The sequence below is a fragment of the Mixophyes fleayi genome, chromosome 2 (assembly GCF_038048845.1).
Source record: "Mixophyes fleayi isolate aMixFle1 chromosome 2, aMixFle1.hap1, whole genome shotgun sequence".
NCBI lineage: Eukaryota > Metazoa > Chordata > Amphibia > Anura > Limnodynastidae > Mixophyes > Mixophyes fleayi.
In genome coordinates, this window is record NC_134403.1 from 285,967,965 (window position 1) to 286,080,487 (window position 112,523).

General features: G+C 39.5%; 1 protein-coding gene and 1 long non-coding RNA gene across 5 annotated transcripts in view; both read left to right on the forward strand.

Annotated features, from left to right (window-relative positions):
• Window positions 1-2,769, forward strand: part of LOC142140407 (uncharacterized) — a 5,681-nt gene extending 2,912 nt beyond the window's left edge. The window contains exons 2-3 of the long non-coding RNA XR_012688459.1: window positions 1,065-1,155; window positions 2,513-2,769. This is a non-coding gene — a long non-coding RNA (uncharacterized LOC142140407). The remainder of the gene's footprint in view (window positions 1-1,064; window positions 1,156-2,512) is intronic.
• Window positions 2,770-48,568: 45,799 nt separating this feature from the next.
• LOC142139056 (serine/threonine-protein kinase 38) lies at window positions 48,569-108,550 on the forward strand. 4 transcript variants are annotated; one of them, XM_075196317.1, is made up of 15 exons: window positions 48,569-48,666; window positions 50,690-50,775; window positions 53,017-53,149; window positions 53,802-53,853; window positions 56,455-56,577; window positions 63,334-63,417; window positions 86,683-86,806; window positions 94,112-94,266; window positions 98,399-98,501; window positions 99,826-99,887; window positions 101,194-101,311; window positions 101,971-102,094; window positions 103,561-103,656; window positions 106,256-106,350; window positions 106,942-108,550. In XM_075196317.1, exons 3-15 carry the CDS (start codon window positions 53,019-53,021, stop codon window positions 107,070-107,072), a joined length of 1,398 nt encoding a protein of 465 aa, XP_075052418.1. In that variant the 5' UTR covers window positions 48,569-48,666; window positions 50,690-50,775; window positions 53,017-53,018; the 3' UTR covers window positions 107,073-108,550. The 4 variants fall into 4 exon arrangements, with proteins under 4 accessions (XP_075052418.1, XP_075052419.1, XP_075052416.1 ...); XM_075196315.1 differs by having other exon boundaries at window positions 48,583-48,774; XM_075196318.1 differs by lacking the exon at window positions 50,690-50,775.
• Window positions 108,551-112,523: the final 3,973 nt, after the last annotated feature.

Genomic DNA, 112,523 nt, shown 5'->3' on the forward strand with positions numbered 1-112,523 from the left:
TCAAAAAAGAACTGGACTTTTACTAATTCATGTACAAACCTTAAAAAAATAGTTTTAAAAAGCTACAGATCAAAGACATACCCCAAAATGTAAATAACTTCCCCATTTGCAACAAGTTTGAGTAAACAACTCTGGTCATGTGGTCTGGTGCACAAAAGTGTGGCCTTGCCGCATAGCAGGTTTGGGTTCCACATAACCAATGCATCCACAGACTGCCTGCCATCTTGTGACACAGGAAGTGATGAGTGTTCATACTGTCACCTCAGCTGTCATTGGTCTGTGGACAACCACTCAGTGCCTGCCTAATGCCCTCAACAGAACAATAGGTTGTAGCTTCACTTTACAGAGTAGATATTTGTCTTACTGATTCCTATCAAAGATGTTTAGCTAATAAGGGTGACCTCACCTCTCGTCCTATACAACCCAACTCTGGATTGCTGGGACTCACCTCTGTGAGATTGAAAAGTAGAAGTGAAGAGTGAAGTGTCAGATTTTTTTATGACGATGAACAGCTTCAAATTTACATTGCATCAAGTAAACATTGCATTTACCAAAACTCATTAAAATATTTAATCTGTACTTGAAATTTGGTGACTGCTCTATTTTAAATGGCTCTTAAGTTAACTGATAGAAATATAAACTATATTCTATGTCTAAAAAAATAGTTAGCTATGCTCACTATCAGAGTGTATCTAGACATGACTTTTCACCTCCATTTTCAGTGGGCCAGGTACACGCAATTATCTATCTACAACCAGCCTGTGTGACACAAACATGCTGTCATAAGTTTTTTAATTAACAAGCATTAAGAACTCCCCATACTAATCAGTTCAATTCACTGCCTTGGGCATATAATGTGAGGTTGGACAATAGGCATAGATGACTGTGCAGAATAAGATACATGTTAGATAATGTTTATTAGACAGTGTATCTAACAAAGTGTTAATTCCTATTCCTATATTCAACAAAATAAATAAGTCTACACTTATTCGGTATGGGGATGATGAAATAACTTGTACATTTTGTATACTTGTATAAAATAATTTCACTGTGTTATTAAACAGATTTCTAGAAGCCGAAGATGATGCCAACATTGAAAATACTTCTGACAGTTCTGGCCTTGACCTGCCTTGTACAACTTGGGACAGCAGAACAGTGAGTTGACATATTTATTGAACAACACTATGTTTGTGCATTTAAGTTCAGCTCCTTTCAGTTTAAACTCAGCTTATTTCATTGTGAAAATGTAGAAGATAGCTTATAACGCATATTGTCACAAGAGTATTTTATTATTTTTCTGTTGTACTTTGGTTTTATGTAATGTTTAAAACTACAATCAGTGAAATTAATTAAAAAGGCTAACTGGTGTTTATGGAAAGCTATAAATACTCGAATGTACGAATTGGTACCAATTGGATAGCACGATGACTTAGTGGTTGGCACTTCTGCCTCAAAACACTGGGGTCATGACTTCAATTTCCGACAATGGCCTTATCTGTGTGTAGTTTGTATGTTCTGCCTGTGTTTGCGTGGGTTTCCTCTGGGTACTCTGTTTTTCTCCCACAATCCAAAAACATACTAGTAAGTTAATTGGCTGCTATCAAATTGAGCCTAGTCTGTCTGTGTGTTGGTGTATGTATGTTAGGGAATTTAGACTGTAAGCTCCAATGGGGCAGGGACTTATGTGAGTTCTCTGTACAGCGCTGCAGAATTAGTGGCGCTATATAAATAAATAAATGATGATGATTATAAATGTACAGCATACAGTTTTGGTATCATATCCGTAGCAATCAGGCGATTCTTCTGGTCTATTATTTGTTTCAGTTGCAGAGTGCAAACCTCTAATAAACTGTGAGTCCAATATATAGACAAACATTCTGCTAGGACGTGAATAAGAAAGGTGTTAGGACTTCTCACTATCTCTCAAGGGGTTAGCACCAGTGATAGCATTGCTATCATTAGAGGTAACCGCTGCAGCAATAATATTCTCCAGCTTTGCATGCAGAATTCTATTAAACAAGGATTGCAGCGTTACATGTCCTTGGAGACTGGCCCGGCGAAGCAGTAAGTTATCACTAAGCTGCCTAGGCGACATTACCTTAGTAAATTGTGGTGATAAACTATTTTCTATCACTAAGTTATAAAATCAGCCCTATCATTGCAGATTAATATATAGGCCTTATCTCTTTTTCTTACTCAGAAATATCAATTATTGTTTACCAAACATCAATTTTCTTCCATAAAATGTCCCTTTTCTTTTGTTTTCATCAAATTATGCTTTTTATTTTCATTCAGTTGCTTGTAGTTTTGATTTATTCATTCTCTTTCATCTACCATATTTAAATGATTTTTTTCTATTCACTGTCATCAAACATCATTTGTTATTTTCATCTATCAAATGTTACTTAAAAAGTGACACTTCACCAAAAATGATTACCCCCGTGTCATGGTTTTAATTTTGATTTGAAATTACTGTATTTGCTCACTATGACTTTTTTTCTCCTTGGTCTAGGGAATATGAAGACCAGAAGGAGACTGAGGAACCGGAGGTACAAGATGATGATGCATACGATCCTGACGATGCTGATACAAGAGAAAAAAAGGATTTGCTTGGTAACTTGCTTGGGACGGTTGAGAAGACTGTCTAAGATTTCAAGTTGAGAAATACATATTTTTCTTGATTATTGCGCTATAACATCATGTGAAATATTTTTCTTTCATGGTAAATGTAGCAATAAACATTTCCAAATATGCATCAACCTTATATAATGTGTACTGTTTTTTATTATGTGAGTTCCTGGTCCCCTATTGTGATTATGAAATCTATGTATACAACAGTGCATGCAGTTCCTCATTATAACAATTTATTCAAATACTACAATCTACTATATTCACTGTCAATGCTGTTAAAGAGTGCTGTGTATTTTATAGTGAAGGTATTCAGGGATAAAAGTAAACAAATATGACCAGGCAGCAGATTTGTAACAGTCTCCCACATATGTTCCACTCCACTGGTAGGTGCATTTTATACAGAATTCCTTCACTCCATCCACCATGAAGTGGACACACAAAAATATGCACATTAGAATGGTTTACATATTCACACAGTAACTTACCTGCCAGAGGTACCTGAATCCAGCAGTCTTTTCTTTAGGTTTTACCCTCATATGATCACCTCCCTCTTCTGTCCACTACAATGGATCAATTTATAGGCCATACCATTTGCATCATGGAAAGCTCTCACTAGGCCCCGTTATCCACCTCCTACCTTTTTCCTCCTCCTCCTTTCACCTCCCTAGCCTTCATCCATTCTCCTTCTTCATTTTCTTCTACCTCCTTCTTCATCCTCCTCCTTCCTCTTTTTCCTCCTTCTTTATTATACTCCCGCCTTTCCTTCATTTTTTATCCTTCATTCTTCTCCACTTCGTGTGCTACATGAAAAAACAGTCAATATTTAACTTATGTGCAAAACAGAAAAATAATTTTAACCCCTTGCATTGTAACATGGTTTTCTCCAGCAGACTTAAATAAGAAACTTCTTAATTTAAGTTCCTTAATGAATCAGGCCCATAATCTTTAGTTTGCCCAGTTCCACTTGTCCACATATCTGTGGTTAAGTGTACAGTGGGTAGAATGGCATTTTGCAGCCCAATAATTAAATTTTTACGAGCATTATGGTAGAGCTGAGAAATAGCTTTTCTATTAAACTGGTGTTGTGATGGAAATCGGTAACGGGGACAGAAGACCTCAAGTAAACATCTAAAACCAGCTGCATTAATAGTGAATATTGGACGCAGATCTAATACTAGCATAGTGCCATGGAGTCTGTGATCTGCTTTGTGACTGGGTGACAGCTTTCATACTTGCCTCCTCTTGCAAAGGACTGTTTAACAGTCAGTTATTGTAACCTACTAGTAGTCTTCTTTTTGGTCTGATTCTGGGATGAAGATCCACCCCCAGCAGTAGCAGCAGCAGCAACAGTAGGACTGATGCTCAAGAATTCTTATGAGGAATCCAGGATAGTGGATGAGTCATCTAGCCTTAGCAACTTGGATTCATTACTAACTCCGATCGCGACTGAGGATATTGATGAGGACGGTGTTGTGGGTGTAGATTGCAAGTGTTAGGATCTAGCTGAGAGAAGGGTAGAGAAGGGAAGAGACCTAGCTGATGATGGACTGCTTGCTGGGGTTTTTTAACATAAGTTTCCAATTTTCCCAACAGCTTGCCATGAACTCACTTCAAATGGCGTAACTTGGTAAGGTTCCTAGATGGTTAAGGTCCCTACCTCTACTGACTGTGGCTTTACAAATGCTACAAATGGCTAGACAGCTCTTGTCAGAATATGAGTAAAAATAATTCCACACATAAGAGATGGATTTTTTGGTCTTGTGCCCAGGCATGACAATGGCCTTCTTCTTACCACGTGCCACTTATACAAACAACATCATCCTTACACACCTCTTCATTAGCGCAGCTACACAAATATCCCCGTCATCCTGTTGCAATTCCAAAGTGGCATCCTCAATCACCGGCTACACTTGGGCTGTTCTTGCACACATCGTCAAAAATGCTGAAAGGGGTATTCTTTCTGGGTACACTATCAGAAAGGTCAGGCTTACACATAGTACATGTGGATAGACTCTCCTCAGGGATTTGTGTCAGTTCTGAATCTAAACATACATTTTCCTCTAATGCCTTACTATTTTCTTCCAGCTCGGCTTTTACACGGAAAAGTATTTGGGCACCACTTTTTGAGTCAGAATGACAAGGTCTTGCTTGGTCATGACTGACCTTACAAGAAGATGCCTCAGTGACAGTTGCAGAAATAGCACTCATAGAGAAAGGCGGAGGCCTCATTCTTTCCTTGCCACTGCGTGTGTAGAATGGCATATTGGCAATTTTATTTTTTTCTGCAGATAATTTTGCCTGGATTACAGGTCTTTTTCTCTTGACTAAGGTAAAATGTGTTTTTTTACATTTTTGTTTCCCTGACATAAAAACACTATACACTTTAACATAGGCTTTAGCATGGTGGGGTACCTTTTTACGATGGGCATCTCTCCGATCCTGGATACGCCAACAGGAATACACCAAAGGTGTATTCCCCGGCACACTGGTAATGCTGACAGTTGTAAAGACTGACCGGAAACCGTGGCGACAAATGAAGAAGATGGCAGGTAAGGATGACGCCACTTTTAATCCGCAAATTATGTTTGCTGTTTTCATGTGCTATTTTAAGGAGCCACTGCCTGTACAATGTTATTTAGAAAGCCTAATACATTGTACAGGTGGCGCCTCCTTAATATAGCCTTCGGTGTATTCCTGTCGGTGTATACAGCATCGGAGAGATGCCCATCGTTTTAATGACTACCACCGCTTTAGCAGATGATGTAGAGGGATTACTATCACCATGATTTGTTGCAGCAGCTGCTTGGTGCTACTGGTCTTCTGTGTACTGCTGTGAATCCATTTTGATAACACAGCACAATGTGACTGCAGATTAAGAACAACACTGCCAGGCCAATTATTTTTATTTCAGTAATGGCAATTAGCAATGGTGCAATGGAACTCTCCTGAATGTAATGAGACTTTGAAGAACACTGCTACCCCTCCTCTTTCTTTTCTAGCTATCATTGTGCCCAACTGCACTAGAGACTACCAAGGACCGTGCTACCCATTCTGTGTCCCTCTGTGAAATAGCGCAGATCGCCGTGGGGACTGTACTTATAGAATCCAAAACTTGCGAGATCCGACGACGTAATGATGACATTTTGCCTCGTATTCAATTCCGAGGGCACGCTAAAGTACAGAGCCGGCTTGGCTTGGCTCTGTACTCGGATCGGCGAAGTTTGGGTGTGCTCGTTTCTCGGGGAACCAAGCCTGAGCATCTCTACTATGTGTGCTGAGCTGCAATTGATTGAGCTCAGGTCATGTAGTTACTAAATGCCGGAGCAGTGTAGACAGTGTATGTACCACCCCAGCTGCACAGTCACTATAGGTCTGAGGTCTGCATAGTTAACCAAAACAAACCAAAATGCCATCACCCAGTCTCTGGGACCATGCCAGTGTCACTTCCACCTGTGGTGCTAAGCCGTTTCGGTGGAGCAACATTTAACCCACCAAGCTTTACACATATAAACACAGAGAATGGCAGCACACTCTGCAATCCGGCTTCACAAGAAATTTTTCCGTGTTATTGAATCCCAGAAAGTGCAGTAATAATATGTATGATTTCGGGATCACATTCCTTTTGTCAGAGATACAATGTACACACAAAATAATGCTTTTTTCCCCCCAGCCCCAATGCTTCATGGATACGATGTGTCTACTGCTGCATTAATGCAGCTAATTTATCAGTTTCTTTGTGCCTGGACTTATGAGTGTTGTTCCAGGTTCTGTGAGTTCATTCAGTCCCGAACAATTACTAAACACAAACTTTTTTTGTACGAGCCGGCTTGAACTTGCATCTGCTACTTGGTGCTGACTCTATGAATTATAAGCATAAAATGCTTACGGTTGATAACATAACCAACAGACCTTAGGCATAACCTTAACTCTTAAATAAAATATAACAAAGGACACAGACAACGATTTGTTGGCAGATAACTCTTATTTACTTAAAATAAACCGTAAATGTTATGGGGAGAACACTTTACTCGATCTTGTCCATCCTTAAGCGCGCCTTGTTTCTTAAACTTAGTGGGAGATCCGTCCCCAGGTATCCTGCAACCCACACCTCTCTCACCTAATCGTAACACAGTACTTGCACTGAACCTAAGATGGCTCTTCGAAGGGCACGGGTTCCAAACGCCTGACTACCATAAATGTGCACTTCACCCACTTTGCTTATCCTGTACAGTGTTCTCCTGCCACTTTAAAGTAGAGATGGGCAGGCTCGGTTCCCCGAAATCCGAATCCATCCGAATTTCACATATCCGAGTACCGAGCCGAGCCGAGCACGCTCGGTACTTTCCCGCCCGTTCGGAAACGAAATCGAGGCAAAACGTCATTGTGACGTATTCGTATTTCTGAGCTCGGTTCTCGCGAGATTTGAAAAGCATAAATACCAGCCTCCACAGCAATCCATTGCCATTTGACATAGAGAGAGAGCAGGGTTTTAATTTTTTTTTGCACTACAAGTGCTTTGGGGTCTCCCATATTCCCTAGTGTTTAACACTAATTTTTCTGGCTGTCAAAAAAAGTCATATTTGTCAGCAGTATAAATATAAGACAATATTTTGCACTACAAGTGATTTGGGGTGTCCAATATTCCACTGTGTTTTACATTAATTTTTCTGGCTGTCAAAAAAAGTCATATTTGTCAGCAGTATCTATATAAGACAATATTTTGCACTACAAGTGATTTGGGGTGTCCAATATTCCCCAGTGTTTTACACTAATTTTTCTGGCTGTCAAAAAAAGTCATATCTGTCAGCAGTATCTATATAAGACAATATTTTGCACTACAAGTGATGTGGGGTGTCCAATATTCCACTGTGTTTTACACTAATTTTTCTGGCTGTCAAAAGTGATATTTGTCAGCAGTATTTCTAAAAAATTTTTGCACTACAAGTGCTTTGGGGTCTCCCATATTCCCCAGTGTAAAACAATAATTTTTCTGGCTGTCAAAAGTCATATTTGTCAGCAGTATTTCTAAAAAATGTTACACTACAAGTGCTTTGGGCTCATTAAATGGATTCAAAGCAGTCCACATATGAGCATAATCAGCAACCAGGTTCTGTCACCAGTCCTGATGGTAGTGTTCCCAGTACGTCATCTGGGAAAGGCGATGTAAAAGTACATAGTCTTTTTAAATCAGGGAAAAAAACCACACATCAAAAAATTTTTTACTGTGTTGAAGCGAAAAAGAAGTGTAACTGAGGAAAGGTTAACTGCCGATAGAAAAAAAATTGCCAACATGCCATTCTACACATGCAGTGGCAAAGAAAGAATGAGGCCTCCGCCTTTCTCTATTAGTGGCAGATCAAAAAATGTTACCGAGCCTTCTTTTTGTACGGTCACTCGTGACCAAGCAAGACCAAGTAATTTGGAGTCTAAAAGTGGTGCACAACTACTGTTACGCATCAAAGCCGAGCTGCAGGAAAACAGTAAGGCATTAGAGGATAAGGTATGCTCTGAATCAGAAATTACAACAATCCCTGTGGAGAGTCCATGCAACAGTGGTATGTCTAATCGTGAGCATTCTGTTAGTGTACCCATAAAGAAGGGGCCTTTCAGCAGTTCTGCTGATGTGTGCCTTAACAGCCCGAGTGTAGCCGTTGATACACAAATTGAGGATGTCACTTTGGAATTAGAAGAGGATGAGGGGGAGATTTGTGTAGGCGACGAGGGCGCTAATGATGATGTTGATGAGGATGATGCAGACAGATACCAAATTGCCTTTCTCAATTTCTATTTATATTCTAGACTCTATAACGGCTGAATAGTTTTCTATTTTACTCCTAGTGGAGAGGGGGTCTGATGCAGACAGATACCAAACTGCCTTTGTCCATTTCTTTTAATATTATATTTCTACAGCCTATGCAGGCTGCTTTTTTCTATTTAACTACAAGTGGAGGGGGGGCGGGTGTCATAGACAGCCACCAAACTACCTTGGTCCATTTATTTGTTATATTGTTCAGTCTATGCAGGCTGCTTTTTTTCTATTTAACTACAAGTGGAGGGTGTAATATACACCCAAAGACGATGGCTACATTGCCAATAATCAAAGATGGAGGAGGAAGACAACCAGGTTTGTCTGTATAATTTGCAGGCAAGTGTTAGATTTAAGGACGGCCTACCAGGGATTAAACTGTTTTTTTCATAATTTATTAGCTTTATAATTACCTCACTTATCCAAGAAACTGGTGGAGCACTAAATTAGGTTATTTTAGATTAAAAAAAATGGTATTTTTTTCAAAAATAGCAAAACAAAACCAAACAAAACCAAAACCAAAACACGCAAGGGCGGTTTGGCAAAACCAAAACACAACGGTAATCCAGATCCAAAACCAAAACCAAAACATGGGGGTCAGTGAGCATCTCTACTTTAAAGGCTGCACCAGCCTCTGGACAGCAGACCATGCAATTGACATGCTTACCAAGCGTCTCTAGATACCTCTGGGGCTAAACCACTACACCCATACCATACCATGGCCTTTGCACATTTGGCACCAAGTACCTCTGGGGCTAAACCACAGCCCGTACTATACAACGGGTTGCTTTCTTTGCTGGCCCAGTATACCTCCAGGGATGAACCACAACAGCTGTACTATTCCATGGCTGTATCTCCTTGTTGGCCCAACATACCCCCGAAGCTGAACCTCAGCACTTGTAATATACCATGGCGTAACTCCTTGTTGGACCAACATCTCTGTGGGGGTGAACCACAACACCCATACCATACCACGAGCCTGCACTCCAATTGGCTCATCATACCTCCTGCCAGCACCAACACTTCACTGGAAGAACTGACTCATGCATCCTGTGGCCATTTGTAGAGAAGCAGGAAAAACTATACCTCGAGCAGACAGTGAACACTTGAAACAAACTCGGGAACGGGAGCGAGGGATTGCTTCCCTTGGCCAAGAGAGTGAGCTAACTTCTCTCCACTCTTTTAAACTGTTCCCTTGTCCCTGCCCCTTCATGACACTTGTTTATACCTTACCACGCCTACTCACTTTTGTTAGCTCTCAGTGATCCAAATAGTCATGTACACAAAACACAACTTTTAATCTACCTCGGGCTTAATCCATCCCTCAGTTCTAATTACTGTACTCTGTTTTACAACTTGGGCTCTTGTATTCGATATGCAGCAAGATCATTCAAAGTCTCAGATGGCACATTGATTATGTCTATCTCACAATACTAAGCTCCACAGTAGTTCATTGACAGTTTGGTTTGCAGACCTCACTGACGAATGGCTGGGTTACATTGTAGCTGCGGGGTGGATGTTGGAATAGACACCACCCACAAAGTAAAGCCCAGTACAAGACAGACACATTTGGACCCAGGTGTCTCTGTGTCCCAGGTCTTCCTTTATCTTCCCTGCTTCACACAGGCTGTAAAAAAGGACCTTGCAGGACTCATACTGCTGTTTATTATGGGTCAGGGATCAATATTGCTCATATCAAACTGTCCAAGACCAGGATCTGGGGTAGACATTAAAAAAGAGTGAGTGGTCAAGTAGGGGCTGTCTGGCAGACTTTAGCCCAAGGGACAAGCACATAGCACTGGCCCATAAGTAGCAGCCCATCCTTAAAGTAGTGTTTCTTCCTCCAGCGATTCTTTATTATTATAAATGATAAATCTTAGATAATAAAATGAATAATGCAACAAAAACAAACCTCACTTTATATTGCATTTTATATGTTCCTTCTCCATACAGCACTTTTTTTTGTTTACATACCTGCCTGATTATAATGGGATTTATCGGAATGCTAAAAGCCCATTTATTTGCTTTAACCAGATTTTTTTTTGCCAGCAAAAGGGCTTGTTTTTGCTTCACCCTAAATTTTAAAAGGGTTATTAATTGTTTTAGGGTTAACCTAAACCAAATAATACTAGGGGTGGTACTGGGAGAAGGAGCAGATGACTAGGTGTCAATCTGACACCCTGGCCTAGAGCTGGATTAAGGCTCTGGGGAGCCCGGGGCACTTTAGACAGGGGGGACCCCTATGATGTAACATGGTTATCATTTTAGACAAATACATAGCCAATAATGTGTGCACTACTGTTAGGTGCACGCAGCTCTGCCTTCACTAGCGATACAATGTGAAGCAGGACATACCTCCCAACTATCCCTGTAGTCAGACCAAATCCTGACTAAGCGGGATAGTCACCTAAATTCGGGGCTGTTACACCAGACTCAGGACAATTAGTAAACTGCCCTGCTCTCTCCTACCTCTTCTTGTCACTTTCAGCACTAGTGGCTGCTGGTTGTTTTAGCTAATTTGCTGCTTCTCTGGTTCCTGGAATGTTGGATGCCCTATTTGAGAAAAAAATGGATACTTAAAATTTAAAACACTCCAACTGGCACTAGGGTAAATGTATCAAGGTCCGATTTCTTCAGCGTTTTAAAATTGCGGCACCTGTGATTTTAGTCCCCAAGTTGCCATATGTATTAAACTGCGATCTCTGATCTTGAAAATCACTGGCCATCTCTGACGATTTGCTGCGATGTCAAACACTCCCGTCTTTAGCTAACTCTCCTGTGTTTCCTGCATGATTACTAAACACATCACTGTTACACTGTTCTGTCTATAGAGCAGGAGGGCCAGCAGCTGTTAAAAGTGTAAAAATAGATAACAGTTAAAAAAAGAAAAAAAAAGCGTGGGGCCCTCCCACCCACTATTAACCCTAGTGCTGCCAGCCTACTGCTGGTGACGTGAAAATCAGGGACAAAATTTGCGTAGGCTCCCCTGATTTTCACATAACCAGCACTAGGCAAACCAACCTGGGGTGGGTGGCACTATAGCAGAGGGACACGCGGCAGGGGTCATAATGACAAACCAACCCCGGGCTGTTGGAACTTTCAATTGCTAATAGAATTGGTAATAATAATAGAATTGAATAGAATAAAATTGAAATAATAATAGAAAGAATAAGGTGTACAATTATTGCTTTGTCCCTGCTCTAATACAGCCTGTGACATAACCCTGCTCTCTCCCTCTGTCAAATGGCGATGGATTGCTGTGGAGGAGGGTATTTATGTATTTCAAATATGGCGAGAACCGAGCTCCGACTACGTCAATGACGTTTTGCCTCGATTTCGATTCCGAACGGGCGGGAGAGTACCGAGTCTGCTCGGCTCGGTACTCGGATAGGCACAGTTTGGGTGGGTTCGGATCTCGGGGAGCTGAGCCCGCCCATCTCTAGTATTAACTGACCCGAAGGGCGACTTCTGGAAGATTTACTTTTTGCACATTCTTGGCAAGAAAGAACATAATTCCTAACATTGGACGACATAGTGAGCAACCAAACCCAACGTGAGAGTGCTTCAATGGTCTTAGCTGCCCTGCCAGTTTGTTCTCATGGCATTCAGCCAAGTACAGCTTTTCTGAGATGAACAGGAACAAATAACCTGCCTGTAGGAATTTGGGAAGGAGCAATCCTCTGAAATTGTGTTACGATCCGCTGCGGTGCGCCGCATCCTGACATGAGGTAGCAGCCAAGCACATGCTTTAGTTTCTGTGCACTGTTATCCTTGTGGCATAGAGTAGGAAGGTGTAGGGACATCCTCCAACTCCAGGGAGAGTTCTCGCATGATTCTATTTGTCATTTATACATGTTCCTGGTTTTTGATATGACCTATGCTAGTTCCCAGCTAGTAATTAATTAGCAGCCTCCTCAGGCTGATTGTCAGCCCTGTCCTCCTTCTTTCTGATTTGTCCTTCACAGTATTTAAGGCAGTGAGGACCGGGCCTCACTGCCGGTTATAGTTCCTGCTCTGTGCATACTTACCTGCTCCCTGCTCTGTTCCCCTTCTCTGCCTTTGGATTGATCTTGCTGTGTATGACTTTGGACCGTGTACTGGACTCTGCTGTATTGCCTGTGACCTTGATCTCTGCCTGTTACCTGGATTCGTTGTTTGCCGCCAGCCCTGACCTTTTGCCTGGACTACACCACCGCTGCCCGCTGTACCACTTGACCTCGGCCCGTTTGGACTTTGCTATTCTTCCACCTGGCCCTCGCGTGCGCTGCGGTAGGGTTATAAACTTGTACTACTTTGAGCTTAAGACCTGGGGGCATCCGAGTACCTGTGAGTACGTTCAGCTCTACAGAAAAGGTGGCTGCTCGAGACGAAGACCTCTGTGACCTGTTCTACAAGTTTATGACACTTGCCGTCAGCCATAACAAATTGGCATAGCGTAACTCCAAGGTCTTGAGTCAAAGCAGCTTTGATAGAGGCGGACGGAATGATGGGTTGAGAGTCAGGAGGCAGAGCATGGCAAGACATGATGCTCCAAGACAATGATGTTTTTAGAAACTGGCCAAAAAGTGATTTCAATCTTAAAGCGAGTAAATAAGAGGGCCCATTGGGCTTGGCTAGGATTCAAGGTCTTGGCGCCCTGGATGTATTGAAGATTTTTATGATCAGTGTAGATGATGATTAAATGAGTCGCTTCTTCCAACCAGTGTTGCCACTCTTCGAAAGCCCTTTTGATGGCCAATAATTCACTCTTGCCTACGTAATAATTGATCTCGGCAAGTGAAATTTCCGGAAGAGATACACACAAGGGTGCAGTCTTTGATTCTGCGGGTCCTTTTGGGAAAGTATATCACCAGCCCCAACTTCTGAAGCATCCACTTTGACAATAAAAGGTTAATCTGGGTTTGGATGCCTGAGAACTGGAGCAGTAGAAAAACATTTTTGAGAGTGGAAAAACTTGCCAAAGCTGCCGAAGACCAATTAGCAGTAAGCTCCCTTGCGAGTGAGAGCAATAAGTGGTGCCACTAGTGTTGAGAATGAGTGAATGAATGTTCTATAATAATTGGCAAAACCAAGAAATCTCTGTATGGCCTTTAAGTTGGTGGGAAGTACCCAGTCCTGGACTGCCTTGACCTTGTCAGGATCCATAGAGAACCCACTATGGGAGATGACATAAACCAGGAAGGTCACACGGGTAAGTTCGAACTCACACTTATCAAGTTTTGCGTATAATTGATGTTGGCAAAGTTTCTGGAGCACCTCCCGGACATGCTGACGGTGGTGAGCCTAAAATTGTGAATAAATCTAAATGTCATCCAAATAAACCATGACAAATTTGCCTAAGAATTCCAGCAACACGTCATTGATGAGCTCCTGAAAGACCACAGGGGCATTGCAGAGACTGAATGGCATAACTAAGTATTCATAATGCCTGAGAAATGTGATTTTGTTAAACTGACGCCATTACCTTAGAGCCATTTTGTCCTTGTACAGCTTAAAGACAACTTAAATGCAGCTAGTTTATAGAAGTTATTCATTAATATATTGTTGTTTGCAACAAGCTGTACCCATCACCTTGGATATGGCAGACAGGAGATAAACCACCAGCCTCCTTGGGAGAATTCCTGTGAGAATGTAGCAAGGTCTGCGCAATGAAAACATGCACAATGAGCGATTAAGACAGTTAGGAGCATAGTTTGTTGAAGTATGTGATTTTCTGCAACCAGAGTGCTATAAGTATGTTAATTTGTAAACAATAAAGTAGAGCTAATTGCACACACAGAACTTGCAGTGTCTTTTACTCTCTCCGGCTGATGAGCTCATAAACTGGTAAACTGACGCCTACAGGTGAACTGACTGATTAGATCCAAGATGTCCCAAGTGGGTATTAAAGACTGTCTTCCACTCATCTCCCTCTCTTATCCGCACCAAATTATAGGTACCCCACAGATCAATTTTGGAGAAAACTGTGGCTGATTTGAGTTGATCTAAAGTACAGAGATAAGGGTAAGCAGATACCTGTTCTTGACTGTAATTCTGTTCAAGCTGCGAAAGTCAATGCATGGTCTCAAACTGCCATCCTTCTTGGTTACAAGGAAGCATCCGGCCCCAACCGGAGAATTAGAAGGTCATATAGACCCCTTCAGGAGATTCTCTTTCGCATACTGCTCCATTGCTTGAGTCTCAGGAATTAAAAGGGCATAAAGACACCCTTCAGGCAACTTAGACCCAGGAATAAGGTCAATCGCGCAGTCATATTCCCGATGAGGGGGAAGATTGTCTGCTTTTTTCTTAGAAAATACATCATGAAAGTCCTGATACGGAGCAGGAAGAGCTTCCAGAGTGGCTGCAGAGTTCGGTGATGCAAAGCCAAGCAGGAGGAGGAACACTCAGCGTTCCTCAGATCTCAATAGTGAAGGACGTTGAATTATTAAGGATTCCATAGTTTCTCCTTTTCTGTCTTCATTCAAAGCAGCTTTGAACTCCACTCCATATAGGTATATTAACATGCAAAAAGAGAGATACAAAAAACATAGTGTAATCCCGTCTTAATAGCAGGAGAAATAAAGTATAACACTCTTGGAGATGATAAACTCATACCAGATGCAGCAGGGGAAACTGTGAACCTGTGATTTGACTCTCATAAGAGGAGCCCAGTAGAACGGCAGCATTCCGGGTGCTTACTGTTTATATGTCTGGACACTCTTTTTTTCTTTACCATCTGGTATGAGTTTATCATCTCACAGAGTGTTATACTACTGTTTTTATTTATATTAATAAAATATGAGTTTATTTTAAAGAGGATTTATTTCTCATGCTATTAAGACGGGATTACACTATGTTTTTGTATCTCTCTTTTTGCATGTTCATATACTTATTGTTATGAACTTACCTGATCCCCGTTCCGCTGCGCTGTCAGCGTGGTCTAGCAGCTGTATCCACTCTGTGCAGCGCTTCTCCTGATGGCGTCCCCGCACTTCCGGGTTCTTCCTGCAGCTAGTCATGTGACTCCTGGGCGGGGAATTCAAATACTATATCTTCTCTGCTCTGACACGCTGCCTGTGTCAGAGCAATGTGTTTCCTGTTCCTGGCTAACAGTTCCTGCGTTCCTGACTCCTGTGAACCTGCTCCCTGTGTACTCCTTTATTCCTCCTACTCCTGTGTACCAACCTGGCTGTGACCTGACTATTCTTTGGCTTATTCCTGGCACCACGTATTGGACTGTCTTCCCTGTGTACCGACCCGGCTGTGTTATCAACTACTCTCTGGATTTCCCTCTGGCACCATATACCTGATATCTCCTGTGTACCGACCCGGCTGTGTTATCAACTACTCTCTGGATTTCCCTCTGGCACCGTATACCTGATATCTCCTGTGTACTGACCCGGCTGTGTTCCTGGACCCATCTCCTGCTACGCACTCATTAACTCCGTGCATCTACCGCTTACTGCCCCAGACCTCCAAACCCTGGAATTCACGGTTAGTGTCTGTACTTACATCACTTTGTCATATTGCCTGTCTGACTATCCATCACTTAGAACCTTCTCCCTTACGTCAGTAGGCTAACCTGGGGTCCGCGACCTGCGGTTCTTCGGCAGCAAAGACCACACTACCTTGCAGTGGTTCTTGGTGAAGACCGGAAGGCCGTTAGACTCCGCGCCCTAGGTAAGCCTGTGCAAATACTGACTAAGGCATTTGAATCGTAACACTTATATGGCGTGGAGTTCAAAGCTTCTTTGAATGAAGAGAGAAAAGGAGAAAATAAGGAATCCTTAATAATTCAACATCCTTCACTATTGAGATCAGGTGTTGACTCAACTTAGAAATAAAGGTCTCTGGAGGTTAGATCGGAAGGAAGATCATACTGTGTGGACAACGTATATTATGAGGAGATCATCTTATGGTCTAGTGATTCCTTTGTTCTTTTTATGGTTCGATATATGTACCAAGGATTGGGATTAGCTAAATTTATCTGGAAACTGTTGCTTGAAAATAGTGATTAGAGATATATCCCTATGTACTTTTATAGGAAGCGTCCGACCTTATCCTCCTTTTTGTTGATTTTTCATTACACATTGTGTGTTTTGGGTGGAAGCACATAGAGGAAGAGGGGCTACATGCTCATGGGGCACCTTTTGAATCTGTAATAATTTGTTTGTGTTTTAAATGAGAGTATCATGACTTGGAAATCATGGATGTCCTGATATCAAAGGAGCAGAAGGGCACAAGATCAGATAGAATGAGAGGATCTCACAATGGAGGATACCCACAACCAATTGTAGAGGTAGAGTCCTGACCAAAATCCTACCCTCCCTCAAACCACACCACAGACAGTAACGCTAGACTCCAATTTAATGGATGGAATTACAAATGTCCGGGTCAGCTCAAGGTCAAGGAAGTTACCAGCTGCACCACTATCAAGAAAAGCTTAAACATCAAAGGACTGAGCACATAGGTGTGCCGAGCTGGAACCAAAACAGAATTTTTTGAAGAGATTATCTGAAGACCTAGGCGCACCTCTTCACAAACACCTATGCCTGGTCTTTTCCTAGCTTGTTAGGAAAACCACAAAGCAGGTGGGCCTTATTGCCACAATACATGCAAAGGCCCAGGTAGCGTCGTCTGAAACGTTCTCCCGAAGAGAACCGGTAGGCGCCTAACTACATGGGCTCAGGAATGTCTAACGGTGCAGAGTAAAAGGTTGGTGGAGAGACGGAAGAGACGGATGTATCCCTCTCTGCTTTCTTTTCCTTGATCCTATGATCAATCTTGATTACCAACTGCATTGTGTTCTCCAGGGTAGTTGGAGGCTTCTTCTTGTGCAGACAACCGGTGAGAAAGTTCTTGAACCATCTGTGACAGGGTTTGGATCTGTCCTGCCAAAACTTGGGCTGGAGAAGGATTTGTTCCACTGTCATCCATGGATAGATCCCTCCCAACAAATTCTCTGGCTGATTATAATGTCACGGCTAGCGGCTATTGTCAAAAGCTTGTAGAACAGGTGGTCGAGGTCTTCACCTATAGCAGCCGCCATTCCTGTAGAGCTTGTGGCGCTCACAGGTACTCAGATGCCCCAGGCATCGAGGTGAGGTTAAGGCAAAGGGTCAGGGCTGGCAGAAAACTAGAATATCCGAGTCACAGGCAGAGGTAGGTCAGGGTCACCAGCAATATATCACAGTCCAAGAAACAAGCCAGAGGCCATACACAGAAAGATCAATCCAGAAATCAGGTTCAGGGTACAGGAGCAGGTCAGCAGCCAGGAATTGAACGCTATAACCGGCAGGGAGGATCAGTCCTCCATGCCTTAAATGCATAGTACAGCCAATCACCACTGTGAGGCAGAGCATAAGGCAATCAGCCCCTGGAGGCTGATAATTAATTTCTCCTCATTGTGCACGCGCCCAGTGATTTCCTCCGCCGGGACACGGTGATATGACAGCTAGGCATTTCGGCCATTGCCCTAGCAACTTGATAACTTGAGAATAATAAAACTGCATGCCTGAGAGATCCAGATGAAACACAAATATATGTGAAAACACATAGGTAAGCATACATGTAAATTGTCAACAGGGAGCAGTTCTAATTACTACTCTTACTACGAAAGAGTCACCTCCTCCTGACCACGGTAGCAGACCAGGAGGCATTAGTAGGATGAACAACTACTGTCCTAGCTTGTAGTAGGTGAAAGACACAAATTCTGGCAAGGGCAAACAAGTATAAAGGTGGTATCATTCAGCAAAGAACCTCCCACTAGCAGGAGAAAGTCACAGCTGGAGGAAGCCTTGATGCTATTTGGACAAAGGGAAAAGTGAAGAAAGATCTAGGGCACAGAATCAGTCTCTGCCCACTCTCGACCATTCTCTACGAACATGTGCCCTAGAAGCCGATTCTGCTACTGGGATCGGGATGTTCCAGGACTTCAACAGATGTAGACCTTCCTCCACTGCAGAGATGATATGAGTAGAGTTGTTACGTTGAATTATAACCTTAACTGGAAAACCTCATTGATACACAATCACATGGTCCCACAACACCCTCGTAATGGTGTGAAAGGATTTACGCTTGGCTATGGTAACAGAAAAGTCCGGGAAGAGTTGAAAATCATAAAGAAATTCTGCAGACTGCTTTGGCTGCTCTTAATATGCTTTCCACATCATGGAAGTCATGGATTCACAGGAGCCTGTCACTAGGAGTTGACTCTAGGCCAGATCTCAGTTTAGGTAGCCTGCGGTTGTAGTCAATAAGCAGATTGTGATTCAAAGCTGCAGGGAAGAGCATATGGAAGAGATCCCTCACAAAGGAGACAGTTCAGAAGCGGAGATAGATTATGGGATACCACATATCTTGATGTTGTTCTGTCTGGAATGATCCTCCATGTCTGCTGTCTTATCAGTTAAGGAGTGAATTTGATTTTCAAGTCTCTCATGATATGTAATCAAATCATTGATTGAAGCAACGAGTGCTTCCATTTTATCTTCAATATGGCAGGTTCAGTCGCCAAGTACAGTAACTTCCAAGTTGATTTCCCTTGTGGAGGATATCATCTTCGAGAGAAGTTTTGATTTGAACAAGGCCAGCATCAGCTGCATGGTCTTAATGATGACAGGGCAATCAGGGTCCAAGTGCGAGAGAAGATGTGGGTGAGTGCGATGTCACTAACAAAAGCTTCTCCAGAGTCTTTGCTTTTGGTAAGTTCAGTGAGCAATACAGAAGAAGCCTAGCAAAAGGGTGAGCAGCGGAATTTGCAAAGTCTGACCTTCAGGGAGGTGGGTCCAGCTGTGCACTGTAAGAACAGTGCTACTTGCGTTTCCAGGAAATTGTTCCGCAAGTCTGTATGGCACATAACATAATATTTTATGATCTCTTCTTTTCTAGAGCATATATGTAATTGGTGCATGAAATCTAAAAATTGTTAGGGCCTGGGCTCTTGTACCAGATATTTTGTAAAACCTGTTGATTTTAATTAGGGTGCATGTTGGCCAACCAAATAATGTTTAGGTATACATAGATGCCAAAGAAGTTTAATCTGCAATCATAAGATTAAATTTTTTTCTGTTTGATAGACTTAGTCAGTCTGCTGTGATGTATGTATTATGAAGTTTACTGATAGAAAGTAAATATCCTCTCACAACTAGAAATAGAAAAATAAAGAGAATTTGTATACTATAAATATCTGTCATCTTGGAGGTCCTATGAAATATAATAATAGACAATGCAATCTGTGTCTTGAGCCATATAAAAATTAAATGAAGATCAATGGTTGATGTACAACTGTATAGAAAGTTTTACTATATAGTTACCAGTAATTACAATATAATGATGTAAGAAAATGTATACACTGCCACCCTGTGGAGAATAGCTAATTTGGAGATGCTATAAAATGCAATTACAGATAATGCACATGATGAGAACAAAAAGATGTGGAGAGAGATAAATTATATAAAAAAAAAAATAAATGTAAGAAATCATTAGAAATTAAAAACAATGAGTGATTCAATACAAAGCATTCAGTATCTGTACTATGTGGGTCACATAATATTGCTCAATGAGATAATAATGGAGAAACAAGTCTTCCCAGAGTAGGCAAATAATAAATCAATAAATGAACAAGATACTATGGAATTTGTTTAAGTTGTCATGATAAGCATTATACAGTATATTATCAGAGGTAATAATTGAAAGGACTGTAAAATACTGTTTGATCTGCCGCTATGTGAAATAAAAATAGTCTGTATCTTTAGACAGAGCTCCAGGACATATAAGGAAACAAGGACAGAGATATACCGTATATAAGTCGACCCGAATATAAGCCGAGGCACCTAATTTTACTACATAAAACTGGGAAAACTTATTGACTCGAGTATAAGCCTAGGGTGGAAAAGAGCGCTAATTTAAAAACCTAAATAAAAATGATAGGTTCAATCTATGAAATCATTTTTAGCTTAACCATAAATAACAGTAGATGACAAGGAACATTCATAAATGATTATAAAATCATTGGCATTGGGTACAACCTAACCTAAATAAAGGGGTATATAAGGGGTAGGGATATAAATGTATGAACATGGTGGCTGTATTGTTTTGTTTGTTCATTATGTAATTGCACTGTAAAAGAGAAAGAGAGAGAGAGAGAGAGAGAGAGAGAGAGAGAGAGAGAGATTTTTTTTCACTTACCCGGCAGTGGAACGCATATGCGTTCCAACAACAGGAAGTTCGGCATTTGGAACGCATGTTTGCGTTCCAAATGCCGAACTTCCTGTGTTGGAACGCATATGCAGAAGTTGAAGCCGAGGGACCGGACACCAGGTAAGTTCACCCGTGTATAAGCCGAGTGCCCTTTTTCAGCATACAAAAGTATGCTGAAAAACTCGGCTTATACACGAGTATATACGGTATATATAGTGGAGTCATAACAATAATTATCATCAGATAGAAAATTATGGGCCTACTAGTTTTATTTAAAATTATTTTATTTAAGCACAGTGTACACAATAAATCACAGGCGTTAGTTTTGATATTTTGGAAACTCACAATTGTAAAGTTGAAATACAGGTATGAAGAAATAAGATTACATTATTAAAAAAAAAACTTCTTTGGTCCAGATCGAAGGGTGCCCCAAACAGAATACCTTTCCTCTTGTTTTGTTCTGAATATGATTGTGTGATTTGGCAGATTAGGCGTACTTGCCCATGCCTGTTCCTGTGTGATTGTGATGGTAAGACTCAGTTACAACAATACAAACCCAAAGAGCAAATGCTCTCTAGCGATGGCATTAACTTCGTTTTGCACAGATGCACCTCTTTTTAAGCATATGCATTTGGATTTGCAGGCCAGGATGGCGGCATCCTTAGGGGTGCAAAAATTTGCACCCTTAGGGGTGCAATAATCTGCTCGTAGGAGTTGGAGTGGATCTGGAGCATTCATTAGTAACAAGGCACATCAGTGTACCTACTTATGCACCTGTCTATAAGAATTAAATTACATTTTGCTGAATAAGATTATTTAAATTAAATAAAGAGGTAGGCAATGCGGAACTAAGGTTATTACCTTGTTTGGCTTAAAGGCGCACAGCCCTTATTTCCCTGCAAAAGAATATGATTTTTCTACCACCTTTGAGTTTGTGCATTTAGAACCTTCCAGTTGCACTTTTGCAGAAAGATGCACATCAACTAGTGTAAAGCAAGGAAGCTAAACTGAACAACATTTTAGAAACAATCTTTTTAGCATGAATAATTTGATTTTAAATTGCTTCTAGATTGGTCTTTGAAATAATGTTTCACTGTTCAAAAATTCTTCACATGTTATGTCAATTTCAGAAGAATTGAATATTCAGAGATACGATATCCTATTAGAACAGGATGGAGCTTCTGTTCTCACTATAACATGATTAATCACATGGTTGTATCATATTGTTGTTGTCATACCAGCTGCTTGTGAACTGTATGCTATGTGTATGTGAAATAGCCAATAGCTGAAAAAATATTTTTCCTCTACATTATAAAAAGCTGAAATGACAACTAGCAGTTTTGCAAAAAGAAGCTTGAGTTAATGTCCACACGAACAGAAATTGAGTAAGTTTACCTCATGTTCTTGCTATTTTTGTATTTCATGTACTGAAATATAGCTTACTGTAGTATATTATATATGCAAAAATTGCTGCATTGGTGTCATTGCCTGTGAAGATACAGACACCAAGCATATGAAATTAAATGGATGTTTTTTTGCACCATACATACAAATCGATAATACACAAGAACAGGAAATGAGTTCTGTGAAGTTACAATATACCAGTAACAGTCCAGATAGAGCGAGTCCTTGAATAGGGTAGAGTTCCACACAATAGTCCCACACACGGAATAATAGCAGATGATCCAACACACAGGAGCAAAGAGACACAAGTCCACACAGGAGACTGACGGAGCAAGTCCACCCAGGAAAGATGATGAAAGTAAATCCACACAGGAAGTAAATATGCAATCCACAAGGTATCACTCCTTAGATAAAGTCAATGACGAAAAACCCTGATCTGGCTTGGGTAACCTCCTTTTAAACCCACCAAATTCCCATGGTGACGAGTAGTGTTGGGTCTTGGTTGGTGGGTTCCCAAATCGTGTCCCTCCCCCATACCTCCCCAAGATGCCCTTCTTTTGATGACCCTATGCTGGGTCATGCTCCAAAATATCTCTTACAGTCCAGAGAAGAACAATGGGAAGCAATAGAGGGAACAATGACAGGGGAATTGGGCCAAGTGCTGAGTGTCCCTGTGGGAATTGACTTACAAGATGCTTTTTCAGTAAGATGTTGCCTTTATCTCATGGGTACATCCTGTGTAGTAGCAGGTAGTGAACCATGCAATAACAAAACACCAAAGAAACTGTTCAGTCCTTGGGAAAGAATAGGGACCTAAAAAGTAATGGCTCTGTGTCTGCCTACCAGGAGGCATCATTTCCTCACACAGCCATTTCTGGAAAGGAGCAAAAAAGATTTACATAGCACAATGGTGTTGCATCAGTACTGTAACGCTACGGTCCCACAGATAGTACCTGTCTTGTTACCTGCAGTCCATTCATCTGGAAACTGCCATGTCCCAGCATCAGACATTCTCCAGTTCATTCATTCAGCTATAATCAGATCTGTACAGGTGCAAGCCTATTGCACTTCAGGACCTCATCCCGCTTTTTCATTGGCTAAGCACTTCTGGAGCACTATTTAAACCTCCTCCTGGATTCACCTGTCTGATGCCTGTTCTTCAAGCTCACTTCCTGAAGCCTGTGGTTCTGGTTCCTGTTCTCCTTGTGGTTTGCCTGTGTTCCAGTTTGCTCTCAGTTCGTGGTGTGTGCTAAACCATCGCTGTTCCAGTACCTCTCTTACCATCTCCAGTGTACTTCATCGTGATAGCTTCAGTTCTCTCATCACTACCTCTCAGAGCTGCTACTACATCTGTGACTCATTAGCTGTTACCACCATATTACACTTCTGCCACCTCCTCCTGCCTCTCACTCTCAGTCAAGCATCTTGGCATGGCCCCAGCGGCACTTAGTGTCTCATGTCACTTGACATGATGTGAGGGTTATATGGTCACTTGGATACTACAGGCCCATATCAAGCATCTGCCCAAATGATGAGGGATAATTATAACTGTTAGGGAATTTAGACTGTAAGTTCCAATGGAGCAGGGACTGATGTGAATGAGTTCTCTGTACAGCGCTGCAGAATCAGTGGCGCTATATAAATAAATGATGATGATGATGATGATAACTGCTCAAGCAGAACTACTACTATCTCTTCCCTTTCCCACCTCCAGTCACTTAGGAGAAGGGGGTAAAAAAATACACTTTTGTGCTGAAGCACTTGTTGTCTTCATGTCTCAGGCCACAGGGTGAGCACAGAAGTGCTGAAGGTGACCCGCTGGCCACTGACTGGGCTCCAGTTAATTTGCTACAATAGGTTACAGCTCAGTTGTGCACATAGCGCCATTTTATTAAATAATCAATTTAATGTCTGTCGATCATAGACATTTGCTAAAATGAAGCGTCATACTCCACATATTAAATAACCGAGCAATCAAATTCATTCAATTCATCCGAAATGTTTTATGGTCAAAAATGAGTCTGGGTTTACCTATTTGGTGCCATGGCTAATTTTTTTATATATATTTTTACCGGAAATTTTGAATGTTGTAATGCTATTGAGATGTCAAGCTATAGAAATTTGCTCCTGTCTTCACTTTAAGATCATTTTAAGATAACTTTATCAGGGAAAATATAAGATTGTAGCAGCTTAGTCTAGGTACTGCAGGGGGCAGCATATGCAAACCTATAGGGAGTGGGGGCTGCACATACAGAACTATAGGTGCGTGGGGGCTGCACATACAGAACTATAGGGAGGGGGAGCTGCACATACAAAACTATAGGGAGGGGAGGCTGCACATACAAAACTATAGGGCGGGGGCTGCTATAATGTTTGAGGGAAAGGGGGACTGCTATAATGTGTGAGGGAAAGGGGGGCTACTATAATGTGAGAAGGACAGGAGTAGGGGCTGCTATAATGTTTGAGGGAAACGGAAGGCTGCTATAATGTGTGAAGGAAAGGAGGAGGGGCTGCTATAATGTGGGCGGAGGGGGGTATGTTACTATAATGTGTGAGGGAATGGGGCGTTCTTAATCTAATGTGTGATATGGGGGTTGGGAGGGGGGCTGTCTTAATAGTACTTGGGAGGGAGGTAGGCTATTAATTTAATGTGGGGCTGAGTTTGGGGAGAAGGGTTATTTACTAAATGTGAATATGAATTATTTAATGCCGTGGGATGGTTGTGGGAAATGGTAATATTAAACGTAAATGCTATTTTTTGCTGGGGTTGGTTGGAGAAAAATAGGTCTATTTATTAAATGTGAGTATTATTATTTTAACGTTTGGGCTGGAAGGAAGCCTAATTATTAAATGTGTGCGCTATTGATTTAATGCCGGGGCTGGATGGCGTTTTCGAAATTTCATGTACCCATTATTTTTTCCAAATAGGGACTCCAGCATTCCAGGATCCAGACAAGCAGCAACTGAGCTAAAGACACCAGCTGCCACAGGTGGAGAAAGTGACAAGAACAGGTAGGAGAGAGCAGTCTGCCATTGCTTGTGATTTTGTCTAAAATGTATCTAAAATGATAACCTCTCTGTCTTAAGTGCCCTGGGCCCCCCAGAGCCTTATTCCAGCTCTGGTGATACTTTAGTGGTTCTTGCTTTGATTCTATTGCCTGTCTTCTACCATTCTCAGATCACTTTGTTGTACATATGACCAGCCCCATCGCACTAACAATATCATTAATCCTTCCTCCTTTGTACTTAGTATATCACCAGCAAACCCTTGGAATAGCTCTCCCCTTTACTTATGCCATTGTCTGGAAACCCCCCCTACACTGATAATTCAAACCACCTCCAATCACTGGGCACATTTAGGGCTCATACACAATCATTATAAAAGAATTAATTTCTTGAAGATGTTTTTTCACCTTTGTGTTGATCGCACCTGGACAGCCATTTATTATAAGGATTATTTTTAATGCATTTTTGAAACACACAGTACACATATTTATATATTATATATAGAGAGAGATTAGACTGGTAGCTTGCATTTCATGATGTCAGAAAAAGATGCAACTGTGCTTGAGGTCCTCATATGCTGCTCTGGCAGACTGATCAAATACGATTGTGCCAACATGTTTCATAATAGTTACACTTATTAAACAGTCAGATATGTTTCAATGAAGGAACTTTTGGAAGGATGTGTTAGTAGGCAACTAAACAATTTGGAGCACAGAGGCATAAACCAGTCACAGATAATGTAAAGGATATAAAAGGATTCATGTATTTTTATAGCACAGGATTAGCAGCTTTTGCCCTGCATTGCTTTAGAGATGACCCACTGTGTATTAAATCATGACATCTAGGGTTTCCTAAATGTTACTACAACCAAATTCCAGTCGTTCTAAATCCCGCCTACTTTTGTGTTGGCCCCACCTACAGTTGATTTGGTCCCGCCCAAATGAGGCCACTTCAATAATTTTTTCCAGGGCCACTTTAAGTTCCCAATCCGCCCCTGATAATGGGTATTAAAAGGATAATAAGTGCATCCTTAAGCAGGTAGCATAGGACAAGAAATCAGGAATGCAAACATTGTGAAAGAATCTGTAGTTGCTAAAGAATATTCTTTCCTATCCAGTGTTCAGAATGCAATATACAAACATATTATATACTATATACTTACCGTCATTTTTTATACACAGGGCCCTCTTCATACCAGGCACCTCAGGCGGAGTCCCTGGAAATGTCCCCTGAGCCAGAGGATCAAACGACCATCACCTTGGTAACAGTGGATGCCCCTGTGTCTGGCCTCCAGGAAGTTTCACCTGGCCCTGCTGAACCATCACACCACCAACCTGCACCTGAAAGTATGGACCCAGCCAGAGAAATGGCAGTGTCTATTGGTGCATTCCAGCAGCAACAGACATTGTTCATGGACAGGCAAACTCGCCACATGTCCCTAATTGCGGCCCAGTTGAGGCGGATACACCGCTCCAATAGTCAACTCCCTGCTGGAATCAACCGTCTGGCAACTGCTTTAGAACAAACCAATGTGCAGCTGGCCCAAATGACTGGGGCTGTGGAGGCCTTACATTCCACAGTACGTGAGGGGAATGCCAATGTGATCCGGCTGGCAGGGCAACTACATTCCGAAATTGTAGCCCGTTTACCGACACCTATGTCTTCAGCCACCACCAGTACCGCTAGTACGCCTAGCAGATCTGTACTCCTCCAAGGAGAGGTGCTCGCACCAGGGTTGGGCGAGGGAGGGGAGAGAGTGCCACCAAGCATTGCGATATGCCTGCAAAAAGGCGTCGCTAGTGCAATAATTATTATTGCTTAAAGTTTTCAAAAGTTTGTGTAAGCATTATACGTTATTATTTATTGTGTTCTGCAACAAATGCAGTTAAATTTCTATGGTGTCAGTCTTTCTTTTCTGCTAATTAAACAAGAGTATACTGCTGTTTTAAAACTTTGCACTAATTTCACTTAAACATTGACCTCTGACTGTCACATTCCAGGGATGTTCATATTTACCACATGAGGAGTACACACTAGCCTCTTTTTAAAGGTTCCAATTTACAAAACATTTAAAAAAAAAAAAAAAATTGCACTCACATCAAACACATTTTTGAGCAATAAATGTTTATCATACTATGTACTTACACGTAAAGTAGTTTGTAATTAGACGGTCTCTAATCTGCCTTCCGCCCTCTGTAATCTGCACATCACCAGATGTGACACGGACCGCTTCTTCTTCACTGTCTACTGCAATAATCGGTGGGGTAAGTTGATGTATTGCTAGATTATGTATCAAATAGCCAGCCAGGATAATATCAGACCCCTTTTCAGGTGCATACATAGGCACCCCACCAGATTATTCTAGTAACCTGAACCTGGTTTACCAAAGTACAAAGGCACGCTATAACACACCTCTACTAGTGGGTATGTGCCTCATTGAATTTGTGCTGTGCAGATGTGTGAGGACGCAGCAGAGGAGTCATCAGCCAGAAACCCATTCTTTATTGAGTACATTATAATTGCTGTTAAGGGTTTTGTTGCAAAATAAAAAAAAAAAAAAACAAATGTGGAAATCAGTAAATAAATTGCATGGTGGGAAAACACAAGAGAAAAACAACACTGCAATTACAATACACTGGCCTTTTAACATATACAATCCCAAAGGTAAAAACTTTGTACATGAAATGGCCCTTTCCCTTCTGTTCTGATTGACCAAATATCTGAAACAGCACACTGTTTGAACAATCTCGCTGCTCACAAGCAGCGCTTTCATTTTGGTCTATTGAATGGCGGTTTTCCGGCGGCTTTATAAACCCCCTAATAGTAAATCCGGCTGTTTGTATGTTGAACATTGTTGAAGCCGTCATGGCGCTTTATACAGAGGCGGGTTTGGAAATATCATTTCTGGCCGTTTGGACGGCGGGTTTAGTGTTAGTAAATCCGGCGACGGCTAAACCGCCGCCAAACCCGACGAAAGTCGGCGGGTTTACAAACACGCCTGTTAGTAAATCTAGCCCTAGGAGTGCCAAAGAGGAGAACAGGTGCCGGCAGCTGGAGAACTTGGAAGAACCGAAGACGGCGAGTTAAGCTGAGTTTCTTGCGCGGAGCAGGTGAGTACAAAGTACTCAATTAGTTCTGGCACAAGGTCCGTGGGCACCGTTAAGGCACTAGGCCTGTGGCACAGTTAGGGGCGGCCATTGTAGGTATTCTGTGGGCGCAAGGCGCCATAGTTAGGCTTAAGGGGGCATAAGGCCCATAGCCAGTTAGGGGGGGTGCAAGGCCCCATAGTCAGGAGTAGTAGGGCGCAAGGCCCTGAGCGTTACGAGGGTGCAAGGCCCTGAGCTGTAGGAGGGCAAGCGGCCCTATGCTGTACTAGGGCAAGAGGCCCTGGGCTGTAGGAGGGCAAGAGGCCCTGAGCTGTAGGAGGGCAAGAGGTCCTTTTGGAGCGTAGCAGGCCACAAGGCCCTTTGGAGCATAGCGGGGCATGAAGCCCTTTGGAGCATAGCAGGGCACAAGGCCCTTTGGAGCGTAGAGAGGCAAAGGACTCTGGGTGAGGGGAGCAATAGGCTCCCGCGATTGTAGCAGAGCGGCTATCCTGTAATGAAGTAGGACATTGGGTCCATGCGGTTAGAGGGATATGAGATCCCTGATGGTTAGTGGGGCAATAGGCCCTGATAGTGGATAGTGGGCATTCGGCCGAGGTTTAGCGGTCCCTTGGTAGTTAAGAAGTAGAGTCTGGAGCGGTTTACAGAACCCCACCATCCGTCCGGAAGGGCACCTAAGTCCTGAGCCCCAGGACAAGGCGGGCTTAACAGCCAGGGCTCGGGCCACGGGCAAAGGCCTGTGGGGTATAGCATCTCAGGACGTGGGAGTTGTCTGTGTGAGGAGAAGTAAGGTGCGGTGCGGTCCATAGCGTTCCCTCGGGATTGGGTAAGTATCGGGGGTGTTGGGAAAGTATTGTCTTTGTGCTGTCTCTCTTGTTTTACAGGTGCTGGTCGTAAGACAAGGTGTGCAGAAGGGATGGAGGTAGTCACCAACGTAGACTCGCGTATGTGAGTATAGCTGCGGCGAGGGCTGCTCGCTTGGTGCACTCACCTCATGGAGTTGTCCCTCCCGTTATTTCCCCTGTTTCCCTTACAGCAAAATGATTGCCCTGCACACAAAGTCAGGGGCCTTCCTCCCCTGTGGCATTTGGGTGCTCGGACATTTCCACCCCTCCCCCAGTGGATACCATATATATATATATATATATATATATATATATATACATATATATATACACAGATCAGAGAACTTCATTATGCAGAGTACTGCAGCTATTGCAATCTGATCTTATCAATCCAATCAGCCAACATCTTCTGCAGGACTGTACAGCCCCCCAGTGATTACTGTTTATTATTGTGGCTGCTCTTTATGTTTCCTGCTCTCTACCGTTTTCAAGACTATTAACAGTTCATTGGAGTCCTTCTGGCGCCACTACTGCCACCCTAACTTTCTGATCTTACATTGGACCCGTAAAAGCTCCTCCCCTCATCAGTGACAACCTTCTCTCAACCCCATCTATTACACTACGCAGGGCTGACCTGAGTGACCTATTTGTACAGGCGCATAAGCTCTACGGTTGTTTCTATGCCTGGGATCCGCTGGGTCCTAATTAAGCCTTCATAACTTGTTGTGCAGCATCTCACCCCTCCTTGGAATTCTTTATCGCCTCCCTCAGCCTGCCATTCCTAGGGATTCAACATTATTCTCCCTTCACCATGTCTCAGAAGAACAAGAAACCACCCAGCAGCTCCACTGCTATCTTTTTTGATACCAAGACTAAAGGCTCAACTACACAATCTGATCATTCAGACACCTCACCCTCTTCCCCTTCTCACACTGCTGAACTTGACCATCAAATCCAGGCCGTAATGACAAACCTCCTTGAAGGAGTGAAGATGGCCTTCAACCATGAACTCTCAAAAGCGATCAACGACTTCAAAACTGAAATTGCCTCCCTGGGCACATGCACCGATGCCCTCTAAACAAAAATGAATGACCTCTGCCACTAACAACTGACTCTGGACAAGGAACTATAAGCAAGCTTATGGATTGTAAGTTTGCGAGCAGGGTTCTCTTACCTCTCTGTCTGTATATATTACCCAGTATTGTCTTATTAATGTTTGTTCCCAATTGTAAGGCGCTACAGAATTTGCTGGCACTATATAAATAAATGTTGATGATGATGATAGTCTACATGGTGAAGTTGAGGCTTTGAAAGAAAAACAAGAGGACTCTGAGAATCTCTCCAGACACAATAACATTCGAGTTTGGAATGTCTTGGAGGATGTTTCCACTTCCGACCTCCAGCCCTTCCTTAAAGGCTTGTTCACCCAAGTGCTTCCGTATCTCTCGGATTCAGACTGTTTTATGGATCGGGCACATTGAGCCCTAAGGGCCAGGCCTGTGGCGGACCAACCACCACGGGATATAATTGTTCGCCTCCACTAGTTCCGTATCCGTGAATGGATACTGACAGCCACGAGAAACACCTCTTCAATATACTATAAGGACATCGACATACAATTATTTTAAGATCTCTACCATACAAAAACAGCACCGTTTCTAGAAGTTAGCACTTCTGCTTCACAGCACTGGGGTCATGAGTTCAATTCCCTTCCATGGCCTTATCTGTGAGGAGTTTGTATGCTCTCCCTATGTTTTCGTGGGTTTCCTCCGGGTGCTCCGGTTTCCTCCCACACTCCAAACACATACTGGTAGGTTAATTGGCACAAATTGACCCTAGTCTGTGTGTCTGTCTGCGTGTGTGTGTTAGGGAATTTAGACTGTAACCTATAATGGGGCAGGGACTTATGTGAGTTCTCTGTACAGCGCTGCGGAATTAGTGGCACTATATAAATAAATGATGATGATGATGATTCCTTTAGTTTGTCACTCGGATTCTTCGCCAGCACAGCATCCGTTTTCCAACTTCAAATCTTCGCAGCCAACACCACTTCGTTCGTCAAAACCCTGGACCAAGGACAAGAAGTTCTAGCCAAGTTTAACATCCTACCTGATTCTGTTCATCCACAAAGCAGCCTACCTAGGCCCAGGGGCTCGCCCCCCCTATCCCTTAGTGGTCCAGAGCACCACGACACCAGGTCTGACTTGTCTCCTCCTTGAGGCGTCCCCTGGACTTGATGCAGTCTCTACTTTCACTCCTCCTGCTTACTTAACTGTTCAAACATGAAATGTACATATACAATGATGGAAATCCTGCTTCCTGACTACAGACACCAATCGACTTTTCTCATAATTTTACACTGTTTATAATGTTTACTGTTTACACTTATTGTTATACCTAGCCTTCTTTAGAGGGTCCACGACCCGGGCAGCACACACCAATGCCGCCACTCCACCGCCCCCAAGCACCCTGTACAATTGGTATTTTGCCTTACATTGTTTCCTTGTATTATCTGAGGACCCCTCCACGGTTCCCGTAGCAAAGGGTTGCTGCCCAATTGGACCTCTTTCTTGCTCATCTCCTCTTTCTTTCCTTTTACTTGTGGCTCTTAACTTTACCTCCCCACCTACATGCATCTAGTATAATTATCTTCCTCATTTTAGCAATTGGCTCTGCTTTCACAAAGCTGAGCTTTCACAACTATCTCCATGGCCCTGAAACTCCTCTCCATTAACATTAATGGTCTCTACTCCCCTTGCCAATGAATCGTAGCCCTTGGAGCCTGCAGAAGGGAAAAAGCAGACATAGGGCTAGATTTACTAAGCTGCGGGTTTGAAAAAGTGGGGATGTTGCCTATAGCAACCAATCAGATTCTAGCTGTCATTTTGGAGAAGGTACTAAATAAAAGAAAGCTAGAATCTGATTGGTTGCTATAGGCAACATCCCCACTTTTTCAAACCCGCAGCTTAGTAAATCTAGCCCATAGTCTTTCTACAAGAGATCCATCTTACAGGTACCCACACACTGAACTCCAGGGTAGGCAATTTTCCCAGATTTTCTTTGCCTCAGTGGGAGGGTATTCATTAGAAGGTGCTTTTTCAACTCTCCACTACCTATTCACACCCAGAGGGTCGCTTTTTAATGGTGATAGGTACTCTTCGCTCCATACTTATTACACTAATATCGATCTATGCTCTCAGTCAGGGTCAAGGCCCGTTTTTTTCTAAAGTTTTCCAACACATTCAGCGATTGGCCCAGGGGCATATTATTTTGGGAGGCAATTTTAATGTCACTCTAGACCAACTGTTAGACAAGACCTCTCTCCCCTGAATCTGCATTTTCTTCCATCTAGAGATTCCTCCGCCTTGTCTGCCTTGCTGATGCAACATTCCCTATATGATACCTGACACCTTAAAAACTCCTCTGCCAAGGGCTACACCCACTATTTCCCCCCCCCCCCCATCAAATATACTCCCGCATTGATATGCTCCATGTTTCTCACTCTCTTACATCCATGACTACACAGTCGGGGATTACCCCATTTTCCTGGACTGATCATGCGGGAGGCGCCTGAATGCTGCTCAATGCCACTGCCTTTTCTGACATCAAAGTGGCAATCTCTGATTATTTTCATGAGAACTCCTCTCAGCTGTGGGGTACAGCTTAACGGTGCTGAGTACACCAACAACACTTACCCCGACATCTTCAGTCCGGACAGCAGCTTCACCGACGAGGATCCATGATGACTCTTCTGTGAAGCGACTTTAGCCAATCACGATGAATGAAGATGCTGGCGGGACTTGATGATGTCAGTGAGATAGGCGACGTTGTTAACGATGCTCTTAAGGGGCTAATATAAGTATGCGGCTATGTACAATGAATAGCCCTTTCTAAAGTACCCGTCCTCTCACTGCCATTGATGTGCTCTGCCTATGTCCAGCATCCGCGCCGGTCTAATCTCTATCTATTCTGAACTGACTACCCCGACCGCCCCCTCCCGTGATCCCCATGAGATTGCTTGGGAACATGACCTGTGTGACTCTCTCGACGACGATGACTGGACTGAAATTCGGGAAAATGCTGCCTCCAGTTCTATATCTGTCCGTATATATGAAAATGTTTATACGCTCCTGTTCTGCTAGTACTATGTCCCTACTCATATTTGTAAAATGCTGCCTGACTCCTCTGATAGATGCTGATGTGCATGCTCTGGTGTGGGTACGTTCCTTTATATATGGTGGGACTGCTTAAAACTGACCCGGTTTTGGCGGAATATTAAATTCCTACTAGAGTCTATAATTCAAATTTCCTTGCAGCTGGATCCAAATTTTTTGTAAGTTTTATATATAAAAATATATCTCTTTGATTTAAACAGTAATTAAGGGTAACTTTGAATGCATTAAACACTATAAGTAAACGGCAATCTAAGTGTAAACGTTTCCAAGGTATTTTGAGAACAAGACTATCTGATATCAAATGCACAATTTATAAAGGCTTAAATAGTTCTATACTGCTAAGAGGTACATCTAGCCCTTATAATGACTGTCTTGCGAAATCTCTCTAACCACAATAACACTAACTAGCAATATACCTTAAGCTCTATCATTGTTGCAACTTTGCTTACAAATATCATACAAATGCATTTGAATATTAAAAGGCAGAGCAAATACAGATCACTTCTTCTCCTTCACAGGTCAAACAGACATTACAGTTTCAAATAGCACAGAGCAACATCACAGTTCACTGTGTTCCTCAAAATTGGTTTAACACTGATAATCCCAAACAGCAGCACTTTGCAATCTAAAGCTAGGTACACACTACAGAATTTTCCACCAACTTTTTATGCCGATCGATTTTACATCCGATTGATGGTCCGATCGGTCGGTCAATGGACTGCATACACACTAGCCTTATTTTAGATGATTAAGGGAAGAGCGGCCATCCCATTAGCGACTTTTTACAGCCATGTTGCCGTGAGCAATGATTTTAATTTCGTACACAATGAAGCAACGTTTGCGGGGCATGTAAAGATATACCAAAGACATTAGCATAAAGGGGCAGAGCTTTCACTATAGTTAACACCCAAAGCCGCATAAAAAGAGAAGGCAACACTGTCTCTTCATTCATTCCTATAAAATAGAAGTTTATTACCATACATAAAATTTAGAAAAAACATTTAATTTGTAAAGTGCAATGCAATAATTATTCCCTAATAATAAAATCCCTTCGTATGTAATGGAATGCTCCATTCTCTGCGGGCATCATCGCTGATTGGTCCACAGCAGAAACGAACACCCATATCTGAGTGTATATAATGACAGGAGCCTGTCTGGCGCCGAGGAGCGTGAGAATATGGCGAGTGAGGAGAAGGTGTCAGTGGCGGCTGTGAGTGAAGAGAAGGTGTCAGTGGCGGTTGAGGGTGAGGAGAAGGTGTCAGTGGGGGTTGCAGCTATGGAGACGGAGACAGAGTCAGAGATGGTGCTGGAAGGGCAAAAAATTTTTTAAAAAGTTAAGGTGGGGGATGGAGATGCTCAAGAAGAGCAAAGAGCAAAGCCAATGAACCCAAGAGAGGTGAAGATGATAGTAAAAGTACTGGACCAGTACGATTACGACATTAAAAAAGGTGAGTAGTACGTGTAGTGTACCTGTTTGAAGGACTTTATTTCATTATAGTTTGACACGAATCAATGTAAACGCCTAATTTGTAACATAGATTTTTTTTGTCAGAACGAAGAATTATCGGTGAGATGGCCAGTTTAGATACCACTGATACCACTAATGTAACACCTGTTATCAAACAAGAATAAATTTATGTTGAATACCAAGATATGAAAAGTTATACACGAAGGTATTTCAGTGAACATGTATAGACAACTAAATGCTTTGGGCACATACCTGTACCGTTATAATTAACCAAAATGGGGCCTGTCTTCCAGAATATATGGAGGTTAAGCCCACTATTATTACGATTGCACCACAGGGACCACTACATAAACTGATCTCGAGCAGTGTGCAAGGTGAGCAAATTAGAGTATTTCTGGTGTTGGATATAAATTACAGATATAGAAGTTTAATGGTAAACAATTTTTATTTCCTTGTTTCGTAGGTAAAGAAATCAAAGGTAATAGAAACCCAAGCGACAACAAGAAGAAAATTAAAAATCTTGAGAAAAATGTTGTTGAAATGTGTATGCTGTTTGCAGAGCCGTAACTTAGAATTCTAGCGCCCGGGGCGAGAAAGACAAATGCCGCCCCCCTAGCCCTCAATTTTAACCAAATTAACCTAAAAAATTCCTAAATTGCGCCCCCCTTCAGCGTTGCGCCCTGGGCGGTCGCCCCTGTCGCACAGCCCTAGTTACGGCCCTGCTGTTTGGAACTGTTCTGCCACAAACCACTAGCACCTTTTAAGTGTAATATTATTTTTTTCACTTGTCATATTCTGCAATAAAACAATTTGTACTTTTTTTTACTGCAATAAAACTGTTGCATGAACACTGTGTGGTTTATTCTGGGTATTTTACAAATATTACGGTATGACCAACCAAATAAAGTGACAATTGTCCATTTGGGCAGACTTTCAACCATCGTGTCACTACACACACTGGCCCGACTTTCGAACAAGCGGTCGTATGTCGGCTCGTTGAGCCGATTATTGGACAAATCCCTGTAGTGTGTACCCAGCTTTACTCTTCTCCAATAAACAGTTACTTTCTCCAGGCGATTTGATAAAACACACTCCTTAGTCTTTCCTCTAACTGGACATGACTGTTTAATACAATTTACACCACCGCTGTTTCCTCTTTTAGGTGAGTATACAGTCACTTTAGTACAAGCTGGCTCCTCAACACACAGTTAGGACTTTCCCACAGATAGTAAATATTGTCAAGGTGTTTGGTGCAATTTTGCTTAGTTTTGACTCAGTCTCTATCCCCTATCTATCCCTACACTTCACCCTTGTCACTATATTACAGTCCCACAAAAGGGTATTATAAAAAATTCTTCAGGACTCCCCACCTGTTCCCTACCTGACTAGTAACAAAAATACTCAGTCCAGGTAGATCAAAAACAATGTAAACATGGGTTGCCTATCCTCACTGGTCTCCAGCATCTGTGTTCAAGATGGCTCCTCCCTGCTCAGGTATCTGGTAAACTCTCCCACTCTCCACTGCAAAGTCTTCGCCAATCTCTCAGGGATTCTCTCACTTCTTAATCCCTCTTTCTCTCACACCTCTTAGACTCCTGTTACTCTCTCTGACAGGCTGTAGGAAACTCCCTCAAGATGTCTTTCTCCTTGAGTGCCTCTCAGAATCTAAAACAGCTGTTTGTAACAGCTCCTTCAGACTCTCCCCCTCCCCACTGCACGCTGAGAGATGTAGTTCTCTGCCAGCAGGGGAGGTATCGAAAGCGCATGTGCGGCCTGCTCAGGTTGCCGACGCTACACATTGCAAAGATTAATAGCCATAAGTGCCAAAGTGTCAATATAGCTAAACATATAAATATTAATCTAACAATAATGGCAAATTGTGACCCATGCATCATTTTATAACATATAAATTTAACTCAGCAAATCAAAATTAGCTGACGTAATTAGTATACTAAGTGTCAAGGGCTGGCTGGGCTGGTGAGCATCTGCATCTGCCCTCTGGCCCAGCCCTTTAGTGGGTTACCTTGTGCTGGGTCACTAGGGTACCTTAATTTTTTTCCGATAAATTGTTCCTAATAGGCTGCTGAGCTGAGTCTGGCCCCCCAGGCTAAAATGTAGCGCATGCTAAGTGTGGTGAACGCTAACAGGCTATGATCGTATTAATAGGGGTTAGTGGTTGTTACGAATGTCCAGCCTGTCTCAGATACAGCAATCTGAAACAGATGGCTGTGACTGGAGTTACCTTGGTCACTTACCAATGAATACACTCTTTCTGCCACCACAAAGGATTTACTATGGAGTCCTTATGTTCACCAAAACCACTTTATAATATTACATACTTAAATCACAAACACATGTAGCATTAACCTCACTTGGCTTCGCAAATTCACAAAAAAATAAAAGTCCCTAACTTACTAATCTAAGACTTGGCGTGAGAGGAGTATACTATGAGAGCAATGGCACATTTCCACCTTGACAGGTCTCCTCAGAGAAAATGAATAACATTACCAGGTCAGGCAATGGATTTAACTTCTTACACTGCTCTTACCCCCACTTTTGGAACTTAGCTCTTTCAATGTCAGGGCAAGTTGATTCCTAGAATGACACAGAGCTTAGACAATGAGTTATCCATGTCCTAAGATAGGTCTGGAACTTAAAAGGGCAAAACTTCTCACCTCTTCTGTTCTGGCTGGTCAGACTGTATATACAAAGTCTGTCATGACTCAGAGATGTTATCTTTTAGCCTGGTTACTTTCAAAAGACTCTTGCATAGGTGAAACTGATGTAATTCAGCAAAGCACACTTTGGAAAGGTTACATACATTATACACATTGTCATACATGAAAATTCAAGGAAAAATAACAATCAGTGGTTAGAGTAATACATAATCGTCACAGTGGTACACTACATTATAATATGTAATAAGTTAAACATATTGTGAAGTGCATATGACAATTATTTGCACTGAAAAGGCTGCACTGATTGAATATTTATACTGTCAATAACTGATATTACAGGATTGTCCATTGTAGATAGTAGTGATCGTTTATGCCAAAATCTGTTTAATGCCATACAATATAGATATGTACCTAATAGAGCAGTGTTTCCCAACCCTTCCTCAGTGATCCCTAACAGTGCATGTTATCCAGGTCACAAGTGAAATAATAGTACAACCTGTGGATCTTGCAAAATGTGTCAGTCAATAATGAATACACTTGTGCTTCGGCAAAGAGATATGGAAAACAAGCACTGTTAGGGATCCCTGACGACTGGGTTTGGGAAACACTGTAAATCAGGTTACATAAACTGCTCTTTATATACACTATACACTATATGGACAAAAGTATTTGTCTACAAATATTAATTATTGAATTGAGGTGTTTCAATCAGACCCGTTGCCAGAGGTGTATAAAATCAAGCACCTAGCCATGTAGCCTCCATTTGCAAACATTTGTGAAACAAAATCGATCATTCTGAAGAGCTCAATAACTTCAAGTGTGGTACTGTGATAGGATGCCACCTTTGCAATAAGGCGGTCCGTGAAATTGCATCCCTACTGGATATTCCACGGTCAACTGCAAGTGATATTATTAGAAAGTGGAAGTGTTTAGGAACAACAGAAACTCAGCCACGAAGCGGAAGACCATGTAAAATCATAAAGTGGGGTCAATGACTGCTAAGGCGCATAGTGCATAAAAGTCGCCAACGCTCTGCTGATTCCATAGCTGAAGAGTTCCGAACTTCCACTGGCATTAATGTAAGCACAAAAATTGTGCGGCGCAAGCTTAATGGAATGTGCTTACATTGCTGAGCAGCTGCATGCAAGGCTCACATCACCAAGACTAATGCCAAGCATCGGATGAAGTGGTGTCAAGCACACTGACACTGGACTGTGGAGCAGTGGAAATGTGTTCTGTGGAGTGACGAATCACGCTTCTTTGTTTGGCAGTCAGATGGGCGAGTCTGGGTTTGTCGGATGCTGGGAGAACGTTACCTGCCTGACTGCATTATGCAAATTGTGAAGTTTGGTGGAGGAGGGATAATGGTATGGGTCTGTTTGTCAGGGTTTGGGCTAGGCCCCTTATCTCCAGTGAAGGACAATGCTTCAGCATACAAAGTCATTTTGAACAATGCTATGCTTCAAACTTTGTTGCAACAGTTTGGGGAAGGCCCTTTTTTATTCCAACATGACTGTGTCCCAGTGCACAATTGATGAATTTGGTGTGGAAGAACTTGACTGGTCCGCACAGAGCCCTGACCTCAACTCCATCGAACACCTTTGGGATGAACTGGAACGAAGATTGCGAGCCAGGCCTTCTTGTCCAACATCAGTGCCTGACCTCATAAATGCTCTACAGAATGAATGGGCACAAATTCCCACAGAAACACTTCAACATCTTGTGGAAAGCCTTCCAAGAAGAGTGGAAGCTGTTATCACTGCAAAAGGGGTACCGATTCCATATTAAAGTATATGTGTTTGAATACAATGTCATTACAGTCCCTGTTGGTGTAATGGTCAAGCGTCTGAATACTTTTATCCATATAGTGTATGTTGCATTATTGTAATATTACTCAATAAGACTTCCAAAATCATTGATCAATCTAGCTTGTATAAATATCTTACATGGACAAGCTCAACTCTCAATTTGTAAATTTATACCTTTGAAGATATGTGCATTGGAGAATAGTCTTACATAATCTAAGTCTGCAGGATAAGCAGTCAACCATTAATTGCTATAGTTGTTCTACATTGCTATGTGACAACACTGATTGTAACTGTAGATCTACTGTACATTGAGACCTCTTGGTGTCAAAGTTTTTAATGCATACCCATTTTATTTTTTCTTTATTAATGGAGCTGATGATATTCCCCCTCTCCAATTTCCCTCCTTCATTGATGGCAATGTTAAGCCTATGGGATCATAATTGTGTGTAGTCCTAATGTGTTGCTTGAATACTTTTCTTTTATTCCTTAGATGTTCACCTACTCGCATCTTTAGGGGTCTAATTAATCTGCATACATATCATAAGCCACAAGGGCATTCCATCACATACATTATATTACTCCACTACTTTCGCAAGTAAGAAATATTTTATTGTGTTGCTCTTATTTGTCTGTTTTTATATAAATTCAATTGTAGGTTTAGTGCAGGTCTATGAAAGTGACTTGCAATAGCAGCATTTCCTACAATGGTAGAATCCTCTATTACTTGTGGATGGGATCAATCGTGTTTGGATTTTGGTCCGTGGTTTCAAATGATTTTAGACCATTGGTGTCTTCTTGTAGATGATTTTGAGTAATGTCGGTAATATCTGGACGAACTGCTCATCTTTAAGCGGGATTGGCCAGTGTTTCTTAAGGACCTTTTTAATGTCCCTGAATTGTGTGATACATCTTTTACTTTGACTCTTCCCTCTGCTTAAATGTTAAAAGGGAATCTCTCTTTGTTTGTTCTGTTTACATAAATGCTCATTCTACTATGCTCTTATTGTATTTATTCTCTATAAACTGGTGTTTCAGATGTTCACCTTGTATTTTATAACCATTGATCTACAAGCAGTTACATCTTAGTCTTTTAGATTGGCCCATTGATATCTTAGCCAGCTGGGAGGGTAACAAGAACTGGCCAAAATATAGCATTTTAGTCTACATTCTTATGGAGCGTTTTTTGTCTCTATCTTGTTTTTCATTATGTAAACCTCCAAGTTTAAGAAATCAACATTGTTTCTACTGTATTTGGTGGTAAACTTCAAATATAGATTGTTTCTATTTAAGCAGTCGATAAACTCTAGACATACCTCCTTGATACCTGCCTGCCAAATTAAAAAGATGCCATCAACGTAGCACGTCCATAGAATCCCCTTTTCTAACCTTTCTTGTAGTAGTGCTCTAAGTTTGTTTTGAACTTGTATATTAAGCTGGGTACACACTACAGGTTTTTCAACCTATTATCATGACAACCACACGATAAACGACTGTTAGGTCTGATATCTCATTAGTGTGCACGCTGTCACGATCATGTTTTACTGTACTAAATTACATCGTATCACTTGATTTGATTTGATAAACTAACTAAAAATCACTATCAACGATGGAACGATGTCAGGCAAATGTGGAAGTGTGTATACACTCATCACCTGCAATGTAGGTAGATCTCTTTAGAATGTGCAGAGTCACGATCTTTTCAGTATATGGTTATGACAGATGAAGGTAAATTGTGTAGATGTGTCCAAATAAATCTGCATGCTCATCGGGACTTTGAGTCGTTAGTAAAATCCTTACAGAAATCGCATGTGCAGTAATATTTTGTAGGGTGTACCTAGCTTTAGGGTTCCTTTGAGTATTTGATTTGTCTGTGTATCTCCAAGGATTTTCCTAGATTAATTTATGTAATCTGACTTATCATGATCAATATTCCCCCCATCCTTGTCAGCTGGCTTAATGGATCTAATTCATTAAAAAAAGGAAAAGCAAAAAATGGAATAACTTTGCTCATGGACAAACCATGTTACAATGGAAGGGGTGCATTAGTTTATTATTTTGCACATAAGTTAAAAACTGGCTGTTATTTCCTATAGCGCACAAATACTTGATAGCTTTATTTTTACACTGAAATTTAAAGTTGATCTAGGACATGCCCTACCCCAACCCCAATAAATCTGTCCTCAAATTTTTAATGTACCTCCCCCTCCAGTGCAACATGGTTTTGCACAGGTGCTTTACTTTCTTTAATGAATCAGGCCCTATGTCTTTATTTTGCCCCAGATCTTTTAGGGCTTCACTCTCCTGTTTGGTAAGGTTTGGAATTTTCCTAGATTCATTTATGTAATCTGTCTCATCATGGTCGCTATTCAACAATCCTTGTCAGCTGCCTTAATGACTATGGATCTGATTCATTAAGAAAAGTACTTGGTTTTTTTACTTAAGTTTTTTCCTGGACAAAACCATGTTACAATGCAAGGGGGGCAAAATAGTTTACTATTTTGCACATAAGTTTAATACTGGCTTTTTTTCTTAGATCAACTTTACATTTCAGTGTACAAATAAGCTATCAAGTATTTGTGTGTTACATGAAAAAACAGCCAATATTGAAATATAAACAGTTTATTTAAAGTTGATCTAGGACATGCACTACCCCAGCTATAAATCTGCCATCAAATTTTAAATGTACCTCACCCTTCGATGCAACATGGTTTTGCCTTACTTGCTTACTTTTGCTTAACTTTCCTTAATGAATCAAGCCCGATGTCTTTATTTTGCCTCAGATCTGTCAGGACTTTACTCTCTGCTTTGGTAAGGTTTGGGCAATTATTGAACTTATGTGTCCAAATCTGTTCCACATCATCCGTCACTAACCTCTCAAAGATGTTAAAGAAATGTAATTTAAGATGGTGGTTTCAAATTGATATATTTATAGATGTCTGGATTCACTATTTGTTCATGATAAACCCTGACCTGTTCATGAAAGCTTCCTGAAAAAATTCTGCACATAGAAGTATTATAAATTTCAAACTGTATATGGTTTATAGTGCATTCTTTGTTGAGGAGTGTGGTGTGTGTTGTCAGTTCAAAATCAATAAGACTGAAAATCCCAATTGGGTTGGTTTCTGGTTGTGTCGGTTTTGATGTGTTAGCATTTAGGTCTTCACTGCATCCTCGTCTGCCAGTTTCCTTTTGTTATGTGTTGTGTTGCACATATGCCCATCCCTGCTCTTAGATCTAAAAAGTTCTTCCCCCATGTCAAAGTTTCTTATGTTGCATTTAAAACCTCCTTATGTTCCTAACGTCTGTATTGATCTCGGACAAGTGTTTCTCACTTAGGTCAGAATCTGATTCTAACTTATCCTGGGCAGCTATCTCAGTGAGGTTTAGGTCTAACCACTCCTGCTTGAAAGAGAGTCTGGCTGTGTCCTCATATTACCTTGTGTCTGTTATCTCATGAACCAGAAAGGACACTTCTAATCTGTAAATTTAGCATCTGATAAATCTATCTTGTTCCCATTAGTATTTTCTACATCTGGTAAAGCCTTGTAACCGGGTCAGGGGCGCATACAGGATTTTTAAGGGGGAGTTTCCTCCACACCCCAAAAAAAAAAGAAAAAAAAAAAGAAAAAGCGAGAGAGCTGTTGCTCCGTTTTGGCAGCACTGTACTATACAGCAGCCGCGGCACTGTCAAAGATGTGTCCGCGGCTGCTATATAGTACAGTGCCGCTATGTAGGGGCACTTCTTTAGTGGTGGGGACCCAGAAACCCCGCCTACGTGCTCCTCTGCTGGTCATGTACAGCTGACATGTTAACATACAATGGTGTTGTTGGTGTTTCTTAATCTGTAGGTTAACAGCACCTAACAAACAGATAAGATGATTTCATGGGGACGGGAATCATGGAGTTAATATATAAATATTAATATATAAATAACCTGCAGCCAGAAGTGTTTAATATGAAGAAAAGTCCAAAATAGGTGTAGGTCAGGCCTGGCTAACCTGTTGCACTCTAGGTGTTGTGAAACTACAAGTCCCAGCATACCTTTCCAGCAATAAGCTGCTATATATTGCCAAAGCATGCTGGGGGTTGTAGTTTCACAACACCTGGAGTGTCACAGGTTAGCCAACACTGTTGTAGGCTAATCAGTGTAGGCAAAAATGGAAGAATCTGTCTCTAAGATAAACCCACCCAAGTGCTTGTGCTTCACTAGTTACATGTTTGAGTCTTGGGTGTAACCCCTCCCCTAGATTAATCTGGTCATGGTGGCTTTCGGTTGCTCAAAGAACATTTTCAGAATACAAAAGGAGATTCTCTGAAAAGTGTAAAAAATAAAAATGTGCATTTTTAGGATACCCATCCATACAAAGATGTGAAATAGGGAAATGCCACATACTAACGTCAAACTTCATTCCTTTACAATTGCTGTATGGTTAACATGGAAAATACGCAGAAATACATTTTTGGAGTATAGTTTTGGAGTTGGGTGTTTCTGGAGATAACATAAACACATAAACACACAATTGGTCAGTGTGTAATTACAACCAATGTCCCAATAGATAATAATTTAGTGAATTAACACATAATTTAAATGGAAGACATTCATTCTCTGCAATAGCATAATTTTTTTCACAAGCTTCTAAAGAGAAGACACACACTGGCACTTATTCAAATATAAAACAACCTTTATTATGGCTCATTCTAAACATTGCAGTGCATATCAGTATATTGTTGCAAGACCTTTACTCCCTTTTTATTCAAGTACATGCACAAACACTGTACAAATGGATTTGTGACTGTATTATGGAAATACAGGGACGGACACTGAGAAGAGAAAAATCAGGATAAAATAAGTTTCTTCCATGACCTGCTCAAGTTACACCCTCAATACATCTGAGCCACACTCACAATATGCAGAACCACATCCCAGCCCTCCACCATATGCTATTTTGGAGGGATGAAAATCATAACTACCACCAACTATCTGGAGGTATCATAATATCCTACATCTCCAATCTCATCTCTACCCACATTCCAACCCAACCCCTTTGCTCTGCCAACGACCGCCGCCTCAGTGCTTCACTAATTACCTCTTCCCAACTCCGTGGGGTAAATGTATCAAGCTGAGAGTCTTCCGGCGGGTTTGAAAAACCAATCAGATTCTAGCTATCATTTATTTAGTACATTCTACAAAATGATAGCTAGGATCTGATTGGTTGCTATAGGCAACATCTCCACTTTTCAAACCTGTCGGAAAACTTCCAGCTTGATACATTTACCCCCAGGACTTTGCCCGGGCTTCTCCTCTCCTGCTAAACGATCTCCCAGATTACCCTCTTCTCCAATGCTTCAAGTGTGTACTTAAAGCTAATTTATTTATTGAAGCCTATCAGCCTTCCTTCTAACTTCTTTGTATCTCCTCCAATTCCCACACACACATCCTATTTGTGTCTTCCCCTTTCGTTTAGGATGTAGGCCAGGGATGGGCTATCTGATACATTTCACGGACCGATGGTGCTGCTCTCTAACCTTCAAGAGGGCAACACATTACCTATAATCTCAGTAAGAAGCTAAAACAATAAATCTAATCAAAGAAAGAGACACCTATCTGTAGTAACATATCAGCAGGCACTTTAAATAAGTGTTACAAGCAGGGGCAGACTGGGCCTGGGGGGCAGATGTCTCCCTGGCCAAACACAAAAAAGGCTATTTTGGGCCGGTAAGTCTATTACTTTGTGAATGGTCCCTCCTCTGGAACCAGCCACCTTCCATCATTGGCCACGGATCCGCATCCCCTTCCCTTCTCCCCTCCCTCCCCTTGTGTGGCCAATCATATGACCCGGTGTCACAAGGGACGCGCACCATATGTAAAGATAAGCGCGTGCTGACGGAAAAAGGAAAGTGGCGTGTGTCTGCTGTCAATGTAGTGTGTGTGCTGTCAATATAGTGTGTGTGCTGTCAATATAGTGCGTGTCTGTGTGCTGTCAATATAGTGTGTGTCTGTGTGCTGTCAATTTAGTGTGTGTGCTGTCAATTTAGTCTGTGTGCTGTCAGCTGTCAATATAGTGTGTGTGAGTGCTGTCAATTTAGTGTGTGTGCTGTCAATATAGTGTGTGTGCTGTCAGCTGTCATTATAGTGTGTGCTGTCAATATAGTGTGTGTGTGCTGTCAATATAGTGTGTGTGCTGTCAATATAGCGTATGTGTGTGCTGTCCATATAGCGTGTCTGCGCGATGTCCATACAGCGTGTGTGTGAGATGTCCATACAGCGTGTGTGTGAGATGTTCATACAGCGTGTGTGTGAGATGTCCATACAGCGTGTGTGTGAGATGTCCATACAGCGTGTGTGTGAGATGTCAATACAGCGTGTGTGTGAGATGTCAATACAGCGTGTGTGTGAGATGTGCATACAGCATGTGTGTGAGATGTCAATACAGCGTGTGTGTGAGATGTCAATACAGCGTGTGTGTGAGATGTCAATACAGCATGTGTGTGTGAGATGTCAATACAGCGTGTGTGTGAGATGTCAATACAGCGTGTGTGAGATGTCAATACAGCGTGTGTACGTGAGATGTCAATACAGCGTTTGTACGTGAGATGTCAATACAGCGTTTGTGTGTGAGATGTCAATACAGCGTGTGTGTGAGATGTCAATACAGCATGTGTGTGTGAGATGTCAATACTGTCTGTGTGTGTGTGGAGAATTTCAATATAGTGTGTGTGTGTGGAGTATTTCATTATAATGTGTTAGGAAAGGGGGGGTCCTAATTTCGGTGGTAGTCAGCATATCGATGCTGACTACCCCGAAAACACTTAAACCGACATCTTCACACCAAAGGGCTCCTTCCCAACGAGGCTCCATGGCGACTGATGTGGCAACCGACTGGAATCTCGATGAATGAAGAAGCCAGCGCGAATTGATGACGTCACTTAGATCCGCGACGCTGTTAGCTCTGCTGTTAAGGGGGTAATGCTGTTAAGGGCGTAATGTAAGTATGCGCCTATGTACAATGTACTTTACAAAGCGTTTTAAATTGTACTTGGGTGCATACTTACATTACGGCTTCTTCAACGCGATTGGTTCCAGTCGGTTGCCACATCAGTCATCATGGAGCCTCGGCGGGAAGGAGCCCTTCGGTGTGAAGATGTCAAGGTAAGTCTTGTCGGAATAATCACCATCATTATTCCGTACCCCACCCCTTAATTTAGTGTGCGAGGTAGGCTATTTAATGGTGGAGTGCAGGAGAAGGCTAGTTATTTAATGGGTGCTATTTTATTTGTGGGGTGGTGGTGGGGCAATTTAATTTATTGGTGAGGCTGTTTGGAGGGAGGGAAATAGCTTTATATATTAAATGTGTTTGCTAGTTAATGTTAGGGTTGGTTGGAGGGAAATAGATCCATTTTAAAACATGGGTGCTATTAATTTAACACCGGGACTGTTTGGAGTTTTATACATTTTATGTACCCATTTTTTTTTAAAAATAGGGTATCCAACATTCCAGGATCCAGACAAGCAGCAAATGAGTTATGAAACCAGCTCTCACAAGTGGTGAAATTGACAAGAACAGGTAGAAGAGAACAGGACAGTTGTCCTGTATCTGATTGGACAGTCCCAAATTTAGGTGACTGTCTCACTTAAGACAGTTGGGAGGTATGACCTGCTTCACAGTGTACTGCTCGTGAAGGCAGAGCTGCATGCACCTAACTGTAGTCCACACAGTATTGCCTGTGTATTTGCCTAAAATGATAATCATGTTATATCATAGGGGCCCCATGTCTAAAGTCCCCCTGGCCTCCCAGCGTCTTAATCCAGCTCTGGGCCACGGTTTCAGATTGACACCTAGTGCTCTACTCCTCCTTCCAGTACCACCCTTAATATTATTTGGTTTAGGTTAACCCTACAACAAATAATCCGATTAGTATATAGAGTGAAGCAAAAACATCAGGTTTTTAAAGCAAATAATCTTTTTGCATTTTGATAAATCCCATTATAATCAGCCAGGCATGTTTTGTTTTGTTTTTTAAAAAAAGTAATGTAGGGAGAAGAAACATATAAAATAAAATGCAATATAAAGTGAGGTCTTATTTTTTGTTGCATTTTTTATTATTTATTTATAATGATAAAGTATCGCTAGATTAATCAACACTAAAATAGACTCTTTTCTATTGATATATATATTGTGGGACAGTGCTGTGTGCTTGCTCCCCGGGCTAAAGTCTGCCAGCCAGCCCCTGGTTACAAGCTATAACAATGAGCTGGGGGCTGAAGGTGAAGGCTCGGACAGCTGGATTCTGCCCGTCAGTGATCTAAGCTCTTACAATCAGGGTCCTCTTTCCTTGTGTTCTCTTTCTGCTACTGTCTCACCCTCTAGATCTCCAGGCCTGCTTCCATAGCCCTGTTTACTTGTGCCCATGCCCACCTTATGTTGGACATTTCCCTCAGTCTTGCTCACTGTCCTGTAAATAACTTGATTTGCATTACCAAGTTATCTGTTAACTAGTAGATGACTGGTTTCTGTATTTTTATGTTTAGTCTAATCAGCGCTTTTTTTGCCATAAAACATACTGGAACTGAGTTCCGGCAACCATTTTTTGACGGATTTTCCAAGTTTTAAAAGTAACTTTTGAACATTTGATGTTTGGTCCAGGCGGACTTGAATCGCCCTGTTGAGCATAGCAGGTCAGCGGCAAAATCATTACTGCACGCGGGCTGCTTGTGTGTTGAGTCCAATGCATGGTTGTGATGACACTGCTCTGCTTGTGGCGCTGCTCAGCTTGTGATTGGTCATGTGGTCGCGTGCTGAGTGCTTTCTGTGGGCAGCGACCGTTATGTTTAGTTACACAGCTGACGTGTGTGTGTGTGTGTATACAGTGATTGACTACGCGATGTGAGTTCCGGCACCTTTTTTCTTACAGAAAAAACAATGGGTCTAATAATTCACTATGTAATGCATTATTTATCATTGCAGTCTGTCTATTGCATATTACTGTACGTTTTATGTACGACACTGTGATCTGTTTGTTGTCCATTTTTTTTTAATAAATAAAAGAGATTCATATAAGGTAAATGATAACTCCACCCGAAACCAAAAATTTAGCCTTGGGTGGAGTTAGGGCAGATTAATTAAGTAACAAAATATTTCTTAACCATCTTGATTTGCACCAAAACTACACTATTTTTTAAAATTAAATATTTAATTTTTGACATATACTTATGACATCTAACAATATGACAGTCACAGTCCAAATAACTTCTACTATTTTAGAAATAAAATAAGTGCCACCAACAACAGGAAGTGAAAAAAATTAGACAAATATTATTTCTGCCGTTCCCTAGACCATAATTAAAACGTAAAATCACTTGCAACGTGGAGTGATTATTAATCACAGCAAAGAAACATAGCATTTCCTTTTGCCCTTAGTAAGCATGGCCACATGGAGCGTTAACCTCCTGGCGCGAACTGTCACGTCGTAGCGTCACGTCGTAGCAGTTGCAAACTCCAGTGGCAGCTGTGGTGGACAGTAAACTTCTTTGAGGATCGGCCGGTATCTGCAGAGCAGGTATTGCGCTGTGTGTATTCGTGGTTCTTTATATTTGTAGTAGAACTTCGGTGTGAGGACCCTGGTGGGTTCCTCCCGCTGCGAACAAGCTGAAGAGACGGAGTGAAGGTGAGACGGGCTTTACAGTCTCAGTGCACACATTTGTAACCTTTCTCTTTGTAGGAACCCTCTTCCGTGTTATGGTTTATTCTGCCAATACATTAACCTGTAGTATGGGCTGATCTAACACGCCACTGCGGAGGGGGAGACCTGGGAGTTTTAAGAGGTCGCTGTTGTCGTTGTATAGTGTAAGGCCTTATATTCACAGTTAGTTGACTGTTTGCTAAAGAGATGTTTATTTTTGTTACAGAAAAAATAATTAAGTATTAGTCTTTATATTAAGTGGTTATACACTCTAGAGTCAGAAATGTCAGTTGCATGTTGTGTTTTGTGTACAAGGAGTTATGTGACATCTCTAAAAGTAGTAAAGGCAGGATATGCTAAACGTGTCTACAGATGCATAATACAATTTGATGTTTTGATTAGATGTTTTGCTGTGGTGAAGGCAAATGTATACTGTGGGTTTTTTTTCAGGGTTACATGAAAGTAGGAGTTTGAAGAAGGAAGTTTTTAAAAAAAAATAGTGTCAGTAAAGCACTGCAATGCACTTAAGTGTCTCATACTGCTGTATATATGGTTTCCCCATAATTACAAGTCACTTTACATTGACATTTTCACACACCCTGGTGGCTTATTACTTTTTTCCAGTGTAAGAAAGGTAGTGTTGGCCATATAGAAACCTGACAGATTCGAACTCCTTTTGTGTACTTTAAAACATGAAGGCAAACATTTAGGTTGTATTCAGTTGTGTGTGCATTATATAAGTTAGCTTTAAAATTTTACAACATAAACAAACGTGACTCTCTAAGGCAGTGGTTCCTCTTTGTGGTGTTGTGACACAGATGCCGCAGAAATCATTTTTGTGGTGCACAAAGGTTTCAATATTGTCTTAAAACCTGGTTTAAATTGCAGTTAATCTGCCCCAATTAAAATATAGTTTGTATATAATCTCGGGTGCATATACTTTTTTCCCCTCTTAATTATGAACGTCTCTGGGTGCACTGGCTGGCTAAGTACATGTATATGCAGGTGCTTTGCGTTAATTATAGTCAAACCCACATACAACAAATAGAGGGGTATTACTCCTCCTGGGAGCCTCCTGGAGCTGAGAGCTGCCTAACTGGAAATAATGTATATTTTTTCCCGCAAATAACTGCACAAAAACAAGCATACTGAAAAAGCATTCAGCACTCTAGTTCTATGAAACCGCATCTAAAGTCCCTGTTTTAGGGCTATGGACAGACTTAGTCCTTCAGTGTGAGGAGTTGCAGTTCAAGTAGCAGGGTTGTACTGTAGGATATGGGGGTATATATAAATTTTGAAATCCCTACTACAGGTGGAGCTATTCTTTTAAGCATATCTCAAAGTTAGGCACACATTTCATTGGTGAATGCTCGCCGGACTATAAATACAAGGACACCGTTAAGGATGATGCATAGCAATCGACACTAGGAAAGATGACAAAAAAGCTGACAATAGTTCAAATGTATGTTAAATATATAAGTGGTTCTATATTTTCATAAACCTACAATAAAAACCTGTTTGGCAGGTGCACTTTAGTAGTCCCCTGGCATTTTTGGAATCTTGACCCACTATCCTGAATATGAGATGGGCAGATAATTAATTCTAAAAATCTAATTCTCATGCACTTGTGATTTCTGTAGATGAGACACATTAGAGCTTTAGGTAGCCCAGAACCAAGTAGAAACAAGCACCAGTTCCTCAAGTAATAAAGTTCACTATGAAACACATTGGAAGACGCACACAGGATTCAGGTTACCTATTGTGACTTGATTCGGGTCTGCCTAAAGCTCTAATCTGTGTCTCATTTACAGAAATTGTAAGAGCATAAAAGTCATATTTTTTAAGAAGGTAAATAAATGAACCCCACTTGTTCTATTGCTGACCCAGTGTTTCTTTGCAGCCTTATCATATCCTGGACAGTGGGACAAGATTCCAAAGAGGCCAGGGGACTGCATGTGCCTAGAATCTGTCAAACAGGGCTGTATTGTAAGTGAATCATTTTATTGGCTTAATCTGTAAATTTTACCTTGCATTTCATCTGCTGTGGTTGCATTTCATCCTTTTGTATCTTTCCTAGCACCTGTTCCTCTTTGGTTTTTTTTTTTTTTTAAAAGTGTCAGGTTGTTTTTGTGAGCTCACTGACAATTATTTTGTTGGGGGCTGAATGGTAATTGGAGAGATTGTGATTTCACTTTTTGAAAATCTGTTATTCCCCATAACCTATTGCTTCTACCAGTTTAACTTTTCAAGCTATTGGTATTTGTATCCTGAATAGTTACATGGTTTTTATTATTTTTCCTCTTTGATATTGGTCATGTTGGCTCTCTTTTCAAGCGCTCCTCTAGGTACAGCTTGTTTATTTTCAGAGCGCTAAACTCATTCAATATATTTTGGTCGGACTTTCAACTTCACTCTTTAGATCACTGAAATCATGATTTAATGATCCCGCTATATTTTCAGACTTCACACTGGGTGATTGTTTTCTGTATTTGTTACTGTAACCATGTACACAGCCTAAAGATGAAAGGTCAAGTTATATATTGCAGATCTAATCAGGTCATGTATCTTGTAACTCGCATCTGTAACTTGTGGTTTTATAACAGCTTGTTTTTATTTAAATTACTAATATTGTATACTTTATGTATTCAGTTTGGAGGTAGGTATGTGCAAAAAGATTCTGAATTGCATGCAGAGGTAAACTAAATCCATTTGGTTAGTCAAGAGCTGAGTTCACTAGTAGTCATGGCTCCTAAAATCTTGCTGTTGATACCTAACCTCTATTTTGTATAGGTTTTTGTTGAAGTATACCTTTGGTAAATGGTATTTGAAATTGTATTTATTACTATATTAGTCTTTTGGAGATGTGTCTGATTTCAGTGCACATGCAAGTTCTCTGCGGTTATCTCTATAGTAGTATGTAATAGGTTTGCATTTTAGTTACAGAAATCCAAAAGATCGTTATGCGATATTCAGCCCTGTCTGTGCTTCTGCTTTCCCATATGTATAAAGGGGGGTCGGCAGCTACAGAATCACTTAAAGACCATTATTCCTTTTTCCAAATTGTAGATCCATAAAAAAAAACACATTTTAGGCCTCACTCTGTCCTTCTTCAGGTGTAAGTTCCTGCCCATAATCAAGGAATTTGACAATATATGCATTGTTTTTATTTTTATTGGTGCTCATACATTTTCTGTATTGGGCCTGTACTTCTACACATATCTTCACATTATATACATTCGACTTCTATTTTCCTGTCACAGATGTTTTTAACAGTCAGTTTTTTGTTATGTGTACTGAAGTGTGACAATTTTGTATCAGTGGCCACAATAATTATATGGGTTAAGTAGATTAGTGTATGCGTTAAGTGTTGATACAAATAAGGACTTTTTATGAAAGATTTCATCTGTATCTTTATACTGTAACAAATCTGTCTTGTTAAAATGTTTAACCTCTTGCAATATGTTATAAAGTTTAGCAATGTAATCTTACCGTAAGGTCCTTACAAATTGACTTGGTAAGCCTTTTATTAGTCCTGAATGATAACAGCATTCATCTGTTCGCATCAGTTGGGGTCTGTAGTTTGATGTACAAGTCTGTACTAAGGTTACTCTTGTCGACAATAATCTATGAAAATGGAATGCCTTCTAAACACAATACAATTTGAAATTGTTTGCCGATTTAACCAAGTCATAATTCCATCAAATTTAAAACTTTGGTGCAACAACAAAAATATCCATATAGCTTTGGTTATTTAGAATAATTACAATAACGTATGTTTTCTGTGAGGAAAGTATGGCCATGTTCACTATAAATGAAGTAACTTACTAAAATAATAATAAATCTACCAGCTCTTGATGTCTCTAGTTCTCATGTAACTCTCGGGCACTATTTACAGATGAGGAGCCTCTAGGTACCAGGACCTGTCCTGTTTAGTTCACCACTGGGCACTTCTAATGAGATTCAAACTATTAATCACCATTTATTTATATAGCGCCACTGATTCCGCAGCGCTGTACAGAGAACTTATTGGCATCATATTCTCTTGGTTTTATTCATAGTCCTTGGGTTGTCTGTGGATTTTTTTGGAATTCTTTTGGCTTGTAGTCCTTGTATATCATAGGAGTTAATGAGTGTGAACTGTGATTGTATTGCTTAAAAACATGAAACTGTTTAGGTGCTCTTTTAAAAATACAACCTTTTCAATTAGATTTTTTTTTTCCATAATAGACATGGCAATGACTGAGCAGACCCCTTGTTTCCCAATGAGTAACCACACAAAGGAGCGGGTCACTATGACTAAGATGACACTAGAAAACTTCTACAGTAACCTCATCACACAGCACGAGGAGCGAGAGCTAAGGTACTGGTAGTATTTAAATATGGTGTATGCATGACGTATATGAACTGTAGTCTAGAAATTGTGCGTTTAACCTGCCTTTTGTATCTTGCACCTTATTTAAGTAAGCCTTATTAAAAACCTATGGCCATGTTTACAAAAGGGATGCTTACAATGCTCTATACTTAAAAATTATCTGAAGTGTTGCATTTCTTACTGCCTAAACACTCCTTAAGAATAGTTTGTTCAGTTCATTCAAACTTTTTCCTAACCTAACTTTTCTGTCTGCAAAAGTTTCCGTATACAGTGATTCCATTTGCATAATTTAGTTTAATAATTGGTTCACATTCTTTCTTGGTTTTGATTTTTCAGATTTCCTTTTTAATAAATATATGCGCTGTTATCATTGCAAGACAGCATCCACTAATTTAGCGAGTAGTGTCAATCATGATGCACAAACCAACAGTGCCATATATACGGTGCTTAATCATTAAGAGGTGGGAATTTTTTTTTTTTTTTAAATGCTTTATTAAATTTTTATGATCCCGAAAAATGGACATGCTTCCTCTGCTGACAGAATCACGTTAATATCTATTTTAATGTCTGTGTTACTAAATCTATTTCTGCAGGAACAGTTTTATGTTAATGTATCAAATGTATCCTTCCTGTTTTTTAGGCAGCGGAGACTAGAAAAAGTGATGGAGGAAGAGGGCCTTCGGGATGAAGAGGTAAACAGAACGATATACTAAGAGCAATTCATTGAATTATAAATAACTAAGCATAGATCAAGTGAATGTAACTCCTTAAGTTGGCTTGATCACTATCTTTGTAAGGTGTAGTTTTTTCTAGTACTTGTTAGTAAATATTTGCAGTATTGAACATTTTTATTTCAATGTATATGTCTGGGATTTACACTTTGACATCTATTTTTCTGAAGCTGACAACTGATCCAATATTGTTGCTTGTCACAAACACCAAAATCTATGTCCGGTTTGGCATAGCTACCTTATATGCTACTTCATATGGCAATATGCAAACAAGTATTTTTCAGGACATAATGATTTCCGGCAAATTACATTTACGTCGCACCGATATCAGTTGCTAGCCACTAGGTATTCAGAGCATGACAAAGATCAGCACTGAGACTGCTTTCAAACTTTTGCTCTTGTTGGGGCTCATCAGCCTAGAATTGGGGTTTTTGCTCAGTTGGTCATGCGATGCAGATATATTAACTGACTAGTCTTTAGGAAGAAACCTAGTATCCAAGAAACATAATGCAGCTTTCATATTACTGAGTGAATTGCACTCCATCAATGTTTCAGGAAACTCTCCACTTGTTTTTAATCTGCTTCAGGCACCACAACTTCTGCTAAATATTCATAACTAGTCGTTTTTAGACCATCTAGAAAGTAGGGTGACTGGGACATACAGAGATAAAGTTGTTTTTCCAGTATCACCGTTTTACAGACTTGATGTATTGGCTCTAATCTTTTAATGACAGTCAATGCTTCTAGCCGTTGTTGGCAATGTGTATTCTAACTATACAGTTTATTTTCGGCACTATAATGTCTGTAAAATCATCCACTGGCATTTGTTGCCACACATGTATTTAAAGAGCGAATTGATATTCCATTTATGTTGCTTTTACCTCAGAGACCACTGTTATTTAATGTCCTTAGTGATCTGTTTCTATTTCTTTTACCCTTTTTTTGAAAGTAAACTGCAAAGTATTTGTAGGTTTTCACTTAACTTTTGTTCCATAAATGTTCAGTAAGCCATGTAGAATGTCAGCACTGCAGTGCATTGTGTGTAGAAAGCATAGACTGAATGGCTGCATCAGTGTCCAGTCATCTCTCTTGACATATGGCCATTGGGGCAGCACGGTGGCTAAGTGGTTAGCACTTCTGCCTCACAGCACTGGGGTCATGAGTTAAATTCCCAACCATGGACTTCTCTGTGTGGCGTTTGTATGTTCTCCCGTGTTTGCGTGGGTTTCCTCCGGGTGCTCCGGTTTCCTCCCACACTCCAAACACATACTGGTAGGTTAATTGGCTGCTATCAAATTGACCCTAGGGTCTGTGTCTGTCTGTCTGTCTATTAGGGAATTTAGACTGTAAGCTGTAATGGGACAGGGACTGATGTGAATGAGTTCTCTGTACAGCGCTGCAGAATTAGTGGTGCTATATAAATAAATGATGATCATTGGTACCCTGTTATTAGATGGTAGGGAGTTTTACATTTTATTTTATTTATTTTTTTTCCCGGATGGACATTACTTTATTAGTAGTACTTTCCAACATACCAAGATACAATAGTACCCATAAAAATAAATACTTGTGGATGAAAATGTACAGCTTTCTGGTTAGAGCAGTGTTCATGACAATATTTCTTTACTGTAAGTAGCTGTGTGTCAGTTTCTGTGGTTGCCACATCTTTCCAAGAGAGTGAGAAAGGCCTTCATATTCAATGTTGGTACATACTTCCTCTTCCAGGAGCAAGCTGTTTTTCTGTTTTACAGCTGATCTTTAACAGAATGTGTAGGTCACATTTATACAGCTATTTGTAATCTTAAAGTACAGCTAAGTGGTCCTCCTATTGTCCCCATAAAACCACATTGTAATTAAATGTTTACTCTTTCTAAATATATATAATTTGTAAGCTGCTAAAATAAATCGGTTTCTTCTATATTTGTCACTGACATTTCTGGTAAGTAAATAGACAGTAATTGCTAATAGAATGTAGATACTGTAACACCGTTCTTAGATGCTGCACCAAACTTCCTTCACAAACCATTCATTCCCATTACCTGAAATGTTAATTGTTCTTCACATTGACACACATGCAAGAATTCCTTTACGTTATCAAGTCATCTAGATAACATGTAATATTTTTATATTACTAGTATATATCTTTGTTACCTATATTAATACTTGAAAATTGCAAAGCAAATAAGACTCTCTGCATTGAATGACTTAACAATAGATTATTATTGTAACATTTTTTGATAAGCTTAGTAGCTTCACTTGTTAAATGATACCAATTAAATCAACTAGTTTGTTGAACAGCGGAATTCAGTGTTCTCCTGTTATTGTGTGCCAAGTAAAAGTTGTTGTATAAATCGCCCCTTTTTTTGTCAATCCTTTCCACCCAGCCTTTTTATAGGAAGTAAAGTCTTTTAAAATTTGGATTCCCCATAATCCCCATAGGTCATTCCCCACTAAAATGCAGTAAGTCCATGCATTAAAGAATTGTTGACGTTTCCTTTCTTATGAATTTGAAAGTGGTATTGTGTGCTTTTTGTGTCTTACCTCTTTATTTTTAAAATCTAGAAAAAGATGCGAAGGTCAGCACATGCACGAAAAGAAACAGAGTTTCTTCGACTAAAAAGGACGCGACTGGGATTAGAAGATTTTGAATCATTGAAAGTTATAGGGAGGGGAGCTTTTGGGGAGGTAAGACTACTACGATTTTAAATGATTAAATTGTCTTTGCCCTTTTAAATACATGTGAATGTAAGGTCTCCAAACAGTTCTTGCTACGCAGAGGTTGTCTAAAATACTAGGATTTGTAGGGCCATCTAACCTTCATAATGTTAATCTCCAAACAACCATTTATAATGTAATTTGTGATTGTTCTGTGGGCCTTTGCCCATGAGTAGTGTGTGTTGAATTTGTTATAAAAAATAAAATATACATGCGCCATTACATATTGCAGACGTCAGCAGCTTTTAAGCTGTTTTTTTGCCATGAATATTCTTCCATGGCATAAAGATGCTGTTGCTATCAAGACACACCTGCAAAGTAACATCATATCAAACATTACAGGTTACCTGCTAGAAACAGCAACATTTTATTTTTCTGTGGTAGTAGACTTTAAGCCACTGCGATAAAAGTGTCCCCCATGTCTGATCTAATTTGTCAGGTTGTTTTTAGGCACCACTATATAGTAACATCAAAACCTCTCAAACATGGAGATATACTATGGAGGAAAGCTGCTGAAGACAGCCACCTGGAGAGCAAGTATATGCTCTTTCATGTTTGTTTTTATCAACAAATGTATAAAAATTTGGTAAAGCCCTGTGAGTGCCTTCTAATTATATTACTTTATTATACCTATGCATTGAATTTGATTGTTTTATAATGAAGGGGACAATTCCTACTGCCCCTGTGAATGCCATCCCATTATTTTTTATATATTTTTTTAAGCTTCAAAACCTGTGTTGAGAAAGGACAAGTTGTCAGACTTTTTAGGAAATTAATAATATTTTATTTCTGAATGCCCTGTATATTTGTATATTAAATAATTTAATATGTGACCTCCTTGATATTCTAACCAATCCAATAGCCTGTTAAGAAGAATATAGCTCGACAAGTTAACCCTTTGAATGTCAGTGTATGATTTGTTGATACATTTGATTAACTGTGCATGCTTGTATTTACATTTGTGTAACAGTCTGGAGGTGTGAAGAGTTAAGCCTTTGCTTGCTGGTGTGGGTCTTGCTAGTCTGTGGATAGCTAGAAGCTTTGTGTGCCAGTGTGGGACAGTATATTGGGATCCTATTGCCTGTATTCAATAGGTGGTGGCTAACCTAAATGGGTGTCAGTTGTGAGCGCTGTTTGGGGGCGATTCAGTATGTCTATAACCTGTGTGATAGGTAAAGAGAGACTACAGGCTGGAATCGTGTGACCTCATACAGCAAACACCCCCATACTCACGGCAGCTGGGAGCTTGTTCGTGACATATACAATGTTCAATAATGTCTACATTGTCAAATTGTGTGAATCACCTTTTACTTTGACTCTTCCCTCTGTTTATATGTTAAAAGGGAATCTCTCCTTGTTTGTTCTGCTTACATAAATGCTCGTTCTACTATGCTCTCATTCTATTTTTCCCATACGTCATATTGGGGGACACTGCTATACATAGGGGTATAGTAGGTGGTGCCAGTAGTCCATGCACTTAAACAGTTAAATCTGTGAGTAACATTTCACCCCTGCTATACCCCTCCCACAGGAAGGATATTCAGTTTAGTTTTAGTGCCCACAGGAGTCGGGCATGTTTTTCAGGGCTCCTGCCCTGGATTTAATTTTATTTAATGTTCATTTTTCTATAGGGGGGAAATGCTGGGCTCAGGGATGCCTCCCGGTGGACAGTCTGCAGCCTTCTTTCACCCGGGGTCCCTGAGCCGGGGTGAGTAGCTTTGACAGCCGTCTCGGCCACAGCAGAGCCTGCCTCTATCTCTTTAGGAGATAGATTTTTACACAGCCGGAAGTCGGCTGAGAGCTGCGACCGCAGCACACTGACAGGTGCTGGCAAGAAGGGGGACCAGAGCAGCCACAGCTGATCATTTAATCGGATAGTACACAGAGGGGCACAGAACAGGGGTCCTGGAACTCCTCCTACTTCCTGGCGCCAGCATGAAGCTTTCAGTGCCATTTCCACACTGGAGAAAAGAGCCATGCTGTGCCCCTCATACAGGACAGGTTTTTACCTTTGTTATGCGCTCTTTATACAATGTAATTGTCTTTAAGAGTGTTTTTGTATGCGTGAGGCTCTATTCTTGGTCACTGTTTAGCATTACAATTATATCTGTTTTGAAAAATCTTTATATTGTAATATTTGCTGGTTTACACTGAAGGGGTTACAGGATATATGCTTAAAATACATCCTGGACCCTTGTTAATATATTTATTGTGTATGAAATTCCTGCATTTGTCCGCGCAAAAAATTATATTCTCTGTGAAGGAGTGTGTGTATATGTGTAATATTTAGATAGATATAGATAGTTATGTTTACCGTGCTCACATTGGGGGTTAAATATTTTCACCATGACTGCAAAGGGGACCTCTAAAAAGGGAACTGCTGCAGGGTCTGGTATGCATTACAATTGTGCCAAGTGTAACTAAAAGTTGTCTTGTGGACAGTCTAACCCGGAGGCCCTGTGTACAGCTTGTGAGGCGGAGTGCTGGGATCATAGCCAGACCCAGTCTGTGTCCAGGTCTGAGGATGAACCTCCCTTGCTGTGTCCTTTGACTTCGCCGTTGGCTGAGTTCACAAGGGTAATGTCTCACTGTGAGGTAAGCCAAACTTCTACTTCCGTTTCTGCGCTACGCATGTCGGATACACAGTTAGGACTGTCCTTTGGGGGCGTCCCAAGTACAATCTCGAGCACAATCCCTTGCGGTTGCGGCTACTTCCTCACTGGAACGCTTACTGATTGCGGCTAAGAGACCGTCTCATAAGTGTCAGGCCTCTCGGAAAGTTAGGGATTTTATGTCCACGTCATTGGTTTCATCAGAGGAAGAAGGTAAAGTTCACTGAGGTACAAGGAGGAGGATTTGGCCAGTGTTGAAGATTCATACACAGTGCAGGGTGTAGAGGATCTGGTGTTAGGGGTGCGCCAGACTTTAGGCTTTACCAACCCAGAGGTATCCCGGGAGGCTGTTTTTTCTCTGTTTTAAAAGACAGATGAAGTAACTTATTGTCTTTCCTCCTTCGGCTCAAGTAATGGAAATCATTTCAGACACCTGCAAGAAGCCTGATCAGCATTTTACCAGGCCAGCAAAGTTTAAAACTCTACCCTCTTCCAGTTGAAGATAGTGACAAATGGGAGGCACTTCCAAGGGTGGACCCTCCCATAGCCAGGTTGACTGGAACAACCACTTTACCAGTTGAGGGTGTTATTTCCTTGAAAAATGCCACAGACAAAAAAAAAATAGTTTTTGTTTTTTTGCTCAGATCGGCTTATGAAGCAGCTGGTAGTGTTTTCAGTCTGGCCATGTCCACAGCCTGGGTCAATAAGACTATAAAAGCATGGGCAGAGCAGTTGTGAAAGGGTTTCCAGGATGGAGCCCCTAGTGACGAATTATTGGTGCGCTCTGATCATATTAGAGAGGCTTCAGAGTTTGTAGGGCAGGCTTTATTGGATGTCAATTCTCTCGCTGCTATGCTCTCTGCATTTGTTATAGCAGCAAGACTTTATCTATGGTTGCGTTCTTGGTCCGTGGACGCAGATTCCAAACGCACCTTGGAGGCGGTTCCTTTCTATGGTGCGTCCCTCTTTGGAGCTAGATTACACAAGCTTATTTCGGAGGCTGTGGGAGGTAAGAGCCATTTCTTGCCTGTCTCTCAAACCAGGCCTAGACAGCATAGGTTTCGGTCCTTTCGGCCCTTCCAGAGATCAAGGATCCCCCGCTAGGCGCTGGTCCCATAGGGCCAGGAACCCTCACTTAGGGGACATCCTAAGCCGACAGTCGGCTTCAGAATGACGTGACCTCCATACATAGAGCTGTAGTGGGGGCACGTCTTCTGCTTTTTCGGGACAGATGGCTGGAATCATCATTAGACCCATGGATCGGGGGCATTGTTATGAGGGGGTAGGTCATAGACTTGCCTCAGTTTCCTCATTTCCGGTTTTTAACCTTGGGACTTCCAGCCTGCGGTATTCGGCGCAAGGCCATGCAGATAGCGATCCAGAATTTGCTGGACACGGGTGTCATCAGTCCAGTTCCGCTATCGGAAAGATGTTTGGGGTTTTACTCAAACCTTTTCCTTGTCCCAAAGCTGGATGACTCTTTCAGACCAATTTTAAATTTAAAGTCTCTGAACTTCCAAGTCAGAGTCAGGGGATTCAAGATTGAATCTCTCAGATCAATGATTGCGGTCTATCGAACAGGGAGAGTTTTTAGCTTCCCTAGATATAAAGGAGGCTTCTCTGGTCCGCCTGTCCATCACTTGGTGTTTCTGCGCGGAAAGCTGATCAGGGTTCAGTCGGACAATGCAATGGCAGTAGCATATCTCAATCATCTGGGAGGAATGCGCAGTGCCAGGGCCATGAGTGAAGCGTCCAGGATAATGCTGTGGGCAGAAAAACACATTCCAATTATATCTGCAATATTTGTTCCAGTTGTAGACAACTGGGAGGCCGATTATCTCAGCCGAAACGGCGTTCATCCCGGAGAACAGTTCCTTCACCCGGAGGTCTTTGATCTCCTGGTTCAATGCTGGATTTGTCCAGAGATAGATCTGATAGACACCCCCAGCAGAACTTCAAGGTTCCTCTCTTTTCCTCAAAGACCAGGGACCCCCTGCTGCGGGTTTCGTGGATGCTCTAATGATCCCTTGGCGGTTTCACTCAGTTTACCTATTCCTCCCCTTCCTATGATTCCAAAGGCTCTCAAGAAACTGAAGAGGGAACGGATGAAGGCCATCTTAGTGGCTCCGGACTGGCTGCGCCGGGCCTGGTACTCAGACCCGCTAGGTATGGTAGTAGAACCTCCGTTCAGACTGCCTCTCAGGCCAGACTTAGTCACTCAGGGTCCCCTTCAGTGCCACTTGTTAGGTTGGCTGACTTTAACTGTGTGGCTATTTGAAACCATTATTCTCCCTTTCAGAAGTTCATACTTTTCTTACTGGGAGCACTTCATATTTTGCCTTCATTTGTTCATCCTGTAGAGCCATGTGATCTGAATTTGGGTCTCCAGGCTTTCATTAAGGATACTTTTGAACCTTTAGTCTGTGGAACTTCCTTTCCTTACCTGGAACGTGGCTTTTCTTTTTGCTGTGTCTTCTAGCACGCCCTAAGTTTCTGAGTTGGGGGCTTTATCTTGTTCTTCCCCCATTTTGATTTTTCATGAAGACAGGGTGGTGCTTTGCACCAAGCCCTCTTTTGTCCTTATGGTTGTTTCCCGTTTTAATTCAAATCAGGAAATTGTCCCTGATTTTCCTCAAAGTACTAGGTCACAGAATCAGTCTTTGTTGTTTTTGGCTGTAGTCAGGGCTCTTGGGTACTTTGTGGAACGCACAGCTAATTTGCGCAAAACCACAGATCTTTTTGTGCTTTATGACGCAAAGAAAAGAGGTTGGCCTGCTTCTAAAGTCTCTAGCTTGGTGGATTACCTCCACCATCAAGCTGGCTTATTCCAGGTCAGATAGACCGTTGCCAGGAGGTGTTATCTCATTCCATTAGGGCTGTGGGTGTTTCCTGGGTGGCACGTCACGGAGCTTCTGCTGAACAGCTGTGCCATGCGGCTACGTGGATGACTCTTCTATAGGTTACAGGGCTTTGCATCACAGGCTGCCATCTTTGGCCGTAGGGTTTTGCGTGCTGCCGTGTCCGAGCAGTCCCTCCTTTACGGTGCATCTTTGATAGGTCCCGCTGTGTATAGCAGTGTCCCTCAATTGGACGCATAAGAAATAGGATTTTTGTACTCTCTGTAAAATCCCTTTCTCATAGTCCATTGGGGGACACTGCATGCCTACCCTTGCTCTGAATGTTGTATAGTTGACTGTGGTTGTGATTAGCTAACTTAGTTATCCTCCTTCGGGCTTTGTTAGACATAAACTGAATATCCTTCTTGTGGGAGGGGTAAAGTGGGGGTGGAGTGTCGCTCACAAATTTAACCGTTTAAGTGCATGTACTCCTGGTACCTCCTACTATACTCCTATGTATAGCAGTGTCCCCCAATGGAATATAAGAGAGGGATTTTACGGTGAGAACAAAAATCCTATTCTCCATAAAGTGGTGTTTCAAATGTTTACCTTGTGTTTTATAACCATTGATCTACGAGCAGTTGCATCTTAGTCTTCTAGTTTGACCCATTGGTATCTTAGGCAGCTGGGAGACAAGAACTGGCTAATATATAGCATTTTAGTCTACATTCTTATGGAACGTTTTTTTTGTTTCTATCTTAGTTTTCTTTATGTAGAACTCAACATTGTTTCTACGGTATTTGGTGGTAAACTTCAACGTTGTTTGTTTTTTATTTAAGTAGTCGATAAACTTTAGACACACCTCCTTGGTACCTGCCTGCCAAATGAAAAAGATGCCATCAAAGTAGCATGTCCATAGAATTCCTTTTTATAAGCCTTCTTGTAGTAGTGCTAAGTTGGTTTTGAAGTTGTATATTAAGCTGGGTACGCACTACAGGATTTTCAACCAAATATGACAATCGTGCGATAAACAACTGTTCCTATACCGCATTAGTGTGTACACTCCCACGATCATGTTTTTTAAAGCCGTCGCCAAAATAGAGTACTGGAGATTACCTGCTGGTATTGGCGTTGCTCGAGAGAGAGGTGCAGAGTCTAATGTGCCTCCGGTCTTCACCAGTGAACCTCCGGTCTTCACCAGTGAACCCCACAAGGGGATTTGGAATTTACTGCAGGATATTGCTAAGTGGCAAATGATGTATTTTGTTTTCTTGTAGGTCCGGCTAGTGCAGAAGAAAGACACTGGACATGTATATGCAATGAAAATTTTACGGAAATCGGATATGTTGGAGAAAGAACAGGTGATCAGATTTAAATCTTCCTAGCTAAATATTCAAGTGAGAGTATGGGACATTAATTTATGTCTGATAAATCTGGGATAACCTGTGCTAAGTGTAAGATTAATTGTGCATTTTTCCACAATGTTTTAATACAATCCATCAAAATGATCATCACTTAGCTAGCACGTAGCATTCACCAATACACTAATCTATAATGATGGTTGACATTGACCGGCTTCTCCTGGTTCCCTGATCTGCTTCATTAGATCAGGTCGATCCTGCAGTGGCCACAGTGGTAACCTGGGGATTTCAGTGCTGGTACCTTCAGGTAGGCAAGTTCAAATAAAACATTTTAACAGTTTTAAATCCATTTTAAATGAAGGGGGGGGGGGGGCACAACTTTATTTGTAATATTTTTTTTTTCTTGCTAATGTCAAGCAGGCTTCCATGTGGAAGCCATCATCTTATTCTGCCCTGGTAACAAACTAATTCCTATAGTATATAGAAATTTGGCTCCGCACCAGGTTGTGGACTATCCTCACTGGTCACAATACAAATGTATGTGTCCAGTTATGAGGGGGTGCTTCATTTCAACATATACAAGTACATAGATAAAGAAAGAAAAAAGGTTGAATAGGGAAGCACTTCAGTCCTTAGTCCAATAGTTATATGCAGATTAAAACAAATCTTTGTTTCTTATTAAAAAACACTCGAATAACATTTGTAGTAGGAAAATTATTTAAAAACAGTATAGCAAAGAAGTGACAGAAAAAGAATTTAAGTAACTTAAAATGAATAGACCCTAGTGAGGGGATTGGTCTTTTTATCGTAAAGCACTTTTATGGTGTCTAATGAAGAGTTATTATTAATCCTGCTTGACACTGGTTAACTGGAGTGCGTACACAGCAAATTATATTGATTTCTGTTGGTGAGATAGGTGTGAAAGGGTATATATGTAATACATTTGGCAGGAGTGACTTTATTGGTGACCATGTATATAGAAACATGATCATATGATGATACATTTAATTGGTATATATTCCATTCCTATCTATATCATATATATATATATATATATATTATATTAGTATAAGTGTGTGTGTGTTATCAGGCAGATAACTTAGCCCACCATGGATATATTGACTGTAGACTCATACATTGAGCTATGTTCTTCCCTCTCTGTTAATCAATAAGTATATTGAGATATCTCTGCTAAATAGATGAACTTTGAGAGGATCTCCACATATGATAGTGACATTAACTATGTGGCAATGTTCATCTATTTAGCGGAGATATCTCAATATACTTATAGATTAACAGACGGGGAAGAACGCAGCTCAGTTTGTTTCTATATACATAGTCACCAATATAGTCTCTCCCTGTATTATACATAACCACAATCTTGGAATTATTTTTCTATTGATAATGGGAATTAGCCAACTTGATATTTTGGATTATTAATAAGAAGCCCTCTACAATAGGGGAGTTTATCCATAGGCCAAAACCCTTTCATACCAATCTCAACAACAGAAATCAATATAATTCGCTGTGTACACACTCCAGTTAACCACACTGGCAAGCTGGATTAATAATAACTCTTCATTAGACACCATAAAAGTGCTTTACGATAAAAGGACCAATCCCCTCACTAGGGTCTATGCATTTTAATTCACTTAAATTCTTTTTCTGTAACTTCTTTACTATATCTTTTTTTAAATAATTTGTCTACTACAAGTGTTATTTGAGTGTTTTTTTAATAAGAAACAAATAAAGATTTGTTTTAATCCGCATATAACTATTGGACTAAATACTTGAGTGCTTTCCTATTCAACCTTTTTCTTTCTTTATCTATGGACGAATGAATTCCTCTCTGCAAACACCACAATGTGAATGTGACATGCAGCTAAACATGTCTGATTTGGCAAGTGTGGATTGAGTGTTAGTGTCATTGTTGCAATAAAGTGGTAACCATTTTATTTATGTATGGGGTTTTTTATGTAAGCTTTTAAAAGTAGTAACTCTTATAACAAGGTTACCAGAGGCCTTAAAAACAGTACAGCATCTAATTATTGTATTAACTTTTCAATCAGGTTTCTGTGTTTTTATTGCTAGCATAAGATGCAAAACTTTGTCTGTGGCTTTATTGTATGTGCAATTATTTAATGTGTTTACTTTTCATAACTTTATGCGTGTGAAAAACCTTTTTTGTGTTGTATTTGAACCTGCAAATCGGAACATGTTATACAGAAAATGTGTGTATAATGGTTAAATATGCAAAAATATACTATTTCTATGCTTTAAACTTTATCTTAGGTTGGAAGAGATTTATCATTCTTTTCGATCATAATCAGCATTGTTCTTAGCTTCAGAGCTCAAATAGATTATTAACATTGTTCTATGTATGTGTACACTGCTCCAATATCTAGTTGATGTTTAATATCCGCAGAATATAAAGTGTAGTCACCGTATGTTTTGAGCAAAATGAAACTGTCATCTTTGCAGTGGTGTTTTGGAAGCTTGCTGGTGAAAAGGAAGTGGTTAAATGGGAGTAACCACTTAACATATGTTTTCAGAGTTAACGCAATAGGCAAAATTTGAGATTGAGCCACCACTGAGTGAGGTCATAGCACAAGCACATGTATAAGGAAATCAATGGCAGACTAATATTTTAGCAGTTCTTTCTTTGATATATCCAGACATTACATTGCAGTCTAGTAAATCTACAATCCAACCCCTATATTACAGGACACAGTAACTAGCAGTAAAATAAATATCAGCGGGAGAGCAGCTACACCACAAGATCTTTAGAACGTGTACTTATTTTTTGGTTTAATATCTGAAGCCAAATACGACGCAGTGCTGCTGCTGTTGTCAAATCAGTATTGTGTGCTTTCAAGGAAATCTGAGTAAACCCTGCAAAATGTTTTTTTTTTTTTTTCTAACTAAATAGTATAATTGAATATATGGTGGGCAGCAATGTGTTTAAAAAAAAAAAAAATTACTTTCCTTACCATTTCCTGTTTGGACCCCAGCCTGGCTTCTTTTCACTTTTCACTCTGGTTAGCCTGTCACGGCTGACTGACGCCATGGCTACTATGCAGACTCTGCTGCATACGAAAAAACTTGCATGTGGCATTTCTTGGCATTCTGTTTTTCACTAGATATTTTGGAGCCTCAAACATGCTTTTGGCTCACTCAGGACTGACTATTTTTTTGCAAGTATGATTTTCTGACCACCGATTAAATCAAGGTAAAATATAGGTCATTCATCATTGTTTCTTTGTAAGGTGTACAAATTCAACAATACGGAACAAGAACCATTACCAATAAACTAAAATACAAATTAAACACTGCAAGTACATATGGTAGACAAATTAGGTGCCGACAAGAGGCGCCTCTGCTCGTGAGCGCTTACGGTCTAGAGGAAGGGAGCAAAGTAGAGACTAAAGGGACACCTGAGTAGACATGGCAGGTATTGTGTGCAGAGGGAGTAGTCTCAGGTAAGGTAAAATAGGCAATTTTGAAGAGGTGGCTTAGGTGCAGATTGAAGGTTGGGAGACGTTAAGGTCAGATGGGGTAGGGAGTTCCATGAGAGCAGTGTGGACAAAGTCTTAGTAGAGTGTGAGACGTGGTTATTGGTGGAGAAGAGGTGTAGGTGAGAGGCAGAGTGGAGAAGTCAAGCCAGAGTATATCTTGTGACAAGGTCAGAAGTATATCAAAGGGTGGCACTGGTTCGGGCTTTAAGACTGTAAGCAGTTAAGCAATTTAATCCCGGAGGTAATGGGAATCCAGTGTAGGGATTTGCAGAGTGGTGCTGTGGGTGAGGAGCAGTGAGAGGGTAGATCAGTTTTGCTGCTGTGTTCAGAATTGATTGTGTGGGGGAGAGACTAGATAGCCAAGTGTATATCATTGGTTACTTTGGTGAGGACAGTATCAATGGAGTGTAGAGGGCAGAAGCATGAATGAAGAGTAGAGAGAAAGTGGGATGAGTCTGTTGTAGACAGGCCCTTAAAGTAGTTTGGGAGCAAAGAAATGGTTTCCTAGTTGGAAAGTGACAAAGGTGAAAGAGATGGTTTCTTGAATAGGAGAAATGAAAGCACATTTGAATACTGACTGGAAAATGTCAGTAGAGAGACAGGTGGAAGAGGTGAGTTAAGTGCCATCAAGCATTGGTAGCGAAAGGGTGGGGAAGAGTTGAGAAGGTACAGGGTCGAGGGGATGTGTTCATTTACTGTATTATATTGAAGTCTACAGTATGTTGTCTAAAAATGTATCTTCGTCTGGGCAACTTGACTTTAAGTACTAGAAAATGCTCATGTTGTGGTTGCTGTTCTCTCAAGTCCTCTTTTAGTACAGTAATAAAATTTGTGTACTCCCATTACTTGAACTGCCTTCTAAGATCATGGGCTCTTTTCCAAAATGCTCATTCTTTCCAGTTGTTATGCTCTTGCGATCTACGATGTCTCAAATTTTACATATAAATCTGTCTTGATTGAGTCTGATAGATGTAAAAAGATGTTCAAATTTCAGAAGGCATTCAATCTTTCAGAAATATGAGATACTAAAAGTTCTGCTGTTTGAGGTTGTAATGAACTTTGGCAATGTTGTGTTAGACCATGCTAGATAGTCACATTTCATTAATGTGGCTGTTTTCTTGAAATTAAATAAAGAAAGAAATGTCGTCTTATTTTCATATTAACAAGCTTTTTTGTGTAAACGAAACAAAATGAGACATCAGAAGTGTATTGAAATACTGTTTTTGTCTTTTTTTTTATTTATTTTTTATTTAATCTGTCTTTACTGGGTTCTGAAACATTCTTGCTCTCAATATGACTGACAACTCTTGGTTTTCCATACCAAGAAATGTTTCATATGTGTGTTTCTTAAGTCTAAATATTTACTATGAATTGCATGTTGTGAAAATATTTCTATGCGCTTACACTTTTACGTCTTTAGGTGTATTTTAGAATAACTGTCGTCCCCATCATGGCCTGCAGGCCACTGACATGTTCCTCTTGCCTAGTTGAAATCCAAAAAACACATAAAACAGATTATTGAATTAGTTATTGGTTGGAGCTTTTACAGTTCTGCTTTTGCTATTCTGACACCCCATGACTCGAGCCTGTTTCGCAAATCTAGTCAAGATTGTGCTAATATGTTGTAACTCACAATATATATTTTGTCGTACTGACAATATATAAATGTAAGCCCACCAGGGCAAACACTAATCCAGCGGTTTGTTTTACTTATTTAATTTGTAAGGTGCTAACCTATTTTGCAACACTATCCATTTTGAGGGGGATCATGATACAAACGTGTTATGATGATTTTGTCTTCTGTTATTGTAGAACACACTTAATTTGAAAATTGGCATAAGCTTGCTACATAAACTTGTGCTTTTTGTTTTTTAGCCTAAACAAATATTACAAATAAGTATTTGATACATATAAAGGAGATATCTGCCCCAGAATTTTCCTTATGTAATATAAAAGAAATTGAAAATATTAACAGTAGTAAGTATATTTGAACTGGGGAGCTCTACTAAAACAAATTGATATATAAAGAAAAGAGTTCTAGTACTGGAGGCACATTCTATCTATTGCCAATATTGAGGCTCAAGAATGATACTAGTCTCTGCTATTATGAAATGTTTGTTTATAAATATTTAAAACATCCGTATAGTCTCATTGTCCCAAGCAAAATATTTATTTATTTATTTTTGCCTTGTGGATATTTGTTTGTAAGGTTTTGTGTGAACTATGCTCCAGGTTTGCCAGCTTTGTGCTGACTCAAGGAACACCCTGCTCTATTTCTGTTGCTGCCGCAACTACTGTTCTCAAGCTGCAGAATGGGACATATGTCTTTTTAAGGCTAAGTGTGTATTTTAAGTAAATGTAGTGTATTTGTTGGAATTGTCTAATGTTAAGTGGATATAAAAGTCTAATTTTCATTTTAAAATGTTGAGCTAGTAGAAAGAGAAGCAGAGGCTTCAACTTTCTGGAGCTCTGCTATATTCTGATTTTAGCTCAACTCTTGGTCCTCTCTGGCTCTGAAGCATAATTTAAAATAAATAAATATAACGAACACAAATACAAAACTGTATTGACTTGTCTTCAGCTGAAGATTTTGGAGATGGCTCTTTAGCTGGAGCACCACCCATCCCTAGGTTGAATAATGGGGTAGTTCTTGAAGGCATAATAAATTAAAATTTTCTTCCAGTATTAACTATACATTAGATTTTGATTTTGAATATATTTTAGTAAAATAGAGGGCATAGAACACACAGTTCGTGTGGTAGTTGCATAAACATCTTTGAATAATGTGGTAACTAGTGATGGTCTATTATATCTGGTTTTTGACAAAGATAACCATATATCTTGGTTGTCCGTTCAATAGAGGTAGTGACTTTAAGTATACTAAATCATATTTTAATAAAATGACAGACAAATACTACTCCTGAATTGTGATCTCCCGAATACAAAATCAGAGGAAATTAGAACTCGCCTTGGAATTCCATGCCCTGCACAAAAGCATATGGTCTGTAGACTTGTGCCTTTCAAGCAGCATTACAATTGTGTCGCAGCATTACGTTTAGTAAATAATAAGCGTACAAGTGATTGGTGCAACTTTAAATTGTGCTATTATGTTTCGGATATGTGAAGATTATTTTGAAAGTATTTGTTTTGGTGCCTTTTCCACACAAGCATTAACGTGAAGAGTAACACACTAGTTTGACATAGTCAAGTTACCTTCAATAGAAGATATTTGCTTCTGTTTACAACACCAATAAAAAGTCATCTGGCTTGTGTGTTTATACCCATTGATAAAAGGTTCATTCATGCATAACTAAATAAAAGTAGCAAAGCAGTCTTGTTTCCATGTATATTTGTTAAAATTTTCCACAATCATAGTTAATGGCAATTAACTACATCCCCCCACCCTTCATTCATCAATGGGAAGCTTGAGCTTGCTTTTAAATTTGAGTTCTCTTCAGTCAAGTATATTTAACTGTGCTGGTTTTCCAGCTAGTGCCACTTTATTCAGTACAGACTCTTATCAAAATAAGAGCATCACTCACATACAACACTCACCGGAGTCTGTGTGGGTGTGTAAGAGTTAAGCAAAAGCAAACCACTTGCTTTTCCTAAAAATGGCTAAAATCTCCCAAAATGCTATCGCACAGTAACTGTTTAACTGTTCTGCCACCATCAAGATTTGTTTCAAGAGCTGGAAGTCTTTGTTTATTCTCTGGCTTATAATAAATTTAAGTTGGGATACATTGTGGGATATTATATTCAGTTACTGTTAACCAAAAAACTATCTGCCTTAAGTATAGATTTTATAATCAAGCTTATTTAGCACATGAATGCTTTAAGAACACAAAGGCAGAATGTTATTAAATTGAGTTTAGTATGACAACAAATGTCACAAGCTTAAGGTATGCAAAGATCATTGGCTTACACTAGCAGTTTGTTAAAATAGGAATAACACAATTAATACACATATGATGTAAAATTTTGGCCTGCGGGATGGCAAGAATTACAACAACTCAATCAGACTGACCCTCAAAAAGACTTGTAATATTATTTTCCCCTTGTTTTTAAACACACTCCTTTCCCCTGTCCATCCACTTACTTATGGGGTCACTACAAAGGGCTGTGTGTATGTTAATTGGGTTTGACAGCTACTATGACATGTATTAAAAAAAAACAAAAAAAAAACACTCCTTTGTGTATTGATTCTATAAATATATCTGTTGTCGGAAACATACCAGAGCAAAATTTTCCACACATTTACATTTTAAAAACAAAAGCATTTGACACAATGCTTAATATTTATACCTTCGCTTAGATGCTGGCATTCCTGCTTGACCTTAATTGATGTATCTATTTGCACTTATTTATAAATATATATATAAAGTGTTTCTCTCAAATATGAATGATCGAAGGTATTGCATTAATGCAGGCCTAGACACCTTGTGGCTCTCTGGTTATTCTGAAACTACAAGCCCCAGCATAATTTGCCAGCTGATATTTGCAAAGTATGGAGACTTTCACAACACCTGAAATGTATTACATTTTCCTATAGCAATATATCATAAGGCACTTGGATGCCTGCATTGTGCTCTCCCCAGACCCAGTGTTTGGTGACTCCATATACCTTGTGTTACAGATCTGTAACACAGTGCCAATCCTCTGAACTATAGACACCCAACTAGTTGACAAGATTGTAGCACTTTCTGACAGCAATCTGATTCCAAATGCAAACCTTTAACATTGCCTTCATATAGGTGTAGCCTAGCTATCTCTGGTGGTACTGGCACACAATGCGTTCAAGGTTAAATCCGCTTGTAGTATTGTGAGCAAGCGGTCCATGTTTATAATTTAACTTGTGATTATGCCATAATCATGATAACCATGATAGATGATAGGAGCAGAGAGTGCCAATAATTGGTGACAAAATAGCAGTAAATGCAGTCCATATAGTACAACAAACACCAACACTTTTTACCCTAGGTTTCCACCACTTTAGAAATCTCCACAGTTTGTTTTTTGTGGGTTTTTTTTACTTTGAGTTTACCACAGTTTGAGAATATAGTGTTGTTACCACTATTCTGCCACTTTTTACTTCCACCATTTACAGAAAATACCCCCTTATCAGTTTTTTGTGTCAATTTGTATACATACATTGTTATTTTACTGATACATTAATACCAGTTAAAAATATTTTAAATGTGTTTCTTGTTATTTGTTCCGTTCTCGAGAGAATTGCTGACTGAAAGCTACATAAAATAGATCTAAAGTGAAAAAATGTTTTTAAATAGCATTTAATAGCACACTTTCATAATTTAAGATGTGTTTTCAATCAAATGATTAATTCAATATAGATGTCCAAATACTTACCAATACATAAGCTCTTTAGAAGAAATGTTTTGTGTAAAGTGCACCACTTTTATACCACTTGTTTAGAAAGCAAATCAAACCTGGCATTATTAGTAGTGTCTTATGAATAATAAATTTAATGCACTGTTAAGAAAATATAGTCTGTCTACACATTGTAACAGCCATTTTGATGAGTTAAATTAAGTTTACTGCAGTCTTCTATTTAGCTTTTCTTATATTGTCAATCTGTTGTAAGTACTATTTCTGATGTACTTTGTCAAACTCATTGGTGGAACATAACATATATACATATAACATGTTGTCCCATTTAAGTGCAGTAATTGTTGAAAGTGAATTACTGAAAATTTTAATTTATCACATTTACCAATAATCATAGCTGCACCCACTCTTTAAGTGAAAGACTCAAAGATCTAAACAAGGAGTTAAGCAAATTTTTAGTAGAGGATTGGTCAAGGGACACTCTGCAATTATGCATGTATTTTGTATGTCTGTCCAGGTCAGAGCGTCAGTAGGAATATGATGACCGTAACTCTGGTCTTAACATTATAAACTATATAAAAATAAGTGCTATTTCTGTGTTGCAACCTTTTTTACTTTCTGCTTATGTTTTAGTTCCATGTTAGAACAATCAAAAAACACAAAGCATTTTATTCCACTAAAAAACTTAATTTTGTGTTTAGCATCAGTAGGAAAGTGTTTCTGGGTTTGACTCGGAAGAGTTATGCTCTGACAAGTATAAAATCATCTGCAACTAATGACTGTTCTGTTGCGTTTTTAAGCATTGACCATTGGATATTTTGGATTTTGCGATTGTAACTTTTTTTTTTTGGGTGGATTTTGCCTAGGATCAGCACAGATTGTACTCTTCAGGTTTGTAGCCAAACCAACCGCATGAACATTGCTTACTGTACTACTACACCATGGTGAAAGGTAGTGGTCCTGAGCAATTACTAAAACTTAACTTTTTGTACCTGATCTTTTTCTGAGGCTGAGAAAAGCTTAAAGCCCGGTACAGTAAAGTCTACATTTAGATGTTTGTGGGTTTATTCTGAATGGAAATGTCCTGTTCATATACATTTATATTCTATTGAATTTGAACCTTTAAAGGCATCTCAAGCACTTTAGCTGTATGATTGTTTCATTTTAGAATCCTTCATTTGTACGATCAATGCTTTTAGAATGTTTCCTCATTTGGCAACTGCAGGCATCAGACTGGAATTAATGTTCTGTTTGATCTGCTTTATGTCCCAGTGAGCAGCAGTTTTTAGCGAAGCTGCCTTCAAAGACCTTTTTTTAAAAATGTGTAAATAGATCCTTTCAGTAGCTGATTATCTTATCAGAATTACTGACCAAGCAGACATTTTATAGATGTGTTCAAGATATTTTTGCTTCTGCAGACACAGGCATTTTCGATGTATTTGGTGTTTCACATACTATAATTTTCGCAATTCCATGTACTGAAGATCACTGGCCTCTTTCCACTTCAGTTAGTATATAGTTTTCTTTTCTACATTATAACCTTTTTTTGTATTTTCCTCCCTTCCTATGCTCTTTTTAAAATGCTTTCACTAAACATTCCTTTCTGTCTTGGTTTGCCAGACCTAACATTCCCTCTTATTTTCCTCTATTGCTTTTTCACATCTAGAAACCTATGCTGAGGGATTGGAGTGAGAAGAAATTCAGACCATTCTTCCTGCCTGCTTGGTCAATTTTCTGTTGCAGTCTTGCCCTCGTTTAGCATGTGTGTGGAGCTTTGAGTCTCCACTTTCTGCATTATGTAAGATGTTATGGTGTTATAGTGGCCAGGGCCAGCACACTACATCACTGATCTTCAGTGTCCCGGGAGCAAAACTCAGGAAGGGAAATAAGGGGACAGGGGAATGGTGAGTAATTTTCTAATTTCCAGTCTCTTTAGTCTTTGAGAAATTAGTTAAGACCTAGAAAAGGGTTGAAGACAAAATCTCCCATTTCCCAATTTTATTTTATTTTTTGTTTTTCTATTCCGTTTATGTTTCTGTCATTAGTATGATGACATACACAAACGTGTTGCACGGTGTTCTAAACTACATTTTTATAATGTAACGCACTTCTCCAGAAATTTCATGTTACAATAAAATTTGACACTCCCTTTCCATTGTATGGTTGGTGTTTTCTTTAGTCACAATATTTCAAACTTCCTATTTGTGTTTTTTTTTGTTTTTTTTAATAAAAATATATTTGCCTAGACAACCATGTAACTTATAATATTTATAAAAAAAAATAAAAAAATCAAGATTTGCTTACTGTTCTGGAAAACTTTTGTGAGATTTTGTAAAAATATCTGTATGTAGCTTACTCTTTCTTTCCATGTTAAAGGGTCTAGCTGCTGAAAGGAAGGCTTTAAATTAGTTGTGACCCACAAGCCCATTAATTTGTGTGTGAGTGCATACCCATATATTTGTGCAATGGATTAAGAAACTGTGTACTCTTGTAGATAATGTTGTCAGCAATTTTTAACCCCATGGAAATGCACTTTAATGTGCTCCTTTGACTATAGGTTGTCTTGCCAAGATAACAAAGTAATCTGGAAGTTCCAATGCTCAAGCATGTAAAATTAATTTTATCAGTCATTTGTGTTACAAGCTGTTCAGTTGTCTACTGTACAATGCAATGCATTGTTTATTGACTAAAACATCAGCGTTTAGGACCGTTTGCTATCCTATGTAGTATATGTAACTGTATCGGTAGCATTTTTTTAGATACCTTGTGTCCCTGTGAGTTTGTAGTTTGTTGGGGGTTTTTTCCCGGGGATTTTCTCTTGCCCTCAAGCTTGACTGTCTGTTCTATAAACTCACTGGCAGGTATACAAGCAAAGATATATCTTTTTTTTTTTTTTTTTTTTTTTTTATTATTATTAACGTTAACTACTATATTAAGTGTCACTGTACCGTATCGTGTGTGCCTTTTTTTTAATATACATATAGAAATTAAAGTGTGCAAATTCGGAGCCTGATTCAGTGATATCTACTAAAGGGTTTGAACCATTAAACATTTCCTATAGTAGCCGTATACAAGCAAGGGATATGTGGGGGAAAATAACTGCTTTCTGTGTTAAAGTGCAAAAACCCTTAGAACAAACTTATGCAAGAGGTCTCAATTATTGGAGTCGCTCATACACAAACTTGCCACCTTCTGGCCATTCTATCCATCACCACCTCTTCCTCGTCTGCCATCTCTTCCCAGTTGGTCCTGCTGTCTCTCACCACCCCTCCCTCTAGAATGTATGCTCCTGAGGGCAGGGCCCTCTCTACCTATTGTCTCATGTCTGCCTACTATCTAACTCCGTTGTTCATCCTGTCATGTCTTGCTGCTCTGTGTGAGTCACCATAGCATTACTCACTCATCTTTGCTACTTATATGTATTGCCCCAGCTGTTTGTTACTTGCTTCTGTATCTGGCGCTGCAGAATCTTTGGAGCCTTATAAATTAATAAATAGTAAACCAAAAAGATTTTTTTTCTGTCGCTAAACTGTTCTTTTGATGCTCCTAGTGTCACCTTTATAAGAGGTTTGATCTATGAAGCTCTGAGAACACAATAAAAGTAGACTTTATTGGAATTTGTTGCAATCACCACAGAAACTCATATATTTCCAAATTTCACAGTGTGTGTACACTGGCATAATAACTTTAAAACCTTTTATAAAAATTTTTACACACTGCGCTTACATAAAACAGTGTATGGAATGCAGCAATTAATCTCATCTTTACATGTCCACAGGTGCAATAAAATCCATTCTTTCGTAATTATGCTCCCAGGAAAGTTGTCTTGTATACAGTGTAAATCCCCATAGTGCTGTTTTGAATCTCCCTCTCAGTGTTCATCTCTTATTGCCACTAGTGCAGTTTTAAAGGCTCGCACAGCTCCACATAGTAACCAACGCATTTCTATTCTTTAGTTAAGTCTTTGTCAAGGCAATCTTTTATCCCAGGATTTCATTTGTATAAGTGTTCCGTTTCAGTGTCCAGTTCCATCATAATGTTTTGGGACTTGTGAGCAAAGAACCAGCTTGAAGGAAACAAATTTATGGTCAGAGAGAGATTCAAGACATCACTATGGGGTTTTCTATATACGAGCTACACCAAGGCATCTTTCCTGTGAGCATAATTAAGAGAGGGAGTGGATTTTATTACACCTGTGGATGTATAAAGATTAGAGCTGAATTCTATACATTGGTTTATGTAAGCGCAGTGTGTATAGATTTTCATATAATGTTTTAATAGTATTATGCTCGAGTGCGCACTGTACTTTTTACATGTAAAATTAGGTGTTATGAGTTTCTGTGGTGACAAGATAAAAGTAGACTTTATTGGCATTTTGTTGCAGAGCTTCACAGATCAAACATCCTATAAAGGTGACGGGAGCATTGAAGGAACAGTCTAAAGGCATAAAAAGACTCTTTGATTTTTATAAAAGTGGACTATATTTGTGCATAGGAGTGACTCCATCAATTGACACCTCCTTGTATAAGCTTGTACTAGGAGTATGTGTGTGTTCAAACAGAAAGTGTAGGTAGTGCATTTTGTGGAATTTGACTGCATTCTCTTTGAGCGCTGCTAAAATTTATATCCAATATACATTTTTACATATAGTAGCCGCATCTACTTGAAAATTGTGTGTGTGTGTGTACAGTTGTATGTAAAAGTTTGGCCACCACTAGTCATATTACATGATTCAAAGTCAAAATATGTAGAAACTTAACACAAGAAACTAACGTAAACATTACATATTTTTGCATATTTTAACGCAAAATTTTGATTAGCCCAATCTGGCAGATAGAAGGAAAACTATAGAGTAATATAGCATATACAGTAGTTTGGGCACCCTGTCAAACTGTATTTAGTAGCACCTAGTTTTGACAGAAATCACAGCATGCAAATGATTCTTGTAGCCAGCTACGGGTCTTCAATTTTTCTGTTTTAGAGATTGCCACCCTTGCCATTCATCCTTGCCATTCCAAAACCTTCATCTATTTTTCCTGTAAGTACTTCATGATTGATTTTTGAATTTGCTGTAATATCCACCCTTTTTTCAGCTTTCATTTCTTCACTGGTTCTGGGACATTAGCTTCTAGACTTTATTGATATTTATTTGAATCCACTCTTCATTTCACTTCTACTTTTATATTTCCTGTACCACTGGCTGCTGTACAACCCAAAGCATGATCTATAATCTCTTTACACCTCCCACTCCCATGCCTAATGGTTTCAAGGTGTTCTTTTCCTTAAATGTGGCTCCTGTTTTTATACAAATATATAGTTGTGTCCAAAAAGTTGCTTCATTTATTTATTCCCCCCCCCCTCTGTCCACAAGACTTTATTACAAAATGTGTCTGACTTATGTGTTTTGCATACGTAAGAGATTGTTTTTGTGATGAGGTCCTCTTACAACTTCTCCATGCAGTTCTGTTCTGTGAGCAACACTGTACAGTCGACCACTGCGGTCAGCTATACTTTACTGCAGGCCCTTTTCAGTAATGTCTGTACATCTTTGTATATATGACCAGTTCTGTCAAGAGTTTTCTGAGTCTTCCAGATATTGCCATAACTCCCAACTGCTTCCCTTAACTTCGATTTTTGTGCTGATGGTGGAAATTCCAAGTTGGAAGCCTTTTAGATATCATTATATATAGTTTTGTGTGTGTGTGTGTGTATATATTATGAGCGATCACGATCACCTTCCCTTTTTCTTTTGTAATATTTAAAATGAATTATAACTCTATCTACTGCTTAGAGGAGGCCATGGTGGTTGAGTAGGCAGGGAGGATAGAAAGCGGACTATTTATTCACCTCTGTAATTGTCTTCGCAGGTTGGTTTTGAGGCCTTAATCTATCAATAAATCAAATGGAAGTCTACCCAAACATTTGCATATGCAACATTCACTTGTTTATTTTATTCCAGTCTATTAAATTTAGCCAATAGTTGTGCAAACATGTCCTGTTTGAGTTTGTACCCAGCAGATGTATTTACTTTTTTGCACTTAGCCGGTGAAACAGCCAAAAATGTTGCCTACAGCTGTAGGTGTATATATGCATGTGTGTGCCAATACAGGTTTTGGAGGAAAAATACTTTTGCCGCACATGCAATAGTCATAATGTTGCCTCCCCTTTTGAGTTTAAAGAAAATGGCAGCTGCACGTCCATTTCAGCCTCGTCGGTTTGGCTAGCCATATGAAAATGGATCCCTATAGCTCTGTGAAAACCATATACACAGCGAGTATATGTGTGGGTTTTTGTTTTTTATTTAAACTAAATCTTTAAAGGAAAATATTTTCACATAAATATAGTAAGGATAAGACTTGTGTTATTGTAGTTGTTTTTAGTTAATTTCTACGAATACCATGGACATCTTGATGGTAACATGCTCTTCAGAGCTTAGTTTCCCACAGCTTCTCCAGTCATCCCTAGTGAAACATGCCTACAAGAGAGCTAAGAGGAAACGGCAGAGCTACCTGCGTGCATGTGACAAACTCAGGCCGTGTTTGTTTGCTTTTTATTATTTTGATCCATAGGCATTAATGGATGGGATATACTATCTACAGTCTTATTTAGGTATATCTATAGATGTTTAGTGTCGTTTTTAGCAACATTTACAAGGCTAGGCATTGATGGTTTGCTTTGTTCTTGTTTGGTCTAATATAATCTAATGTACCAATTTCTGAATGAAACTATACACTTGCTTTATGTATCTGTAATTGGTGTATATAAAACATGCTTCTGTTTTTCTTTTTTTTTTTTTTAATTCGCCAATAACAGCAACACATAGTCATTTAAAGATGTCACTTTTTTCCTTGATTTGTAGGAGGTACTGGGTAAAACCCCACATATTCCATTTTTAACTTTTATTCAGCAGCAAAAGAAAATAAGACTAGACCACATTTAGAGCACAGCTGTATCCCATGGCTATCTAGCAAGCCAGTAGTCCATTAACTGATGCATCTTCTCTATTAGGCCCTCTCTGAAGGTACCCACTCACTAAATGAATCTGCATTTTATTTAAAATCTGTATTTTTTTCTTTCATCCAGTCTGGGGGACACTGCTTACCATGGGGTGTGTAGGGGAGCATGGGAGTTGGCACCTAGCTAGTTAATTTCTAGCACTGCTGACAGACCCCTCCCCTATATAACTCTCCCCTTTCCTCTTCCTCCTCAGTTTTTTCTATGTGCCCATGGAGTTAGGCACTGTTTTAGTTGCTGCTAAATTTTTATTTTATTTTCTTTTTTTTAGGAGAATATCTTGGGCAGACCTGGGAGTGTGTTCTATTATAGAGAGCACACTCTCAGAACAGCAGCGCAGGCACTGCTCTGTCAGCTGAGAGCCAGAGGCTCTCACTGGCAGAGCAAATTAGGGTGCTTGAATACAGAGTGACTAGCGGTCTCTCCGGCTGTCACTCTTGGAGCCTCACCGATAGCCTCAATTGAGGTCTCCACTACACTGCTATATATTGCTAATGGGGCAGGAAAAGCACTTCAGAGAGACGGCATTATCAGAGGGGGGGGGGAGCTAAGATATAGAGCTCCCCTGCTCTCCATGGAAAGTTGGACTAGCCCGGCTTTTTGGCGCCAAATAGAAGCCCGGGAAAGGACGCAGAGCAGAAGGAGCAGGCACCAGGCACTGCTGTTGGACTTCTCCCCTGTTTGGCCTGTGGCTAAGTATCTGATTTATTTAAACATATTATTGTATTGCTGACTGCAAAGTGGGCTAGTGTGAGTTATATTATAGTTCACCCACTTGCCAAGTTATTTTATTTTGGTTTAACAATTTACAAGTATAACTTTTATGTCCGATTACTTGTTTCTTTTTTCTTTTTCATATTTTCTCTGCTGTCTCTCGCTCTCTAACAGCTAGATTTAAGTCTGTACGTTTGGTGTGCCTTCCTTTGTAAAATGACAGATAAAGGAAAGGGCCCTAAAGTAAAGTGTTTCACATGTTCAAAATGTAATGCAAAATTACCTAGTGGGCAGAGGGACTTGTTGGCTCTATGTTCTGTCTGCAATCCCAGCTTGTTACAGCCCCACTGACGGAGGAACCGGCCTGGGTGGCCTCCCTGACACAGTCGGTTTCCTCTTTAGCACAGATGGTGTCACAGTCCAATCAGCTGATGCCTACTGTGGCAGCCGCGGTGGCTAATAGTGCTAGTACGCCTTTGGGCCTCCCTGCTGCCACAGGTTCTTTTGAAGAGTCTATGCCAGGACCTTCCTCATTGCTTACAGACCAGGCCCCTGTTCCCACAGAACCGGCATGGTCCGCAGCATTTATTAAGGGTTTGGATAAACTAAACCAGTTACTTGAATCCCCAAACATCCCGCCTGCTAAAAAGAAAAGGCCTAGATCCACTAATACCCTTATGGTTCTTTCAGACCCGGAGGGGGTTTCAGAGGGGGAAGTATATTCTGATCCTGACCAGGGGCAATCTTTGGAGCAGGAAGAAGACCCTAAAAGCCATTTTATTAATGATTTGGTTTTAGCGGTAAGAGAGGCGTTGGACCTCCCAGAATCGGAGGATCCTACTCCTAGAGACAGAAGTCTCTTTAAGAAGGCCAAAAGGAAGGCTATTCGCTTTCCCCCTTTGGTAGAACTCAGAGATATTGCAGAGGGAGCCTGGAAACGGCCTGATAGAAGGTTCTCTGTTCCCAGAAATTTCTCTTCCCTGTATCCATTACAGGAGGAAGATGTGGCCCGCTGGGAGAGTATTCCTAAGGTAGATATTCCAGTAGCCCGTTTGGCTTGACACACTTTACTACCAGTCCCAGATTCAGCAACTCTGCAGGATGTCAATGATCGCAGGGTGGAATCCCAGCTAAAATCTATATTTGTGGCTGCGGGTTCTTCCTTTAGACCCACATTTGCTTCAGCTTGGGTTGCTAGAGCCATGGAAACATGGGCAGACCAACTGGCAGTGGCCTTACAGGACTCGGATTTACTTCCCCTGGCTTTGCATCTGAAAGAGGCATCGGGGTACCTTTTATGAGGCGGCTCAGAACTCAGCGTCTGTGTCCTCCTCTATTCAGGCTGCATCTATTTCAGCAAGAAGAACGTTATGGCTGAAATCCTGGGAAGGAGATTCGGAATCAAAGAAGTCTTTTGAATCCATTCCTTTTTCAGCAGCAGGTTTGTTCGGGCCGGAATTGGATACTAAAAGCACTTCTTTGCCGGTATTCTCAGGTAGGGACAGGACTTCTCGGGTCAGCTCCTTTCGTCAGCCCTTTAGAGGGAACTCCTGGCCTAGAGGACAGTCATTTAGAGGTAGACAACCAAATGCTCGAGGCTCCTCCGTCAGGGGTAGATCCTCGTTTGCGGCTAGGCGCCAGGCCTCTAGGACACAGGAGAAGCCTGCGTCCTGACGACCACTCTACTCTGCCAGAGGGGGCGCCACGGGGGGAGACGTCTGTCTTTGTTCGGGAACAGTGGGCAGCGTTATCCCAAGGCACTTGGATTCGGGTTATTATAGCAAGGGGGTACATGATAGACCTGCTGGGTCCAGTACCACATTGTTTTTTTGTAACACCACTACCCCGAGAGTGATCAAGAAGTCAGACAATACAGGTTTGTGTCGCCTCTCTTCTTTTATAAAGAGTCATCTGCAGCCTAAGATTCAGAGTGGGGTCCTCTCATTACCAGAGAGGTTGGGGGGTGGTAATCTTGCACCTCCGGCTCCCGGGACCATGGTCGGTCCAGGAATTAGCCTTACCAATATATGTGTTACAGTTGTAGGCAATTCTTTTAGCCTTTTGGGGGGCCCAGTCCCTCCTTTAGGGCCACCCTGTCAGAATTCAGTCTAACAATGCCACGGCTGTGGCATATGTCAACAGGCAGGGAAGAACCAGGAGTGCAGCCGCAATGAAAATTGCAGCTCAGATTTTGTTGGACAGAACAGTAAGATCCGGCAATTTCGGCAGTATTCATTCCAAGAATACAGGATTAGGAGGCCGACTATCTAAGTCGAAATCAAATGATGCCGGGGGAGTGGTCACTCCATCCGGATGTATTTAAGTCTCTAGTTCAGAGGTGGGGTCTTCCGGATATAGATCTCATGGCCTCCAGACACAACAGGAAGGTTCACAGGTTTTTAGCAAGGGCAAGAGACCTGGTTCCTCCGACTCCCATGCTTCCTCGCATGCTCAGATGAGTAAGGCAAGGAGTTCTTTCGATAATACTAATAGCTCCCTCATGGCCCTCACGCCGAGTGTGGTACGCAGACATAATCTCTATGGCGATAGGATAAGGATTTCGTCTTCCGCCACAAGACGACCTCCTTCTTCCAGGTCCCTTCTGTCACCAGAATTTTCCTCAGCTCAGTTTAACGGCATGGATGTTGAAGCCAGCCTCTGGAGGGCTAGGGGTTTTTCCTCTAGTGTAGTTAACACTATGATGCAAGCTCGAAAACCAGTTTCGGCTCGCATCTATCAGCGGATTTGGAGAGCCTATATCAGATGGTGTGAAAAAAGGTCATATCAAACGTCTTCCTTCCGTCTCCCTCGCTTATTGGCTTTTCTTCAGCATGGGCTTGAAGCAGGTCTTCGTTTAGGTTGCCTAAGGGTTCAGGTATCGGCACTGTCAGTCTTTTTTTCATCTGAAATTAGCGGATTTGCCAGATATCAAGACTTTTCTTCAGGGAGTCTTACATATTTAACCTCCCTATGTTCCTCCTACAGCACCATGGGATCTTAACCTGGTACTGGACATGCTTAAAGGGCCTCCCTTTGAACCTTTACCTGAGGCAGATTTTAGGTGTTTGACCTGGAAGGTTGTTTTTCTTTTAGCAATTGCATCGGCACGTAGGGTATCGGAATTGGGAGCTCTGTCTTGCCGGGAGCCATATCTGGTTTTTCATGAGGACAGAGCGGTTTTGAGAACACTCCCCTCTTTTTTGTTCCAAAAGTGGTGTCCTCCTTCCATTGAAAAAACTGGAACTACAATTTCCTGGTTCATCTACTTCTCTCTCTGATCGGCAGTCTATGAAAAGTTAGATGTGGTCAGGGCTCTCCGTATTTATGTCAAAAGAACATCTCAAATTAGACGAACCGATTCTCTGTTTGTCCTATATGAGTCTAACAAAAGAGGCTGGCCAGCCTCTAAACAGTCCATTGCAAGATGGATTACGGCAACTATTAGGCAGGCTTACATAACAGCTAACCTACCTGTGCCGGAGAGACTTACGGCCCATTCCACCAGATCGGTAGGGGCGTCATGGGCAGCAAGAAATGGTGCTTCTGCTGACCAGCTTTGCAGGGCAGCCACCTGGTCTTCTGTCCACACATTTACCAAATTCTATCAATTTAATGTATTCGCATCTGCGGATGCAGATTTCGCTCGTAGTGCTCTACAAGCGGGGTTTTCAGAGCGGTCCCACCCTTAGAGGGCTGCTTTAGAACGTCCCCATGGTAAACGGTGTCCCCCAGACTGGATGAAAGAGAAAAGAGGATTTATATACTTACGTTAAATCCGTTTCTCTGATTCCGTCTGGGGGACACTGCGATCCCTCCCTTCTGCTTTTCCTCTGTGTGCTCTTGTTTGGTTGACCCTTCTCCTTGGGGCTTTTTAAATTAACTGAGGAGGAAGAGGAAAGGGGGGGAGTTTTATAGGGGAGGGGTCTGTCAGCAGTGCTAGAAATTAACTAGCTAGGTGCCAACTCCCATGCTCCCCTACACACCCCATGGTAAGCAGTGTCCCCCAGACGGAATCAGAGAAACGGATTTAACGTAAGTATATAAATCCTCTTTTCATCTATATATGCTTTGATAATTTATTACATACACAATCAATGTAAATGTAGTACAGTTGAGATACTTGACTGGTGTAATATCTCGCCTAATATAATTGCATTGAGAGAAATAATCATTGCTGCTTACCACTTCCTGTTGTGCTTTTTAAATGTAAGGTTCTCTAAGGTTTTCCCTCTTCAGCCTCAGTCAGTGGAAGTATTTTGTACAGTGCTCTCTGCAAAAAACCAAGGTTTTGTATTTGTGCGACTGCGTGATATGCCCATTGCACACCTATCCACTGCTCTCATGAGACATCTATGTTATGTGGAAGTGTGGCCAAGTGTGTGTGTGAGGTGTGGGAGGCATCTGAAGAGGCACACTGTGCATAAATATAAATGTCACATCAGTCTAACCTCCAACCAACCCTGTTCAGTAAAGTAAACCTTTTTCTCCTAAAATGCTGTTCACTTTAGTCACAGTTATGGCTCTTTTTTTTTTTGTAGAGTGGAAAGCACATCTGCAGCTGGGACCACTCCATTACATTCCACATCCCCACCTCTTTATCAGTCGTCTCTTTCTGCACGACTCCCCAGTTTGTTTTTATTCCACTAGGGGAGTTTCAGAAGGCAAAAGTTTGTTAGTGACTTATGCCCAAAAGCTTGTATTATTTGCATGGAATTATTTTATTGTGACTCCACATCTTTTAATAATAAAAAAATAAAATAAAACTGAACAAAACTGGAACATATATACTTCTGTCTCCTTACATACCTGGAAACCAAAAAAAAAAATCTTTTCTGCATATCCTCTGATGGTAACATTTTTCTCAACGTGTCTTTTTGACTTTTTGTTTTGTACCTAATGATATTTAAATCTGTTTAGCTAAATGAAATTGAGTGCACTTAAGATTACCTTCAGCATAAGAATGATTGCAGCATTTGGTTTGGAAAACTTTACTACCCTTTAATAACTATGTATCATAGTTGTTACTTGGATTAAATTTTATAATAAAAACATTTGGATAACATTTTTATTTTATTTTTTTATTTTTAGATTAATATAAAATATTCTGGATTATCCAGCATGTGTAAATACAAATGTATCTCTGATGATATTTTGATACATTCATTGGTGCTTATTCGTGCACTTTGCCCCATGGAATTATAGGGCATGAAATAACTAGTAATTTGGTGACAGTCTAAAAGTTATGTCGGGTCAGTTCCAAGCAACTTATTTTGCCCCCTTTTTTTTTATTTTTTTTTTTTTTTTTTTTGCTTGGAATGTATTAAATGTTATACATTTCTTTGAACTATTCAGACCACACCACTTAAATAACCTTGATCTTTTGATAATCAGATTAAAAACTCTACCAAGTGTTATCTATACAACACATAATCACATAATAATGTTAGTCTATATCATTAATAAAGATCGTACACAAAACACACAATATAAAACCGTTCAAGAGGTAATACAATAACAAATCGCCATTGCTGACTTGTGTGCCAGTTTTCCATATTGTCATTTATCTGTGTGTAGGTGCTTACACTTCCCTTACTAATCTTTGTTACTCTGGTCATGTTGTGTAAAATGTTTATTTAGTAGTATGTGCAGTCTCTTTCCCATCTGTATAAATACAATTCCCATATCCTCAGTAGTATGAGAGATGAGAATGTAAACACCCTCCACCCTGTAATTCATATTTTATTTTTATTTTTTTCTTTCCTGTGACCACATTCTTGGTAAGCAGTAAAGTTAACATCTCTCATTACCTAAGCTATTCTATAGACAGTTACAGCTATAATAATGTTTTTTAAATAAGCCCTGTTGAGTTGGTACGGGCAGTTTATAGACATGATTTTCAGATAATTGAGAAGAAAGTTGTAACAAATTTGTTGTAAGGTACTGTTGATTGTGTGTGCTGTTGGGATTGAGAGTTTTGAAAGTAATTAGAAAAATTAATATCTACACTTCAAACTCAACTATTAGTTATCGACGGATGACTGTATGAAGGTGTATAGTAATGGGAGAAATACAGGGTACAATGATGTGACCAAAACGTGGAACAATTGCATGTAACGGAATTAAGTGCATCGATCTAAGAGCAAGCATCCATTATTCTTTGCATGGTGTCTCAAAGCCCATATAGTGATTTCTCGATACTATCTATTGTGAAAATGGTCTTACATTACATGGTGCAAATTTTGTTCCTAGGATCAATGAATAGTGGTCACAGGGTAGGTGAATGTCATTTCTCTTGTATCCATTTCATTTATTTTCTTTTATGAATGTGCTGTGATTGGATCACATTTAAGTAAACCAATGTTTTTATTAAAAATATGATATGATAAAAATGCATTAGCAATTTGTTAATAAAGTACAAATCATTACAATAACCAGTGGTAGTAATTACATCGATGGTGAAAACTCTGATTGTGAAAACACAATCACAATTTTCCTTGATTGGACAGCAGCTACACTTCAGTGGAATCTTAACTTTTTTTGATAGTCTTTGTATGCATTGTTTGCTACCATATTGTATATCTATAATCTTTGTTTCAGTGACTCACAATTAGCTGGTTCATTTTCAACCTCTTTATGTAACCATAATGTTTTTTGTTTGTTTTGTTTTTATCTTTAGGTTGGACACATCCGTGCAGAAAGAGACATTTTGGTAGAAGCGGACAGTTTGTGGGTGGTGAAAATGTTTTATAGTTTCCAGGACAAGCTGAACCTTTACCTGATCATGGAGTTTCTGCCTGGAGGTACTTTATGGGGTAGAAAATCTCTAGCACCTACATCCTAATATATATCAAACGGTTATATACCACACAATATGCAACTGACATAAATCACTCCCAACTTGACACGATTACAGCATGAATCGAATGAATATGAAATGTATTATTCAACTTTCCATTGTTTCACGGTATCAACCCAGATGGAGTGCCACTAAAGGTTTTACAGGTGGAACCACATTAAGAACCAGTGTACTTACCCATAGCCTTAATATCATCCTCACTTGGACTCTTATCATTGATCTCCCAACTCTTCCTTTACCCATCGCCTTTCTTTTTTTCTGCAGAATAACCCCCTCCCACTTATTTCACTTATTCATCTTTAATATGCACCATTATTTTAATTTATTCAAATATTGTATATGTTTAGAATATGATTTTATTACGATCATCACATTTTGTTATTTTAGGAATTTCAGCACATACCACATCAACACTGCAATGTAATTACCATTGTTTTTTCCTGTGCATGGATTTAGTATGTGTCACTTCAAGTACCACCACTGAGTCACACAAATCTACATTATTTAGAGTGTAATTCCTATACATGTTTGATTAATCTCAGAATCTGATCTAATTCTGAACCCATATATTTAAACCCATAAGATTCTTTTAATTCAGTACCTCCTTTCCCCCACCCTTTACCAAATCTCCCTTGACTCGTATTTATTTGTATTTATTAAGGCTGATGTTCATTTGTTTCCCATTGCTGTACTCTATGATCCATATCATATTATCTGCAACTCTGGATCTGTAAGAATAATGGAATTAGTGAGTGATCAAAAGAAGTCTAATAAGTACAAGAGTGATTTAAATGCTAATTTACCTACTTGCAAAACTATATTTAATGAAATTCAAATAACTAATCTAGGTGCTTCTATAGCAGCACTTATTCTAAATGAATGTGATGTAAAACTGCTACAAAGCCAGAATTTCTAAATATTTACCAAACACTTTCTTAAATACAAAAATCGTAACAGGAGAGCCACATTAGTACATCAATAAAGGTCCTGGCAAAGATGGCCTGGAAAGAATAAATTAATTAATGCAACTGGACATGGCTGTTGGTGATCAGTTTTTGTTGAAAGCAAATACACTTTCATCTGACAATGACACTTCTTGGACCTAAAGAATTGATTGGTGCTACCTACATTTAGAAACTAATTCTAAAAACCTAAAAGCTGCAAAAATTTGACATGTAATGAGATACCTAGAATATAAGAAGTTTAACAAAATATTTAAATAGTTTAATTTAAAAAAAAAAAAATCTTGTTAAATCTTGCAATTTAAATTTGCTGCATTTGTTCTCTTTAAATAAACTAGAAACACTGTAAAGTGATTGTAAATGTTTGAAAGGTTCCAATCTAGTTCACCAGCAAATGCTACCCAATCATTCCAATATTGCCCACCTAATCAGGGCTAGAGCTTTAGAGACTTGGGAAAATGAATCCCAGATTAAATTCCACACAGCATCTGGGCATACATCTTTCTCTGTCAGTCCGCAGACTCTGCATCTGTGAACGAGAGAGAATCCACAAAATCATTACTACTTCCTTGAATGAAATAGAAATGCAAACAAGAACTAATGCTGTCAATAATGCTGAAATTATTGCTGATGAGGCAGACATGTTAAATACCTGAACTCCCCTCTCTAGTTTTCACAATATTGTATATTTGTAAGGCGTCAGTTTTTCGCAGCGCCAAGCACTAGAGAAAACAGGACATACATAAACGAGGACATGCAAAATAGACAAAAAAATCGCAGACATGAAAACAAAGTGTATGGAGGGTCATGCTCATTAGAGAGCTTACAATGTCAGTTGAAGAGGGCTAAGCTAAAACAAGAAGCAGTGTGGAGACTGGGATCATAGTAATGGTGCATTAGTGTGAGTTTTATTGGGGATAAGGTAAGATCTAAAAATGATGGGTTTTCAGAGTGTGTTTAAAGGCTGTGGGAAAGCCTGATTGGGCTTGATAAGGAATTCCATAAGTGGAGAGCAGCACGGGAGGAGTGAAAGGTAGTTACCAGTGACGAGACAAGGTGCAGGTGCAGAGGTAGATCTAAGAGGGTGGGAGGGTGAGATATATGAAGGGATGGTGGTGTTAAGGGCTTTATAGGTAAGGGTGAGTGAATTGAATTCTGGAAGACAAAGGTAGCTAGTCTAGAAGTACAAAGTGGAGCGATGAGAGCGGAAGATCAGTATTGCAGCAGTCAAGATGGAAGATGATGAACGAATGGATAACAATTTTGGAAGAATGTTTGGTAAAAAAGTGATGTATTCTGGCAATGTTTCTAAGGTGAAGTCGACAGGACTGGTAGAGAGTCTGTCTGTGAGGAATAAAGCAGAGGGTGGAGTTTAGTGTGACGCAAAGGTAGCCGGTTTGGGAGACTGAGGAAATTGTGGTGTTATTGACTGTGAGAGAGATTTGAGGGGAGGTGTGTACTCTGGAAGGATCGAAGAGAAGTTCAGTTTTTGGTATGCAAAGCTTTAGGTAGCGTTGGGACATCCATATGGAGACAGTTGGTTACACAAGATAGTACAAAAGAGTAGAGGTCAGGGAAAAGATAGAGATTTGGATGTTGTCAGTATTACGGTGGTTCTGGAGGCTGGCTGAGTGAATTTGTTCCCCAAGAGAAAAGGCTAACAGTGAAAACAGCTTTGTGGGACCCCAACAGATAGTGAAAGTAGCTAAGAATACTTTTATTGTAAGCCCTTTCCTGCCAGATTCCATATTTATTAATATTGGAAATAGTTCTAAAACTTTTTATGACGTCTGAAGTTATACAAAATATTTTATTTAGAATTCAGAAAACCATATCTGTACAAATACATGCAGGAAAAGGGGTATAATCTGTCATTTTACATATCAAACATAGCAAAACACACGGAATTTGTAAATTTTGACTGTTTATGACTAAGGTAGGAGGGGGAGTGCTATTAAATATATACATTAAAACTGCCCCCACCCCTCCCCCAATAGATTCACCTCAACAGTTATTGAATCAAAGACTTGGTTTAGTTCTAAAGCAAGGGGGCAGCAAAAAGTATGACTTTAGAAGGCGATATTGTGGATATGTACTGGCAATTTGTTACATTTTCATATAATCAATCTTGATACCTAAACAAGTTAAAATTTTCTGTGAGTTAGTCTTGTTCCTTGCTAATATAAAGGTTTATATACTTTTTCCAAAAAATGGGTATTCTTTTAGTGGAGGATAAGTATTTGCATCTTTGGGGCAGAAAGCCCTCCATATAATAAACAAGAAACTACAAGCACAGGTGTAGTTCATTACCAATTCTAAAAAATGAACAAACCATTGTCAGGCAATCATCAACATAATAAGAGCCTGGGAACTAAAAACTTAGCATCTTAACACTTTCAGGTTGAATTGTTAACCAACGAAATGCAGATTCAGTATCCACCTTAGCCATGAGAGCCCCTGGACCACTGCTTTTCACTAAATGCACTGCATTGTCAATGGAGGAATATTTAATAGAGGAAAGACCTATAATACAATAGAGCCAATTATATTGTTTTATAAATGAACCTTCAGGAAATGTTAAATAGTGTATGTATTGAAACCCTGCAATTTTTTTTAAAATTTGCTTAACGAATCATATCTAAAGGATGGTTTAAACTCTGACAATGGAGGATTTTAAAATGGACCCCAAATCCTACCAAAATATTTGTAATATATTTAAAATTTTCTATCTACCTACAACTTAATTCAGAAACGGGAAGAATAAGGAAACCATACATAACTTCTCTTTCAGTAATTAACACCATCTGCTTGTCTGGACTTTCCAGAAACCTTTCATCATCATTTATTTATATAGCGCCACTAATTCCGCAGCGCTGTACAGAGAACCCATTCACATCAGTCCCTGCTCCATTGGAGTTTACAGTCTAAATTCCCATTTTTCGCCTACCTTCACTGGCGTTGATATGTCTGGAAGTATCTCTGACTTCTTGGTGTCCTTGTTCACTTTGTCTATGAAAAAACTATTAAGACCACTGCAACTGATGAATTCGTGGTTATACTTGCAATTGTGCATCCACCTGCAATTGTGCTCCTTGAATGCCCATCAAACATTTCTATGCATACCCACATTAATTGAGCTTTCTTTGAACCCACAGCTCGGTGGCCTAGTGGTTAGCACTTCTGCCTAACATCGCTGGAGTCATGAGTTCAATTTCCGACCATGGCCTTATCTGTGTGGAGTCTGTATGTTCTCCCCGTGTTTGCGTGGGTTTCCTCCGGGTGCTCCGGTTTCCTCCCACACTCCAAAAACATACTAGTAGGTTAATTGGCTGCTATCAAAATTGACCCTAGTGTGTGTGTGTGTGTGTGTGTGTGTGTGTGTGTGTTAGGGAATTTAGACTGTAAGCTCCAATGGGGCAGGGACTGATGTGAATGAGTTCTCTGTATAGCGCTGCGGAATCAGTGGCGTTATATAAATAAATGGTGATGATTTGTTCCCAGCCACCGACCTTGCTCTACTAGTGAAATTTCGCCCTGGATGCCATCATTAATCCCCTTCCAAAAATTAATCCCTCATACCCAAATATTCTTATGCCTGAAAATTACTTCATAAGAAAGCCAGGCTTTACCAATAAAATTATTATACGCTTCCAGAATAATATAGATGGCTGACTAGAGCACAACATTTAGTCAGTGGTCGAAGGAGCTAGTCCAATAACCTCCTGGTTCTCTGGGTCTGGGTCCATCTTCATTCCCTTTTCCTGTAAGCTGCTCCTCTCAGGACTTCATTTGATGGGCTGCATCTATGGTTTCATCTGAGCTCTCGCTATTTATTTTTTTTTGTCAGCTAAAGCCTTTCGTTTTACAACTTTCCTGCTGCTGACTGGAAAGAAGTACAGAACAGGCAGTCTCTTCCTGTGCCAAGTTCTCAATTCATTCTCCTGCATCAATAAATTCCTCCTCGGGGATTGCTTGAGAAGATTTAGCCACCTCCAAAGACATGCCTCCAGGATCTCCTTTTCTCTTGGCGCTTTCGTCCTTTTCTTTGTCCACTCTAACAAGGTTTTCATTTGTCCTATTAAACCTTGACCCAGTTACAGAGAGTTTTAAATTAATAGCACATATTTGGAAAAAAGCTTCCAGTGACTGACAGGCAGGATCAATTTATTCAAAATGGTTGTGCTGCCTAATTACCTATATATTGTCTAGAATTCACCTGTGTATCTTCCTAAGTTGGTGTTCCGGAATATAAACAGGCTTATCTCTTCATTTGTGTGGGGGGCCTGAAGGGTGCAGCTTCATTTGTCTATTTTAACTAGGGCTAAGGCAGATGGGGTCTTGGCGCTCCTGAACCTTAGACTATATAACTGTGCTGCACAGCTTACACATTTGATTAATTGGTTATGGTCCCCGACCCCGTTAGCCTTGTTGGGTTTCCTTTCAGAGCAGGCGGGGCCCTTTAGGTCTATGTATGAATGTTTGTCACCTTGAGATATTGCTTGTGGGTACAGGTTTGTGTCATGTTGCGCCAATTAGACAAGCAACCAAGATCTGGCGTCTGTCTCTCTCACTACATTCTTGTAGGCCAAAGGTATGATCCTTCAACTTCTGTGGTGTAACCCCTCTTTTTGCTAAGCTTGAAAAATTAAAAGGGTATAATATTATCGTAGATTTGTAAGGTGCCACAGTGCTCCGCATCACCGTACAGTAGGGGAAACAGTACATACATAAAACAGGGACATACAAGGTAGACAAAACAAATGCAGAAATGAAAACTAAGGGGATGAAGGACCCTGCTCATTAGAGAGCTTACATTCTAAGTGGAAGAGCGCATAGCTGAAACAAGAGGTGCAACTGTGGTTCAAAGTAGGGATTGGGATGGTTGTGAGGGAGCATTAGTGTGAATAGTGTTATCGGGGATAAGGTCACCTCTAAAAATGTTAACCAGGATTAAAACTACTTTTATTATTTTTAAAACAAGTTGTGGGTGCCTCAAACAATAGAGTACACTATGTAGCTGTATTGTCCCTAAAGAACGTGTTGAATGGCACAAGAGAAGTGACAGACCAGCGCACACTGATTAGAAACTGTGGAAACAAAGACAAAATTTAAACTGAAATGTTGTTTTTTGTAACAGTGTTTATATTGCACAACCTCATTCTTATAGAACTCCTTTTTTGTTCATGTAAGTAAAATAAATGTGTAACTATGATGTATGTAAGAGAAACGGTCACCTTTTTATCTGCCTAAAAGGCTTTTTTTTTTTTTATGAGCATTTATATGCTTGCGTTTTATAAGCTCTTGGTACTCTTATTAAGCTGACTTTGCCTTGCATGATGAACCGTAAAAATGAAAGAAGGGAGATCGAAAGGGGCCAAGGAAATGGTTAGGAAATTATTTTAAGATCCTTGTATATTTCAAGGAAGAGAGAAGCAGAAAGTGTGTGGTTTTGTTGGGGGGTGGGGTCGGAGAGCAGGTCATCATTTGAAATGTAACGTTGAAATAAAAAGGGTCACAGTTAAATAATTTCGTGTCAAAATGTTGGGGGCTCAGGATCACGTTTCGTCAGTTTCAAAACCATGGTCATGTGACACCACTGTGTGAGAAGCTTATGCTACACCACTGCATCATTGATACCTATAGGACATAAATAGATTGTCCAATTGCTTTGGAGGAAAAAAGTTGTCTGCAGTTTCTCTCTCTATTACTTGTACCGGTTTTAACTCCCTGTGCTGCTTTAATCTTAAATTGGTTAAAACACTCACCTGTGTTAACACTACTTTTAAACCAATCTCTGTATGCAAGAAACTTAAACGCATTGAGGCAGGCCGAAGGAGGTGGTGTGTACTTGAATATGATCACTTTTGTCCCAGAATGCCCTGCTGCTTTCAACTGTTGCTGGATAATTGTCAGATACAACATATTTTAAAAAGTACTTTAAAGGCAGATGAATGGAATTTTTTAATACTTTTGCAAAATATTTGCTGCAAAAGTTTGACCTTTTGGCTTTATTTTCCTAGTCTTACCCTAACCACACCGCTAAATGAGTTGACTGTGGCCATCGTCCAAGCTCTATTTAATGGACTATAAATTGCAAATTTGTAAATATAGGTGCATATCTGCAAAATGGCCGTGAAATAAAATGTTTACAATATGTTGCCACCACTTCACTTATCTTTACTTTAAATTCATGGGTTATCTACTTTAAATGTGCACATTTCATGCTCTGCAACATGATTATTAGGCTTGGTTATTTGATTATCTTTCTTGGTTTCTTTTGATGCAAGGTGATATGATGACATTGTTGATGAAGAAAGACACGCTGACCGAAGAAGAAACCCAGTTTTACATTGCAGAAACTGTACTGGCAATTGATTCCATCCATCAATTAGGATTCATCCACAGGGATATCAAGCCAGATAATCTCTTATTGGATAGCAAGGTAATTATGAATGTATAAAAGAAGCAGCACTGTTATTATAGAGCTATACAGTTTACTGTTTGATATGATTAATGAAAGTGTCCCATTGCTTGACCAGAAATTATAACTCAAGCGGTTTAAACAATTTGAATTTCTTAAATTGAATATTCTGAAGTAGTGAGGACAAATGTGTGTATCTGTCAATGTTCTTTATTGGAAGTGTGTGAATGCAACTGAAAGTGTTGACAGTTTGTGTCTGCTTCTAGCGAGTTAACAATGATTTAAAATGACACTTGACTGATGCTTTCTTCATTTCGTTTGGCATATAACATTGTGTATGAAATTATTGAAACCTATTTTCCCTTGTTTTAAAAATAATAAAAGTAGTTTTAATCCTGGTCTATTCATTTTTTTTCTTTCTATGTTGAAAGCATTTCTGCATTACCAACTTAGTGTTACAAGGATTAGGCCCGACTAATGTAGCTAAAGGCAATAAAATGAAGCGATTATTTGATTTTATATAGCTTTTAGTTGCATTCAGTCTATCAATGCCTTAAATCGGAACATGTTCCGCAAATGTCTGTAATGGTGAGTAAACGAACATACAAGCTACTAAAGTATATAGCATCCTCCAAAAAGGAGGAGGAATAAGGCTCATGCCGATAGTTAAAGGCTTACTTTATGGAGGAAGAATACTTTCACCCACAGTAAAATCAACAATTTTACACACTTTGTCAGACCATAATCCCTTTTAAAACCAGTGAAATAAGTACAATATTTTAAACATGAAATTTGACTGTTTCAACATGTGATTTTGCATTAAAATTAATAATTGAAAAAAGGTATGTAAAGGTGCCATGCATTGACCAATCCTGCCGCTCAACCCTAGAGACGAGTGACAGATTGACAACACACAGAGCGGTTAGAAGATTATTGCTTTCAGCCTTGCCTGATAAAGAGCAAGTAAAGCCAGTGTTTGACACTAATATATATCAAAGGCTGTGTAATACAAAGTTGAGTAATATACATTAAATTTAAATGTGTTTATACTTCTATCAACTATGCTGTTTCCCCCCCTGCAGCAGGGAAGAGGTGGTTCTCTAAATATATGAGCAGACAGCAACTGCTGACTATGTAACCTGCTGTGCAGGAATGCACTGGATTGGTTAATACAGAGTGAAAGGACCATTTGTGCGATAGCAACTTTAGTTGGGTACGCACTACATGTTTTTTTCAGCCACTTATTATTGTGCCAATCACGCTATAAACGACTTGGGTCCAATATCGCATTAGTGTGTATGCACCCACAATCGTGTTTTATCGTACCAAAGCATATTGTATCATTTGATTTTATAAACTAGCTAAAAATCACTATGAATGATGGACCAATGTTGGGCAAATTCTGAAGTGTGTGTGCACTCACGACCAGCAATGTAGGCAGATCTCCATAGAGTTTTCAGCAGATGGTTATGACAAATGAAAGCACAGATCTGAAGGTAAATTGTGTTGGTGTGTACACATGAATCTGCATGCTGATCAGATCTTTCAGTTGTTAACATAATTAGCAATATTGCATCTGGAGAAATTTTCTGTACTGTGTACCCAGCTTTAGTCTCAGCTTTTTGATCTGTATGAGGACACTACTAGAGGTGTGGTGCAGTTACAGCTGTCTGATGGAGTGGGAGATTGATATTGTACTTTTTAGTAGAGCTGCAGTAGAATGTCAGGTTTACACTGAACAATGTATTTTACCTTTTGTGGTTCATATCTGAAAATATACATTTTTGGGTTTAATAGTCTATTTGATAAGAATACTTTTGAAAGGTTATTTATCTCTTTATTTTAAAGCCATTTATAAATGGAAGGAGACTTTACATTGAATTGCATTGTTCTGAAAACCAGCCTCTACAAAGCCATGGGTCACGTAAATTATCCAGCATATTAACTGTTTGCTTTATAGATGACCGTTATAGACGCTCGCCTGATGGTCTCTAATAAAAAAGCGCATCAAGTGCAGTTTGAAGTCTGTGTTTTGCTTTATTTAGGTAGAAGGTATTTCCTCCATCTTGAGTTGTGGATTGTGCCCCTTATACTGAAATATGTTTAGCATCAAGTGTTTGCCTTGTGTTATGATTTAGTGGTCACTGCTTTCTGATCATGCCATCGTAAGACAACACCAGAATTATTTCATCATGTTTTGAGGAGCTACAAGATGCTGTCTGGTATGGAATATGGATGACTGTTCATCCAGTGGTTCTGTCATGTCAGGCTGGTCAGTTTCTTTTGACATATGGTCAGTTTAATTTATCCTAACTTTGACATCACACTTATGCTGCAAACGGTCGAACAGTATCTCTTAATACACAACAAAGTATGGTACAACTATAGCGCTACCTTCAAGCTGCTCAGTATCTATAAACTGAAATCCAAGAAAACATACAATTGAAGAAGATTGTTATATGTACACTAAAGCGCTCAGAATCTTATCTATGTGTAAGTATCTCTTAATGCTTGTCGCTCCTGATCTTTTGTTTTGTAAAGATCTCATTTTATGTTTACGGTCCTGCATCTTGTGGTCTGGCTTACAAAAGGAATCTTGCATCTATCTCTCTGTAGTAATAAAATATATTTTGCGATCATAGATCATTGTCTCTTCTCAAATCTGTACCCTATGCAAATGGCTAGGTGTTTTTTTAACCTGGTATACATAAAAGGTAGTTCATTAACTGATAGGTAAATCAAATATATCTGGTGTTTTACTACTGTTGAAAATGCAAGTAAAATATCAGTCTGTATAAGGCCTTAAGGAGGAGGAATATGTCAGTGGCAGGAATCCTTTTCAGTTGTGTATTCTGTAATTTGGAACTCCATGCTTACAATCTACAAAGTAACCCTTATGTGAACATCCCCAAGTCCCCAAATATTCCTAATTCCATACCTGTACTATTTCTTTTTGGTTTGTTTGTTTGTTTTTTACTGAAAATGAATACTACTTTTATTCTGTATGCTCTATCGGTCGAAATTTGTGGTAGTTATGTTTGAAGGCACTTTTTATTTGCAGCAATAAAGTTCAATTACTCACTTCCTGCTAACACCCATTCTTTTTGTCCAAAAACTTTAAACCACTTCCAATTTCCACCTTAAAAGTAAGACAGGTTTTTTTCAGCCTTGCATCCGTTTCAGAATAGTCACTCTTTGGTTTCCTGAAGTTATATCTACAAGTGCCAGCACTGGTGTTTGGCTTTTGAAGTCAGGAACTGAAACTAGGAGTTCTTGCAGATTCCTTGCCATGAATGACAATAAATATCTTTAATTAAGCATTCAATAAAAAAAATAATATACTGTACTGAAATGCTATGTAATTTTAACCAGATGATGAGTGAGTGTAATACTCACAACACAGTGAGATGGCTTTAATACCTGGACTGTTAGTGGTGGCTCCTAGGACAGTGTTAGGAAACGCTGTCTTGTGAGATGGCAAGTGTTGACTTTTTAGTCCATTGTTTCTGTACATTGTACTTTTTTTTTCTCTTTAAACACATTAAGTCCCTTGTGCAGATAAAATATCTATAGATAAAGCAGTATTTTTATTTTTTTTATTCTTACAATAACTATTTTAACCATGTCATTAATTGATTACAGTACAATTCAACTGGTTCATTCTAGCACACACAACTAACTAGGGAGGGAGATGAGAATGCCACAGGTCTGTGCTAAACTCTTACTACAGGTTAAATCCTGTATTTCCCTTTTGTGCAACTAACATCTACAGAATATTTGTCAATGGTCTTACGTCATTGCACCATACCAATCAATCACTATTTGAGTAAGTTTCAGCTCTAGATCACAAGCAATGTACATTCTGGGTATTTTTGTATTTCATGCAGAGCCAGTTTAAGGACCCAAATCAATCGTAAACATAAGCTTACACTTATCTTATCTGTGAAAATCATTAATCTTTTCTCTAAAGCTACTCACGTTTTCAGTTTAGTAGTATTATATTTTTTATTTATGCTATGTAGAGAATATATCTTCCAGTCTTAATTTCCCAACACTGATATATGAGGGTAATTACTTCTTCATAAAGTCTTATTTGTTTACAGAAGGATAAACAACGTACTTTACCTAACATACTTTTCAATGATTATTTTAGGGACATGTAAAACTGTCAGATTTTGGACTGTGTACAGGACTAAAGAAAGCTCATAGGACAGATTTTTATAGGAACCTGAACCACAGCCTTCCTAGTGACTTCAGTAAGTAATGGCCTTGGCAATAGTATTGTATCAAATATATTTTAAATGCTCTACCTTGGTACGCCACATTGAGTGGCAATTATGTTTACATTTTAATTTAGCCATTACATTTTTATTCAAGACACTTGTTCCACTAGAACCAGTCTAGGGAATGGTGTCCTCCTGACTTACCACTTCATCACAAATGTTTGTTTATAAGGTACCACAGATTCTGCAGCGCTGTACAGCAAAGGTACATCAATACAGAACAAATACAACAAACCAGTTTAATATCTAAGAGCAAATAAAACACACAAAGCAATACACATAGCTAACATAATTAATGGCACAATATGCAGCGTTCAATGTAACATGGCCACAGGGGGGTGAGAGGCTCCTGCTTATGAAAGCTTTCATTCTATAGCAGTGTTGGCTAACCTGTGACACTCCAGGTGTTGTGAAACTACAAGTCCCAGCATACCCTTCCAGCAATAAGCTGCTATATATTGGCAAAGCAGGCTGGGGCTTGTAGTTTCACAACACCTGGAGTGTGACAGGTTAGCCAACACTGTTCTATAGGGACTATTTTGTTCCCACTTACACCTTTTGAGGTAAAACCTGCTCTCCCACTCTTCAGTTCTTGAGCTCTAGAATAGTATCTCAAACAGTTTCATAAGCTCCATCTTGGGTTTTTTCAGGATATGAAATATACATTTTGATATTAGGTTCTAGAAATTCCTCCAGTTAAGATATGCCGTCTTTAATTCAATCAACAGTGTCTGGCGATTCTGGAATCACATATTCAGCCCTTCATTAATCAAGAAAATGTAGCTAGCGCTCTGTTTCAACTGTATTGACTGCATATTTATAAAGACGCTTAGCGGCAGGCCAGTAGGAGGTATCCTTCCTTTGTGATATCTGCCATGGCTAGGTTGGTCCAGATGAAATCTCTACAGGGTCCGTTTTAACCTATATTGACTTCACATGATGGACTCCTTTTTATTATTACTAAAGTGTTATCAATTTAGGGTGGGGGGTTTACACTTTGCCATTGCCTCCTTATTACCACCCCAGGCCAGCAGAAAAGCCAGGCCTGTTGTCTGGGACACATGCCATTTCAGCAATACACCATGGCATTTAAATAAATGTCCATTCTCCTGCCCCAGTAAAGGTTGACTTTCTCGACCTTCTTGTGTAAGTGGCACTGCTCATTTTGCTGTATTGTGAATTTAAAGGTTTGGGTGGTTAAGCTATCGGAACCCTGAATAACTTATATCGGGACAATATTTCTGTGGGTTGTGTTTTACTTTGTTTTTTGTTTTAAATTATTTTATATTTACTACAGATTTTCAAAACATGAATTCAAAGAGAAAAGCAGAGACATGGAAACGAAATAGACGACAATTGGTATGTTTATTGGAGAGTGTGTGAGTTTATATTATGTAAGCAAAACTTTAATTTTCATTAAAAGTATACCACCTTAGGCATCATCTAAAAAAAAAAAAAACTGTCTCCCCATCACTCCCCCCAAACCTAGGTACATGTATTTATTTTGCATAATGCAATCTCTCCACTTTTTTTTTTTTTTTTTTTGCTCAGGAGTGTAGAAAAAGGAGGGGAATACAAATTTTTATGTGACACATCTATCGGAGTTCTAGACCTGTGAGTGAGTTAGTTAGTCTGTAGGCAAACTATTTATGTATCCCAGAATCTGTGTTTTATTCACTGGACTGCAAAGGGAAACTTTGCAGTCCAGGAATCTGAGTGTTGAGCGGTCTATAATAGAAATCTTTACTAGACCATATGTCCTAAATTGTACCCTCTTCAAACTGCTGAAAACCACAAACCTGTTATTGAGATCTATTGTATTTAGTTAACATTAACTCCCCAGTATCAGTGAGTGTTTTTAATGTTCAGGCTATATCTCCTATTTTTGCCAAAAATAGACTAACAAAAAACAAACTAAAAAAAAACCCCTAAAAACACAATTTTCTTGGTTTTTGTTTTCACTGTCTACAGTATGTTGTAAATACTGTCTTCAATATCATGTGCTGGTGTTTATGGTTCAAGTGATGCCTGTGGGGTTTTCAGTTTGCAGTTTTTTAATGCAGCAAGAAGTTGTATAATATTTTGTGGATTAGTAAAATTGACTTAGTTTTGCTCTTGTTAATTTGTAGGAGCCCTTTCCTTGTATATTTTCTCACTTTTCTGGTTGCGATGCTTTTCAGTGGAATTTTAATAGAAACAACGCACAAACAAAAAAAAAAAGATCTCCTGTATGTTAACTACTGTATTCAAATGCAGAGGTTAATATTGAATGTTATCTAAATTTTTAAATGCCAATCGATACAATACAAATTGAGACTCATGAAATATCGAATTACTTTATGAATCTTACTGAAACCTTTGTCTCCTCTTCGTATCCTTCACTATGCCTACCGATAGAATATCTGAGTGCATGTAAAAAAGCATCCCCCCTGTATTCTAGCCTATATCTTTCTGATAAATTTCTTACACTATTATGTTCTGCGTGTTATTTAATAGTAGTCTTATTATGTAAAGAAACTTTTGTTTTTAAGTTTAGTCTTGTGCATGTGATTGAACCAAAGCATGCATTTTCTAACATGTTTGCCATTTATTTAGTGTCATAACAATGATAATGTTATGATTTTTAACAAGTTACATTTTAGAGACTTAAATGTTTGTCTTTTAGGCATTTTCTACTGTTGGCACTCCAGACTATATAGCACCAGAAGTGTTCTTGCAAACTGGCTATAATAAACTCTGCGATTGGTGGTCCCTAGGAGTCATAATGTATGAGATGTTAATTGGTAAGACTTTACCTTTTAACTACTTTTACAAGCTTTTTTTTCTCTATGTATACAACAAAATGTTCACATACTAGGCAACACACCTTCAGATGGCAATTTTTTTTATGGGTTTTTGCATACTGGTTTAATTCATGCTCTAGTTGCAAGTAGTTGAGAGATAGAGATGTGTGTGTGTTTGTATATGTTTATGTGTGTGTGTGTATATGTATGTGTGTGTATATATATATATATATATACACACACACACACACACACACACACACACACCAATGACATTAATTATTTAATCAAATGGCCCTTTCTGGAACCAAAAAATAAAAAATGAGTAAATATAAGCCCCTAATTTGCATTTTTTTCGTTTCTACCATCTCAAAGAGGTACACTTTATATTGCTTTTTTTTCTCAGATATATTTAATTTAACATACAGATATTGCTATATTCCACCAGCACTGTATCAACTTTATTTTATTACGGTTAGGTCATCAACATGTAGCATCACAATATATATATTTAAATACTGACCAACTTTTTACTATGAGTGTTGCTTACCCTCCAATTTTACAGCAGTTTATATCGTGCTGCACCTTTTGATAATTGCTCTTTTAAAAAATGTTGCACTTATTGTATTTACCTGAATTTTTTTTTTATTATTATAAAGGATATCCTCCATTTTGTTCTGAGACCCCCCAAGAAACGTATAAGAAAGTTATGAACTGGAAAGAAACCCTAACATTTCCTCCAGAGGTTCCTATATCAGAAAAAGCAAAGGACCTTATCTTACGGTAACTGATCTTGAATGTTTCCCCATTACCTGCGTTCAATCCTTTTGGCTGTGCAACAGTTTATTTCTACTTCAAATATATACAAGGTTTATTCTTAGAAAACATATATTTCAGACAACTTTACAAAAACATTCCATCCGAGTTTCTGCATCATTTCATATAACCTCATTTATTCAGTCTTGAACAAGTAAAGTCTTTTATTAATTGTAATATTTATGTAATGACAAATATACTTTTTTGAAGTGTTTTTTTTCTTCATGCTTATAATGTATGCATGTGTGAAAAATATAGCCGTACATTATTCTGCAAACTACCTTATGTCTCTGCATTTTTGTATTAAGTCCACTGCACTATAGCTCCAACTTTTATTCCAGACACCTGACTGTATTTAATAATGTCCGAATAACTAATTTTGGCTAAAACCAGAACAACGACTGGTAAATAAGTCCTTCACACTATCACAGGCTTTGTTTGATATTCTGACTTAACGATTTACAGTAATAATTGACTGCACTGACAAAAATATAGTATTTTATCTATAACTTTAATTTATGCTTGAATAAATATCTACATCCATCGAAAGGTTTTTTGAGTTAAGGTCCCTTCACTACTCCAGTCAACCCAACATTGTCACTGCAGGTGGTATATATGATTGTATATGTCTACAGCATCTTTTCAATCATATATGCTGTGTTCAATGTTGTTGTTGCTGCAGATTCTCTAGGTCTCCGTCCACTGTTGCAATCTGTTTTCAAGAAGCCATATTGACGGAACGGTGGCCCCCACCACCTTTCTGCTGCAAGTGTGTAACGGTCTTTTTTTAAACACTGTAACCATTGCATCACTCAAAATTTAAAAGCCGTAGAGACATAACTCCTAAATCTGTCGATGGAAAAAACAAAAACTCATAACCCAGCCTGTCATGAGCTTTTCTTTTAGTTTAGCTATAAAATTGTATTCATAAGAAGGGCTGCATATCTTATGGTCAGGTGTTTGTAGATTCTTAATATAATAGACATTTATAGAAGGATGCAGAAAAATTAGGGTCTTTTCTACCTATAGTCTCATGTCTGTCTACTGTCTGACTCCCTTGTATGTTCTGGCATGTTTTTTGCTACACCCCGAGTTCTCACAGCATTATTATCATTCTTTACTACTTATGTGTATTACCTCATTTATTTGTGACTTGCTTACTGCATCCGGCGCTACACAATCTGTGGCGCCTTATACATATAGAGGCCACTGAAAAGTTTGTGAGGACTGCAGATTGCAGCTCACTGTCTTAAATGCGAATAACAAAAATGTGTGCTCATGAAATCACCCAATTTCCTTAAACAATTTAATTTCTAAGCCCAACTTGTTTTGTTTTTTCCTCATGGATGTAATGTGTACTCGGCATCTATTCCTATTAACATTACTGTATCACTTGTATATTATTGTAACCTAATTGAATCTATATATTTCAGCTTCTGCTGTGATTGGGAGCAAAGAATTGGTGCTTCAGGTGTAGAAGAAATCAAAACAAATTCATTCTTTGAAGGTGTTGACTGGGAACATATTAGGTAAGTATTTTGTAATTTAATCTCAGTACGCTGTTAACAAAAGTTCAAATATATGATCATGATCCCACCTTTGTTATGTGATTTTAAGCATATACTGGAGAAAGGTGGAATCTGTCCCAGTCGCTGTCTATTCCTCTTTAGTGCTAAACTTTGAATAAGCGCTATTACAGTCAAAACCCAAAAAGTTAAGAAGCTGGGTGTTCTAGGGGGGTAAATGTATGAACCTCCGATTTCTGCAAGTCACCAGAATTCGGCGACTTTGCAGTGAAAATTTAAAACGGCGATGGCTTGTAAAGGCAAACTCTAATCAGTGAGATTGCCAAGATGTGGTCACAAATGTTAAATTGAGAGCAAACAGCAGGTACTTGAGCCCTACATTCTGTGGGGCTCTCAGACTTACCTAAGGTAGCTGCAGATTTTAGTTTGATTTGTGGTTTAATTATTTTTTTTTTGATAACCAATGAGCCTTTCTAAGGTCTTCCATAATTTCAGCATAAGTAGATTCAGTGTAACCTGGATCTGACAGCAGATTTACATGGAAAATCCCTGACATGAATGTGTAACATGATTTCCTGCTTTTATGAATGACCTTTTTTATTCACATAATCTTCCACAGTGCACATTTCTAAATAAACTAAAGAAAGTACTTTAATATCCATACTTGATTTGACACCCTGTAATTTGTTGAGCTCTGACTTCGAGTCTTCAGCAGTATGTGGTGAGAAGTTTAGTTGGAAATTATAAGTTAATAAAGCTTAACATTAAACCATTGACAGTGATCTGGTTAGGTCAATCTGAGCTTTGTATCTCTTGAGATGCTTGTTATGTTTTAAGCTGACTGTGCCACAGTGTAAAAAAAAATATGTAGTTTAACTCCCCTTTAAGTCATATGCCTTTCATATTTACAGTGCATCCAGAAAGTATTTACAGCTCTTCACTTTTTCCACATTTTGTTATGTTACAGCCTTACTCCAAAATGGAATAAATTACTTTTTTCCCTCAAAATTCTACACACAATACTCCATAATAACCATGTGAGATTTTGAGATTTTTGCAAATTTTATTAAAAATAAAAAATTAAGAAATCACATGTACATAAGTATTCACAGCCTTTGCTCAATATTTTATTGAGGCACCTTTGAGAGCAATTATAGCCTCAAGTTTTTGAATATGATGCCACAAGCTTGGCACACCTATCTTTGGGCAGTTTCGCCACTTCCTCTTTGCAACACCTCTCAAGCTCCATCAGGTGGGATGGGAAGCGTCGGTGCACAGCCATTTTCTGATCTCTCCAGAGATGTTCAATCAGATTCAAGTCTTTACTCTGGCTTGGCCACTCAAGGACATTCACAGAGTTGTCCTGAAGCCACTCCTTTTGATATCTTGGCTGTGTGCTGAGGGTCGTTGTCCTGCTGAAAGATGAACAGTCGCCCCAGTCTGAGGTCAAGAGCGCTTTGGAGCAGGTTTTCATCCAGGATGTCTCTCTACATTACTGCATTCATCTGTCCTGACTAGTCTCCAAGGTCCTGTCGCTGTAAAACTTCCGCACAGCATGATGCTGCCACCACCATGCTTCACTGTAGGGACGGTATTGGCCTGGTGATGAGTGGTGCCTGGTTTCCTCCAAACACAACGCCTGGCATTCACGCCAAAGAGTTCAATCTTTTTCTCATCAGACCAGAGAATTTTGTTTGTTATGGTCTGAGAGTCATTCAGGTGCATTTTGGCAAACTTCTGGCGGCCTGCCATGTGCTTTTTACTAAGGAGTGGCTTCCGTCTGGCCCCTCTACCATACAGGCCTGATTGGTGGATTGCTGCAGAGATGGTTGTCCTTCTGGAAGGTTCTCCTCTCTCCACAGAGGGATGCTGTAGCTCTGACTGAGTGACCATCGGCTTCTTGGTCACCACCCTGACTAGGGCCCTTCTCCCCGATCGCTCAGTTAAGACGGCCGGCCAGCTCTAGGAAAAGTCCTGGTGGTTCTGAACTTCTTCCATTTACGGATGACGGAGGCCACTGTGCTCATTGCGGCCTTCAAAGAAGCAGATATTTTTCTGTACCCTTCCCCAGATTTGTGCCTCTAGACAATCCTGTGTCGGAGGTCTACAGACAATTCCTTTGACTTCATGCTTGGTTTGTGCTCTGACATGAACTGTCAAGTGTGGGACCATATATAGACAGGTGTGTGCCTTTGCAAATCATGTCCAATCAACAGAATTTACCACTCCAATTAAGCTGTAGCAACATCTCAAGGATGATCAGTGGAAACAGGATGCACCTGAGCTCAATTTTGAACTTCATGGCAAAGGCTGTTAATACTTATGTACATGTGATTTCTTAATTTTTTATTTTTAATACATTTGCAAAAATCTCAAAACTTTTTTTCACATCGTCATTATGGGGTGTTGTGTGTAGAATTTTGAGCACAAAAAAGAAATTTTATTACATTTTTGAATAAGGCTGTAACATAACAAAATGTGGAAAAAGGGAAGCGCTGTGAATACTTCCCGGATGCACTGTATGCTGATAAATGTGAGAACATTACTTTGGGAAGTCTGGATAAAATATGTTTTTGAAGAAATACATTAATTTAATTTACAGGGAAAGACCTGCTGCAATACCTATTGAAATAAAAAGTATCGATGACACCTCAAATTTTGATGAATTTCCAGAGTCTGACATTCTGAAACCATTGGGTAAGTTTCTACAATTCAGTAAGATCTTCATACTGCTTAAGCTGTTACATTTGTCACATCTTTTGTGTATTTCTGGGCAAAAAAAATAAGTGTTACTAATTTAGTTATTAATAAAAATAGAACAGATCGCTTCTGGCATACTGCTTAAAATAACCATTCTGTACTGTTCTTGAAGTAAGACTTTGGTGTGTGTAGCTGCATGCTTATTGATATGAAGCAACTGCCTGGTGTGTACAGTTTGCTATAGGATTTGGTGTTGTAGTAATTGTAAAGCGCTATGTAATTTGCTGGCGCTATATAAATAAATGATGAACAGTTAGTTATGTTGCTTGTTTGTAGATTTTGAGCTGTGCACTTTGTGCTGCATGTAAGAGAAAATTTCATAGCAGACTACAGCTAAATGATCCTTGCTCCAGATAATCTGTATGTTGCTTTCACCATGTAGCTAAATATAGCTCTGACTGGGTAAACCACAGAGGCATCACAAAAGATGTGTGCCTTATTGTCCATGTACTGTAAGTAAAGCAGGACTGATCATTTCAACAGTGGATGTACTCTGACCTGTCACCAACTGTTCTTTGTAATATTTAGGTGTCTCCAGCAGCCATCCTGAAACGGATTTCAAGAACAAGGATTGGGTCTTTATCAACTACACATACAAGCGCTTTGAAGGACTTACAGCTAGAGGAGCTCTACCAACATTTATCAAACCAAGGAAGTAAATCTTTCTAGACTGGGACATATGCTCACTTTCCTTCTCCCATCCTTTCCTAACTTGCATTGCCTTGAAATGTTGGCATGTGTGGGTGCATTTAGACATTGAAATGCGCCAGTGGAATCTCGAGCTTCCATAACTACATGTGTGTGTGTTTAGCCTATGTTCCTTGGAGATTGCTACAAACTCTGTTTCATCAAAAAGGGATTCATCCTGTAGAACACTTAATCCATTATTGGAATACGTGCATTTAAACCAGCACAATGGAAACTTGCTCTTACAACTGCACTGTACCACCCCAAGTCGCCTCTACAGCAATACAGAATAGTTTTTACTGTTTAGTTATGCTCCTCAGTCCATTGTGGAATAATTTGGCGACAAAGTTGGGTCCGTCGGTACTCTAGATATTGGACTTGGTTGCATTCTATAAAGGAAAAAAATATATATATATATATATGCAGCTTTAAAAACCATGTTTGGCACCAATGGCATTATGCACTTTTTTCACATTAAACTGCCTGTCTCAGAACCCATTTCAGTCCGCATTCTTGTCATTCCAGAAGTCCACACCAACTGTTTTATGCAAGTGAGATCCAGCCTATTTATTTACATTCTTTCTTATGCCTAGAATTGAGGACAGATGTTCCTGAAATAACCTCAGGAAAACAATATTTGGTGTTTCTTACCTTTTCTTTCTTTGATTTGCTTTGAGGATTTTCATGTGCTATAAAATAGCATAAAAGTGAACTTTATTTTTGGTATTTTTATAGCATTAAACTGTGTGTATGTATATATGGTGCCTTACTCATAAAAAGGACTGATGTAATATATGGTTTCAAGTGTATGATTGCATGATGATTGATATTATTGTCCTTTAAACTGGCACCGCACAGGCCAGTCCTGCTGCTTTTGCAAATGGGTGGCCAAATAGGAGAGGTTCCAGCCGTACAGCGTTGAGGACAACTGGCTCGATCACTTTCAGATCACATGGGGAACCTGCTGGTGGAGTTGTAATGTGACTGCACACAGACCAATAGGGATCATCCTCTGACCAAAATTAGTCAAGCCTGGTAACAATCCAAATGGTTACAATTGGCTCATTTGAGATTGTGTTAATTTTGGGGCCACACTACTGACGATATCAGTGTGATGCAGGGGGTATGGTTAGCATTACATAAAAAGTACCACCTGCTTAAGTACTTGATGATTGAGATTTTCCCTTTTCAAAACACAATCTTTTTTAGCCAAATATGTGGGGATATGTTTGATAACTTTGTTTTGTTCCTCTGCTCTTATCTGTGAGAAATTATTATTTTAGAAAGTATTTATTTGTAACATGTATGTTCCATTAGTACCTGGATAGTTTATGCAATCTGTTTGACTCCTGATTGTTCTTTGATGAATTGGAACAGGACAATAAATTGTGTTCCCTTTTTCTGTACCGATTTGGATGCAAGCAATAAAGTGATGTGCGTTGTAGATGTATGTGCTGTGTGTGTGAGCATCAATTTAAAGCCATTCAATATACTATTACCTCCACCCTTCTCTTAATGAGAAGTATGTATAGAGCTTGTGTGAACATCGCAAATAACAGATGCTAAGAATCACATTATGTTTTCAGCCTGTATATGAGTTATTTGCCCTTTCCATGTAATCTATGCTGACCCCTACATTTGTCTGGCTATGTAGTTAGAAGATGTAAACAAAACATCCCATTAATGATTATGGCCCCCACACAATATTATCTTTTATTCATAAAGCGCTGACACATTACACAGCGCTATATTTTGAGGGGATCGTGACACAAACAAATTTGAAATCATGACGTGAAACTGAGGATGAAGATGACCCTGGCCAAATGACATGACCGCACATTCTATGAGCTGGTGGAAACACTGATAAGTGTGTAGGTTAAAATTCCTTGCATATTACAAGGTTGCACAATCTACAACTCATCTGGACAAGCTACTACAAATGTTCTGACACAACAAGTAGCTAATCATTGATGTTTTTGTTCCACAACTATTAAGAGCAAGGCACTTGATATTCTAAAAGCAATATGTGTCTTAAAGACAAACTTAAAACTAAAGTTGCCTTATAATTACACTATTGCTGATGCATAGTACATAACTATGTTGGGACTTGTTTCGCCCTGAAGAGGCTGGTAATCTCAATCTCTCCCTCTCCCCATATTTATTTGCCAACAGCACCATACAAAAATCGCTATCTGTCCCAAAAAAAATAAAACCTCCTAAATGGTGTGGCCTCCTAAGGTGCAAATTCTACTAATATTCAGAGACCTATTCATACAACTTTACTGGCCTTTAAAATTTGAAAAATTATTGATTGCCACATTATTAGTAATTCCATTGATGGCTACAGCAGGCAGCTTCGTTGTTTCAAATGACAAACAATAATAGAATACAACTAATGTAAAATACCTTAAGGTTGAGGGATTGTATATAATCCTTTTTGACTCGTTAGTAACTTTCTTGTAAGAAGACATGAATTTCAGGTTTATTTGTCCTTTGAAGTACACTGGCACACGAACTAATGTCAGGTTTAATATTTTATAATTTAGATACTCATGTCCAAGTTTATTTAGCATAGCTTTGTAAATTTAATTTTCATTTAATGTGTTTTCATAGGAATGCTTTCCTTCTAATTGACTGCATATAATACTGCCACCTTGTAGCATACAGGTGTGTCTGTTTTAGAGATCTTATAAATGTCAATGTAAGAAAAGGCTCCACAAATCGAGTATTAGAAGCTATTGCAATCCACCGACCCAAACACAACGCTCTGTGTTCTGCTCACATATATATATATATAATTTAAATTTGTGGCTCTTAAATATTCTACTTATTCGTGTAGGGCATCCATTGTCTGTGATGCTTGGGACTTAAATTTCTCTGTAGGGGTTTTTCTGTAATTTGGAGTAATATACCTAAAATATGAGAAATAGAAGTTTAAAAAATTGCCCATGTTACCCAGTATTGCCCCTGTCATTCCTTTATTCATTAAATTGTTGACCAGAAGCTTGTGTCTCTATATGCAAAAATACATTTTATAAAAAATAAACTGGGATTGTGTAGAAGAGATCATACATATGAATTGAAATCTATTATCTGAAGCCACTGTTTTGGAGAAAGTCTTTGATGGGACTATAAAATTTGACATCTACTAAAAAGGTTTATGTAAACCAGTGTTTTTTGTTTTGCACTTTCCACTGTTTAAAAAACAAAAACAACAATTTGTGTGGTTCCTAGGAAAACTAGACATTTCCTACAGTCCTCTATACTGAGAGCTTCATACGTAATGATATGGCTACCTTTTCATACATTCTATAACTAGGGTTTTTAAGCAACTACCATTAGATTATGAGAAAATGGAAATATAACATTTGAATATGTAAATGTAAAAATTATATTCCTCTCATTGAATACACCTCACAGATCTTGTACCTTTTGTATGTCCACCTGCTTACTACTACTAGGAGTTTAAATTTATATATTTTATTGTACAAATTGATTTTCGAGTCTCTCACTAAATTAAACAAACCAAACATTTCTCCACTATTAAATTCCCATTTTTAATTTTCTGTCTGAAAGTCAGGTGCTTTCTGAATAGTACCTGCTGTATGATTGCCACAAGTTCTACCTGCTCTGAAAAAGTGTTTTAAACACTTCTGATGTTCTTCTCTATGCATGTAATGTCTGTGATTTATAAAATAAAGTTTGATATAAAAAAGTGCGTTTGAGTTGTTAATAAATATATACACAATAAAAACCCAGGCTTAAGAGTAATGACATATTTTTTTGGTTATAGCTAACATGTTGATCTTAATAATCTGCCAGCCAGTAAAAGTACTTACTATACACTGAAAGATATTGTATGCCTAAATGTGTGATATGAGGATATTAGAAGTCGCCTTGTAGATTTGTGTTCATATAAGAACGAAAAACAGGGCATTAAACTCTGCTTGCATTCTTAACTATAGTAGGTATTTCTTAAATGTATAAATGTTCCTAGATAGATTCAGAAAGGAGAATGGATCAACTGCGCTCCCTAATATGTGCAGGGACAGAGTAGGGGTGTAGGGATTTCACACACCCCAAGAAACAAATGGAAATATAACCTCTCCTTAGGCGCAGTGAGTATATGAGAGGAATGTCACAGAAAAGTGTAAAATAGACCAAGGGGTATATTTACTAAACGGCGGGTTTGAAAAAGTGGAGATGTTGCCTATAGCAACCAATCATATTCTAGCTATCATTTATTTAGTGCATTCTACAAAATGAAAGCTAGAATCTGATTGGTTGCTATAGGCAACATCTCCACTTCTTCAAACCCGCAGTTCAGTAAATCTAGCCCCAAGTGTTTATTCACAATACAGAAAATAAAAAGTTCTGGCCAGAGCAAAGAATGGTCCACAATCAAATAGATTGAATTGAAACTCGTATGAGAAAACATGTACAGTTGGCAGCCACGTATATTACAACACAGAAGGGACAAAAACATTGATATGGATGGTATTCCAGCAAGTTCTTATTGAAGCTAAGCGTTGTGCCTACTAGTCAAATAGAAGTTATCGTATTTTGTATGCACAGTGTGGTTCCAAGAAGAATAGCATGTTCAAAAGACGGAGTGGATAACAGCAGTAATAGAGTGCAAAGGCTTACACAAGTGAATGTTTTAAACTTTATGTATGGGGACAGATCGGTCTGTGGCTTAAGGCAACGTATAGAAAGTCTGGCGCCTATGACGAGACGCGGTACATTACCTCCCCATTGTGCCGGGGGGCGTAGCTGTCGGATGATTGTGAGGTTACATGGCAGAGTTTGATGCTGAAATAAAGTGCCACATGCGAGCTGGTCTGGACAGCTGAATATATATTGCGACGTTAATCAGACAGGTGTTCGTGTTCAAAGCAGGCTGGGTGTCAGAAATGTATTAGCATTCACCAGAATGCATACGTGTGGTAAGGGTAATGAATTTACAACGCGTTTCGCCTAGTGTATAATCGGGCTTCCTCGGGTAAAAAGTAAAATGGTGATCAGGTCTCAAATCTCAGTCTATTTAAACTTTGTGCCAGTCTAAGACTGCTCCGATTGGAGAATAGACGGAGGGCGTGGCAATCATAGTGTGTTTGGAGGATCTTTAATTGGTAAACAAAGCTAGTCTAGTGTATATCTTTCCTCTTAAAATAGTCAGCTTAACTTATACATATCGTATATAAATTTAAACAAGTATGCATTTCTAACGATGTGCTTGGAACCAGATGGTGACCAAACTTTGATGGTTCTGCTGTACTATAAATCAGATTATAAAATAAATAAAAATATATATATATATATATATATATATATATATATATATATATATATATATATATATATATATATAAATGTCTAGTGGCGTGTGTTAGTCTGTGTGTGTGGAAAAAATAAAACCGAGC

What these genes read in the sequence shown, in the direction of transcription:
- LOC142139056 (XM_075196317.1), top strand. Translation starts at nt 53,019, where the DNA reads ATGGCAATGACTGAGCAGACCCCTTGTTTCCCAATGAGTAACCACACA. An exon ending in ATCTCTTATTGGATAGCAAG is followed by an intron (nt 94,267 to 98,398) that starts GTAATTATGAAT and finishes TGATTATTTTAG; the next exon opens with GGACATGTAAAACTGTCAGA. An exon ending in CAGCCTTCCTAGTGACTTCA is followed by an intron (nt 98,502 to 99,825) that starts GTAAGTAATGGC and finishes TATTTACTACAG; the next exon opens with ATTTTCAAAACATGAATTCA.